Here is a 132,676-nt window from a genome sequence, read left to right on the forward strand (position 1 = left end):
AAATAGCACCTGGAACAAAGTAGATGTTTAATAGGATGTTGAGTGAATGAGTGAATTAATGTCTTTCTGCACCTCTTTTCTTTTTGGTGTAGTTGTTACCCTAGGAGTCTGTTTGTGTATTTGTACCTAGAAAGCGAATAGGATGGCATGTGTTGTTCTGTGCAGAAGTCACCTGAGCTTTCAAATAGCTCAAAAGATCCACAAGTCACTACACACGGAAGGCTGTAGGTCTTGTCCTGTTCATGTTGGGGGGTAGTCTACAGATGCCAGTGCTCCAAGGGAGTGTGTCCCAGGGTACTGTGCAGAATGTGCTGTTCCTCTCCCCAGCTGTGCATCTGTCCCCAGGTGTCTTCCTGTCTCTCAGCATGTTATGATGTCTCGGCTGCTTTGGTGAGGTGTTTGTTTGTCTGTCACGGAGACTATTTATCCCCACTTCTCTTCCCTCTCGTCTCTCCACCTGTGCCTCTAGATGTACGTGTAGGGGGAGTCTCCCTCGGCTCCCTTGCCCCCTCTCACACACAGCCCTGCCCCAGTCGTGGACCCCTCCCTCTCTCACTGGGCCCTGTTGCTGGGCTCTGGGTTGTCATAGTGACGGTTGCCAAGTCCCTGAGGCTGATAGCCAGCGATGGGGCTGTCGGCTCCATCCACGCGGGAGGCTGAGGGGGGCTTCCCATTGTGTGGAGAAGGGGATGTTGCCTTGACAACCAACCCCCACTAAGGGGCAGGGACCAGCCCTTCCACCACCACCCCCACCTCCAGCCTCCCTACCTCAGGCAGCTCCAGTGTGGGCTTGGAAGGCAGGAGTAAATTCCAGAGAGCCCAGCACCTGGCCTCCCAGTTTTCAACTCCCCTCTTACAATGCCTGCACCTCTCAGGACCCAGGCATCTTGCTCAGACAGTGGGAGGGGCAGGGGTCCCACTGGACGGAGGAGGGGCAGGAGGACCCCTTGACCTCCAGGCAGATGGGAGACAGCAGGAGGGGACCTAAAGTCAGGGGAGGGGTGGGCAGGGCAGAGGCTGTGACCCCTGCCGACTGGCTCTAGTGATGCTCCTGACGGCCGCTTTTGTGGTTGGAGAATGAGGTGGAGTCTAAGGGGCTGAGCACCTGGGTTTTTAGGGTAGAAGAGCCTGGATTATGGATACACAGGGAGCCAGGGGTCACGCAGCTTGATGCCTGGATTCCTGAGTCTTCTGGGCAGCGGTGGGAGGGAATACATTAAACACGTGGACATGTTTTTTTCCGCTTTGTTTCTGACTGCAACTTGCCTTGAGTCTGGTGCTGTGGTTTAGCAATAGGCACTTGGCTTTCCCTCAGCTGTGAAAGTATATTCACGTACAGCCCTGTGGCTGTTGGATTTATTGGCAACTCCCACTCTCACCTGGGTCCCTCCCTCCCTCCGACGGAGATGGCTGCCTTCTTCAGCCTTCTCACCAGGCCCCTTACCCACCCCTCCATGCACTGTCCACCTCACCCCTCCAACCCAACAGTCTCCCTAACCCTTGGTTTCATGCAACCCAACCCTCAGCTGGTAAGCGTCTATCCACCAGGTCTCTGTCCCAATTTATGTCCAGTTATTCTCCAGCCTTCTTGTCCACTTTTGAAGTTTTTTATTCTTTTTTTTTTTTTTGGTTTTTTGTTGTTCAAATTTCCCTTTACAGTAAAACTATTGAGGTGACGGCCATACCCCGCCACCTCCCCCATGGCAACATCAACTTCCTGTTCCCTGGAAGGAGCAATTAGAAAAGTCAGGAAGGAGCTGGGAACTACGGCACCAGAGAGATGACTTGACCTCTGGTGGACAAAGCAACCGTCTTGGCTGGTGATTGAGGTGGCCGACGTGGTGCCCAGGGGCAGCTCTGATCTAATGGAAATGAGCTGAGAGGAAACGGAGACGACACCCAACTGTGCACTAGAGGGCAGGAAGAGGTATCAGCTGGTCACTGCAGAAAGAGTGGCTGTTGCTAAGGACCACTGTCAGCTAGACCAGTCAGTAGGCCACCATTTTGGTCACTAAGAAGGGAGATTGTTGAGGTTGAAGGGAGTAGGAAATGGAGGATGTGAGGAACAAGACAGCCATCAGGGTTACTGGGGACAACAGGTGGGTTCTTGGGGTAGTCCTGTTGAGTGACAGAGATTATACTGGGATAGGGGAAGGGAAGAACAAGACAAATTGGGCCTGCCACCACAGATGGCAGTCACCTTAGCTGTCCTAAAAGCAGCACAGAGAACAAGGGAAGGGCGATCCTGGCACGTGCCACTGAACACTAGGAAAATCCTCCTCAGTCCACCCGATCTTCTTAGAGTAAGTTCCAGCTTCCTCCTGAAACAGGAAGTTCTTCCTTCCCCTCCTTCTCCACAGAGTGAGAACCATCCACCTCCCCCCACCCCCCAGACTAAGCCACTTCGGGTTCCAGCCAGACCACTTCCTATTTCAGAAGTGCTACTTCCTGTCCTGGATGAAGGCACTTCCAGTTCCTGCTGCACTGCTTCTGCCACTTCCCAGGCCACTTCTGTCCGGGCCTGATCACTTCTTGTCTGGAGCAAGTCACTTCCTGTCCCAAGTGGCCCCTTCAGCATCAGACCAAGTCCACATGTGTCTCGACTGGTTCATAGCTTGCTACTGGCCACTGGACAAAGCGGGACACTTCTTCTCATGGTAGCTGTCATGACCCAACCACCCCAAATGGCCGGAGTAAGTATGCAGAGGCCTGGGGCAGGGCAGAGGCGGAGGCCTGCTGCCCGCGCCCTGAGCTGGGGTGGAGTGCCAGAGCTTTCCCCATAAGGCCCCCATTTTTGGCAGACTGAGGGGAGTGGTCAGTAAGAAAAGTCAGAAGAGGGAACTGAGGGGAGAAATACTTTGATGCCCCCACCGTGGAGATGGGAGAGGCACAGGATAAGAAGCCAAGAGGGTATAAGGAGATACAGGGAGGAGGATGCTAGGGAAGAGGAACAGACCTAGAGACAGAAGAGAGAGAAAGAGAATGAGAGAGAGAGAGAAGAGAAAAGAGAAAAACAATGAGAGGCAGAAAGAAAGAGGTGGCAACCAAAAGACAGACTGTTCCCACCCCTAGCTCTCAGTGGGTGAGGGGGACAAGGACCCTTGGGTCACGGTCAGAAGAGGGAGCTGAGTCTCTGCCCCCTCCTTCAGGGGAATAGGACCCAGGAACACAGAGACAGAGAAGGGCACACACGGCCAACCAGAGGGCAGGTGCGAGCTTGGTGGAGGTCTTAGGAAATCCTAAAAGTGGAGAAGAGGCAACAGCCAGGGGGAGCAAGGGAGCTGGTGGGGAAAAGGGGGCCGAGGAGATGCTAGAGGTGTCCCTCAAACCATGAATTAAACTGGAGGAGCACCTCCCAAAGGGCTGGATGCAGAAGAGCCAGGTTGGAGGAGCCCTCATACCTTGTAGTAGATGTTTGGAGGGCTCTGTGGGGGCCCATCCTGCACGATGTACACAGGATGCCCATAGTCGCCACTCACCTTCTCATAGTGGGGACAGAAGGGGGGGTCTGCAGCCCCACCGCCCCGCAGAGCTATCCCTAGTTCCCCAGGCTCAGCCTCCCTAGGTCCCATCCCGCCTCCACCCCCCAGGCCCAGAGACCCGCCCCTCCCGAAGGAGCCAGGACCAGGGTGGCGACTCTCCGAAGGCTTGGCCCGCCGTCTCCGCCAACACATGGCACCCCCAGCCCCTGCCACGCCCAGCAAGAGCAGCGCCAGCCCCCCTGCTGCCCCGGCCACTGCGGGCATGCTGGGAGGGGGCAGGGGGCCTTCAGCACCCCGGGAGGTTGCATTGCTGGTGGGGTCACCTGGCAGGGAAGGGGTGAAGGAGGAAAGAGGGGGAGGGGCTGAAGGAGCCACCCTGGCATCTGGACACCCAGCCTTAGGGGTCCCCATGGGCTTTACCAACAGTGCCCAGGCCTTTGGGGACCCACTTCCCCTCCCCCCAATTCCCACTCAGAATCCAGGTGTGTCCATCCCTTCAGCTCTGTGCCAAGTAGTCCTCCCCACTTCTCTGACAGCACTGATTGAAGCACTGACTTGGCTAATTAGTTCTAATTGATTCTTTTCCTCATTTGGCTTCTATTCCCCTCCCACCCTCCCATCCTCTCTTCTCCTCTTTCCTGTATCACCGCCCCCAAAACTGAAGAGGGAGGGAGAGGGTGAAGGCAGGGCAGCTGGGTCCAAGAGCAGAGGAGGCTAGGGAAGGCAGGAGGCTGGACCCCTGATTCCTACCTGCTGTGTTCTCCTTCCCGGGCTCCAGGCTGTGGGCTGCCCCTCGGTCTCTTTCCATGGGCATTTCAGACACAGGCTTTCGGGGGGCAGCCCCTCCTCGGGGACCTGGAGATGGGGAAGACCCAGGAGAGAGGGGCTGAGACAGCAGTCTCCTGACCATAATGGTACTGCCCCAACCCACCTCGGCTCTTAGGAGGTATCCCAGCCATACTCACTTTGTCCCACTCGGAGAAGCACCTTCATGCCTCTGGTGAGGCACACACCTCCCTGCAAGCTCTCCAGGCCTTCTCGGGTCCCATCCGATGTGGCTGGGAGAGAAGAACCAGAGTGAGAAGTTGGCGCTCCAGAGTCCAGTCCCTATTCTGTCTCCATGCCCTGGCCCCAAACTACCCCAGGGTATAAGGGGTCTCTCTTGGTTCCAGTAGTCCCCTCCCTCATCTGCCCTTGATCCCAGGAGCACCTCCCCACTTGACCCTGCCCTGTGCCCAGTAGTACCAATTATGTAGTAATCATGGTGTGAGCGGAACTCGTGGCCCCAGAGGTTAGGGCTATACTCCTGGAACTTGATGGTGAAGCGGAGATCCAGATCTGGCCGATCACAAGTGAGAAGGAGGTTGGGGGCAGGGGGTGCCTCACAGCGCCGGCCCTGGGCACCCCCTACCAGATACAGCTTGTAGAACTCATAATTAGGAGAGGAGTGGGGGCCAGGAGGCCGGGCCCGGGGGCAGAGCAGGTCTAGCCGGTCCCCAATCTGAGGGTAGAGCACGTAACCACCCTCTGCCTGGAACCTATGGGGAGGAGGGCGAGGTGGACAAGGAGAAGAGGTGTCAGAGGTCTGGATCCCAGAGCTTTGCCTCCCTCACCCCACTTCCTGGCAGGACAGCCTTTGTCTGAGCAGAGTGTCTATTCTGACAGAACAGGGACTAAAGACTCTGGAAGCTCACGTCGGAAGCAGCAGGAAGCCAGGCTCAGAGGTCTCTTGCCCCTTGGTGTGCCCAAATGCACTCTTCAGCCCGCCCTCGCCACATGCACACTGCCATCTCTCGCTCCATCACCAGCCCTGTTGCCATGGCAACAGGATGCCAGTTACCAAGGAGCTGGCCTCTCTGGAACCACAGAGCCCACCCCTCCCAGGTGATTTCACTATTCCACAGCAGTCAACCATGGGGCAGAGCCTCCCCTCCCCCAGGCCACCACTGAATTTCAGGGATTTCAGGGCAAAGAGGGCAGGATGGGGGAGGGGATATGAAGGGTAATCCAGACCAGTGTCCCAAGTTAGCCAGGCAATGTGACAGGAGGCAAATGTCTGGTCTGACAATGGCCCTAAATGGGGCTAATGGGAACCAGGATCTGTGGGAAAGCTGCCCCAGATATTTCCCTGCTCAGTACCCCTTCTTCCCCCAGCCCCTGGTGTCACACTTCCTAGGAAAAGTGTCCTATTGCTTTGGAATGGAAGGAGTTGACTTTTCTACCCATAGCCAACACAAGCCCACATCTCCCATAGCCCAGGCAGCCCCTGGGCCAGTACAGCCACTACGTGCCAGCAACTACAGCCCCTCCCTGTGCATTAATGGTCGACAGGGTCTCAGAACTTGGTCACAGGGGATTGCTGCTTGCTACCTTCCCAGACTCCCAAATAACCCACTCCATCCCACACAACACCCCAAAGAGCTCCCAGAACACCCTAACTCCCTTTTCTCAACTCTATCGGAATCAGCCTAACTTACATCCTCACACTGCACCTGATACTCCAACTGCTTCTGGGAGTTGGTGGGTAGGAGACTGAGAGGGGAAAAGACATTTGAGATTAGATCCAAAGAGATATGGGTGGGAGGCCAGGGAAGGGAAATAGGAGGGAAGTTGTGAAGTAAAGAGAGAAAGAAGAATATTCCTAGTTCTCCTTTAACGAGCGTATAGTAAATTCAGACACCTCACCTCTAATCTTCATAAAAGCTGTAAGGATTGAGGATACAAACTCAGAAAGGTTAAGTGACTTGCCCAAGGCCACACAGCAGAAAGCAGCAGGGCTAGGATTAAGACCTAGACTTTGATGAGTTGCAAAGCTGGCCCTCTCCCCATGGCTCACACAGCCTCCCCAGGGAAGGAGGAAGTTTTCAAAACATAGAACTTTTTGCTAATAGGGAGTGGGGTCTGCAGGGAGGCAAGGGACCCAGATGACCTCCCAAGGGTTCTGTCCTACTCTCTGTGGCTTGAAGTTTCATCTGACCCCTGGCCTTTTTTCAGAGCAAAGCAAGCATGCCATGAAACAGAGGGTTTGGTGGAAGAGTTTGCGGCAAAGATGCGGGAGGGAGCGAAGGAGTCCTCAGGATTCCAGATGCAACAGGGAAAGAGGGGGCTATAGGGGGTTCCAGGCTTCTTCTAGAAATAAGTCCCCAAGCCAGGAAGGCAGGAAAATCTGGTCGGGAAATTGTTCCGCCAAGGGATCACGGACCCTCTGGCTGTGGGCAAGAGTTGGGAGACAGACTGTGAAGAAGAGTCAGAAAGCCTTGGAGGAGTTGTCCCCAGAGCCCCCAAACTGAGCCCCCTTCCCTCCCATCTCCACCACTGAGTCCCTTCTGGGAAGGGAGGCACCCTGCCCTTCCTCTCAGCGCCTCAGCAGCACCTACTCAGCTGCTCTCCTGAGAGCTGACATTAACCAGGCTCCCTCTAAGCCCAGCCCCCCACACCGCACAAGTCTCCCACAAACCCAAATAACCACTCCACTGCCCTCCTGGCTACCCATGAACTTTTCAGATCCTTGCCCCTTGGGGGTCTTTCAAACTCTTGACACATGGCTATCACCACCCACATTCAGCTCTGGGTGCCACCCGTGAGTCTGGCTCCCAGGATCACCTCTGTCTGGTTACCCATCAGCTCACATCAGAGCACCAGCACCCTCCCTCCAGCCTCCTCCCAGCTCGGAGAACCCAGCCCCCAAAGTCCCCAAAGCTTCCATAGTCCCTGCCCAGAGGGTGTGGGGTCTCCCCAACCCCAGCCGCTCACCTCTTATTTGCCGAATTCCAGTAGACAGGTTCCAGGCTGAGCCCAGACACCAGCCCCCAAAAACCGAGCATCAGCAGGGCCCCGACTCGCACGCCCCCCGGCCCAGAATGGGGGGCCCCCATGACCCCGCCAAGGCCTGGGGGGCGGGGCACCAACTCCCCCAAAGTCGCTCACCCTCTGGGGTGACTGCTTGGCTGCCCTGGCTATTCTGCCCCGACCACCCGGGTGGCTGATGCCCCCCGCGCTCCCACGCGGACCCGCTTCCTGCTCCGCCCGCGCCCCCGCTCCGGAGCGCTCAGCCCGCAGGAGCCCTTCCAGGGGCCGTCTGCAGGCGCCCTACGCCCCCGGCCCACGCGCCAGCACCCCGGGATCTGTGAGCGGGCCTAAGTGGGGGACTGGGGGAGCCGGGGGCCGGGCGGGGGCGGCATGGGGCGCCGGACGAGGGAGCCGGGAAGGGGACGCCGAGCCGGAGCCCCAGCCGAGCCGGGATTGAGGGCAGCGGGCTAAGGGAGGAAACCAGTCCCGAGCCCAGGAGGGGGGAGTTAAAGGAGAGGCGGGGAGGGGGAGAGGATGGCGGAGGGAAAAACCGGAGCTGGAGCCCGATCGGAGCGGGCGGCAGGATCCCGCAGCCCACGCCCCCCACACCTCCCTCACCTCGCGCACCTCCTGCCCAACGAGCCGCCTCACCCTGCCGCCCCGCCTCGCTCCCCGGCGCAGTCTCTCACGCCCCCTTTGTCTCTGAGACTCTCCGTCTCTGGCTTAGTTTCTGCCCGTCTCCCCTCCTGCCCTCAGATCGCCGGAGCGGTTGGAATCTTCCTCCCTCTCAAATCCAGACAGGCTCTCGCCCTCTCCACCCCGAGGAACCCAGCCCCTTTCGCTCCCGCAGCCTCCTCCTCCCCCATCCCAAAACACCGCTGCTCCCGAGAGGTCTGGAGAGAATAATAATAACCTTGAGGGCTCTGCACTTTACGGAGTGGGCTGAGTTGATCGTCTCGACTACCTATGTGAAGTGGGAGGGGCAGAGCTCAAGGATCCCCATTTCAGTGACGAAGAAACTGAGGCTCAGGGAGGCCCCGTGACTTGCCCAAGGTCACACTGAGAATCTGGAATAACGCTGGAAACCATACCCAGGATCCTGAACTCCCACTCCTGGGGTCCGTTTGGTCACAGCCTCCTGGACCCTTTACTGCTGTCTGGGGTTGGTGAAAGGCAAGCGATCAGAGGGTAAAGTTGGGCCCTTCTTGGAGGGTTTTGGGGAGAAACTGGGCTGGGAGAGGAAAGGGAGTACCTACAACCCCAAACCCGCATTCAGCCGGAAGGGCTGTTTCCAATTATCCTGGGGGAAGGGAGGATTTGCCTTTTTGGGTGTAAGAACTCTGGCTTTCAGCACCTCTGGGCAGAGGTGACATTCCTCTCCCCTCTCAAGTCGTCACAGGCCTCCTGTCCCTTCCCTTTGATTGTGAGGTCCAGAATCAAATCCCCTACTGACTATCTCTTCAGAGACCCCCTTCTGTGTTTAGCAAGGCGTGGGGGGTGGAGGGAGGGAGGAGCAACTTCTAGAAATAACATACCCCCACCCCCCAAAGACAGAGCGGATAAATGGAGAAAACAGGAGACCAGTGACAGCTGCTGAATGAAAGACTCTCGCCCTTGTCCTGCATCTAACGGGAATACAGAATGTGACGTCTGTGTTTTTCGGCACCTTTACTCTTTCATGTGTGCCCTTGACTCAGGCTACTCAGTCACCTGCCTACTGGGGGAGTCCAGGGGAGGGGAGGCGGTCCTCTGGCTCCCCTTCCCCCAGAGCTGAGTAATGGTCCCTCTGCTGCTGGATGATGGTAAACAGTGTTGAGCAGGAGTGAGCGGGTGTCTTGTCTGTCACTGTCTGCACAGTCTCACACAGTCACACCCAACAGTCTGACACACAGCTCCTGCCACTCCTGTTTAGCCACACTCACCCTGACCCCTGCCGCCCCCACCTTAGGAGTCAGATTCCAAACAGGTTCCCCCCTTCAGTTTACCAGGTTGCCTAGCAACCACCCAGTCAATGGCATGAAACCCCACCCCCAATCACTTGACTTCACACCAAGATCAGCGGCCCCATTGGCTCCTGCCTTGTCCCACCTCTCCACCCTGGTTTCAGGAATAATATGCCAGTCCCCACTGCAGCTGGACCAGGGAGCCCACCAGTACCCATCCCAGCCCCATGTCCATCATTTGCCTCCCCAAGCAGGCACAAAGACGTTAGGATCATATCAAAGCTTTTTATATAAACTTGCCCACACCTCTGTCTGTCTCTCCCTGTCCCTTCTCGCCCTGGTGAGCATCAGAAATACTGGTGTCTGGGTCCCCCCCACACCACCAGAGCTGAAGCTGACATTCAAGGTGGACGTGGCGCATGGAGAGCAGGGGAAGGTCCACCTCCTCCTCCCCCTCGTCTCCACTCTCTGTGGGCTCTGGAAACACACGCTGACCGGAGGCAGTGGCCAGCAGAGGCAGGCTCGGGTGCAGGCTGGAGGGAGAGATGCATAGTGCCTGTCAGCACCCTGAGCCAGGATGCTTGCTCCCTCAGGGGTTTATCTCCCTCCCCAACCCGAGCCCCCAAATCTGTAGAATTAACTGAAGACCTCACTCCATTGGTGCAGTCCTTCTGGGGCAGAAAACTCAGCACTGGCTCCGGCTTCCCCTCATGCCTAGCCCCGCTGATGTCCCACACAGAGACCGCCCCGCTAGTGCTGCCGCTCACCAGGAACTGCCCGGTCCTGGGAAGAGAGGAGAGGCTTGCTGGCATGGAGTCATCACCCCTGGGGCAGGGACCCCTCACACCCACAGGCTGGGACCCTACAGTTGGGCTCTGGCATCCCTGGGGGCATCGAGGCCCCAGGCAGGAAGGACCCAGGATCACTCACGGGTCCAGATCAAAGTAAATGCGCTGATTGGTGGTCACTTCACGACTCAGGGACCACAGTGGGTGACCAGGCTGCCGGAGATCCCAGCACAGAAGCTCGGCATCCTGAGGTCAAAGAACAGGGGCTTAGAATCGTTTCTACCCTCCAATCCCCTACGCCCAAGACATCCCAGCTTCCCTCAAGGTTGACAGGCACTCCTTTAGCTGGGTTGATTTTTTTTTCCCCTCACACCCATCTCCCAACACAGTACAGACTACATCCCCACTCCCGGCTGCTACCCCCTTGATTGGGATCTCAGAACATGACCCCTACCTTCCGGGCTCCTGAGAAGAAGCGGTTGCCATCGGGGTGAAAGCAGAGGTGGGTGATGCCCCCTTTGTGCCCTCCTAGCAAGGCGAGAGGGGAGCCATCATCCCAGGCATACAGACCCAGGGAGCGGCCATAAGAGCCACAGGCATAGAGAGGCTGGGCTGGACTGAAGGCTATGCAGGAGATGATGCCACTCTGGCCCTGCTTTTTTGCTAGAAAGGGAAGGAACAAAGTGGGAGAGAGGGCAAGAGCGCCCAGCGTTAACCAGGCTAATCAGAGTGCACCTCCATCTCCTGTCCCAGAGCCCATGTGCTGGACTCAGTGTCTGTTGTTTTAAGCAGAATGAAAATCTTTGATGTCCCCTAGATCCTTCTATCCCCACCAAGCACCTAAAGGTCCAAGCCCCACTTCGTCCCTCTCAAACCTGTTTTTCCTTGAAGGGGTGGAAAGCTGAAGGCTTACAGGAAAATGGAATTAGCTTCACCTCCAGTTTCCCAGAGACACCAAGATTTTGGAGACCAAAAGGTACACAGCCAACAGGGCATGGGCTCAGGAGTGAACCAGCTCTTAACCCAACAGTTGACCCTGGGAAAGTTTCTTTCCCTCCCTGAGTCTGTTTTCTCCTCTGACTACTGGGCAGACTGCCTCCCAGGGATGTACTGAGGATGACGTGAGCCCCCTGGCTCACACAAAGCCCCTTTGCACATTGCACATGGCAGGGCCTTTTCTTTTCTCCTCCCTCAGGGGCTCAGACTACTTACCAAACGTGGCTCGGACCTCGCAGTCGCGGCCGGGCCGGGATGTGGAAAACACACGCACTGCCCGGTTGAAGCCACAGAAGAGCTGGGAGCCGTCGGGGGAGAAGCAGAGCGAGTGGGCTGCCGTCAGCTCATCCTGGGGGCAGGAAAGGGCTGAAAACAGGCCTAGCAAAGAGCCTCAGCCATTCCTGAGGAAGGAGAGCTGGGCCAGGATGAGCCCCGGGGCTGGGCAGGCAGGCCCTTACCAGGTGATTGTAGGAGCGAAAGGAAGCCCGGAGCTGTCCAGTGAAGGCATCCCAGATGTGGATCGGGTTCTCCCGGCTGCTGCTGGCCACGCTGAGAGAGACATGGACACTGAGGCCCTGGTGCTGTCAAAGGAAGGGGAGGAAGCCAACTGACCAGCCCTCTCAGCTCACATCTGAAGGGCACACCAAGCTTTCCTCCTCCCAAGACCCCTGGCAGCCCCTGATTCTCTCTCTCAATAGAGGGTCCCCTTGAAATGGGGGGGAGGGGACAGGCAAAAGACATCACTTACTAGGAGGTGTCTGGCTGGGCTGAAGACATCAGAGAATACCAGCAGTAATCATAGATGGTGTCGCCTTCCACCATTCGAAGGACGGGAGCCTGGACAGAGATGCAGGAATGCCTGGGTCACTGGCAGGAAAAGGAGGCCACTCGGACCTCGAGCAGTTTTATGGCAGGGGGAGACGTCTGCGGGCACTTAACCAGGCAGGAGACAGCAGATGGGGCCCACATGAAGTACAGAATCTTGACCTCAAGGACCAGCTCAGACTTTAATGTCAGATTTGGGCCACCAAAGGCCTTACAGATTTATCCTTTTGCTTTTTCAACACTTGGAGAGGAAAAAATAAGCAATATCCCAACCCAGAGACAAAGAACCAACCAACAAGACGGATATCTACCGAGAACCTCCCAGGTGCCATTTGACAGCTTTAAAAAAGTTATTCAACAGTTCAAACATGCAAAGAAGTATTAAAACAATACTTCTTTGCATGTGCCTCCTCCACCCAGCTGAAGACACAGTCAAAACCGCTTCCCAGTGAAACTCTCCCTCAGAGGTACACAGTATCCTGAATTTATCATTTTTGTGTTTCTTTAGGAAGGTTTTCCTACAGAGAAAATACAACATATAGAATTGTCTTGCATGCCTTTAAACTTAATATTAATGGTATCAAGGTGTACGCACCCCAGCACAATTGTAAGATTTACGGGGACAGGCTGAGCTCAAATTCATACATTTTCTCTGCTCCACAGCACTTCACTCACCCATCCTTTCCCTGCTGACAGTCACTGATGTTTTTCCAAGTTTTGGAGAGTGTGCTTTAACATTCTGGTACACATGTGGGAGGGTTTCTCTGCAGTTTCTGCTACAGAGGGAGATTACTGGGCTCCACGGTATGCGCTCTGCCAACTTTACTAGATCGTGTCACATTTTTTCCCAAAGTGCTCATCCGGACTCACTCTGCCCTCAGCAGCATGTACGAGTGCCTGTTGCTCTGCCTCATCTTGATGTTGCCAGACTTTCAAATTTTTCTCAATTTGAAGGCTGTGAAATGGTATTTCATTACGATATAAATTGGCATTTCTCGTTACCAGTGAAGTTAAGACAGTTTTCTGTTTAAGGGCATCTTTTCACAGTCTTGCTCAGTTTTCTTCTAGGCTGTTGTCGTTTTCTTACTGACTTGAAGGAAATCTTTAAATCAATTGGGTACCAGTCCTTTGTCAGTTATCTGCTGGCCCTGGCAGTGATGTCACCCGGCCGTGACTCTTTAGGGTCCACTTCTCCCCTCTGAAGCCTTGCACCCTACTGCCTGGTGGCAAACTCCACCTGGGCATCCCAAAGGCTCCTCAGACTCAAAGTGACTGGAAAAGACCCAGCCCTCTGCCTTCAAACCTGCTGCTCCCTCGAGCTCCCCAGCCACTTTTTAAGCCTTAAGTCTGAGCACCTTGACAGCTACTCCTCTCCACTCCCTTCCCTCTTCTGGTCCAACGCACAGCCAGATCTTGCCAATTCCATTTCTGAGGTTCTCTCGAATCTGCCCCCTCGCCTTCATTTCCATGTGACGCCACTGCCTTCTTGCTGACATTTCTACACGTTCCCCAGGGCTTCCTGCACCCCACACTCCAACCTGCCCTTCCAGTTTCCACTCTGCAGCCACACCAAGGCCTTAGAGACCTTCTTAAATTGGATTCTGCACAGCATCACTCTCCAGCTTAAAACATCTCAATGACTCCCCAAAACCCTCAGTATAAAACCCAATCTCCTTACAAAGCCTTCCCTTACCAGGCATCTATCCCACACCCCACTCTCAAGGCTCATCTGTGTTCACTCCTGTGAAATCTCCAAATTCCATCATCCTGACTCTCAGTTCCTAGAAGGTGCCACCTTGCTACACTCCTGAACTTTGGGCTTTCATGCACACCAGTCTCTGAGTCTGGAATGTTCAGCCTTCACTTTCCCCAACAACTCCTCCTGGCTGAATCCTAATCATCCTTTGGGTCTCTTAGACACTTCCTCCCCTGGGAAGCCTCCCAGACCCCTTGAGCTGAGCCGGGTGCTACACTCCATGTTCCCAGAGCCCTCTGTGCCCTTCACAATCTATGAGAAGACAGGAATCAGGTCTGCCCCACTCACCACTGTTTCTCCATCACCTAGTGTATAATCAGCAGTCAACAGACATTGTATTCATGGGAAAGTGGAAACAGGAGACTGTTCCAGTAACATACGGCCAAAAATAATTGGACCTTGAATTAAAACAGGGGCAGTGGAGTGAAGTAGATGGATTAGACAGATTAGGTGGACTTAATGGGATTTGGTAATTAACTGGATGTGGGGGTTAGGGAAAAGGAAGATTAAAGGATGAGACTCTGGCTTCTGGTGTGGAAACCTGAGATCACCAAGATGGTGGAAGGACTTAGGGTGCACAGGAGGGCCAAGAGGTGCCAAGGTCCTCCGGTGAGTTAGGGAGAAGCAAACAGCATAAGCCTCAAAGGCCAAGTTTTTACCAAGAGAAAAAGCAATTATCTGAATATTGTATTTGAAAATAAGGACACCCCGTCCCCCACTTCAGATCTGTAGGGCACAGAGGATGCACGTTCTCCCCTGGAGAGGGTGACAGGAAAGTGAAGGCCTCAGGCAAGAGCCACAGAGTAGGAAGAATACTCAGGGAAGACGCAGGGGAGTTAGAAATAGGAGTTTCAGAAAGCTCTGTGACAAGGCAGAGAAGGGAGGGGAGGAACTGGGAAACTGCCAGGAAGAAGTAGGAGACTGATGTGTGAAAATGCCCAAAAATATCTTCCCCCAATTTCCCCACCTATATAGATTTTTATCCATTTCCATACTAAACATGCAGACATTAAAAATGAAAAAACCTAATGAGTGAGGTTGTGATAAAACTGGTACTCATACTGCCAACAGCAGTAATAAGGAAAAAAAGTAGCAGTAGCACAAAAATCTTTTGAAAAAAATTGACTACCTGTATCACAAGACATATCAAATATGCTGACACTCTCAAACCTAGCGTATTTCTTACTTATAAAATGTATCTGTGTCTGAAGAATCTCCATCAAAACACATAGAGATGTTCACTGAAAAATAATTTATGATATAACAATCCTGGAAACAACCCTAAAGTCCAAAATAGGGGAACAGGTAAGAAAATTATCATAGGCACTCAGTGCATTATCATATACCATTAAACGTGGTAACTGTGAAGACTGGAGCACCATGGAAAACATTTACAGTACGATTGTTAAGAGAAAAAAAAATGCAGTATACAAAACCATCTACCATGGGATTAAAACCACACAGAAAGCTTCAGTACTTGGACAGAGCTTAGAAAGACTAGAAAAACTCACAAGGGCTGAATTTTGTAGCATGGAGGGTAATGATGAATCTTCCTTTTTTAACATTCTCATTTCTCTCTTTATTTAAAATTTATTTTTATTTTACTTTTTATAATGGAAGTACTGGGGATTGAACCCAGGACCTTACGCATGCTAAGCAGTCGTTTTACCCCTGAGCTATACCCCCACCCACTAGCATTCGCATTTCTTTTACAGGGGTTTGTGCAATATTCAACCTCTCACATCTCCAGCCTCCTCTAACCATCTCTGCTCCTGAACTCTTTCAGGCTGTCTGTACCACGCCCACCTGGCCCTGGTTTCTGGACACCACTGGTTTCTGTACCAGGAACCAGGGCTAGGAGTCCTTACAGCTTGAACAGAGAACTCACATGTCTGCAGCCACCTCCGCTCTCACAGAGCTGCATGTTAGGCAGGCGTTTAGGACCATGCCCAGAACTGGGCACCCTTCTTTCACCATCGAGACCTGCACTCCCACTAACCTCAGGCACTAGAGAAGTCCCAGTCTTCTGGGCCATCTAGGTTCCCTATCACCTGTCTGCTACTCAACACACGCCCTTATCAGCTCCAACCCCACACTCCTCCCAACCCCTCCTCCCCCACAAATTCTTTCCCCTTGGCCCCTGAAATTCCTATTGTAGCATCTTAAAACTTCCTTATTTCACATCTTCTCAGAATGCTCCGTCCATCCACCTAGACTTGACCGGCCCTCGCTGACCCTGTGGCCTTCTCAAGCTGAAATGCTTTTAATTCTCACTCCCCTCCCCAGTACAATCCTCAAGGACTGGAGGTGAGTGGATGTCAACCACTTGCTCCTTACTAGCATTTCCAAATCCTTCCACCTCCCCAACTCTACCTCCTCTGCAGTTCTGCCAGTCAGACTAGCTCCTCCCTTTTGTCTCTCTCCCTCAATCACTGAGACTTTCTCTCCTGGGCACTGTCTCAGTGCCCGCACTGATATTCCTGTTATTCCTGCTGACTTTGAACTTGCTGTTCTCTCTACCCATCATATTCTTCGTCCAAATATCAGGCTGGCTCACTCCCTGACTTTCTCAGGTCTCTCTGCTCCAATGTCACCTTAGTAGTGAAGTCTTCTCCGACCCCTCCCTTTTAAAGTTGCAATTAATTCCCCCAATCCTCCTCTCTGCTTCATTGTTCTCCATGGCACTTGTCAGATAGATATTTTACTTTGTTATTTCTTTATTGCCTGTTTCCCACACTAGAACAGAAGCTTCATGAGGACAGGGACTTGTGTCTGTTTTGCTCCTGACTGATCCCCAGCACCTAAAACAGGCCTGGCACACAGAACAGGCTCAAGGAAAATGTGTCAAATGAATGAATCAATGAGAGAATGAATGAAAACATCCCACACCCTGGCCTCTGCCATCCTTTGGCTTCCTCAGCACCCACAACAGTGACCTTCACTCTGCACCCGCCACCCCCTCCCACAATCGAGTCATCACCACAGCCTCCAATCCACTCAGCTCCCTTGCTCTGCTATATCTACCACAACAATTGTCCAACTTCATCAAAAACCCATTTACAGTCGGTTTTCCCACTCATTTTACATTCTGATCAACCATGACAGGCACACCCCCGTAAACACCCTCAAAACCCCCCAGGTCCTTCTCTCCCGGCAAACCCCAACCAGACCTCCCAGCCCAAGCTTGCACTCAACTAACACCAAGGACAACCAGTGTGTACTGCACACTTACTACAGGCCAAGCACTGTTGTAAGACTTTACACTAATTCTTCTCATTGTCAGCACAGCTCTGAGGTGGGTGCTATTATCCTCCTCATCGTAAAAAAGAGAAACCATAGTCAACTGTTGGGGAAAGATGCACAGCCACGCCCACCAGTCTCACTTTAAGTGGCTGACACAAATTTCCAGTGGGCACTGAGCAAAGAATAGCCATACTACCACGTTCCATGGTGGTTTTGATTTTCTCCTCCCCAGGACTGATCGTTTCACATCTGCTGTCTCCCTGCAAACCTCTTCCTTCAGCTGATAACTTCCCTTTCTGCTCCAATGAGCAGCCAAGAGACAGAGATACCCCAATCTTCCAACAACCAAACTGCTGGCTCTGACTGCACCCTCTGCCCTCCTTCCTACCGCGAGGAAGGATTTTGCCCCTATTAAAGTCCAGTCCTCAAATGTGCTCTGGACCATCTTCACCCGGCCACAGAGACTTTCACCCCCACCTCTCTCCTCCAGCAGTAATTCCTCCCTCTCTACTGGGTTATTCCTGACCTCACAGGAGCATCCCGTTAGTCTTTCTTTGGCCCCACATTCCCTCTGGTCACCATTCCATTTCTCAGCTCCCTTTCACAGGAAAACACTTTTTAGGAATTGTTTCTTCCACCCACTCTAATCGACTTCTGCTTCTGTCCCTTCTTTCAAAGTGCTCTTGTCGAGGTCACTGAGATCTTCCCGGGTCATTCTCTAAATTTGCCCTCACTCTTAACAGTGTCAGACATGACTCTTTGCCTCCACTTTTGTGATTTCTCCAGCATCCACCTCCACAGGCTGGGGCACTCCGGGCTCTGCACAAGCCTTTCCTCATCCATCTACACTCTCGTGAGATACCATTGACAAGACACCATCGACAAGACACCATCGACACGCTTTCCCACTTCCAAAGTATATCCCTAGCGCCCTTCTCAAAGTCTCCCCTCAGCTTTACATTCCACATTTAAGGGACCTAAAAACCTTTGACTTCTGTCTCAATACCTCTTCATATCCTGTGAGTAAAATGCACCCCCATCCACCCCATTGATTTCCAAGTCCTACGAAATATACTTCAAATCCACCCACATCTCTCTCTCCTGACACCACTCTAGCCCACGCCAACATCATTTCTCGCCTGGCCCAAGATAAGTGCATCCTAATGAGTCTCCACTCTTGCCCACTCACAATCCATTCTCTAAACTTCAGCCATCATTTCACTTTTCTCTTTTAAAACTCTCCCATGGCTTCCCAAAGCACTCCAAATGCCCTACCCACAAGATCCACTTCTCCAACCTGACCACACTTTCCACCCACTGGCCTCAGTCCAGGCAAATTGGCCTTCTTTCTGCTCCTTGAATACACAAAACTCTTTCCCAGCTCTGGGTCTTTGTAGCATCTTTGCCTCTTCCTGGAAAGCTCTCTCTACAGCTCTTCATATGACTGACCTCGTCATTCCTCACATCTCAGCTCAAATGTCTCCTTTTCAGAGAGCCCCTCCCTGACCACTTTATCTAAAGTGGGATCCTCTAGGTAACCTCTTCTCATTCTATTTCCTTCACAGCATGTCTTATAATCCATAGTGAACTTCATTACTCATTCGTTTACATGCTTGCTGTCTATCTCCCACCCAAGAAAGCAAGTCAGCTCTTCATCTGTCTCATGTATCACTTTATCCCAACACCAAACACAGTAACTAACTTACCGGTAGTCATTCAATAAATATCTGCAAGTTAATTAAAAACTACAGTGAGAAATCCACTACTCTTTTACAGAAAACACATATTCCTTACTAAAGAATGACAAACATCTCTTTAAATCATTTTAGAATTCAGGGCAGAAAATACTACCTGGGGAAACTCATGGTGAAGAAACATCCTGCCTGTGAACAGGAAACATGTGGACTGTACTTTCTCCACCCCCAGAAGGTCTTAAATGTGCAGTGCCTGATGAAGGGGCAGTTAGCCCCTACCCTTACCATTTCTGCATATTCCAGCGGCTCCCCCTCACTGTACAGCTCTGGGGGCAGGTTATATATCCGCAGGATGTTATCTGCACTATTGGTCAAGATGCAGGAACCATCAGGGGCCCTAGGAGTAGGAAAGAGAAAGCTGGACAGACCTGTATTTTCCAAGTGTAGGGCTCCGGCTAAGCTGATCTCTGGGATAGGTAAGCACCCTCAAGACCCTGAGGGAAGTAAAAGACACACAGTCCTAGATGAAATTTAAGCTCAGTCCAAGAGGAATTCTTACTCCCTCTCCCACCATGGTGGATCCTTCTCCCAGATAACTGGGCTGTTTTAAGCTGGAAGTCCTGGGTGTGATTTTCTCCCTGCCCAGTTACCCTTACTTACCACTTACAGCCTTTCAAAAAGTTCTCAGGTTGGGTGCTGAACTCTGACCAGGAACCACTGAGAAACCGAGGCAACTGGGAGAAGTGGTAGTTCCAAGTGCTGGAAGGAAGACAGGGAGTACAACAAACCTGGATCGCCAAAGTGGAAATGGGCCTGGAGAAGTGGGGCGGGCGGATAAGGTATATCTCACACTTCCAATCTCCTCGGATTCCTGAGCCAACTGCATCACCACTTACGTGTATCTCTCATCCTCCGGAGCAGGTTCCTCAGACACACCTTCCAAGTTTTCTCCGGCCCCCAACTCTGGCCTGTTCGTTTCTTCTGCAGGAAGGTTCGCATTTTCAGAAAGTTCTTGCTCCTCCATTCGAGGGCTCAACTCACTAGGAATACCACACCCTGCTTCCAGGGGAGTGGAGAGAGAAGCCGGGTCCCCCTCCCCCAGCTCCTGGGCCACAGCTGAGCCAGCCATGCTATCTGGGGACATCCGGAGCGGATCATCCCCATCGGGTAGTGGTGGTGGCATCAGTTCAGGGTCTGTATTTTTATCCATCGGGGAAGCCTGAGGAGAGAGACGGTCTGGAACTGGGCCCTGGTCTGAAGGAAGGCAGTCCGGAGCTAACAGTGGCGCCTCCGGTGTCTTCATACTGCAGAGAAAGCGCGGCAGACATTGGCCGCGGCCAGGCAACTCTCTTCCTGCCGGCTACCAGCTGCCCGACGCGGCCGAGACTGCTTCAAAGTTCGCAAGGATCGGGACGCATAACTGGAGAAACCCACCTGTGCCTTCCTTCTTTTCCCGGGAGGGGGCCAGAAGATATCCCCTCCCCCGGAAGACTAGGCTAACAAGCCTGCAGCAATTAATGGAAAGCACAACGTTCCTCAGCCCTGTGGGTCGCTACGCACCACCTGCTCTCGCGGGATTTGAGCCCATCTTTCGATTGGACCTCGGTATCCCGGATCAGATTTCGCGGGCCACCCACGGAGGGGCGGGGCAGGGGCGTACCAGATCATGGGGTGTAGTTCCCATCAAGCCCCGGGGCTCCTAATGGCTGCTGGGAGTCGTAGTCCGAAAGCTTCTGTTTGGGCGAGAAGTGCCTGTGCTCCCCCTGCCGTCTTGCGCGGTCATTCTGAAAGCACCTACTCCCATCCCCAACCTGCAGAGGGCGCTAGCGCCATATTTCATTTTACAGGTTTTGACTCTTTTGCATCTCATTCGCTAAATTCCTCAGACCTTCATCTCTTTTCATTCATTCAGTAAGTACTTATTATTGAGCTCTTACTTGCTACCCAGTACTGTACTAGGCACTGGGAAACACGACAACGAATAAGATAGTATATAAGATCCCTGTGTACTTAAGGCAAAGAACAAATCATTTCAGAAAACGGTAAGGGCTGTGAAGGAAATTAAATAAGATAGTGTGATATAGCGTATCTAGGAGTATAAGTTAGACTGGGACATTAAGGAAGACACCTTCCTAAAAGATGACATTTTAGCTGATTAGTAAAAACTGCCTAGCTATCTAGGAGTGTTCCAGGTAGAGGGAATATCAAGTGCAAAGGCTTTCTTCCTTTTATCTTCTATTTGACACATTGGCAGAAGTCTTCCAAGATGGTTTCCACCAATTCTGCCCTCCTGGCTCTGGTTTGTCGAACTTACCCATTCCGGTCTGTAGCTACCGTAACAATAAGGCGAGAGTCCTGACTCTCTCCACATCCTCCTCTTTTACTCTCCGTTCCCATCGCCTCCGCCCTCAGGGTAATTACTTGCCCTTACTTGTCATGGCGACTGTCCAGCTTTGTGCCAGGAGCCTCGCGAGGGTTGCTGGGATTGGGATTTCCCCCTCCCATGTGCTCCGGACTGGCGCTAAAAGTTTTGAGCTCCTCAAAAGTCCAGAGCCACCATCGTGTTCGCAGGTAGCCTCTGGGCTCCGGGGTCACCTGGCGTCCGGTCTCGGAGCGTGCATCCCAGGACGGTGACACGCTCCCCTGAGCTTCGGGTAAGCTCTTGACTGAGCCTGATGAGTCCTCTCTGAGTCACGAGATTTCCGCTCCGTGAATTTTCAGCTCGGTGAAATAGAGGGGGCTGGGGGTGGGGCATTGGGGTCTTAGCGATTTTGGAGGGAATGGAAGCTTCGCTAGCCACACCAGCCAAGGAATGCAATGTTAGGAGGCCTGCGTGCAGATGATGGGGGTGTTAGGACCAGCCGAACTCAAAGCTGAACATCTGGACCAGGGAGAAGGGCTTTGGGGAATCTTGAGCCGGCCTAGGGGGTTCTTCCCCCAACCGCCACCATCACCCCCATCCCAGGGCTGGTGTGGGGGACCCCGAAATAAGACGCACAGAGCACCAGGGTCTGAGATTTTCAGATCTCGTAACTTTCGGGTTTCATGGCTCAAGATTTCAAAGCCTATGGAATCCCAGTGGGACCTCGGGTTCCATTCCGAAGTGGTTATTCGAGGTGATCCGGGAAGTCCAGGCTGCTAAGGTCCCATTACTTCCGGACCTTTGTCCTTCCTGGAGTGATCTTTCCAACTGGCCCCAGGCTCCGCTAGATGGAGAAAAGCCAATTAAACACTATATGTTGTGGAAATTGGACGTGCTAAACAACAGGTTTGCCCGCGAAGCCCAGAAGGACTAAACCGGCCTGAAAAGGCCAGGGAGCTTTGTTATTGTTTGCCTCTACTTTTACATTTATGCCGCTTGCAAGAGCATTTCCGGTTTCTTTTTTTCGGAGCAGCCCACTAGTCATCCGATGTAAGGGAACTAGAGGAAAAGTCTTCCAGACGGGTTCCTATTGCTTGAGGAGGGGGGCTACTAACCTCTTTTCTTTTTTTTCCTTCCTGAAGTACTTAGTTACCTCTTTCGGAAAGGAAGAGGGGTTTGTTTTGATTCAAACCGCAATCCTTCCCCCCCGTTTGAATGGTGTGCTCCATCCCGGTGGAGGGCTGTCCTAGTGGACACTACCATTGCGTGGGACGGTTTTTATGGTTTTTTTTTAGGTGTCAGAGGGCAAACCCTGGGTACTCAAGAATGAGTACATCTGAGAATTAAACGATAAAAGAGTATAACGATGGGCCATTTGTCGTGGCGGAGAAGCAATTTCTTCTGTATCCGGCTTTGGGTTGAGCCATCCCCATTTCGGACGCAGAGTGAACGTCGTGAAAGCGGAAGGGGCGGGCCTTGGAGAGGGGCGTGGCCCGAGGTCTTGAGTGCAGGCCTCCGGTCCCAGCTAGTTCTTGCCTGCTGGGGGCGGCTGGCCCCGCGCGATGTCTAACCCCAATCGGTTTCTCCCGCATCTTCATCGTTTAGGGCGCGGTCATGTACCACGCACCTGCTCCGAACCGGACACTATTCGCGATACTTACGAGCGTCTTTCTACACTGCGGTAGCGTTTACAACCACTGACTATCAAAATACAAATTTCTCATGCTGCTTCCCAGTCTGTATCTGACCCGACCCCCACCTAATTTAGATTTCTGTCTCCAAGGGTTAGGTTTGTCTGTTGGAGAACTTCACATAAATGGAATTATACAGTATGTGCTCCTTTGTGTCGGGCTTCTTTCCATCAGCATATCTGAAATTTCACCCGTTTTATTGCATGTATCAGCGTCTTATCCGCACTTTGCTCCTTTCAGTTAATATATCTCATTGGATGAATAAACCATCGATTGTTTAGCCATTCTCTTTTTGATCGAGGTTTGAGTTGTTTACCGTTTGGGATTATTTTAAATAAAACTGTTATTAACTTTCTTGTAAAATTATTTTTGTGGTCATATGTTTCTTGGATAAATTTTAGGAATGGAATTGCTAGGTCAGAGTGAGAAGTAGATCTATGTATTTTTTAACTCTATTAAAAAGTTCTAATTTTTCAAAGCGGTTGTACCATTTTACAGTTCTCCCAGCAAGATACATCCTGTCTCATTATTTGGTTTGTCGATTTTACTCATGTGGTATCTCATTGTGGTTTTAATTTGCAGTTTCTTTGTTAACTACCTTAAACAGTTTGCATGTGCTTGTTGGCCTTGTCTGTGCCATATGTGAAATGGCTATTCAAGTCTTTTCCCCATTTTTAAAATTGGTTTATTTGCTTTCTGTATTATTGAGTTTTGGAGTTATTTGTATATTCTGAATAGGAGTCTCTTTTGTCAGATACATGAGTTTTCTCCTGACTTCTTGCTTGCCTATTTAACAGCTCTTAAGAGGAGCAGAAGATTCATCTTTTTTCTTTTAAGTATTTGCTGTGACCTCTTTAGGAAATCATATCCCAAAGTCCCAAGGATATTCTCTAGTACTTTCTCGTATATTTTCATCTAGAACCTTTGTAGTTTTAGGTTTTACGCTTAGGTCTATGAGCCTTGATTGATTGATTGATTGATTAAAAGTTTTTTTTTATGATGTGACATCAAGATAATTTTTCTCTTATAGATATCCAGTTGTTCTAGCTCCACTTGTTGAAATAGCTTTCCCTTACTGAGTTGCTTTTGATTGGTTCATTAATATTTCATGGAGTTATTGTTAGGTTTAGGTTAAATCTGCTGTCTTAGTGCTATTTGCTGTCTGTCTCCTTTGTTCTTCTCTTCAAACATCTGAGGAAGAAATGATAGGAATCTCACATAAACTCTTTCAAGATATAGGGGAAGTCACACTGCCCAACTCATTTTATGAGGCCAAAATAATCCTTTTACCAAAACCAAACAAGGGCATATTACAAGAGAAGAAAATCTGGACCGGTATTCCTTTTAGCATATATATACAAAAATATAACAAATTTTAGCAAATCAAGCCTAGTAGAATATAAAAATGATAAATATATCTTGCTCAAGTGGAATTTGTCCCTGGACTGCAACATTTTCACATTGAAAAATAAATGTAATTTGCCACACTGACAGATGAAAGGGTAAAAATTATATGATCAGTTTCAATCAATGCATAAAAAGCAGTTGACAATATGCAACACCTATTCATGATTTTAAAAGGAAAGAAAAGAGAAACCAACCTAGCAAACTAGGAAAAAGAGACTTACTCATTTTAATAAAGGGCACCGGCAATCAAGTTACCATGAACATACACAGTAGTGACAGGTTGATTGCTTTTCCTCTAAGATCAAGAACTAGAAAAGGATTCAACTCTCACCGCTTCAGCACTGTAAACTGGAGGCAAGAAAAAGAAATCAATGTAACAGCTGGAAAAGAAGAAATAAAGCTGCTTTTTGTGTACATAAAAAGTCCTAATAGAAAATTCATTTAACACTATTATAACTAATAAGTGATTATAGCAAGTTTCAAAGGCTATATACATAAATTGTATTTTTATATAATAGCGACTTTGAATCTGAAGTCAAAAAATGAATTTTAAAAACAATGCTGTTACAATAGCATCCAATAATATGGCATACTCAGGGATAAATTTAACCAAAGTTGGACAAGAGCTCTGTATTGAAAACTACAGAATATTGCTGAGAGAATTTAAGGAAGATTTAAATAATGGAGAGATACCATACTTGTAGATCAGAAACTCAAGAGGTGTCAGTCTTCATCAGAATTATTTAATTCAATCCCAGTCAAAAATCCTACCAGCCTTGTTTGTGGGAACTGACAAATTGATTCCAAAATGAAGAGAGTAGTAGAAAGTTGGAGATCTTAAAATACTTGAGATTCTATAAAACTATGGTAGAACAACAACCAATGAATATAGTTTGTTGACAAATGATTGTCTCCGAAGGCACCAAAGTGAATCAGCAGGGAGAGGGAAGCTTTTTAACAAGTGGCCCTGAAACATCTGGAGCTGAAAAATGAACTTTTACCCCCACCTCACATCATACACAATAGTTAACTTGAGGTGGTTAATAGACCTAAACATAAAACTTTTGAGAAGAAAATACAGGAAAATGTCTTTGTCTTGGTAGGGGTGGGTTACAGAGCTGCATCAAAATTTGTCACATTTTGTCATCAAAAATGGTATGATAGCATTTCACCGTGTGTGTGTTTTACCTCAGAAACATTGGTGGGGTCGTGGGGAGTGGCTCAAGTTATGCATGAGATAATAAAGGCAGAATATTGATTATTCTGGAAGCTGTGTCGTGGGTATCTGGGGATACGTTATTCTCTTTACCTTTTTATATGGTTAAAATGTTCCATAATTTTTATTTTACCTTCTTAGATTTTTTTTTATTTTAAGAAAATGCAAACAGGTACAATAGTAACATAACATATATCCCCACCAAATAGTTTTAAGTTTTTCTTTGTTAATAAAGCTAAAAACTCTCTTTGATTAGATCCCCAGTGCCATAAGCAGACATCCCCTCCTGTCCCTGGACCATCACTACCATAGGTTTTGTGAATTTTTATTCTTCTTGCCTGTCTGCCATACTTTGTGTGTGTGTGTGTAAATTAATAAGCAATCGTTTTATATTTTTAATTTCCATAACCCACTTCTATCATTGTGTTTTGCTTTGTTTCTTGCAAATTATATTTTCACCCAACGTTTCTGAGCTATATCTGCTTACACATACACAGATAAATTCATTTCCTGAAACTGCTGTAGTAAATTTCTCTTGTGAGTGACTACACCACGTGTTGTTTACCTATTCCCTACTGTAGGGAATAGTAAGGTGGTTTCTTGTCATCCTCCCTTAAGAGCAACAATGACATGAATGTTTTCGTGCAACTCTTGCTGCCCATGCAACCTTTTTTCTAAGGAGTCCACCTAGAAGTGGTTTTGCTGAGTAGTAAGATGTGTTTTCAGTGTTACCAGACGCTGCCTTATTTCTTCCCAGAATCAATTTTTCTTTCCCAATCACATAGTTTTCAGCACCCCCCCCAAAAAAAATTTTTTTTTAAACACCAGACTCTGGGTGAAGTCAGTCAAGCACAATTATTTAGAACTTGGGTGTGGCTTCAGACAGCCCAGGTTCGTATCTTTGGCCCTGCCCCTTGGGGGCTTCCTGAGCCTGGGTAAGTGACTTAATTCCTTTAACCTCAGTTCTCTCCTCTGATGATAGTACCTACCATACTGACTTTTTGAGAGGATTAATGAGATAAGCCGCCGAAAGCTGAGGGCACGGTTAGGGTCTGTATAAACAACAGCCATTGTTATGATAGTGGTCAAACCTGCCCCTCCTGTGAGTCCCAGCTGAATTTGTTGCCTTCCCACAAGGACTGCCTGTGTAAATGTTCTGCCTCCCCAACCATTTGGAGGGTCTGGTTCAGCTTCTGACAGTTTAGCATCATGATCCCTGGATGTTCGTACCCATGGGAAGTACCTGCTCTGAAGAGGTTTCCTAGAGAAAGAAACATTGAGAATTTAGCTGCTAACCAAGGAATGAGGAGCTGTCTCCCTCCTGGCATGTGTACTGAACAGAGTTGCCTGAGGGAGGCGAACCAGCACTAACCCCGGGCAGGGCCACAAAAGCCCCGCCCACTCACAAAGTTCTCACTCTGGAATAATACTACAGAATAAACAAAACTGAAATGATCATGTAAAGAGAAGCATTTATTGAGCTCTTAGTATGTGCTAGACAGTCTTCTCAATTCTTGATATTTCCCATAAGTAGGGCACTATTTTAGAGCAAAGGACACTAAGGCACAGAGAGGTTAAGCAACCTCCCAAAGTTACACAGCTATTATAGTTGGTAAACTTGGGATGCAGACCTAGCCTATCTGCTCCAGAGCCAGTGTTCTGCAGGGGAGCTTCAAGATAAGTGAGGTTATGCAGCATATTTCAATGACAATACAAAAAACAAACCAAAAAATGACAATACAGCATCCAACCCAGGGTGCTTGACTTCTGAGCCCTGTCTGTTTACACGAGTCTCCCTTCCATAAAAGTCTTAAAGTTATTTTGATCATCAGTCTTGGGGGTGGGGGGCCCCTGGTCCTTGACCCCAAGGCAAATGTTTGGGGGTCCCCCTGCTATCCCCTCTAGCCTTCCTCCATACACAATCATAGTCCATCCTCCCTCAAAGAGAGCTCTGCAGAGTAGTCTGTAATGAAGCGTCTTAATCCTAGACATTTGAACAGTCATTTTTCGTAAAAGCACCTTCACTCAACTGTGTGTACCACTTGCCAGTCACTTAACTTCTCTGAGACTCATCTGTCAAGAGGCAAGAGTGGTTATCTGGTTATCGGGACAGATAAGATAACCCACATGAAAGGATTTTGCAAACTGTAAGTACATAAGAAGGCAGGCCCTATATCGAAGTAAAGGTGCAGGTGAAATGTTAAGGGCGATTAGAAAAGAGCTGCTCGCTGGGGGGATGTTTGTCATGCCACTGAGACAAAAAAGTTGGCGGGTAGGTATAGCTCAGTGGTGCAGTTTGCTTAGCGTGCAGGAGGTCCTAGTTTCAATCCCCAGTACCTCTGTAAATAAATAAAGAAAAATAAACCTATTTACCTCCCCCCACCAAAAAAAAACCCGTAAGTATTACGAACATGGACTTTTGCAGCATGCATGTTTTTGAGAAAAGTTGATGACAAATTTGTCGTCAAGAAAGATGGCCTAGGAGATGAGACGGTGGTGGCATAGCCCACTGCAGGGCCCTGGCCCAGGCCGCAGCCACCCCTCCATCCCCCTTGCTCCCCTGACTGCTCATAACCAGCTCACAGCCTGGACAACAATTCACTTATTTACCACAGTTATTGAGCCTGACCAGGTGCAGGGCATTATGCTAGTAACTGTGGTGAACAAGACAACTTCCCTGCCCTGAGGAAGTCTATATTCCAGTGGAGGAAACTGACAAAATGAGCAAGAAAAGGTATCAGGTAGTGTATGTACTCGAGAATTAAAACCAGGTGACCTGAACTAAAATAAGGTGACAGAGTTTGGCTGGCTGGCTTTGATTGAGAGGCCTGGGAAGACATCCCGGCTGAGGTGTGACATTGACAATGAAGTCTCTGAGAAGGAGCTTAGCCTGTGGCGATGGCAGGACCCATGTTCCCAGTAGAGGGAAGCACCAGTTAAGTGAACTGGGGGAGTGTATGATGAGCAGGGAAGGGCAGCCAGTGGGGCCCAAGCATCAGAGAAGGGAGAGGGTGCTAGAAAGTGAGATCAAAGAGGTAGACAGGGGCTGGGTTGAGGGGTTTGTAAGGCAGGGATGAGGAGCCGTCCTAAAGGACAGGGTGGGGAATGTGGGGGTCAAGGGAGGTATCTTCCCCCAGATGGAGTGAGCGGGCTGAGAGTTGCTTCATCTTGTTGACAGCAAAGGAGTGCAGAAACAGAGTACACATTGAGGAGCGCTTGTGGATTCCGTGGTGGGAGGTTGGAAGTTCCTCTCTGGTTGTCTTTTTCCCTCAAGGGAGTGTGTGGTGAGGGTTAGGCGCAGCCTGAGTTGTGAAGGAGCGGCCCTGCTCCTCTGGAAGTCAGGGGGTGGAGGGAGTCCCTCCTGCCTCAGGGCCAGGTGACCCAGGTCACGTGTACCTTGGGCTAGATCCCCACCTTTCTCCGCACAGCGGCCCCACTGCCTTCTGAGGAGCTGACATGGAGGAGTCGCAATCAGAACTCGGCGTGGAGCCCCCTCTGAGTCAGGAGACGTTTTCAGACTTGTGGAAACTGTGAGTGGGGGTCTTAAGAGCGGGGCAGGGTGTGGCCTCCAATAACCTTGCTCCAGCCCCAACACCAGCCCCCTAGTAGAGGCTGGTGGGAAGCAAAAACCAATACTGACTTTGTGCTCTTGTCTTGCAGACTACCTGAAAACAACCTTCTGGTAAGGACTGCGGTGTGGGAAGGGCCCAGGGGCTGTGGGGCCGGGGGAGCTGGGAACCTGACCTGCTGACTCGCGTTTCTCCCTCTGCAGTCCTCCGAGTTCTCCCCGGCAGTGGATGAACTACTCCTGTCCCCAGAAGTTACCAACTGGTTGGATGAGAATCCAGATGAAGCCCCAAGAATGCAAGAGCCTCCTGTCCCCACTGCCTCCGCACCAGCCACCTCCTGGCCCCTGTCATCCTTTGTCCCTTCCCAGAAGACCTACCCTGGCAGCTACGGTTTCCGTCTTGGGTTCCTGCATTCTGGGACAGCCAAGTCTGTAACCTGCACGGTCAGTGGCCCTGAGGGGCTGGCTTCCATGGGATGATTCGATGCCTGGTCCTATCGTCCAGGGTTTTTCAGTTCAGAACTTTGGGATTCCTCTTCAGCCTCTGGCTTTGTGTCAGTCTTTCTACATTGTACCTCTTTAGTCTGTGGCCTTTGACCCCAGGTCCAAAGTTGAATTTTCCCCCTTAACTTTCATCCTTCCCATCACACTCTCAACATCTGTCATGAGGCCATCTTTTTTCTTTTTTCTTCACTCTGACTCCTTCCTTGGCTTTTGTAAGTAAGCTTCCAGGCTGTCAACCCAACCTTGCCACCTCCAGTTACCCTCCCCGCATAGTACGTGGCTTCTAGTTGGTACTGCACAGTGTTTGTTCCTTTGCCCCTGGGTCCTTGTCCCCTGACCTTCCATTCATTCTTCCTTCTCCTTTTCCTACAGTACTCCCCTCCCCTCAACAAGCTGTTTTGCCAGCTGGCCAAGACCTGCCCGGTGCAGCTGTGGGTCAGCTCCCTGCCCCCACCCGGCACCCGGGTCCGCGCCATGGCCATCTACAAGAAGTCAGAGTACATGACGGAGGTTGTGAGACGCTGCCCCCACCACGAGCGCAGTTCTGACTACAGCGATGGTGAGCGGGCGGGGGCTGTGGATGGGTCAGGGCTGGTGCCCAGAGTCCCCCGGCCCCTAATTCCTCCCTGATTGCTCTCAGGTCTCGCCCCTCCTCAGCATCTTATCCGGGTGGAAGGGAATTTACGTGCCAAGTATTTGGATGACAGAAACACTTTTCGACACAGTGTGGTGGTGCCCTACGAACCGCCGGAGGTCGGTTTGGCAACTGGGGCCTCTGGGAGGAGGGGGCAGGAGGGGTTTGTCAGTGACCATCCAGGTGGGAGACAGGGGTGCTTTCTCCTGCTTCTTACTTGACCCCCCACAACCCTGCAAGGTGCACAAAGCAGGTGGGTTATCCCCATTTCACTGTTGAGGAAACTGAGGCTCACAGAGGCTAACGGCCACCCCCAGAAGTGGATAGCCTCACCTTGGGTCTATGCTGTCTCCCAGGTCGGCTCTGACTGTACCACTATCCACTACAACTTCATGTGTAACAGCTCCTGCATGGGGGGCATGAACCGGCGACCCATCCTCACCATCATCACACTGGAGGACGCCAGGTAGGGACCACATGGTCCCCTCCACACTGGCATGCTCCTCCCTAGCCTCTGCCTGTCTCCATCCCCTGGGCCTTGCCCCTCACCACTTTCTCCCCTCCTACCACCCACCCTTCCCCCTCACAGCATCCCCTTCCTCTGCTCCTCCCTCCCAGTTCTCTTTTCTCTGGCTTTGGGACCTCTCTAACCTGTGGCTTCTCAATCTGCCTGGAGCTGGAACTTAGGCTCCACATAGGATGTGGATAATTGGGAGAAGGTGGGGCCTCGTTTACAGGAGAACAAAAAGGCAGAGCCCACCTTCCTCACTGCCTCTTGCTTCCCTCTTACCTGGGTAGTGGTAATCTGCTGGGACGCAACAGCTTTGAGGTGCGTGTTTGTGCCTGTCCTGGGAGAGACCGCCGCACAGAAGAAGAAAATTTCCGCAAGAAGGGGCAGCCTTGCCCTGAGCTGCCCCCTGGGAGCACTAAGCGAGGTGAGCAGGCAAGAGGTAGAGGAGGCAGAGAGGGTGCAGTTCTGCCCCAAACTCACTCTTCTCCCCCTTTCCTTGCCTCTTTCCCAGCACTGCCTACCAGCAGCAGCTCCTCTCCACCACAAAAGAAGAAGCCGCTGGATGGAGAATATTTCACTCTTCAGGTACCAAGTCTGGGAGAGAGAGATACAGCCTCTTGCCCCCACCCAGTGGGGGTCAGAGAAGGGAAGAGAGGATGTAGATACAGCAGATGTGGTGTTAAGCCCACTCCCTCTAGCCATCCTTTTCTCTGTTCATGGCTGCGACTCTTGTGGTTCATTTACTGGTTTGAGAGCTTTACGTTTCAAGCCTAGTGCTCCAGATGCTATTTTCTTCCTGACTGCTTTGCCCGTATTCGGAGCACTTGCCATCAGGGAGCAGTGGTGCCTTGAGACAATAGCCCCTGGTTGTGCCTAACATCAGAATGCTAGCTTATACCATCCCATACATTTTAAAGAACCCTCTTTCAGAAAGAAGTTTGTTAAAGAGAGAGTAAAAATTGTTTCTATGACTTGACCTAATGCTTCTTTATTCTCCTCCTTCCCCGCCACAGATCCGCGGGCGTGAACGTTTTGAGATGTTCCGGGAGCTGAATGAGGCCTTGGAGCTGAAGGATGCTCAGGCTGGAAAGGAGCCAGGGGAAAACAAGGCTCACTCTAGGTAAGTGACCCAGGGTCCAGGGATGAGCACAGATGTATCTCTGCCATTTGTAGCAACCCCTAGCTCAGAGCTGGAGTCTCAAATAGGGGCCTCATAACTGTGTGAAAGTGTCTGACATGGTGGGGGGTGGTCAGATCCTTAGCCCTGCCAGTCCTGTGTAGCCTTGTTATTCGTTCCCCTTCCTGGCCTCAGTTTCCTCATCTGTCAAATGGGGTAAGGGAAGACTAAGAGGCTAATATACACACAAGTACCCCAAGGTGCTCAATCAATGTGTCTGCAGTGGGCAGTGACCATTTTAACTTAAGTTCTCCTTGCTCCCCTCTCAAGCCCTTCAAAGCCCAGCTCCAGGAAGTGAGAGCATCTCACTCAGATGATGTCATCTCCGCCCCTCCCCCTCTCTCCTCACAGCCACCTGAAGTCTAAGAAGGGGCAGTCTCCCTCCCGCCATAAAAAACTGATGTTCAAGAGAGAAGGGCCTGACTCAGACTGACGTCTTCTGCTTCCTTTCTCCTGTTGACACCCCTGCCCTCATCCCCCTCCCCTGGCATTTTTTGGGACTCAGGTGCTAAGACCTCTGCTTGATGCAGATGTGCCTCAGACATTCTGCAATTCTTCCATTTGCTTGGCCCGGGCTCTGCTAAAGAAGTTGACCTGCACTGGTGGTTTTGGGGGTGGGATGTAGCGGGTGCTGAGGCTTTACAGCTTAGCTTATAAGGTTTTTACTGTGCGGAACTTTGTGAGAGGTAGGAAGGTGTTCCTGCATGGAAGGAACGTTTTCCAAGCGGCCGTACACGGGCGTAGGAAGCCCCGTTCTCCACCATACTAGCTAAGGAAACTATATTAAGTTGTTGAGTTTCTCCAACTTCATTGTCGACACTTATAAAATGCTGGTAATCATACCTACCTCACGGGGTTTGTTGTGAGGGTTAATGAAATAATGTGTGTCTGGCCCCAGAGCCACCTTCTATTGCATGATGTCTAGAACTTAGTGCCCTCGTGGGCACTGGTTGTGTGTCCCCTTTAGTGGATGGGTTGAGAGTTTCTGTGACTTGACTGAGCAGCTGGTTAAGGGGAGGGGATGTCTAAGGTCCTTCTCTGCTGGCCCTGCCAAATCCTGTGTAACCTCTTGGTGAACCTCAGCACTTAAGAGGAGGTCTCACCCCCATCCCACACCCTGGAGGATTCCATCCGTGGTGTATCTATCAAGATCTGTTTTACTTCCCCCAAATTCTGAGGCAGATTTCTTTTGTACTCTGCAGGGCACATCTGCATTTATCACCCGCACCCCTTCCTTTCCCTTTTTATATCCCATTTTTATATCAGTTTATTTTACAATAAAACTTTGCTACCATCAGTGTGTCTGAGGGATTGGTGCCATTGCAGGGTACCTGGGGCGCACGGGGCAGGGATGAAGGAGGAAGTGAGGTTGGGAGGCAACCACCTGAGTCTTCTGGGAGTGGGTTTGGGGGGGCCAACGCCCGGGTTCCGGGAGGAGAACAAAAGCTGGAGACTGGGTCAGTCTGCAGGCTGCATGACAATAAGGGAAGGGGTGACTCCATTCATAACTCAGCAACCAACCCCTCCCCTCCCGCCAGGGCTGGCACAAGGTCTTCTCCTGCTCCTGCTTCTAGGATTGGGCTGCTACCCGCTCTCAGCCTCTCACCAAGGATTACGGGATTTAAATGTCTGATTTAGCAAGCCTGAGCCTCTGGGGTGGCCATCTGCTCTGCGGGAAAAGGGCAGGATACCTGGGTTCCCAAGGTGGGGGGGTGCTGCTATTGGATGAGGAGAGAGAGTAGGGGGTGGCTGGGGGCGGCTAAGGTGAGGGCCGAGACGTGGGGCTGGGGCCTTCCCAGCATCCCCTCATCCGGGCCTCATGCCAGCCAGTTGAATGAATTGAAGCTTTAAACTCTGCCAGAAAAACCTTTCAAAGGGCTTCTTGGGGTAGGGAGGAGAGCCGAGCCTGGGAAGTCCAGCACCCCCCACCGTTCTGTTCCTCAGTGCTGCCAGCTCCCAGGGATGGGGGTTGGGGGCAAGCTCTGCCCCATCGCCCCCTGCTGCCTGAGCTAGTGCTTGGAGGGATGGCCAGACAGCGGGGACATGGCTCATCCTGCCTCCTCCTTGGAGGCAGAGAGAGGGGAGTAAGGTCCAGAGGGGCTTCTGGGGCCACTGTCTCTCAACCTGACTTAAAAGTGCCCATGGGAGTCCCTTGGCATGCCCTGAGGATCCCAGACAGCTGTAAAGCCACCAAGCTTCTTGACCTCAAAACCACCTTTTTTTCTCTTGCTGGGGAATGCCAAACACTCTCCCCAGGAGACCCAGAACCACCTCTGTCAGAGATCTTTAACTTCGCCTTTTCTCTCCACCAGCCAGGCCCTTGGCAAACCAGAGCACTTGAAACTCCCTAGCCTCACTCCTGTAGACAGGTCACCTTGAAGCTCTCTTTCTGGCCAGCATCCAGCACCCCCTACTCTCAACATTTCTCTAGAGTATGTCTTTAGCACTTTTTATCTCTGCTGTACTCCTTTGCAAAGCAGGTCCATTCTGGCTCTGCCGATCCCTTTATGAGCTGATAGATTACTGGGCTGAGAATTATTAGTCCTGGGTTTTCAGGCCAGCTCTACTAAGCTGTGTGACCTCCAACGAGTCCCTGACCTCTCTGGTCACCTGCTCACTTCCTTCCCTCTGGTTGTGTTCATTCCTCTGACAATCTGGCCAGCAGATATTGGTTGGTACCTTACTTGTGCCCAGCACTGTTCTAGGCCATGGGGGCTCGTAGCAGACATAGCCTCTTCCCTCAAACTTGAAGAACCCAAATCCTGTTCCACTACAGTTTGGAATAACTTTTAAAAACTTATCTCCCTGATTTCAGGAACACAGGGTCCCCACATCTGTAACAGCCAGCAACAGTTGTACAATGAAGAAAATGTAAACCATAAATACTTCCATTATTTAAAAATAAAGGAACCTAGCATGCATCCTAAAAATTAAAGGTATAAATTATTGAGAGAGAAAGCAAACTTGCTTGAAAGGATAAATTCAAAAGCAGGGCTTTAAAAAAGAGAAACTTTTAAAAGAAAAACTCAAGAGCTTGATGGAGGGAAAAAGAACAAGTAAGGACAATTGATCCAACGTTATCTAAACTATTCTGGACCATAGGGAAAGTGAAATCTCCACTTCATGTAAAGTTATTGTGGTTTCACTAATAAAACCTGATCAAGATACTAAAAAACTAGAAGCCAAATTAACTTACAGAGAGAGAAGCAAAATATCTGAATAGTATCAGAACACACTGATGAATCTTTTTAACCAAGTAGGGTTTGTTCCAGGAGCATAGTTGATTTAATAGAGAATCTGTCAACATAATTCATTGTATTAACAAGTTAAGAAAGAAAAATATGATCATATCAAGAGATGCTGAAAGGAATTTGATTAAATTTCAGCAGCCATCCCTTTAAAAAAAACAAACCTTAGTTGAAATAGTAATGGAATGCCAGTATTACCCTAAGATAATTTCAATTTTCAATATGTTAAGAACTATACAGGGATGCCCACTAACAACGGTTTTAGAGCACTCAAGAGGATTTTTAAAAATTGGTAAAGTATATATATTTTATATATATAAAATCTTTGCCTTTTTGATCATATGAATGTGTACCTGAAGACTGACTTCTTAGTTAATAATAGAGAGCTGATGGAATTAAAATAAATGAATAGGAGAAAAATATTTTATCTTACTGCAAAAGCACTGAGAAAAAAAGAATGAAAAAATATTCCATTCAGATGAGTAATAAGTTTCTTAAGAATCACACACACACACACACACAAATAGGCACAGAACCTACATGAAGAAAACTATAGAACCTTATTTAAGGACATAAACCCAGCTGCAAACAAAAGGAAAGAGAGCATGTTCTTAGATGGAAAAACTTAGTATCCTAAAAAAGCTCAATTCTCCTGAAATAAAGAGTCATTGCAATTCCAATTAGAAGCCCAAGTGTTGATGGCTTTTGTTTTTGTAAATTGGATACATTTGTTATAAATTTATAGAGAATAGTAAGTGCCCAAGGATAGCCAACAGTTTTTTAAAAAAAAAAACAACAAAAAATAAACAAGGTGCAGGGGATGGGAAACCTACTTGCCTTGCTAGATATCAGAAAACATACTATAAAACTGGAATCAGATCAATATGGCTTGGTGTATGCAGTGGTAAACAAGCCACAGGCAGCAAGTAGTGAATCCAGAAGTAGATTTCAGCATACAGGAAAATGTACTATATGGCCAAAGTTGGCATTTCAATTCAATGGGACTAAATTATGGATTTTTTAAAAGTGATAAGAATATACCCTACTGACTGGAACACCAGAGACTGCAAAAGAACAACTAAGCATATTTGATGGTATGAAAACACAAACCCCTTTTTAACATTAAAAAAAAAAACTATAAACAGTAAAATCAGTTGGAGTAAATTTTACAACGCAGAAAATAGTTTATACCTGCAACTGTCAAGGAGCGCTAATAAATTAACAAAGGAAGAATGAAAAAATATGCAATCATTTTTTTTAAATGAATAGGAGCTATACCAGGCCAGGTGGAATTGAGTGAACAGTAAGATGCAAACTGTGTATAATATCCAGTTTTGGTATGACTGACCAAAACCCAGTGATCCCTGCGTGTGTGTGTGTGTGCATGCCCATGTGTTTGTACTATGCATTCATAATAAAACTGTGTGTATATGTATGCATAATAAAGCTATCTTTACAAGGCAAATGCTAAGACCAACTCATTGCAAACAAAAATAAGCCCCAAGGATACAAAAATTAGCTATAAATCCATCTCCATATACTACAATAAACGTTGTGTAGACGCATCCATCCTTTTTTGCTATGCTTGTGTGTGTACTTTTTTTTCACATACCAAACTGGGATGCTATGGTTCATACTGTTTTGAGATCTCTTGCTTCTAGTCAGTTTCCCTCATCTGTCTGTAGGCATTTACTGATGCTATTCTCTCCCCCAAAACCACTCCATCCTTTAAACCTCTAAGAAAGAAATCCCTTCAAAGCCAAGACTGAAAAGTGGTTGATCACTCCGAGTTTTGTTCTCACCAGCTTTCCCCCCACCTGGAAGTAGGTTTAGGTCTACCTGGTTTGAGAGTTTCTTGTGTGCTCCTCCCCTCTCCTGTTAAACTGGGGAGCTCCTTGGGGGCAAAAACTCTGCCTCTCTCGTAAGTATGTCCTCACGGTGCCTAGAATGCACAGAGTAGGCACTTTACAAGTATCACTGTACAGAGGGATGCAGGCTTCCTGCCTCTCTGTTGAGTGATCTCAAGATAGTACAGGTGATGGAGTGAGCTAGGAGGCAGATGCTTGGACACTGGACGGAAGAGGTCAAAGCTGGAAAACAGCCTCCCCAAGGCCTAGGTAACCCCGGGTCACCCAATTCCACCCTCCACCCACTTCCTGGAAATCTTCCAAATGCTCAGAAAGGAACAACCCACACGCAGGGGTCCATGTATGATATATATTTATATATATATAATTGCTCTCATTTTATTGTACTTTATCCTCTTTTTACAGTAGATATGACACAGGCATTAAATAACTGCAGAGAGAGACCACTGGGGAGAGGGGAGAGCAGGGAAACATGGGGACCCAAAGGGAAGAGACTCAGATCCAGCAAGAGTAAAAACAGGAAGGGTCTATCTGTAGGTGGGGTGTGGAAGCTGCAGTATCAAAAAAAAAAAAGGAGGGGGAGTGGGAGGTGACGAAGTGAAGGGTGTGGGGGAAGAAAGAGTTAAAATCCCTCTCTAATTCAAGAACACAGGCGGTCCCTCATTTAACATTCTGTGGGCACTAGGGGGTTGTTTAAAAAGGCAAAGGGGTCTGAGGGAGATGGGGCCAAGAAACTCAGAGCCTCAGATTGAGGAGGTGTTTGCAGTTTTCAGGCTGGCATGCGGAGGAAAGGGAAGGAGTTAGTGATTAGTTGATAACTTGCTAAGAGAAGCCAGAGGGAGGATGGTGGGGGCAGATCTGGGCGCAGGGGAAGAAGGTGGAAGAGTCCTCCCGTCGCCAGCTGACGTTTCCAAGGTGGCCACTGGGGACCCAGCCAAAATGGCTGCCCCTCCCCCAGGGCGCCTGGGAAGTAGAACTTGAAGGATATTCTGGGAAAGGGAACAGGGGGAAGGGAGCCGTCGGAAAAAACAAAGTGGATATTCAGCCTAGGTCAACCCCGCCCCTCTGAGGAGTGCCTAGTTGGGTGACAAGAAGGACCAGGAAGAGAACTTTCAAGAACTAACACGGACTTCTCTTCCAGACTTTCATTCCCAGCTCATGCAGTCAACATGCAGTCAGAAGCTGGATGTGCCAGGAAAGAGAAAAGGCCACTGAGCCACCTTGTCCTCAGTCACAAGCGGTCCCCTTTCAGTGGAGGGAACAGGAATGGAGAAGTAGGGGAAGAGCAGCCAGAGGAGCCAGACAAGACAAAAGCCACCGAGACAGTGACTGTCGTAGACAAGGCAGAAGGCATGGGAGACAGAGGAAGGTGACAGTGGCAGAGCTTGAATGGAAGGATGGAGGGCCACAGTGGTGACCAGTTTGTAATGTACAGAAATATTAAATCACTATGCTGTGCACCTGGAACTAAGGTAGTGTTATAGGTCAACCATACTTCAGTTAAAAAAAAAAAAAAAGAAGGATGCCACATACATGTCTGGAAGCTAAGGGGTGAAATGAGACGTGTGTGTGTGTGTGTGTGTGTGTGTGTGAGTGAGAAGGTGGGTGGATGGGAGAGTGGGCACCTTCTCTCAGGACAAGAGGGCAGGAAGGTGGGTAGCTAAGAGGATGCCCCACTCACTGCTATGCCAGAACTAGAAAGGCTCCTACCTCCTCTGTGACCATCTTGGGGTCTTGTCTCCCTGTCTCTGACTGAGCTAGGATGGGAAGAAGGTGGTGGAGAATGTGTGTAGCCAGGGAATCACAATGCACTCAGAAGTAAAGGAAAGGGGCACGAGGCTCAGACAAGCCATAGCTCTGTTATAAAAAATACCTTTGGGGTGGGTGAGGGAGGGCTCAGGCAAGGTAGTGGACATTCCAGAAGCATCCATAGGAAAAGAGGTGGGGGCGGGAGGAAGGGGTCTCAGGTTTTGTTGATGCGGAGTTTGAAGGCCACGCGCCCTGCGAACTTGTCGCGCTCGTCGTCAGTGGCGATGTTGGCGGCATTGATGCGGCATTCCACGTTCACCTCCACGTTAGGGGTCACATTCAGGAACTTCACGGCCACGAGGGGCTGCGTGTAGTTCACCTGGGCCAGAGGAGGAGAGAGAGGGTGCAGACCCGCGGCAACGAGGCCTCCTGCCCAGGACCCCGCTCCCCTGGGGCCCCCCGCCTTCCACGGGACTTACGTGGAACTTTTTGCCGTAGTAGGGGAAGTACATGAGGTCGATGTTGCCGTTCGCCGGGAACATGACGAAGCTGCCGAGATTCTCGGCATCTTCATCTCGCTGTGGGGGCGCAGGAGGGTGGGGGAGAGCATGTTAGGGATGGCAGGAACCCAGAAGCTCTCCAGACTTTCCTCTGTTCTTCCTTCACCCCAAATTAGTCTGTCTCAAATCCGTTTCCCTTGAGCTGAGGCCGGGTGGGTTTGCGTGTGCGCAGAAGGGGTGTCCTGTCTCTCATCGGACTGGGAAGTCCTGAAGGGCGCTAATGAGCCTGGAGCCTCCTACTGCCCTCCCACCCCAAATTCTTACCCCATCCTCAGGAATCGGTTTCTGGAGCAGAGCCAAGAGAGAACAGATAAATGAGTAAGGACTCAGTAGGAAGGAAGGAGGGGGTTGACTGAAGAGGAGCGGAACGTTCCTAGAGAGGACAGAGGTGGGGGGTCCAGGGTTCTAAGGACAACTTAGTGGTGGCAGGTGGCATTTACAGATCAGCAGCTACTAGATACTTAAAAAGAATGGAGGGGCAGGAGAGATATGGGAGGGAGAGGGGAAAGCATGGTCAGGGAATAGAGAAGATGGAAGGGTTAGGGCAAGAAGGTGGTAGGTAGAGTCAGGAAGGGGGTATCTATCAACACCAAAGAGCAAGCTTCTGTATCCTAGAGAGAAACAAGAGGGGTGGGAGCCCCTTGGGGTTGGAGCCATACTGGAGTCCACTCTTACCCCCTTGTCCCTATGGTGATGGGGCCTCTGGGAGCAAGGGAGATAGGGAGAGATGAGTGAATGACAGGGAAACCTTGAAGGACAAACAGGAGGGCAGGTGGACAAGGCCCAACAAACTCACCTTCCCCACGCAGGTAACATTCATGCTCTGGTTCGCTCCTGCATAGAAGTTGATGACCTGGAGTTAGGAGAAAGAGTGGTGAGGATTAGAGAAAGAAGTTGTCAAAGACATAAGGATCCATGCTCTCAGCCATCAATGGTCCCATCTCTCTTGTTCTCTCAGCCACTCAAACATCTAAAAATCTCCCAAAGCCCATGAACCCCAGTGAAAGGAAGCAACTGCCAGCAGATGGTGGCCCCAGCTCCCTCCTCTGTTCTCCCTGGGAACTAAGGTCCTGGGTACCCGGTTCATCTTGATGAAGACACAGGGCTGTCCAGTGCTATAACCATAGTGGGTGGGGTCCCCAATGCCCGAGCAGTCGCCCAGCTGGGTCCGGTTGAACTGGCAGGCACGTTTTGGGTAGTTGAGGACTCCGTTATCTGGCTGTTCATAATAGCGCCCAGGGCGGCAGACGTCATTCTTTTGGGCTTGGATGGAGTCGTTGTAAGCTAAGGAGGTGGGGGAGAGAGAGTCATGGGCCTAATGTTCCGCTCCCAGGGTCCCCAGTTCCCTTCCGGAGGTCCTGCACAGCCATATCATCAGTACCACACTCACGCTCCAAGAACTTGTTGAGCTTCTGAACATGCTGGTCCCAGCTTTCAGTATCACTCACGTTGACAATGACATCAAGGTTCTCAGTCTTAGGGCGAATCATCAGGCCTAGCCAATAAAGGCAAGAGTGAGAAGCATATATAAGACGAGGGACCACACAGAGGGAAGACGATGAACAAACCAGGGTGAGGGATAGGGTGAAGATCTGAGATCATCTCCACTGGAGGAAGATCTCCTGTGAACATCTGCCACCTCCCCAGATCACATAGCTCTCTGCTGTGGGAAATGGGAAGACAGACTTCAAGAAGAACTTCCTTGCACATGGCGACTGGATCATCAGAACCAAACCTCTGAGAAGAACTGTGAGTTCTCGTCCTGTGAGTTCCTCTTGGAGGCATGGGGGCACAAGATAGAGTGGCTGGTGGGGGGAGCTGCATCACTCACCCGGCGTGGCCAGTCGGTCCTGGTACTTGGGGGTATGGTCAGAGACAGTCTGCAGCATCACCCACATGGTGAGGGTGAACATGGCGGTGAGGAAGCCATAGAAGACGAGGTAAAAGAGGAGGATAAAGGCTATGGAGGAGGAAACAGGGTCAGCAGGCACCAGGTCTTCCTTGATGACCTCACCTATTCCCATACACCCCACTCCCGTTCAGAGTTCTACACAGGAATAGGTCGAAGAGCCTCGGGAACATCTTGGAGCCTTCCCCTGGGAGCAAAAGGGGACCAGCTGGAAAAAGACAGTTGTGTCTGGCTTCCAGCCATGACTCCCCAGCCCCAACTAGTCCTACAGCACAGTGAGGCCCAACCTTGTGGAAGCCACAAGAGCCCTAAACTCTCATCGCTGGGACAACCTCTAGAACAGGCCACAATCATTTTGCCTCAAATTACATTTCTAACTTCTCAAGTTTCATGACCCTGAAAAGGCACATCTGTTTCCACTGTATCGGTACTCATGCTTGAAGCTGTCCAGCACAATGACTTTTTAAGCTGGCAGTGGCCTGCTTCACAACCAAACTCTCATCCCATCCCTGAGAGTGTGGACCCTCACCCTCAAACAGCAAAATCTTCTCTCTCTTGGAGCCCCACAAAAGCCAAACCTTGAATGAGGCTCCTGTCAAGTTGCAGAGTCTCTCAGAGACAGCTGACCAGAACCTTCAACTGTCACCTACTCCCAACTCACACACAGCACCCAGGGCAGAGCTGGGAGTAAAGGTAGATCTCACACAGCCTTCCAGGCAAAGAGCTGGTCCTTGGTGGATCTGACTCATCACTCCGTCCGTCACTCCTCAGCCTAGTGTGAGTACCTGCTGTTTCCACTACCCCAGACCCTCAGTTCTTCCATCTCAGAAGACGCATACCCCATGAAGCTGCCTCAGATTCTCCCAAGAACTCATGGACCCCTCCAGTCCCAGGGGCTGAACTGCAAGTTTCCTGCGGCAAGGACTGCATCAGACCCACCTCAAAGGCCCCTAGGTGGGTGGGCTAATGGGGATAGCTTCAATTAGTGTGGATGAACTGTAAAGTGTGTCACACAATGTCCATGTGCTTCGACTTCCCAGCTTAAAATCCCTTTTGGAAGAATTCCACCTGTCACTGGCACCTATGTCCAGCACCAAACCCTCAACCAGACACAACTCCCTTCACACCTTGTGAGTCCCACCAAGGTATGGGTGGGGAAGGTGGGGAAGGTGCCAGGCCACCCCAAGCCCACAGACACACTGGGCCAGATGATGTACGCATCTCAGCACTAGTGACCACTCCCTCTGCCTGCGACATCAGAGCCAAACATCTAACCTCGAAAACCTCACAGTGGCACCCCTGGCCAGCAACCCTCCCACCCACAAAGCAGCCACAAAAGGCTCCAAAATACTCGGCAGTAGGATACAGACAACTTCCGCTGTGAAGAACCCCCTCCTATACACACCCTACCTCTCCAAGACCCGCCCTCTCATGAATGTTCCCAGGGTCCAAGGGGTGGGCACGAGCTAAAAATAGACGGGCTTGGCTAGCTAGGGAGAGCCAGAGGGAGGGAAGGGGCGCTATTCTGGGGAAGGGGGGACGACCGTGTGGCGCTGACCGGCCCCGACAGGGAGCGCGAGCGCCGCGGCGCGGACAGGCGCGCAGAGCCCGCGACCCCCCGCGCGAGGGGGCTCCGCGGGGGGCAGGAAGGCGGCAGTGACCTACTTTCTCCGCCTCCGCAGCGGCCAGCCAGGGAGATTAGACCTGCGATTCGGCCCCCTCCCAGCCCAGAGCCCGGCAGGGGGGCTGGACGCTGGGGACCCGGGAAAGGAGCTGGGGCTGGACCGACGAGACCTGGTGCCCCCGGGGCGTCGCCTGGCGGACCCCCTCCCCTCGCGCGGCCGGCCCTGCGTACCCCAGCTGGTCCCGGTGCGGCCCATGAACTGATGCGTCCTCGGGTTCCACACGAACTCCTTCCACTCCTCAACCACCTGCCCGCAGCTCTTCTTCTCTTTCTGGATGACCATCTTGACGGCAGGGGGCGAGTCCCGCGCGGGGCGGGGGGCTGCGGAGAAGCCGGGGTGCTGCGCGATGAAGCCTCCCCACGTACTCTAACGCGCGGGGATCAAAGGCAAGGGGGGCGAGGGAGACCCCCCTCAGATATGCAGCTGCTGCAAATTCCGGGGTGCAGGACCACGCGCCACGGGGTGCTGGCGTTACAGCGTAGGATGCACAGATTCTAGGCCCCCCGACTGCGATGAAAAGGGAGGTTGTCGGAGCAGGGGAAGATAAAAAGGGAAAAGGGTGCGATCGCAGCTTCACCCCCAAGCCTCCCAGAAGTAAAACGAAAAGGGATGCAAAAATAGACGGCTGCAAAACCCGGGCGAAGCGCAGAAAAAATTGGGGTGCAGTGAGGCAGGGAGAAGTGGGGGAAGGGGCCGCCCCGAAATCCGAGATGCAAAGAGGCTGTGGAGAGGGGTTGGGTGACCGCTCAAGGCTCTTCCGCCGAGCGGAGACCGCCACACCAGCGGTAGTTTGGACGCGGGGGTGAGGCGGGGACGCGCAGTTGGGGGACAGGCGGGGATGAGGAGGTCCCCAGAGCAAGGCTTCGCTCCTCAGCAGTGCGGGGCCGGCAGTCGCGACGCGCAGTCTTTATACTCGGCGGCTCCAGGGGTGCCCGCCCCCTTCCCACCCCCAGAAGCCCCGCCTCCTCGCTGCTGGCCAGGGAGACCTCATGCGTATGCAAATTTGGAGGAAGGGCTTGGGCCCGCCCCCTGACTCCTCTTCAGACCAAGAGGTCTCTTCCCTACCCCCACCGCAGGTACTGGACTGGATCCGGGTGGGTGGAGAGAATAGAGGGCGAGCCGGGCGCAGTAGAGGAAAAGATAACCCGAGAGAGACACAGAAGACGGAGAGGAAAGCAGATATATGCTGAAATGGGGGCCCCAGGCAGAGAGTTAGAGACTAAGATCCAGGAGACTGGGCAGAATGTGAAATGAATAGAGAAAGGGCAAGGGACAAGAAAAACAGATCGAAGAGACCAGCCGGGGTGCTATACCAGCCGGGATGGGGGCTAGAACAGGCCACACAGAGATGGATAAAGGCCACCGCAGGAGGGAAATTCCCCCTGTAGGAGCTGCTACCAATCCCCCCAACACCACCGTTCTCTGTTCCCACAGCCCCTTCTCCCACCACCTGGTTCTCCCCAAGCCTCCTTGGGGACTCCTTGCCTTCCCACCATACCCCTTGATGAAGCCTCCCAACAGCACATTCCCAGTCCCCAGCGTTGCCCTGGGACCTCAGCCCTGGAGCCCCATCTTCTTGGATGTTCTGCCTCCTCCCAACCCTATGTCTGAAATCCCCTCCTCATTTGCCCATTTGGATCAACAAACATTTATTGAGCACCTACTGGAGACCTTGTGCAATCTCGCACTGGGGAGGTAAAGTCGCAGTTCTCACAGGGCTCCAGAGACCCACAGTCTAGTACACGGCGGTACCAGGGCATTCACCAACCTCGTGTTAAGAATCATTATCGATGTCTTTTCATCTCTCTTCAAATCTTGTTGCTTTTCCCTGAAGAGGTTTTTCTTCTTTCAGCTCTAACTTTAAATCCTTGGCTGTATTCCTCACGAACTCCCATTCTGACTTACCACTCTTCCGCTCAAGCTCTCCCTCCAGTCCAGGGCAGGCTTCATGGGCTTGGGATGTCCTCAGACAAGGCCGGTGCTTGGAGTGGCCTTGTGCTTGATTTAGTGCTCTGTGGTGACCATCTTGAATTTCTTTCTTTTCTTTCTGTTTTTTTTTTCTTTGATTTTGTGTGTGTGTATGGGGGAGGTAATTAGGTTTATTCATTTATTATTTTTTTTAAGAAGAGGTACTGGGGATTGAACCCAGGACCTTGTGGGTGCTAAGAAAGCACTCTACCACTTGAGCTATATCCTCCCCTCATCTTGAATTTCTTAATAATTTTATCTTCAAACCTGTGCTTTGTCAGTGAAGTCCAGTGGGACAATGGAGCATGGGTGTGAGCAGAGGAGATAAGTCTAACATGCCATCCGTGATGGTCCATGAGCACAGATCTCAGGTGGACCCACCATGTGTGGGGGTTCAGCAAGACTCAGAGTAAGTAAGGTAAGCATATCATGTCTACACCTGAATAAGTGGGAGTACTGACAGCTGAGAGACCACACTTTCCTTTATAAACAGAACTTGCTTTGAACACAGAAAGAAGGCAATGGCATTCCAGGGGACATAGGTGATCGAGGTATCCTATCACATGCTTTCTCAGTCACGTCACTTCCCTGATTTAGGCAACTGCTTCTGCTGGCAGTGATGACATGGAAAGAAAGGGAAAGCTGAGGCAACCCATAATTCTCTTTCCTTTCAGTCCTTCTGTACTGATCAGTAAGCTGAAGGTTTAAAAATGTTATTTGCTTCATTTAGAATAACATTAAATAAATATGACAAGTCAAGAGAAGGATGATGGAAAAAAGGAAAACATTTTCTATTTTAGTACCTGGAACATCACTCTTTTCCTGCTTTTTGAACAAGAGATTCCACATTTTCATTTTGCACTGGGTCCCACAAATTCTGCAGCTGGCCCTACTTCAGTCCCTTCCACGGCAGGTTCAGGATTATTATTTTTCTCAAAATACAGTTTTAATTAGGTCACCCCTCACCTCAAAGGTCTTCAGTGGCTTCCTGTGATCCTGCAGGAAATAGTCCTGATTCTTCAGTCTAACCTTCAGGGTACTCCACAGCCTAGACCCAGTCTGTGTCCCCCAGCCTCCTTTGCCACTAGGCCCTAACTAGCCCTCCACTGGAGCTGAGCTGGCCACTCCTGGGACAGGCTGTGCTTATTGCTGTCTTAACACCTTTGTCCATTTCATTTCCTCGTCCTGGAAGACTGCCCACCCTTTAGAGTCCAACCCGAACTTCCATTCATTCATTCAACGTGTATCTAATAAGCATTTGCTCAGAGCCAGGCTCTGTTCTGGTCCCTATGCTCCTGGGGCTCCCATTCCAATAAACAGCAAAACAAGCAAAAAATTTAATAATGTTAATATTATGCAGAAAAAAACCAGAGTGATGTGCCAGAGGTCATACAGGTCATTGTAGGACAAAGGGAGTTTTACAAGATGAAGAGTTCTGAAGATGGACAGTGGTGATGATTTTACAACACTGTGAAGCTTAATGCCACCAAACTGGACACTTAAAAATGGTTAAAATTATGTTATGTGTCTTTTACTACAATTTAAAAAAAAAGGAAAGAAACACTGATGTTCCTCTGCTGACCAGATCAAGCCCCAACTCCGCAACAGGACATAAAAGACCTCTCAGCCCATGGCTGAAGGAGCCTCCCCAGTCTGCCCTCATTCTATCTCAGCCTGTCCCTGCTTCAGACACATCACACACCCTTTCTTATCTTCTGTATGTGGCAGGCTCAGACATATTTCAGGAACTCTGCACAAGGCTAATGATATCAACAAGAGTAACATCCCTCATATACTGGGTGCTTTTTATATGCCGAGCACCATGCTAGGCATTTGATACATGATTTCACCAAACCCAGTAATCCTATGAGTAGGGTAACTGGCCCATTTTCTAGGTGGGGAAACTGAAAGTTAAAGATGTTAATTATTTGTTCAAGTTCCTGGCACTTCCTAGAAATCCCTATTAATGCATTTTACGTGTCTCTCTCCCTAGACCCTGGTTCTCCAGGGCCAGGACCAACTCTTGCTCATCCCTGGAGTCCCTGTGGACTACCTAACATAATGCTTGGCATACTGTCAGGAGCCAATAAATGTTAGTTGAAAGAAAGGAAAAGAGAGGGGAGGGTATGACTCAGTGGTAGAGTGCCTGCTTAGCATGCATGACATCCTGGGTTCAATCCCCTGTACCTCCACCAAAAATAAACAAACAAACAAACCTAATTACCTCCCCCACGAAAGAAAGAAAGAAAGAAAGAAAGAAAGAAAGAAAGAAAGAAAGAAAGAAAGAAAGAAAGAAAGAAAGAAAGAAAGAAAGAAAGAAAGAAAGAAAGAGAGAAAGAAAAAGAGAGAAAGGGGTAGAGGAGGGTGGAGAGGAAGGGAAGGTGGGGAAGGGAAGAGAGTGATAATACATTGGGTAGAGTGAGTGGGCAGACCAGGCCTGAATGCTGCAGCATATGGTGCCAAGCTCTGGAAAGGTTTCAGGGGTGTGGGGGAGGTACAGGACACTGGGCAGGCATCGTAGGTGCCCTTGGTGGGTCCTGGCAGAGTCTGTGTCAAAGCGGGGTAGGGGGGTGGGCCTTAATGAAAGAGTGTAGACAGCTCTGGATGGTAATCAGGAATCCTGGAATCTAGGGCAGGCTGGAGAAAGAGAGGTTGGGGGCACGGTGTCCTGGACAGGATGGAGTGGAGGAAGGAGAGAAAAGCTAGCCCCTGGGAAATTCCTCAAGGCCAGGAAGTTACAACTCAGAACAACCCCCTTGGTGCGATCCCAGGTGTGCTGAGGCCCTTTAACCTCTCTCCCCACTAGCCAATACCCGAGGCCCCGTAGGACTGGTTTCTTTTCATTATTCAGGTCTCTGCTCAAGTGACACTGCCTCAGGGAGGCCTTCCCTGACCACTTGGGTAATGTCACTCCTTCTCTACCACCCTTGCTTCTACTACAGGATTCTGTTCCCTTTCTGGAGATGCCCACTATCGGAAATGGCCTTGCTTATTTATTTTTGTTTATGAGCTGTCTGGCTGTTGCCTTCCTTATATTGTGAGCTTGCTTCATAGGGGCAGGGATTCTGTCTATCCTTTTCATCAATGCATTCTCTGTGTCTAGAACAGTGCCTGGTATACAGTAGGTGCTCAGGAAATGTCAGTTGAATGGACATGTCCAAGTGGCCCAGGCTGACCTTGAACATTGCCCAGGGACCAGAGTTGAATTGGGGCTCCCTGGCCATGCTGAAGACTTTCCTGCAAAACACTCTGACTGGATGGAGGCAGCTATAGACCTTGCAAACTTGAGATCAAGAGGGTCCAAGGAGGGGCCTAGGATTTGTGTCTTCCAACCCTGAGACTCTCTGGAAGTCTCCTTACCCTGGAGCCATTTAGGTCCTGGCTGATCCCTGCAAAAAGGGGGCAGAAGGTCCAGTGAGTGACTCACCCTGTTGCCTGGATTACTGGTAGGAAGATCCTCATCACCTGGGAAGCTGGCACACTAGGATCCCCATGGGGTCTGGAGATGGGGGCTAGGTTAACAGTTCCTAAGAGGGATGAGGACTGAGAGGTGGGGACTGATGGCTGGAGTTCCCTAGGGGGCTGGGAGCTTCGGGCTAGGATGTAAGGATTTGCAAGAGGGCTGAGAGCTGGGAGCTAGGGGCTGGGGGGTTGGGCATGAAGTTTCCCAGGGAGCTGGGGGCTGGGGCAAAAGGGTGCCCCAGGGAGGAGCTGGGGCACCAGGATTCTGCAGAGGTCTGGGGGCTTAGGGCTGGGTCACCATATATTCTTTGAGGGCAGAGATATTCCTGAATCTGTCCTTTCCAGCTGGGACTAGCACAAGCCAATTCTTGTTTAATGGAGTAAAGACAAATTCCTCTGGGAACGCAGCAAGTACACCAAGGCTAGGAGAGACAGGCAGCTTTCTCCCTCTGCTCTCCTCCCTTTTATTTTCTCTCTGCTGCCTCCACCCCTTTTCCCAGAACCCCTGCCCTCATCTTTCTATGACCCACTCACGCCCCCTGCTGCTTCTTTCTTGGATAGCAGTGGCTAGTCTAAAGGACAACAAAATCCCATCTCTTCTTCCCTTCCCTCCTGATTTCTGGGGACCAGCCTCAGAGGAAGGAAGCTAAAGTCCCAAAGGAATAGCTGCTGGGGAAGGAGGTGGGGGTGTATGTATCTGTGGGTGCTATCATCACGTCCTCAGAAAGCCCTCCTTGACTCCCCCCCAACCCAGGTCAAGGCAGCTGGCCTCCAAGCTCTCTCAGCTCCCTGACTGCTCCTTTATGATGCTTATCAGAGTTTCCAATTATCCACTCACTTGTTAGGCTTTGATGGATGCCTGCCTCCCCCAGGGGACCGTGAGCACCGAGAGGGCAGGAAGCAGGGTTAATATTGCTCATCAGTATAACCCAGTGCTTGGCACAGCACCTGGTACATTGCAGATGCACAGTAAATATTTGTTGAATAAATGAATGAGTGACGTTCAAAGGGGGTTCTTAGGTAGGGATTTAATAGGTGGTGTCAGTGCCATTGCTTGGGCTCTGAGGACAGCTGTGAGTCCAGATGTCCTGGTTTCTGCTCAAGGCCCGGTCCATGTCCAGCCTCTGGCCTTGTGCCCAAAGGCCATCCAAGCAAAAGGAGGCAGAAGAGGCCTCTCCTAGAGGGAGGTAGCATTGAGGGGACATTAGGGTGGCTTGGATCCAGAAGCTCCTCCCTGCTTTTCCAGTTCTCCAACCTAAATTTTTGAAAGCACTTCCTCCCACTACCCGCTTACCCTCTCTCTTCTTGTAGCCTTTTCCTCTTCCCTCCCAGAGGTTTTCTTCCCCTAAAAATGCACCCCTTCCCATCTTCTCCCCTCCCCTTAGCTGTTTCCAGTGGTGTGCTGAGAAACGTGAACATCACTTTCTTACCTGGCAAAGCCCCCAGGAAGAGACGCCCCTGCAGCTGGGCCCAGAGGTTGAAGAGGGAGCCAGGACCCACAGGAGGCAGAGTAAGCATCTCCTTCTTTGGCCCCTGGCTCAGAACCACCCTGGACACAGTCAGATTCAGCTGAAGAGGGAGTCCCAAGACCAGGGGCAGGTCCAGCTCTGGCCCCGACCCAGAAGACAGTACCACCTTATGCAGAGTATATTGGAAGGGACACAAGTTGGGGAGGAAAGAGTGAACCTTGTGGTCCCACTCTGGCTGCCTCAATTCTGCCTCTTAGCCACACAGTCTAATTACTGGCCATTCTCACCACCTCGATCCTGCCTCCATTCTCCTGGCTTGGCCTTCTATAAAACCACACCCACCCCAAGTCCCAGGTAAATATACAATCTTAAGTAAAAGCCATTTGCTTGGTGTAGGCAGCTTCAACATGTGTCTCTGCAGGCCCCCCATCCCCCAACCCCTACCCTTAACCTTTCCTAGTATTGACTTCTTAGAGTCCCCTTTTCTCCCACTGCTTCCAGGCTCCAGCAAATACAGGAAGCATCCCTCTCTTACTTGATCTTGGAGGTGAAGGCTGAGCCGAGGAGGGTCTTCTGGGGTCCCAAGGGCAAGGAGAGGGCCTGAGCCTGCTGCTAGCTGGAGTCCCAGGTCCAGGGAGAAGGCCCAGGGCTCTACATGAGGCTGGGGAATGTCTGGGGGGGTGGGGGGGGGAGAAATGATCTTCCTGAGGTCTCAAGGTTGGGTATTTGTGGACGGAAGAGGCTAGTGGTGGAGGGAAATGGATACAAGCTGGTCATGGAGAGAAAGATAGCCTTTACCTTGAAGACTGCGTTCTGCACCAGTCCCTGGAGGGAAGAATATCCCAGGCTGAGACTCTACGGAGCAGCTTCTGAGGCCAGTGGGGACAGATGCTGAGCTCTGGGCCTGTTGGTCCAGCCAGTCATGCTGGTGCAGGCAGTCATCCAGGGCAGGGACCAATTGGAGCCCATGGGGGAAAGGGAAGATGTGGGGATGCTGGAATCAGGACATCTGAGCCCTAGTCCCAGCCTCTCCACCCTCAGCTTATTCCCCTCCAAGACACAAGTATTTGGCCTCCCCCTACGCAGCTCTCACCCCATCCCCTCTCCATGAAGTGTGGACTTAGACCCCCATGGCCACCCAGCCAGCAAAGCTTTACCAGCTTTGGTTACCCCTGTGATGCAGTTACCGGTAACCAGAGGTTGGAGGCAGGGAACAGCAGCCTCCCCACCGCGATCCTCATGATGGGCTGGGGTTTGTTGGCCAGAGGCCCAGAGACCTGTCTCAGACACAGGCAGCACCTCCTCCCCATCCACCCCAGCAGCACAGAGTCCCCATGGATCTTCACTTCTAACTGCAGGAAGGAAAAGAGAAGCAGAACCAGGACCCCTGAGGCCTGCCTTCACCACTTTCTTCAGAGGCAGCTTTGTATGGCAGAAAGAACACGTACTTGAAGAGTCAGCTAACATCACTAGCTCACTTGGGACTTGTCACTTATATACTAAGCCTCAGAATTCCTCTTTGAAAAAAATGGAGACAAGAATAGCAGCTTCATGGGGCTTTTATGTGGATTCAATGAGATGACAATGGTAAAGGGATACCCAGTAACTTGGTTCTGTTCCCTTCCGTAGACCAGCTCAAGACACCCCTCTCTCAGGACTAGATCTGGCTTACCTGGTGCCACCTCCCATCATCCAGCCGGGGTCCAGTGACCACTGTAAGCTGGGCCCAGTGATTGTGAAGCTGGACCTCAGGCCTGCCATCCCGAAGTCCCAGCACAAACCAGTCATCCTTTGGGTTGGTGTCACCATAAAAAATCACTCCCTCTGGATCCCAGGTGCGAAACTCATAGGAAGAGGAGGTTCTGGAAGGACACAGAAGGACTGGGTATGGGGTGTGCCCTTTGATGGTAGATGTGAGGTTGAGGGAGGTGGACTTCAGGGAGAGAGAAGGGCATGGAGAAATGGAAAAGAAAGGAGATGATGAAGAGAGGGTGAGGTCAGGGGACTAGGTCAAGGAATTAGGTCAACCCCATACTTTGTGATCTTGGTGAGGCTGAAGGTCATGATGGTGACAGGCTCTTGTCCTGGGCCATTGCTGAGGTGTAGAGCAGGAGGGTCCTGAGTCCTCTGTCAGAGATAGAAAACAAACAAGCTGAAATAAGGACATGCCGGAGACAGAGGGAGGGAGGGAGAGGCACTGCTACAAGGCCAGGGGAGGAAAGAAAGGAACAGGGTAGAGCCAAAGAGTAGCTCATTTAAACACAGATGGGGCTGAGCACCCTGTCCTGCCCCTGGACCTGGCTGGGGACAGTGTGTCTCAGGGCCCTTCCTGCGTGGCTAGGACCATGTGGCCAGTGGTCCTCTGCTCTCCATTATCAGCCTTGGTCCTCTCTGTGCCTCAGACAGCTCTGGGGAGAAAGCATGGGGGCAGGCAGCCTCACACATGGTTGGTGGAGGGTTAAAGGTTGCCTCGGGGGTAAGAAGGAGGGCAGGAGACAGGGCCACTGACCCTTCGGCCCCTCTGAGGACAAATGGAGAAAGGGACAGAGTTCCTCCACTACCCTCCCCCACTGCTGAGAAAGTTTATGAGCTGGGAGAGGACTTCCCTCTTCCCTTCCTCTAGAGCCTGACCTGTGTCTTCCAAGCCTTCTGCCCACCTGCGGAGGCTGCCTTGATGACAATCAAGAGATCTAACAACAGGAACAGTCCTGCTGGGCTCCCCAAGTAGCATCCTCCGCGAGGCCTAGAGCTGAGACTCAGAATCCCAAATACTAGCTGAGTGACTGTGGGCAAGTCACCCCCCCAGTGTGCTTTAGTGTCCTTGTCTGTAAAACGTGAAAAATAATACCTACTTTATGGGGTTTCTGTGAATGAGGATGAATCGAGATAATGCAGGCATGGTGCCTGGTATCTGCTCTGAGCTCCTCTCGCAGTATTTTCCCAGGCCTCTGAGGCTTTTCTCATAGGGAGGTATTGTCTCTGAGTGACAGTCAGTGGATACTAAGAAATCTGCCCCTCCCAACTCCCGGTTATCTCCTCTTAATTGTTTATGACAAGGCCTAGCCATTTACCAATAGAAATTCATCACCCTCTCCCCCGACCCATTTAAAATACAAGAGAAGTAACACTCTGAGCCAGTAGGAATGAGCTGGAGGTCTTGGGGCTCATCCAGGGTCTGGGTGGGCTGGAATGGGTGAATTTGAGTGAAGGGTAGAGCAGGTAATCACTGCACACTTCAGTTAAAGAAGGAGGTGTCTTTGGGCCGTAGGATTTCTCCAGTGGAGGCTGGAACACCCACGTAACAACAGCGAGGGAGCCTCGGCAGTCCAGCCTTGACCCCTGACCAGGGGCGCGGTCACGAGACCGGGTCTCGGTGGGTAGGGCAGAGGGGCGGGGACATGCCTGATCTGCAAGCTGATTGGCTGGTGGTTGAGCGCCGGCGGAGGCAGAATTTAGGGGCTACCGGGCTATGAGGCGCACTCGCCCGACCACTTTCTCGGCCCCGCAGTAGCCGGAATTGGGCTTCGGCTTCCCAGCTCGCGGCGTCCCCACAGCCTCGCTCCCCCAGCTCCCCCGGCTTTCCACGATCCGAATTTGCAGGCCCCTTAAAGGGTCCCAGTTGCTCTTTGCTCGATCCTGCAGAACGGAAGTGAGGGCCCTGGACTTCAGTCTCAGACGGTGGGGATCGGGATGGCTTCCGTGCTGATCCGAGAGGCCAAGGAGGGAGACTGTGGAAATATCCTGAGGCTGATTCGGGTGAAGGCTGCGGGTCTGAAACCGGGGTCCCAGAGCTGGGCAGAGCGGCACGGCCGAAATGGGGCGGGGAGGTGGGAGTGGGAGCAGGGTGAGGAGCTGGCACTGGAGGCCCTACTTAGGGAGCAGATAGGCCCTTTTGCCCTAATCTAGCCTCAACCTCTACGCCACAGGAACTCGCTGAATACGAGAAACTCTTGGATCAGGTGAAGATCAGTGAAGAAGGTAGGGGCCCAACACCTGGGTCCTGAAGGAGGCTGGGGTGGAAGTGAGGGATGGGTTCCCGACGCAATAGCTCCAGACCAGACCCACCTAGACCTTCATTCTGTCTCTGTCACAACTCTGATCTCTGCAGCCCTGAGAGCAGATGGCTTTGGAGAGAATCCTTTTTATCACTGTTTGGTAGCAGAGATTCTTCCTGCCCCCGGGGAGCCACAGGGTAAGACTACCCCGACCTCAGAGGTCACTTCTTCAGTCAGCCCTGGGGGTAGGGTGTAGCTCAGTGATAGAGTGCATGGTCCTGGGTTCAGTCCCCAGTACCTCTATCATAATAAGTAAATAAACCTAATTACTTACCCCCCCAAAAAAAACTCCAGTCAGCTTCAAAGTTCTCTCCCCTAGGCGTCTGCGGCTTCACCCCTCTTTTTGCTCTCTCAGGGCCCTGTGTGGTGGGCTATGGGCTGTACTACTTCATCTACAGCACATGGAAGGGACGAAACATTTATCTGGAAGACATCTACGTGAAGCCCGAATATCGGGGTACTGGACAGAGGCTGGGATGGGAGAAAAGCCACCCATAGACCAGATTGCTATTTCTTGCCCCTTAATCCTAGCCTATGACCTTGTCTGATCCCCTTCAACTCAGACAATTCCTCTTTTTGCATTTTTCTCACCACATTAGGTCAGGGGATTGGCTCCAAAATAATCAAAAAGGTGGCTGAGGTGAGGAGAGGGGTGGGGCTACAAGCTGGGCCCTGGCAAAGCAAAGCTGTATGGGGGGCACCTGGGTTGAATGGAGGGTGAGGAAGCCTTTTCCTTTTTGACCCCAGTCAAGTGAGTGATGTCTTCTCCCACAGGTGGCCCTGGATAAGGGCTGCTCCCAGTTCCGCCTGTCAGTCCTGGACTGGAACAAGAGGGCCATGGACTTGTACAAGGCCCTAGGAGCCCAAGATCTGACGGAAGCTGAGGGCTGGCACTCCTTTCGCTTCGAAGGAGAGGCAATGAGGGAGCTGGCAGGAAAGTGATCCCATCCCTTGAGAATCTCTATCTCAGTTTCTCCACGCCCACCAGCTCAAGCACTCCTTAGAGACTATCACCCCAGAGATAGTCTCCACCGACAAAGGCCTTCCTGAAGGAAGGAGGATTGGGGGTGAATATTCCCAAATGGAAAGAGCAGAAGCATGGAAAAGGCCTTCCCACCTTCTTGTTAAGGGTGAAAAATAAATGAGAATTCCTATGTGCTGATGTGGTGTTGGGAGGAGAAATTGAGTATGTGATAAGCTTCAGCCACTTTACAACCCTTCCTCAGTGTTCTGGTCAGTGGATGTTGCTCCTGGGGGTAAAGGTGGGCCTAAGATGACTTTCGCTCTCAATGGACCAGAGTCTTGGCTCTGGCCTGTAGAATTTAGAGAAAAGAAGAGCAAGGGGCCAGCTTTCACATCAGGCTTGTAGGTCACGTTTGGGACCCAGACAAAGGCGTACAGTGTGTGGACTGGGCTGTGCAGAATCCATGACTGAGGCTAGCCCACAGACTCAACAGATGGAGCAGGCTGCCACCTAGTGGTGGCTTTTCAGGGGCACAGGGCATTTCACTTGCCCTGACTTTAAAAAATCCGCTCAGCTATTTAGTGATTTTTCTTTTTCAAAAGTCACAAAGCCTTTATTTTCGGTTCTGCAAAACTGGAACAAACTTTAAGGGCCCATGAAGGTAAGAAGGGAAACAAACTAATTCCCCACTTTCATAATATTTTATTGCACAAGTAATACAGGTTTGTTGAAGAAATATTTGAAGTATATATAAAAATAGAATCCATAGCCTTACTTACATAATTATTAACCCTTTGGTATCAATTCTTTAGTTTTTTTCAGCGTACATATATACATATAACTAGTTAAGTGTGTTGGCGTTTATGGGATTGTACTCTTTTGTGACCTGTTTTTTTCATTTAACAATAAATCAGAAAATCTTCCCATACTATTAAACACATCTGTCATCTGCCATCCATGCTGGCATATTATTCCTTTTGTAGATGAGCCATTGGTTAAATGGTCATAATTTAGACACTGAAAAGTAGGTAACAAATGTGTAAATTGTAAGAAACAGGATCTATAGCGTATGGAGAGTTGAAGAATCCATCTTAAAAGATTCAAATTAAAAAATATTTAGTCAAAGAACAATTCAGGGGCCCATATTCTTCCAGAGTAATGCCAATTTTTGAGCCTTAGATGTTGGGGCTGACTGATATGGAATGATAAGCACCTGGGGTCTGGCCATTCTCCGTTCCAGGGAGAACAGAGGGAAGGGCATTTAGGGTAAGGGGTTTTTAAAGGGAAAATAGAGAAAACTTAGTTAAAATATCTGTCAAATCTTTCCACATCCCTATCCCTACTTCCACTATCATCTCTCTTTGAAAGTTGCCATAGCCTCTTAACTGATCTCCCAGACTCCCTAATTCCTTCCTGTAACTGGGTTATTTATTTATTTTTATCAAAGATATACAATATATTATTTAAAGAATCAAATATTTCTATAAGGTGTATATATTGAAAGAAGTAGTCTCCCAATTCCCTTCACTCTTCAAAGTCAATCACTTTCAATTGAGTTTTTAAATTGTTTTTTTTTTCAATTTACTTTCATATCTCAAACTCAAAATAGCATACAAATATTGCTACTTTTTGATGTTTCTGCAGGCATGACTATGGATCTTCCACTGCTAACTCTCTTTTCCAACTTCCCCATCACCCCACCTGCACTTCTCATCCTCCCATCCTTCCAATATTATATCATAACTCTGGTTGAATCTGTGTTTCGTTATGATTATACAAATGCTCTTTACAGTTGAGCCACGTGGATGGTTGGTTTTTTCTTCTCTTGCACCATTTTTGTTTTCCTTGGAATCAACACTTGCCTTGTCTTCTTTATTTTCCTTAGTTTTCTGTATACTCTTATTTATCCCCCAATTCTCCCTTAGTTGTGTCAGTCTTTTCTCAGAATACATAAACACCTAAGGAATTTTATTTATTTCATGTTGAAGAACTTTCTCATAGAGCCTTTAGACCTGCTTCAGCACAGAGTCTGATCTTTAGGCAACACTGTTGGTATCTCCCTTCACATCCATCCTTGGGACTCCCTTTTCCTCTGTCTTGGGTTCATAGCCTGTTTCCCAGAACCTATGTACTCATCTTTCTTCGTTTATTTTGATGAAGCTTCTTCAGAAAGGATGCCTGGGAGGTAAATTTGTTGGGATCTTAAAAATCTGAAAATGTCTATTTTACTGTTGTACATAATTGACAGTGTGGATGGGTAGCAAATATTAGTTTGGAAATAGTTTACCCTGAGAATTTTTAAGGCATTTCTCCATTGCCTTCTAGCTTCTGGTATTGCTGATAAGAAGTCTGAAATCTTATTCTGAATCCTTTGTATGAAGCCTATTTTTATTTTCCTTCTCTCTTTCCCCAACCACAGTTTTAAGATCTTTTCTTTATCCTAGCATCCTGAGATCTTACACAGAAATGTGTGGTCTTAGTGGGTTTTTGCAATCTGGAAACTCATGTCTTCAGTTATGGAAACATTTAAAAAATTTATTATTATTTTTTGGATAATTTCCTCCCCTCCATTATCTCTATGATCTCTTTCTGGAACTTTTGTTATTCAGATGTTAAATTTCATGGACTAGTCTTTTACTTTCAAAATTATTTTCTTTCCTTTTTTTCCCCCCTCTATTTTCCAGGAGATTTCTTTAATGTTATTTTCCAACCCTTCTATTGAATTTTTTTATCCACTAATGAATTTTATCTATTTTTCTTTCAGTTTTAAAAAGATATAATTTCAGTACTGTATAAGTTTAAGATATGCAGCATAATGATTTGATTTACATACATTGCAAAATGATTATCACAATAATTTTAGTTACCATCCATCATTTCATATAGTACAAAATTAAAGAAATACAGAAAAAATTTTTCTTGTGATAAGAATGCAACAATTTTCATATATAACATACAGCAGTGTTAATTATATCTATCATGTTGTATATTATATACCTCCTATTGAATTTTTATTTCTGCTTTCAGGTTTTTAATTTCTAAGAGTTCTCTTTTATTCTCTGCATTTTAAAAAGTTCTGGTTTTATTTCATGGATATATATTCTTTTCTTAACTGAGAATATTTGTGATTTTTTAAAATGTTTTTTTCCATTGTGTAATCTGTATTTCTGCTCCAACTTTTTCTTTCCTTCCCTCTTTGTTTCTTTCTTTGTTTCTTTGTTTCTTCCTTTGTTTCTTTCTTTCTTTGTTTCTTTCTTTCTTTGTCTCTTTCTTTCTTTGTTTCTTTCTTTCTTTCTTTCTTTCTTTCTTTCTTTCTTTCTTTCTTTCTTTCTTTCTTTCTCTATTTGTTTTGGCCTTTGTCTTTCATTTTAGAAGCTTTCCTCAAATGACTGGTAATCCTCAATTATCTGCTCATATTTAAGATTGACGTACACTAAGGTACACTAAGGAAGTTCTGTGTGCATCTATGTGAGAGGTAGAGAGGCATGTTGACTGTGATCTTCACTATAGGGTGATCCAAGAGGCCATTTCCTTGAGGAACCACTGATATCAATACCATTAGGTCTTTTTCCTTGTCTGGTCAGATTTCCCAGAGAAGACTCCAGACTCCCACTTGCAGGGTATAAGACAGGCTGTAGGTAATCTCAGAGCTGGGTGAAGAGGGAGTCTGGGGAAAGTCTCAACATTCAATCTGTAAACTTTCGTTTAATCCCCATTTTTAGTATCTATCTAACCGTCCAGCTATCAATCTGTCTCCTGCCTAGTCTGTGTATTTAGAAGTCCTAAGGTGAGCTGGGACATTCTGTTTGCACACTGTTTATAGTCCAGCTAGAGTAATCTCATCTAAAGGCAAGTCTACTGAAAATCCTGCCACTGTTTTCAGCACTCCAAGCTTCTGGTCAGTCCCTCCAGGCTCTGGCCCAAACCTCCGTTATCGGAAATATTATTCCAGCCATGTTTCCTCTTCAAGTTCTGACCACGTTTGACTCTTTTCAGTACCTCAGATGCACCATACACTCCTCTCTGAGCCTTCTGCACATGTCATGACCCTGTCTGAAATGTCCTCAGTATCACCTGCCCCTCATAGGTCTCACCACCTTAGGGAATGTCCTTACTCTTGAATCTATTCTCCACCGTTGTAAACTGTAAATCCTATCACTTTATACTACTGTTTAAAATCTTTCAAGGGCTCTCCAGTATTGATAAAGTGAAGGCCATTTTCCTTATTCTGATTTGTAAGTCCTTCACAATTCAGCGTCCCTACTTAAAGCCAAATGCTGTTTAAACTAGTTGTGGTTCCCCAAAGGACAAACTCTTCCTGCTCCTTTGCACTGTTGTACTCTTTGTTCTCTCAAGAATACTCTTACTGCACTTTTCCTCTAGCAAACTCCTACTCATACCTCAAATCTCAATTTGCACCATCTCCCCTGCAGAGGTCTTCCTGGATCACTCTGAACAATTGACCATTGTTTGCCTCCCTGGAGTTGCCTCTATGCCTAGTTCTTATTTCTGTCTTCAATTTAAAGCCATGCACTTATTTGTTGACTTGTTTGTTTAAACGTGTTTAATTGTCTGTCCCTTCCCTAACACATTGTGAAAGTCTTGTCTTTGGGCCCACATCTTGCCTTTGTATCCTTACCACTTATAGTGATTGGAACAGAGTGAGGGCTAAATATTTGCCAAATGATTAACTGCACAACACATGATTCTAATTTGTGTACGATTTTATTCACTTATACCTAAACTTCTTAATTATTTTAGTTTAAGAATCCTAAGTTTTCCATCTGCTATCCTTTTTCCATAGTAATTTTTCCTATTTTGAATTTTCTCAGCATTTAGATATCAAATCTTGTGCTAATCTAAGTTGCATTTGCCTTTCAGTACTGCCTTGACATTCTTTTTTAACCTTTCAATATATGCATGATCAGAATCTTCTCAAGGCAAGAACGTGACTCGTAAACCTCTCACAAGAGTTACAGATGATCAAAAGAGCCTATACGGACTGTAGACATTAAAGCTCAGCGCATGCGCACCAGCCCCTCCTTTTTCCTTTTGACTCCTCTTTTTTTTTCTTTGGAGCGTGCGCATCAAGGAAGACAAAGGTGGGGAAAGTGACCAAGCAATCATTCAGGCGCATGCCCATCCCTAACTTGCCCAAGCCTGGTGGAGCTCTCAGGGTGAAGTGGGTGTGGTCTGACCAGGAGCAGCAGAAACCCAATCCGACTGAGTGAGCTTGGCCCCTCCCTCCCCATGATTGGTTAGCTCTCAGTGTTGTGGGGCGGGGAAAGGAAGAGATGGGGACGGTGGAGTGGTGGGGTGGCGAAGAAAGAGCGCCAGTCTCATTCTGCGCAAGCGCAAAAAAGCGACCAGGAGAGGGCGTGAGAGAGTGAAGAGGAGTGTAGAAGCCCTGATGCGCTGGCGAGCGCGAGCTGGGTCGCCAGCTTCGACGCCTGCGCAGTGGCCCTTGGGGCCCGCGCGCGGCGGGCGGGTGCTCGGTGCGCCTGCGCAGTAGGCGGTGGCGGCAGGGGGAGGTGGAGGCCGTGGAGCGGCAGCGGCAGCAGCGGGTCCCGGGACTGAGGCAGCAGCGGGGGCGGCGGCGGGCGGAAGCTGAGGTGACGAAGGCAGCGGCGGCGACGGCCGTTTCCCTCACGGTGGCGGAGACCAAGGCGGCGGCGGCGGACGGGGAGCGGCCCGGCCCCGGCCCCCTGCTCGTTGGCTGTGGCAGGGCCGCCGTGGGGCCGGCCCGGCTCCCGCCCCCCGCGGCTCCCCCTCCGGCTCCTCCTCCGGGGAGACGCCGGGGACCTGGCCCGGCCCGCACTCAGAGCACTGCTGCAGCCGCCGCCGGGGGAGTCGGAGGCGGTGGCGGCGCCATGGGCGGCCTGGCCTCGGGGGGGGATGTGGAGCCGGGACTGCCCGTCGAGGTGCGCGGCTCCAACGGGGCCTTCTACAAGGTGAGGCGGCGCGCTGGCCGGGGACACGGTCTTCAGCCCCTTCTCTCCAGCCAGAGCAGAGAGTGGGGCGGGATCGAGATTCTGGAGCTAAGTCCTGACCCTTAGAACCTTAGACTCACGCTCCCACCCGCGGCCCTCCTGAGGAGACCTCTGGAAGTCAACCCTTTCCTCTTATTTTTGGCCCCTTTAATTATACCTGCTTTTACCCGCATCTCAGAGAGCATGAATATCAGGGCATTATTGTGCTTGGATCGGCGCCCCCCACCCCAACACCCCAGAAGAGACCCCATTTACCCAGCGTGTCATTGACTTTTCCTGTTTCCTAGTGGAAGACTTACCTTAGATCTTAATCACATCTTCCCCACAGTCCACGCACATGGAGAATTCTCTTTATTCTCCCCTGTTAACCCCTTGGGAAAGCCGTCCCATATTAGGTCCTTTCATCTTTCTCCGAGAGGCCTCTGCCTACTGGCTCGGAAAGACTCACCCCACTTTCATCTTGTATTTCTGTTTCCAACCCAAGGAGAAACGGTCGAAGTCTGTTTATGACATTTCGTGTTTTTGACCTCAGGAACTCTGGGCTGTACCAGTCAAGTTACCTCCTAGCCATAAGGTGGCATCTTTTCACAAGTCTCTTACCCCACCCCTTTATCCCAAGACTAGCTAGTCTACCATTCTACCCAGGGATGGTTTTGTATTTATCATCTCACTTTGACCTCAGATACATGTAGATCATTCATATACTTTCTTCATCTTGAGGAGTGTAAGCTTCATCTTGTGATCTCTAAAAGGGGATCTCATTAGGATTCCCTATGTTTATCTTAAAGATATCCACTTCTAGAAGACTTTTGACCAGGCTGCCCAATTTGGGAATCCGATAGGCTTTTTTTTTCTTTTTTTTTTTTAAGGAGAAGGGGACTATCTTTAAAAGATCCTTGTTTACTTCAGCTCCCTCCTTGCCCAGGATTTGGTTTTTTAGAACTACTTTCATTGCCTTCTTTATCTGTTCTGAAGCTATTTTTTAGGACACTAAATTTAGATTAAGCCAGAGGGAGACTCCTCTTGTCTCAGGAATTTTTCTTTATGTGACTGTTGTTACTTTGAACTCTTTGGACTTTATGCCTGAAATTGTCTCAGAGACTTTCCTAATTTCTGTCTCATTCTCTTGTTTTACTCTAAGGAGCAAGAGCAGAGATATTTTCTCATAACATCACTTGTGAGAAGAGGCCCCTTTCCTCCTCTTCCCCTCAAGCCTCCCATAGTAGACCTCTTTGCCTTAGTGCCCTTGGAAATGACTTTCTCCATCTCCTTCCCTGTGAAGCATATCTTGCTATAACTGTAACTAGAAAGGGTCTCATATTTGTCCTTGGAGTACAAGGTTTCTGCCCCAGCTTCAAATGATAAATTCAGTATAGTGATTTTTTACCCACTCTAAATGCCTATTCATTTCTGCCTTACTTCCCTCACCAGATTTCTTTATATTCAGTGCCTGTGGGTACCCACATCGATCTTATTCTCTCAATTTAAGTCTTTGCCTTTTTGTCCTAATATTTCTGTATTCCTGTGTAATCCCCGGAAATGACCTTATTCTATTACCCAGCTGAGATGGGAGAAGGAAGCTCCCAGCTGATCCCGTCTGTCATTTTTTGTGCATACTTTCCTAACTCATGAGACTTTTTTCTTCTAGCTGCCTCCATAGCATTTCTGTTTTCTTTGGCAGAGTCTCTTTTAATTCCTTTCTGGTTCTGATAGAGTACATTTGTCTCTTAAATCCCTTTTCCCTAGACTTGCATTACCTTTGTTGAAATACCTTTCCTCATAAGAGTTTAGCCTAATTTCCCACAGTATCTTGTCCTTCATCTAGGTCCTTCCCACCCCCAAGAAAAGTGATTCTTAAATTGAGTCTGAGATCAAGATACGATGTTTGCTTTTGTTCCAGGAAGCAGGGAAGCCAAGCACAGCTGGGAAAGATTGGTATCCAGTTCAAATTAACGGTGTACGCCGGCTGGGAAGGGAAATTTCTCTTTCCACATATGAGTGTCTAACAAAGACTCTGAATCTTTCCCTTTTCTCCTGTGGGCTGTGGCAGTGATAGACTTGATTGAGTGAATTGGGGATAGGATGCTTTAAATCAGAGAGTAAAGTTTGGAGTTGAGCTGAAAGCCAGGTAATGTGGATTTTGTGTTCTGGTCACTTTAGCATTTTCTGCCCCATGCCTCAGTTGAAAATAACGATCAGTCCTTAAATTCAGACTAATCTTTCTTCAGCTTTCAGTGCCATATAGATAATTACCCAATCTGACCTTGCTACTGATTTAATATTCATGACTCAGCAAACTTCAGTGTGGATCAAGGAGTGTTTACATTGCTTCTAGAACTATAAATTTGGGAAGGTTCCTTTCATCCCTCTCAGAATTGGGTCCTGTTGTTGATCTTCCAGGGTAGAACTGCAAATGTCAGATCTGGGATCTAAGTTATCTTGTAGCTATCCCATCAATTCTTTCTTTTCTGTCAGAACTTAATGTGTTTTATTCTTTAAATTGTACTCTCCTAAATGAAGTATCTGTTCAACTTCCAGGGCACAGTATCCAGCTCTCCACACCTTACCTGGATATCCTAATTCCTGTTCTTTTGTTAAAGAATATGGCATCCTCAGCTTCAACATGTGGTTTTTATCCAGACCCTTTCCTGCTTTTCTCCTAGAACTCCTTCCTTTATTTTGAGAGTCCAGGACTAGAAGATAGGTTGAAGGTGGGAACTAATTTTATGTCTTGTAATTTGAGGAAACTGAAGTACTTAGGAAACTAAGGCTGTCTCTTCCTCTCTCCAGTCCTAGGCCCTATAAGCCAAAATCCTATATACCATGGCCACTGAATCGAGTTATCCTTTGGATGTAGGTAGCTTTCTAGAGATTTACTCAATTGCTCTTGCCTTCATCTGCTTAACTTCCCAATGATCATGGACTGAGCAGAACTGGGAGCTCACTTTCTATCACTGGTATCTTTGGAGGAAAAAAACTGGGGTGGTGTGGGTGGAATTAAGGAGCGGAGACTGAATTGGAATATGAAGTTGAGGAGAAAGCTTGTTTTGGAGAATCTGAAGGAAAAGGACCCTAGAAGTATGAGTTACGCTTCATTGAACTGCTGAGTAATGTGAGGGAAAACTCCATTCTGAGCTTTGAATTTCTGCTTTGTGATCATGGTAACTAGAAAAACCAGGGTAGTATTGCTGCCTCTCCCTGAGGTCCAACCTTGACACGTTGGAGGAGGATTGGATTGGAGCTTTAGGCATATCCTTTGTGAATGTGTTTATATATCTAGGAGTGGGAATCTGTTCACCAAAGAGGCAGGCAAGTGATTCTTTTCTCCTTCTGTGTCTTCCACTGTGTTTTATTTCATCCCTGAAATGTTTTGAAAATAGCTAACTCTCTGTTGATAAACTGTTTCTAAAGCTTAGAGATAGACATTTTGGATAAGTGAATTGGATAAAGTCAGCTGAAGAGGCTGGTTGAAATGTTTATAGAAATTCAGACAGACCCTTATAAAGGGTGAAAAGAAGAGGCAAGAGAGATGATAGTGGTTGTGGGAGGAGGGGAAGAGGACACTGAGAAAAGAGCTAAAGAAAAAAAAGGAGGGGAGGAAGGAACTAAGGGAAGAACCCAAAAGGGAGGAGGGACTTAGGCAAATAGTGGGGAGTAGATGCCTCAGAAGACTTGAATGGAGAATAGTAGGAATGGATATTGATGGAGCTGAATGAAGAGTGGGAAAAACATTTCCGAGGAAGGGAATGGCTGAGAAAGCTAAAGCATGAAGGGGCCAGGCAGGAGTGTTAATGCCTTGGGGAGTAGTAAGGCTCTAAGTAGTAAGACTCCATAGCAAGATCTGTATCAAGAGTGAGATTTTTTAGATTTTCCCACCATAAGGAAACAGCAATGTAGTGTTTATGATTGACTAGTTCTCTGAGGTGGGAGTGACACAAGTATACGTTTTTGGTGTTTTCTCTCCTAAGCTCATATTTTGTTCCTACTTGCAAAGCTCAGGAATAGTTCCTGTGTGTTAGCTTTTTGAAACCACTAAATTTTTTAAAGCTTTAATGAGGCATAATTGACATATAGTGAAGTACACATATTTAAAGTGTGCAATTTGTTAAGTTTTGACATATATATAAAACAAACCATAATCAAGATAATGAACATTTCTATCCCTCCCAAAAGTCTTCTGCCAACTGCCAACCACCAACCTGCTTTCTGTTATACATTAATTTGTATTTTCTGATTTTTGACAGAAGTGGAAGGCAGTTCAGTAAAGAAAGGATAGTCTTTCAACAAATGGTGCTGAAAGAACTGGATATCCATAGGTAAAAATTAATTTTGATCGTATCTTGCACCATATACAAAATTCAACGCAAAATGGATCATAGACCTAAATGTAAAATTAAAACTATAAGATTGCTAGAAGACATGGGGGAAACCTTTGTGGCTTTGGATTTAGAAAGGAAACCAAAAGCTCAGTTACAAACAGACAAATTGATAAATTGGACTTTATCAAACTCAGCAACCCCTGATTTTGAATATGTCAAAAATAGCGAGAGAAGATAGAAAAATTGGGAGCAAAGGATTGAACACATAGCTTTGGCTTTTCTCAGTGAGGATATAGGAAATAGGTAGACCAGCTATTTAATCTTCTCTGTTCCTCTTTGTCAAGATCTCAAGATTGGGGTCTTCCACAAATTTTATTTTCCTTTCCGAAATCTTAGCAGTATCCTAGTCTAACATTTAGAAATCTCACATCTTTTAAATCCCAATTTTTCCTTCTGTGAATTGTGTTCAAAGTTTTGAACTTCTCCAGTGTTCTGATTATTTTCTTAGGACCAGGCACCCAGGCACCATGTTTGCTCAGGGCTCTTGCTGTATTAAGAAGTCAGACCCTTTTCTGTCTTGGCAGATCCTGATGTCCTCTAGGTGCTCCAGGACAGTCTCACACTGTCTCATGGGATATTCTTAGCTTTGCTGAATGTTGTTGGTATTTTAATTGAACTCTGGCAAGCTGCTCAGCACAGCAGGAGGCAGACAGATAGGGAGGTCCCTGTGGGAGCCATAGGAGACCACTAGTTTCCAGGCTATTCTGATGCAGGTGATGTTTCTCCCTTCAACTTAATTTCTATCTCATTTCAGGATTTTGCCACATTCCTTTCCAAGCCAATAAATATTTCCTTTCTTGCTACCTCAACATTGGTTTTCTTTCCCCAGTACAGCTTTGTCTGGCTGTTTTGAGATTGCTTGTGTCCCCATCTAAAACTCAAGAGTATTTAAGGCCCTCCAGAAGTCTCTGTTCCCTTGATGGCTGCGGTGGTGGTAAATTGTCACTTTCTTTTTTTTACTTTGTTCTAAAATCCATTCTAGGGCTTTGTGAAGGATGTCCATGAAGACTCCGTCACCATCTTCTTTGAAAACAAGTAAGACCTTGGGAATAGAGAATCCAGCATACTAGGTCCTAGAAGGAGAGTGGAGAAGAGGGGGCGGCTGAGTCTCATGAGGCATGTAATAGGTGGGGGAGAGACAGGGGTTTGGGTGGGATCCCAGGAGAGGAAAGGGCTGAAATTTGGTGCAGGTGGGGGACATTTGATCCAGTATTTAGATGCAAGCAAGAGACAGATGACACCACTATGGAGCAGGGCCTGGGATTTAGCTTCTAATCACCAGGGAAGGGAGAAAATGCCCAGTAGAGAAAGTAACCTCTTCCTGAAGAAATGGGCAACCACATTAACCTGAATAGCTTTCATATCACTGTTTCCCTTGCAGCTGGCAGAGTGAGAGACAGATTCCTTTTGGGGATGTCCGGCTCCCACCTCCAGCTGACTATAATAAGGAGATCACAGAAGGGGATGAGGTGGAGGTAAGGGCATGGAGTCCACCCTTTATAAATGTCACATTTCCCAGGAGTCTGCATCTCCCTTACCGTGATACCAGCATCCTAGGCTCCTCACTGGTTGGTTCACTGTCCTTCCTTCCCAAGCTAAGTTACTCCCTTCATCCAGGCAGCCTGTGGAAGAGTGAAATGCAGCAGTTCTCTGTCCATCACTGTTGTGATCATCCAGACTCTCAGGGAGCTTCCCAGTTTCAGGGATTCACTTTTCTTCCATTTGTGATGATAGTATCTAAAATCCAGTGCCCTCTGATTTTATTTAACAGCTCTTCCCCAATTTTTTAAATCTTGGCTTAGGACACTTCCCAGATGTCTTAGTGCTTATTCCATTCTTGATGTTTTTGGATGGTCCTCAATATCTCTTTTATTTTCAACTTCTCAGGTTTATTCTCGAGCCAATGAACAAGAACCTTGTGGCTGGTGGCTGGCCCGGGTGCGGATGATGAAGGGAGATGTGAGTGATTGTGAAGGCCTTTGGAGAACTGAAACACATTTTAGTCATAGAAAGGCGGGAGATAGAAGCTCAAGTCATCCACAGCTTCTCCTTTTTTTCCTTCTGCCAGTTCTATGTCATTGAATATGCTGCCTGTGATGCCACTTACAATGAGATTGTCACCCTGGAACGGCTTCGGCCAGTTAACCCCAATCCCCTTGCAACCAAAGGCAGCTTCTTCAAGGTTACCATGGCTGTACCTGAGGATCTGAGAGAGGCGTGAGTGTTTGGGATGTCGGGAGTTGTCCTCCCGACCTCATTTCTACCTGTTTCTCCCAGGCCCCGCTCCCAGGTTCAGTGTACTGTGCTGTTCCCTTAGCCCTCTAGAGTCCTTTTTGCTCTCAGTTCCTCTGTTTCCTCATCCCTGTTCTTTTACTGTAGTCCTTCCACTTTTCTTATTTTTCTCAGTCTGTCTCTCTCCTCTGAATCTTCAGCTGCCCTCTGAGCACTGTTCTCTTTCTCTGCAGCTGCTCCAATGAAAATGTCCATAAAGAGTTCAAGAAAGCATTGGGAGCAAACTGCATCTTTCTCAATTTCACAAATAGTGAGCTCTTCATTCTGGTGAGTTTACACATGGGCTTTTTTAGGGGGGAGGAGGTAATTAAGTTTATTTATTTATTTTTAACGGAGGTACTGAGAATTGAACTCAGGACCTCGTGCATGCTATGTAGGCACTTTTCCACTGAGCCACACCCTCCGCCCCGGTGAGTGTATTCTACCTGAATTTCACCTAAACCCTTGTCTCCTGTTAACTACTTTGCAGGAAGGGAGGAGCTAAAATGTGCTTATATTTATTTGTCAAAGAGGACTTTATTGCTCCTGACCCCTGTAGACTCAGGTCAGCCCTGCCTTTCCTTAATTTTCCTCATGTATGACCTTAATTATTTTTTAACCTGACCATCATGTTGCAGTCTGGGCTGGGGACCTTCCCTTGTGTATTTGGACTCTCAAAAACAGACAATATGATTGTTGTCTGTGCTTGCTGCTTAAAATCACTTCCCTTAGGCACCTAGTTATGCCCTTGTGAAATTGACAATGATTTTCCTCAGTTATGTTTCTTAACTCCCACCCTTTTCCAGACACTCAGGCATCCTGATTCCCAGTTCCTGGCTCTTCTCCAATAAATAGTCTGTCAGTTTTAATGACTTTTCCATTGGTTTCATCCCAGTCAACCACAGAAGCCCCTGTGAAACGGGCATCCCTGCTGGGTGACATGCATTTCCGAAGCCTGCGCACCAAACTGTTACTCATGTCCCGCAATGAAGAAGCTACCAAGCACCTAGAGGTAAGTTTTGGGTCCACTTTTACTGCTGAATAGAATTGTCCTCCTTCCCTCCTACCCCATCCTCTACCCATGCTCTTGTCTTTACAGAACAAAGAGGTTAAGATCTTTGTGGGCCATTAAACCTAGGTCTGCTATTTTATTCCAGACTCCTCGACTCCAGATGGCAGAGCTCCATCATGTTTTAGTATACACTTTTTTTTTTTTTCAGCTGTAGGACCCTTTGGTCAAGTGAAATTTTACTTGAAAGCACAATGCATGAAACAGATCAGTCAGAGCAGCTCTGTCTAAAAGTGGAAGAGGGTGTGGCTCTTACCTCCACTAGCCTCCCCCAAATTACCTCTGGGAACCAAGCCACTTTGTGGATATATTTGAGAATCATTTATACATTGGAAAGACCACTGAACTTGAAATCCTAAATCTTCCTTTATCAAATAATTGATCTTGGCAAATAATCTGATTTCACTGAACTTTCTCTTCTTTATCTGTGACAATGAGCTAGTTAAACTAGAATGTCTCTACAAGATCTTTTTGAGTTCTGACATCTTATGATGGTCAGATTTCTGTAGGTATTATACCATTCTAAATGAGTAGGGTGTGTGTGTATGTGTGTGTATTTGAACATCCAGTTCCTTTTTAATCAAAGTGAACTGATCTTTTTGGGAGCCTGTGCAAATTCTGAACCATGATAATCTCTCACTTCTCCAGGGATGCTTCAGGGCACTGGCAGTTAAAAATTCACCATTACTCCTAGATAATCTGCTCCAGTTCCCAACAAGCAGATTTCCTGGTGATGTAGAGTAGAGTATTCTCTCCTACGACTTGGCTGTGTTGATCTGTTTCGTAAAGAATCCCAGAGAGCTAAAGTAACCACAGATGCAAAGTTTTAAGAATAGGGATATGGGTACAAGTTGGATACAAGTCACCCTTGTACCCATTATGCAGTTTAAGAAAGAAAACTCTTGGCAAATTTCTCTAGAAGACATTTGTAAATCATTCTAGATCCTCTCCCCTCCCTCCCTCAGTTATTTTGAACACTCAACATAGTTCCTTTGTCCAGCTTTTTCTTCTTGCCTAGCTCAGCCCCATCCATCTTGGAAGTAGAAAGTAGTGAATTGCGATCTGGCAGTGTCCCCTTTCAGATAATTTTCCTATTTAATGCTTCCTACCTAGGACTCACTTTTCGAGAACCTTTCCCTTTTCCTGCTCTTGTACTCAGGTACCCCTGTAAGGACTGGTTGAGAAACAGTGGTGGTATGGGGTTCTGTAACTTCCTTATATGCTCTTCTTAACTCCTTGCTTTCTACTCAACTTTTCGGGTTTTATTTTGGGAGTTGATATTAGTTTGATAAAGGTAAATAATTCCTTACACTTGCATTTGCCTTGTGAAAATTTTTTTCTTCTGCACCAACCTTATTTAATCCTCTTGATAGCCTGGGATGGGGCAGGTCAGGTGTCATCATTTAGCAGATGACAGAACAGAGGCACAGAGAGTGTGTTTTGTTTGGGATCACACAACCAGATTGTATTAAAGCCAAATCTGGAGCTTTGGTGGCTGCCAGCCCAAACTCTGCCTCATTTCCTCCTCTCCCCACCAAGCCATTGGTATTTGGAAGGTAGGAGAGAAAAGTTCGTGAACTCTCCACACGGGTCATAGTGGTCATCAGACTCTAGGTCAGCCAGGTAGTTCTGGCTTTCTTTCACACATTTTTTTCTTCTTGAAGTTACACATCAGGTACCTGGGACAGTGTTCTGAGATTTCACCACCATGATTCCTCCAGTCCAGTGCCTTTTTCTTTCAGACAAGTAAGCAGCTGGCGGCAGCTTTCCAAGAGGAGTTCACAGTGCGAGAGGACCTGATGGGACTGGCAATCGGGACTCATGGTGCCAACATCCAGCAGGCCCGGAAAGTACCTGGTGTGACTGCCATTGAATTGGGTGAAGAGACCTGCACTTTCCGCATCTATGGGGAGGTCAGCAAAAGATAACTGTTGTCTAGGTCTCTTAGGGGATAAAGAGAAGAGAGTATAAAGTAGGAAGGAAATCTGTCATGTTGGCCTCCCTCCCTGACTTTGGTGGTAGCACGTTTTCCCAAAGACAGAGTGGCAGGAAGATCACTATTTAAGATCCAGGTCCTTTTGTTTTATTAATGACTCCCAACTTCTCTTCTCTTAGACTCCCGAGGCATGCCGACAGGCCCGGAGCTACCTTGAGTTTTCTGAGGACTCTGTGCAAGTGCCCAGGAACCTGGTTGGTGAGTTGAGGATGTGTATGTATATAGGAGAATACAGCTGGGGGGCAGATGTGAGATTCTCTAAAGTGATTTTGGGCTTGACACCTCCCTGCAAACTTCCAGTTTCATAAGGACAGAGTCTGAAGTAGGAGTGACAAAAATGGGAGAACAAATTTCTAGGGACTGTAATATTTTGTCCTGTGAGAACACATCAGAAGCCTGGAGGAAGGAGACTCATTTAACAGAATCCTTATATAGAAGCTGGAAGACTGTTTATCTTGTCTGTTTTTACTCTTCTCTCTTTCTTCTAAAAGGCCTAATTCCTCCTTTACCCATTCAGGCAAAGTGATTGGAAAGAATGGGAAAGTGATCCAGGAGATTGTGGATAAATCTGGTGTGGTGAGGGTTCGAGTAGAAGGTGACAATGATAAGAAGAACCCCAGGGAGGAGGTATGAGACATAAACACCTAGAGATTGGTTTCCAGAAGTAGATGGGCTTATTCTCCAAGCCATTTTCTGAGGGCTGGGATTCCTAGGGGTTGGGGCATGGGAACTTTGGTTTCCCCTGGTAGATGTAGAAACCAGAAAGATCCCATTTGGGTGGGCTTCTGTAGGAGAAAGGGTGGGCCTAATACTTCCTTTGACTTCTTCTAATCCATCTGTCCTTCCCTCTGCTTTCCAGGGAATGGTTCCTTTCATATTTGTTGGCACCCGAGAGAATATCAGCAATGCTCAGGCTCTGCTGGAATATCACCTGTCCTACCTGCAGGTACCCATGCTGAAAGCCTGAAATAGGAAAGATCCGCGTGTACAAGGGGACTAAGAATGCTGTTGGATAGAGTTAAAAGTGGTGGTTCCCAGTTTGTGTCTCTGAGTAGAATAGACACCATTGGGTGGAAATCTGGGGCTGTGGGGTTGGATCTCAGAATTTTCTGTTTTAAGTCTTGTATTCTTGAGAGTTCAGATATGTAGGGACAGTCAGGGCAGAGACGCATGAAAAGAGACTGTTCATTGATCTTATTTATTCCTCCTTCCATATCTTTCTCCATCTTCTGCCCCACCAGGAGGTGGAGCAGCTTCGCTTGGAGAGGCTGCAAATTGATGAACAGCTTCGGCAGATTGGGCTGGGCTTCCGTCCTCCTGGGAGTGGGCGGGGCAGCGGTGGCAGTGACAAGGCTGGATATACCACTGATGAGAGCTCCTCCTCCTCCCTCCACACCACACGAACCTATGGGGGCAGCTATGGGGGCCGCGGCCGGGGCCGGAGGACAGGTGGTCCTGCCTATGGTGAGAGCTGTGGAAAGGGGAGGCGAGCAGTGGTGTGGTGTGTGGGAGGCAGAGGTCTCGGTGGAAGACTGGAAAGGGTGATGTAGTTGATGAAGAAGTGATTGGCAGGGGGACTTAGGAGTGAAGGGGAGAGTCTTCCAGTTCAGGGGCTCTGATTGACCCTCACTGTGTTCTTCAGGCCCCAGCTCAGACCCATCCACAGCTTCTGAGACCGAGTCAGAGAAGAGGGAGGAGCCCAACCGAGCTGGGCCTGGCGACCGGGATCCCCCGACTCGGGGGGAAGAAAGCCGTAGGCGGCCGATTGGGGGCCGGGGTAGGGGACCCCCACCTGCCCCCCGGCCCACCTCAAGATACAACTCTTCATCTATTAGCTCAGGTACCAGAAGCAGACAGCTGGGTTCATAAATGTGGGGTGAAAGGAAAGATGATGGACACCTGACTCCCACCTCCTCTTCTTCCTCTGACCAGTGCTGAAGGATCCAGACAGTAATCCCTACAGCCTACTGGACACGTCTGAACCAGAGCCCCCAGTTGATTCAGAGCCTGGAGAACCCCCCCCAGCAAGTGCCAGGCGTCGTCGCTCCCGCCGCCGCCGCACTGATGAAGACAGAACTGTCATGGACGGAGGCCTGGAATCTGATGGGCCCAGCATGACAGAGAATGGCCTGGGTAAAGGGTGTACCTGGGTCTGAAAAATTAAGAGTTGGGCAAGAATTGAGGGATGGGAGATTGATGCACAGCTCTTGTTTTTCCCTGCCCCACAGAAGATGAGTCAAGACCCCAGCGTCGTAATCGGAGCCGCCGCCGCCGTAACCGTGGTAACCGGACTGATGGTTCTATCAGTGGAGACCGTCAACCAGGTCAGCTAACACTGGATGTCAGCATCGTTCCTCAGAGAACAGGATGCTTCCTATCCTGTGAAAACTAGGGGTTGGGGTTCAGTGAGTGTCTAGGGGCTGGATACCTGGGTTCCTTCTGAAACTCTTGGTCCTCTGCCTTTTCCAGTGACTGTGGCTGACTATATCTCCCGAGCAGAGTCTCAGAGCCGCCAGCGGCCACCCCTAGAACGCACTAAACCTTCAGAGGACTCTCTTTCAGGACAGAAGGTAGGAAAGCAACATGTAGTTTACCTCAACGCCTTTTTTGTTATTCTGGGGCAGGGGACATAAGAAAATTCCCAAAGAAATCTCTTATGAAATTGCAGAGAGGGCATGTCTGATGGAGTTTTAGACTGCATTTAAGAATAGTGGAAAGTCTGAATAGAAGAGAAAGGAAAGTTTGGTTCATATTTTCTGGATTCCAGTAAAAGTGACTAGAGAGTCACATCAGGGGACCAACCCCTGGATGACCAGATGCCTTAGAGCACCTAGGTGGTAGGGAATGTCATTACCTGAATTTCTACTGATCATTTTCTTTTCTTCCTCTCCATTTTCTTTCCCACTTCCCTCTCAGGGTGACTCTGTCAGCAAGCTTCCTAAGGGCCCCTCAGAGAATGGGGAGCTCTCTGCCCCTCTGGAGTTGGGTAGTTTGGTGAATGGGGTTTCATAAACCCTCCAGCCCACATCCCTCCCTTCTCCATCTCGCTTGCTGCCCAACACCATGGCCCTCACAGGCCCGACTGACCTGCGCTGGAGCTGCTCTTATCTAGGGGGGAGGGGGGTGGCACAGCAGCTTGGGTCCCCCCCAACCTCCAGGAGCTAGTGGAGGGGTGTGTAACAGGGTCATACCCCCCTCCCTCTTGTCCACCCTACCCCCAGGGTGAGGGGAGCCCTCTCTCCTTCCCCATCAGACTGGATGTGCCTTTATCCTCTAATGCCCCAATCTCTCTCTGAACACCCCCATTCTCCGCCTGTTGGTGCGGGGTGCTCCTTGACCCACCCAGATTTGACAGTTCAGGGGGGCTCCCCTGCTATCCCTCCTCCCGTCCTGTACCCCCCATTTCTGGGGCCTCATCACTGTGGAAGACGGGGATAGTAAGGGTATAAGTGGGTGGGAGGCATGGGGAAGGTTTTGGAGTAGAACCAGGGGTGTGTATGAAGGGGGGTGACAAGGTCCCCCAGGGGAGGGGGGACCAACCTTGTCTGGTGGATGAGAAGGCGTATTTATTTTTCACTGTACAGTATTTAAAAAGAGAATAAAAAAAATCCAAATGGCTTTCTGGTTCCTGCACCTTCTTTGTGCCCAGTGTGGCCCATCTGTTTCTGTAGGACTGACCTGCCCTGGCCCTTTTTACCTGTATCTCCATACCTGGCTTCTCTAGCATTCCTGAGATGGTCTACTTGTGGGGATTTCTGACATTCCTAAATTCCCCAGGTACAGGTACCTGCCTGGTCTAGAGGAGAGTGGCTTGTGCCTTGTTGCTTCTCCCCTCCCCCAAGTTTGCTGGTAGAGGGAGCTGGGCCACTCCTATACCCTGAGTCACAGCAGTGTTGGTAGGACTGCTTGAAGCTGGACCTGTTCCTGCTAAGTGCTGAGAGCCAAGGCAGGCAGCTTAATCCGATTACCTGAGGCCTGGGGCTTGGGCTGGGCCTTAGGCAGAGTGGGGAGCAGGGTTTCCTCACGACAGCCCCTGGGATGTAGGTGTCCAGCCCTCATTCCTGCTGGTTCTCTGCTCTGGATCCAGGCCTTTTCTCCAGCAGCTGCATCACTGACCTCTCAGCCTCAGGAGTTATCCTGGGGTTCCTTGCTCCCTGCCTCCTCCTGACTGTAAGGTTTGGAGATAAAATTTTTTTGTGGTGGAGAAACCTAGGTTTAGGGGCTGTAGTTAGGAGGGTTTAAATTTTCTCACTTGGAAAGGGGTTGAATCACCACCCAAGCACCTGTTGGGATGACTCAGGAAACAAAAATGGCCTGCCTACCTCCCTCTGACTGCCTGACTTTTTGCCCCGGGGTAGGTGGGGGGTTTGAAGAGCTTTAGGCAGCAAAGAATGGATTGGGTTGGGGGTTTGGGTGTTCCCACCTTCCTCCCAGCACAACTCAGACCCTGAGGGCTTTTGATCCCCTTGTGCTTGATCCCGTTGTGCAGAGTCATTGACTTTAAATTGCCTACGCTTAAGAAGGGAGGGGAAACTGCTCAGAGCTACTGGGGCTAGAAGGCCTGACTTCTGGGTCTTGGGTGGGGAGGGGGCGTGGTGCCCCTAGGAGGAGCGTTGGGGGCTGGGAAGAACAGGACGTCTGAGTTTGCCTAAGGGAGGGGGATGTTGGCGCCCTTAAGGAGGCGCGGTTGACTGGGAGGGAGTGGGAGGAGTCAGTCTTTAAAAGCTGTTCCCGGGCCTGGCTCACCCGCCGCCGCAGACGCCGAGGCCAGGTGAGAAAGCGCTGTGGCACCTGGGCTTTGCCTACTGGTGGCTGCGGGACTCCGGCGGCTGCGGGACTCCAGGCAGCGTGAAGGTTTACTGCCTCCACCGAAGGCCGGGCCGGTGGCCGGCAGCAGGTAGGGGCAGCCGGTCTGGGTTGGAGATCCGGTGGCAACAAGGAAAGGAGAGCACACCTGCCCAGGACCGGGTACTAGACAGCGGATTTTGCGCTCGACTTCCCAAAAGGGTGTCGGGTTGTTTGGGCGCAGGGGCTCGGTTATAAGGACTCTGAACTTGGGGACGATATATATACTTTCTAAGAAGACGAGTTTCTCTGTAACGACTCCGGACTAGGAAGACACTTCCATTTTAAGGATAGTGGGTTTGGGAATCGACGTTTCACTTTGGAGGGGAGGGCGTGTAGGACGCCCTCTTAAAGCTTCCCTCCACCCTCCTCATGGCGCTACCTGGCTCACAGGACCAGGCCTGGAGCCTGGAACCTCCCGCTCCCACGGCCCTTACCTCCTTGTCCTCGGGCTCCCAGGAGCAGGAGAGCGCCGGGAGCCCGTTAGTATCCCGGGGGCTTCCCTTGGAGAAGGTGAAGCGACCCATGAACGCGTTCATGGTGTGGAGCTCTGCCCAGCGCCGCCAGATGGCGCAGCAGAACCCGAAGATGCACAACTCGGAGATCTCCAAGCGCCTGGGCGCGCAGTGGAAGCTGCTGGGCGAGGAAGAGAAGCGGCCCTTCGTGGAAGAAGCTAAACGGCTCCGGGCCCGGCATCTGCGCGACTACCCCGACTACAAGTACCGGCCCCGGCGCAAGACCAAGAGCTCGTGCGCCAGGTCCCCCTACTTCGATCAGGGAAGCGGCAGCGTGGCTGGTGGCGGGCCCGTCTGGGCGACCGGGTACGCGACCACGCAGGGGAGCAGAGGCTTTGGGTACCAACCCCCCAACTACTCGACAGCTTACCTGCCTGGCGGTTACAGGTAAGTGCCCAGGGCGTGGGATGAGGACGGAGACGCTTGTGCGCCGCGCCCCCCAACTCCTGGAGCCGGGGGCGGGGGGAGGGAATACCAGAGGGCCTGGCTGGCAGGGGCCCTGAGCCTACCCAAGCAACAGATGATCCCGGAGGCGTTTGGGGGACGACCTGTGGAGAGTGGGAGGGTTCCAGGGGGCCAGGAGGTTTTCATCTCAGTTGGGCAGTGTTGGCCCCGCAGGAGCAGACCACAGCCCCCTGGATGTGATGTGTTCTAGTTACCTGAATCCACCCCCCACCCCCCTTTCTGGCCCTCTTGTGACCCCGCTTCCTCTCCCAGCCCCCGGGGCAAGGACAGGCCAAGCCCAACTCTGCCCCTTCCTGGCCTGCCGCCCCATAAGAGGAAAACAGGCGCGCAGCACGCAAGCTCGCTCTTGAGCGTGCCCGAACACGGCCGTGGCAGGGCTGCTTTAAGCCATCCTGAGATCCGGTTCCCGACCTGCGGTACCCAGTAGGGCCCGGATAGCCAGGGATATGTAAATGGGTGACAGGTTCTGCCTCTGTCTGCACAGAACTGGTCAGACCCACCCCAACATGAGAGTTGGGGACCCTGCTTGGCACCTCCCACCCAAAGAAGCAAGCACCTTCTAACCCTAGTTATTTCTCTTTGCAGCTCTTCCCACTGTAAACCGGAGGCTCCCTCACCGTGCTCTCTCCCTCAGAGTAACCCTAGGCTCCAGGGGGAGCTGCTCCCCGCCTACAACCCCTACCTACCCCCAGGCTCTCCCACTCTGTACAACCCTCCCCTCACAGGGGCCCCCACGCCCCTAACCCACCTCTAACCCTCATGGACATGGGCCTCCCAGAAAGGTTTCCATCCTCCTTTTCCACCCAGAACCACCCTCCACCCCAGGCTGCAAACCCTTTTTTAGAACTGTTGACCACAGTCCAGAGGAGGTGGGCAGTACCCCCTCATACCCCCAAACTCCAGGGGAACACAACACTTATATTTTTGTAGGCCAAACACAGTTTTATATGATTAAACCATGTCTCTGAGTCTTTATTGTCCCATCTGTTCCTCTTCACTGCAGCAGGAACCAGCATGGTTTCCACTCCCTTCTGCCTGGACCTGCCAGAGCAGGAACCTCCTCACCCAACCCTGGGGCCCTGCCTGAGTCATTTTTCTGTCCCCCTCCCCCTGCCCCCGAACCCTACACCGGGGTCCAGGAGACAGTCTGGGTTGGGCTGGGGAAGGGAGGCAGCCACAAATGCCTAGTCCCTTCCACTGTCCAGGCTCTGTCCTCTAGGGCTAGAAGGGAAGTGGGGAGATGGGAGGACAGGGTAAGACTTTTGCCTGGAATAGTTAAGTAGCTATAAACTTCTACTAAAGGAAGAATCTCAGCCAAATGACTAAACAAGTCAATAGTAATACACCGGACAGCACACAATAGATGTCAAAATGTCAGCCTGAAAATCTCTACTCCTATCCTAAGGATTTGGGACAACCAAGCATTTCTACTAAAGTTGCAACTGCAGAAGGATGGGGAATGGTCACACCAACAGGCTGGTTAAGATGAGAAGGGCCCTGAGGTTGGGTGGGTGAATGAAACATGGAATGTACTTTCAGTAGCCAGCTGAACTTTACTGTTCCTTTTTCTTCCTGTGGGGAGCTTTTGCATTCCAGTAGTAGAGGAGCTGGGCAGCGATGAGGCCATTGCAGAGAGAAGAGACTATAAAAGTTCCAGCCATGAGGAGGTCTCCAGTTTCCTGGGTGAGACACAGCTAGGGTCACTCTTCAGCACAGCCAAAAGAGTTCCCGAGAAGGGGCAGCTTTTAAGCCCTCAGCTCAGGAGAGGTAAGATGAGGTTATAGTGCCCTCTAGAGGGAAGGAGGTGCACTCACCTGAATGGAGGTGAAGATTCGAGCCAGGGACCCTCCAAAGAGCAGAAAGACTGTGATTGCTGAGAGCTGGCCAGTGTGCCCGTTGCGATAGTTGGTGGCTGCCTGGAGCAACTAAGGGAGGAGTTAAAAGCCTTCATTCTGTGATCTGAACTCTTCCCATGTTCCCCTGATATTTCCACATTTCCCAGTCCAACAGTCCCACACTTTGGGTTTCTGCTCTGCCCCTCACCCAGTCCCCCCTCCCAACATCCTCTCCTTTGTTCCCAGCACCCACCCTTCCCACCACCACAGCAGGCACGTTGAAGGCCTGGAGGAGGGTGACTACAGCCACAGGTGTCAGTGGTGAAAGCAGCACCAGCAGGCCCAGGGCATAGCACACTAGGAAAGCGACACCTGGGGACAGGGAGACAAGAAGTCCTTATCAACTTCTGAGTCCTCTGGCTTCCCCAGGCCTGCGTTCCCAGCAGGGCTCTCAGGAGTGCAGCCAGCTCTTGGGGTAAATCCTCAGCACCTTTCATGGTTTGTCCTCTGTAGTGCAGGACCAGGAAGGCGATGGTGATTGTCTGGAGCATCAGGAACAAGGCTTCACCCCAAGAGCTGCGGAGTCAAGAGTTGGGAGGAAGAAAGGCAGGCCTGGAAAGAGGCAGGGAAAGCCTCCATAGCCCCGTCCATCTTGGGGACACAATTCTCTGATTACTTCCTGTCCTCCACAGCGCTAGTGGTTCCTTACCTCCTGCCTCCCAGCAGCCCCCACCTGACTGACTCAGGATTGGATTGTGGGCATTCTTGAAATGTTCACCTCTCATGATCACCATAGATGATGGCTAAAGTCTCAGAAGGGCTTAAGCTTTTCCTGCCCTTTTACCTCTCTCACCCTAACCCCCAACTAGAGTTGTAAGCATTTACCCTTGGAGATAAAAGGTGGGGCCCCTCACCTGAAGGGGAAGTTTCTGGTGATGCTGTAGACCATGGTCCCAGTCAATGCTACTAACTCTAGCACTATGGACTGGTAACTCAACCCTTCGGAACTCTTGGCTCTCAGGAGTTTAAACACTTGGGGCAGTTTTACTGGAGAAAGGAAGAGAAAGACACAGTTGAGCTGACATCCCTTGGGAACACAACACAACGGCTACAGAGTGGACTGGGGGGGCATATTAACCCCACTTTGGGTAAGGGACCCATTTAGTTTATGGTATCTTAGAATTCTACCCACCTCCCAACATGAGGGAAGGAAGATAAAATACATACCCAGAAGTGACCCAGCCACAATGCCCAGCCCCAGGCCTTTGCTGAGAAGAATCTTGAGGCAGGGAACTGATAAGACAAAAACGGATAAATAGAAAGGAGACCTCTGGAAGCCAGGCTAAAGTTTCCAGGAGGGAGCTCAAGCCTAAGGCCTGAAGTGCTCCTTAAGACCTTGACATGCCCTCAAAGGAAGCCCTGGGTTGTCTGGAGGTGGGTGAGAAGGCCTAGTTCTTCCTACTCTAAATCATACCACATTCATACAAGGCGACTTTCCCAAACAACTTTTACTATTCCTCTCCTCTGACCCAAACTTCCATCCCCTGCAGATCACATTAAATTCCTCCATCTGACTTCCAAGGCTTTCCGTCACTTCCCTGCATAGGGCTGAGCAATGCCCAAGAGTCCGCTGATTCTTTATTCCCTGCTTCCGAGCAACTAGGCAAGCTTCCCGACTCTTCTCTCTCCAAGGACAGGTCTCCTCTGTATCTTATTCTTGACCACTGTCCGTGGCCCAGACTCAAACACTTAACCCTACCCTTTCAGGGCTTTCTTTTATGCCCTGACCATCTGTATCTTCTATAGCCTTGAAGCTTGGCCCAGTGGGAGTGGGATTCTCATGGGTCAGGAATGCGGCTAAAATACTAAAACATGTTGTCCCTAGAGCATAGTGGGGGTACCATGAACTGACGAGGGCACAATGGGAAGACTTCCCAAACGGTCTGATGTCTGAGACAGGCTTTGCCGTGGTGTTGCCTCCAGATAATAAGAAAAAGACATGCCAATTAATTCCAGAATTAGTCCATGAGCAAACGTGGAGGCTGGAAGGAAAGCCACTGGAATGGCAGGAGCCTTTGGGGTGCTGCAGAAGGCCTGCGTTCATCAGAGGCTTTAAATCAAGTGTAACCTTGCTCCTGAACCTACCAAAGATTGGAAGGATCTGGTCAGATTTTAACTTTGTTTTGTAAAATTTGAGTCTTTTCGTCTTTCACTGTCGCTAAAGCAAAGAAACACTTCCACCTGGGCGACTCCCCCTCTAACCCAAATATGGCGTTCTCCCTCTACGGAGCCCGAGACACTTTCGCCCCTCTCAGAAGTAACTTCCGCCCGGTTCGGCGTGGCAGTAGTCTCCGCCATCACTTAGTCCGTACCGACGGCTCATTTACGGCCCGAGGGATCTCGAGTAGAACTTCGATCGGATGCCGAATAAGACTCACCGTGAAGCAAGTCCCACTGGACGAAAATTTGGTCGTAGCATTTCTCAGGTAAAAGAATCGGCACCAGCACCAGTTTGAGTAGCCCGTCTGCCTCAGCCGCCATATTGCAAAGCTAGCTTCCGCCCGTCCCTCAGCCCGCCATTGATTTACGGTGCGCATGCGCGCTCTGGGCACTCCGCCTCCTGTCTTCCCGCGACTAAGCAGGACCGCCCCCGGTCCCCGCTCTTTCTTACGCCGTCCCACCTTCGTTAGCGTAAAATAGGTCTCTTCCGGAGACGACAGTTTCTGGACACACCCTCCCTGCTGCTCGAATTTTAAAGCGTGCCAAAGTTGTACGCCTGCGCAGTGCCACCTTTCGCGCCTTTGTTTACGCTTCCGCTTCGGTACCGAGAGTTATCCTCCTGCCTTTCTCCGCTCCTCCTGCTCGGCGCCATCTTGTCTTCTTCCAGCTGACTTTACATTGTTCGAAGTTGAGAGAAGGAGCGTGAGTCTCCAAAATGGCGTTGGGTGGGGGCTCTCTAGCTTTCTATGTGCTGTACTCTCTGCGTCTCCAGAGGAAGCTTCGCCACGGGAGCGGGACAGTTTGATCTAGGCAGCCACCCCCATCGGCGCCTGTGTTGTGTGTCTCCCTCCTTAGGTTCGCCAAGTTCCTGGCGGATGGGTGCACCTGCAGCTGCTGGGCCGGGACAGTGAAACAGGAGAAGGGGAGGTGGGGAGGGCGAGTCCAGTTTCAGGGGGCGTCGACGGCCCCAGCCCTGGCAGCCTCTGAAACGCGAGCCCCCAGGCACCTCACCCCACTGGCCCGAGGGCACCACCTCTGGGCCAGGGTTGGCTTCTCAGCCTTATCTGACCACGTGCTGAGCCAGGACTTGGGCAAGGCGGCCGGGGCCCAGCAGCTCGTCTTGGGAAAGGGCACCTTGGACTACCGCGGGGAGGGATGCCCTCTGTCATCCGGCACTAGGACACCAAGTCTAGGTCATCTCGGTGGAGGTAGGCCGGCCATCATGCTCTGGTGGCCGGGTGCCTGCTGGGAGTACCACGCCCTTCGGTGACTCCTAATTGGCGAGGTCGTACGGGGTGTCTGCACGGCGGTGGTGTGGCTGCTGGATCCCTGCCACTTGCGGGCTCCCCTTAAAGGGGTGGGTCTCCAGATCCTGGTGGCCGCTTTCTGTAGCCTTACTAGGCTCCAGCAACTGGAAGGGCCCCTGGGGATTGCGTCATGGCCGACTGTAAGGGTGGGGGGCACTGGCACTGATTGGTCGTGCAGGGATTGGTCGTGCAGGCTGTTGTTGTTTGGGAGGTCCTTTTTGGAATCAACACAGGCAGCCCAGGGCGTGCCACCCGCCACCACTAGGTACACCACCAACCGGGACATCAGGGTTGGCTCGGCAGGTGGCCTAGGCTGGAGGCATGTTGTTCCCAGGAGCATAGAGGGTAATTGTACGTGGAGGTCAGAGTACCCACTGCTCCCATGTTTGATGAAAACCCTTTGCAGGTGAGATAGGAGCATCCCAGGTGTTGCAAGGGTTTAATCCGGGCTGTTTGCTAGCCCTGGACCTGGTGGGTAGGGCAGGGAATTCTTGTTGCTAAGGAGCCACTGCTGCTGCCTTTGGAAAGGAAGTGACACAGCTCCGACCTTCCCACCTACACTCATTGCTATGGCTGCCTGCTTCACCTGCATGTAATTGTATATAAAGATCAGGAAGAAGGCTGTCAGGATGAGTGACTCCACTGGATTGGAGGTGAGAGGGAGCTGGAGCAGCCAGGGGCCCCAACAGAAGAGAAGGAAGGGAGGTGAGGCCGATTTGACAGCTGCTGTGCCAGGCTTTGGAGAGTGGACCCATGAGGGCGTTGGGTCACACACAGTGGTATTTTCCTCCCTCCTCACCAGAGTTTCTGGCTCCCTGAGACTCAGCCATGGAAGGCACAGAAAGGCATGTGACAGGTAACTCGTGGCTTTTAATCTTGGGCAGGAAGGACAAAGAAGACCAAAAATAAAGACTTGAGCAGGTTTTACTATTCTGCCAATGGAAGGGAGATGTGGAAAGGGGAATCAGTCACGTTTAATAAACATCTCTCCGCTTATCCTTCCCGATTGCATTATCTCTACTTTTGTTCATCAAAAGACAGGGAAAGATGAAAATCTTGCCTCGGAGTCAGTTGAGTGGTGAGACATGAGGGCACCCCCTGGTGTCCTGGGTGTTGGGATGAATGCTCAGAGGGGCTGATAGGTGGGTGGGCGTCTCCGGACAATGCAGAATGTAACAAGCACCAGGATGAAGAGGCCGAGTAAGATCAGGCCGATGAGGAGAGGCAGCAAGATGGATTGGTCACTGGGACAAAAGAAACCTGGTGGAAAGACAGGGCAAGTAGGCATCACAATGGTGGTAGCTGAGATAAAGATGGGAAGGAGGAAGGAACGTGGGGGGCGTTGGGAAGTAGGGGCTCACCTAGATGACTCAGCAGGAGAGGAAAGGGGGAGAATGGGCAGTCCTGCAGAGGTGGGGAGGACAGTTGCCCTCACTGTGTGCCTAAGCTTGAGGTGGAGGAAATTTGAGGGTGCAAGAAGGGAGATTATAGGCCTGGGGTAGGTGGCTTTCGATGCAGTGGGAGAATTCTAGGAGGAATGGAACAGGTCTTACTTGGCCCAAAGGCCCCTGTGGGGGGCAGCTCAGCAGCTTGTAGCTTCAAGGAGAGCAGGTCAAGGTGGAAAGCTGGTGAAAGAATGATGCTTGCATTTCTGCAACTGAAGCTCCGGCCCAGGGGAGTTTGGAGATATTGAAGGGATGAATTCTGAACTGAGAATGTCCACTCTAATAAAAGAATGAGGAAGGTCAGTTCTATATCCATGACCCCGCCCTGCAGCTTAGGTTCCTTCAGGAGCCCAGACATCGAGTTAGTGCTAGTGATGAGAAAGGGGAGGTTACTTACGTGCTGCCTGGGGGAAGGACACATTGTACTCCACAGCCATATAGTTCAGGTAGACGATGCTCTGCAGTGGCTCCTGGGGAGGTGACCAGGAAGACTCAGGGCAGCAGGGGAGGGTGGCATCCAGGTTCTCAGAGTAAGGAATGCAGCAAGGGATTGATAGAGATAGGGCACTTGGAGGGTGAGAGTGAGGGATGAGAGTTAAGTACCTGCTTGAATCCAAAGCTGAGCTGTCCGTAGGGAAATGAGAGGAACAAATGGGAATGGGCCCCCTCACAGCCCCCCTGGGCCTTGGTTTTGTTGGGGTTCAGTACGGAGATGCCCCAGGCCTGCAGAAGTTAAAAGATGAAAGGGTCACAAGACCACAACTGTGCCATCATCCAGGGTTCCCAGTTCCCTTTGTCCTCACCCTGTTTGTCCCCTTCTCTACTCTTCTTCCCTTTTGAAACAGCAAAATGTCTCGTCCCCTTCCCCTTATGTCCTCCACTGTCTTTCAGCTTTACCTCTCCGCCACCCTGGGTCGGGTATAGAACTCGAATCTGAATCTGGGCTTGGAGCTGGACGCAGGGCTGGGAACCATTATTCCAAGTGTAGTTTCCTATCGCCTCCTTGGATCCTGGGCTAGGACTTGGAGAGGGTGGAGGTGGTCCTGGGTGGGGGGAACTGGTGGAAGACCCTGGGCTGGTGGCCGTGGCGTTGCTTGTTGGATGAACTGTGGTGTTTCCGTGACTGGTGGTGGTAGCAGGATTTTGAGTGGCTGTTGTAGACTTGTGGCTGGTGGTATCTATGGTTGTCGTTCTGTGAGTGGTGGTTCTGTGGCTGGTTGTCTTGTGGCTGGTTGTTCCAGTGCTTGCTGTGCTTTCTGTAGCTGTAGGTGTCACCGTGAAGGATGGCAGCAGAGTGGCCGATTTTTTATGAGGACAGTCATTCCCTGTCCCCTGGGCTTTCAGCAGAGGAAAGACTGGTTAGTAGCCCAGGGCCAGGCTCTTCCCCAGGGCTCCCTCCCCTTCTGTCCCTTCTCCTTACCTGCTAGTAGCCCCAGCAAGACCCCAGAGAAAAGCACAGCCAGCCTCATGTCAGAACAGCCTCCAGAGCCCAGCTAGGTTGTGTGTCAGTACCAGCTGCCTGCTCGGTCAGGGAACCCTGTCCCTCTGCCTTCGTTTGGAAAGAGGAATCTTTGACTTCCTGTAACCAAGATTACCCCGCACCCAGCCTGATTCAGGCACCTCAGCCCCAACCACCAAGCTTAGTCATTAAATTAGATGATTGGCCCTGGTATCAAGTGGGACTGTCAGCTCTCAGTGTCATGAGTTCCGGGATAGTTGACCCCTGGGGATTCTTGTCTACCTCAGCAAATCATGCTCAGTAGTTGTGACAAGTGGTTGCTGGCTCTGCAGCCCCTCCCTCAGAGAACAAGCTCAGTAGGATGTACAATTCTTTTTATTTCCACCCCCTTTCCTGTCCACTTCCTCTTTGCTGAGACATGTGAGGTACTTATGACAGTTCTTGCCCAACCTCTTACAGAAAGGTCACATTATCCAGTTAACATGACCATTTTCCCCTCAAGGAAGAAAAGCCCAAGAAAGGGTAAATTCTAGCTAAAAGCAGAGCTATACCCAGTAGCAGGTGGGAGGGAAGAGGGAAGAAATGAGAAGCCAAAGCAGGCAGTTTCCAAGTCATTTTATTCAGAATTTTATTTCCTGAATCAATAAATACTATACAAAACAATGTAAAAATGGCTACCATTTTCTCCCCCCTGCTCCCCCCACCTGGGGGTAATCCCCTGGGTTACCTAATTCAGGGGTTCTCCCTCCAGATTTGGTCCAGCAAATGAGGTGGAGTGTCATTGTAGTCCCTCTAGAACATTTTCAAAGGAATTCAGCTGGAGGTGGAGAGAGCCTCTGGGGCTTGGAGGTTGACTAGGTTAGGGAAATGAATTAGTGTTTCTGGGAAGAGACGGCGCCTGGGGCAAGAGCCTACCCCAAAGAAAAGGGTGTCTAAAATGTTCACGGTTCCTTCTTTTGCCTCAAAAAGTGACATTTATTCAAAGAAAAAAAAAAAGAAAAAAAATGACAAGATGTCCATCCCTTGGCTCCCTTCCTCCCTCCCCCCTCCTGCTGCTCCTCAGCCCCTCTTCAAGGGTTGATCCCTAGCTGGGGCTAGGTAGCAGAGTGGCCCCTTTCAGATGAGGTCAGCAACATTGAGGGGCATCTCCTCGATGGAGGTGTTGTAGAAGGTCTCGATGTCTCGAAGAGTCCTCTTATCTTCTTCTGTCACCATGTTAATGGCCACGCCCTTACGGCCGAAACGTCCACCACGACCGATCCTGGAAAACAAGGGCTCCTTGTAAGAAATAAGGGAAACGGGGAGAACCAGCAGTGTGAGCACAGGGAGGACTGCGCGTGAGGGGGCTGGGTCAGTAGTCCCGAGCTGCATTTACCTGTGGATGTAGTTTTCTCTGTTGGTGGGAAGGTCATAGTTGATGACTAATGAAACCTGCTGCACATCAATGCCTCTGGCCTGTGGTCAAAGACGACCAACTTCAGTGTATGAATTAAGAGAACACAGAAGACTTATCCAGCAAGACTTTAGCACACATGTAGGCAGCCAAAGGAAGGGAAAGAAAATCTCCTCCCCTGGAAACCTGAGGCATGCCAGATTTTATTCCAAGTTGCTACTTTCCTGAAGAGAGGCACTAGTAGGCCCCTTGGAGAGGGAATCACCTTGGATTCTCCCTAATCTTCTCCAAACTTGCCTCTACTCACCAGTAGGTCAGTGGTAATCAATACTCTACTAGAGCCAGAGCGGAACTCCCTCATGATTACATCTCGTTCTTTTTGGTCCATATCTCCGTGCTAGAACAGGAAATAGAAGGGTGTAACAGGTAGATACTTTGGCTTTAAGTAGGACCCTGACACATACACTCCACTGATAAAATAAGGTGGAGAAACCTCACCATGGCAGAGACAGTGAAGTCTCGAGCATGCATCTTTTCAGTGAGCCAATCGACCTTCCTTCGAGTGTTGATGAAGATGACTGCCTGGGTGATGGTCAGGGTTTCATACAAGTCACACAGTGTGTCCAGCTTCCACTCCTGGGGGTGGTGGAGGGGAGCAAAGAGATCAGTCAGGGGCTATAACCAACAACTTGCCACGAGGCCCGCCTCCTGCACTGGGCCCCACCTCTCGTTCGACGTTGATGTAAAATTGGCGGATACCCTCCAAGGTCAATTCTTCCTTCTTGACAAGAATTCGAATTGGGTCCCTCATGAACTTCTTGGTCACCTCAAGCACATCAGAAGGCATTGTAGCTGACAGCAAAACCACCTAGTGGGAAAAAAACAGCCTCAGGGGCAGGGGAAGCGCCAGAATTCTTTATGGTTTGGTGCCTGATAATGCTCTTCTGTTACCCCAGACACACCACAACCTATGTAAAGGCTGATCAGCCATACAAAAGCAAGTGTCCAAATATTCCTCTCACCTGGGTGTTGCTATTGAGCTTTTGGAATATGTCATAGATCTGGTCCTTGAACCCACGGCTTAACATTTCATCAGCTTCATCCAGTACAAACATCTTAATGTATTTGGGAGCTGCAAGGGAAAAAACCACCAACAGGTAATCATTAGGAAAATGTAAAATAAACTTTCCTCATAAAGAAAAGGGGGCAGCCGGTCTGCTCTCAGAATATAAAGACTGATCCTTTGCCTGGGACCCCCCCTTGCCAGGCCAAACAGCCCTGGGAAGTAGAACACTGCCTGGGCTGAGATGACAGGGGAGCCAGGCTCAGCTGACACGCATGGGGTTCATCACAGAGCAACTCTTTCTGAGGCTAAAGCTACCATCATTAGGAATGAAGTTGTGGCCACATTGAAAACTGGAAAAGCCCGCATAAGATGTGACCCAGAGAACTAGAAAATTTAGATACTCACACAAGTATCTCCGGTTAAGCATGTCGAACACGCGGCCTGGGGTACCCACGATAATATGAGGAGCTTCCATCTGCAGCTTCTGCACCTCAGCACGCACGTTGGTGCCCCCAATGCAGGCGTGACAGGAGGCACCCATGTAGTCTCCTAATGCCATAACTACCTTCTGTATCTGAACCAAAAAAAAAAAGTGCTCATATATTAGCTACAACTGCCAGGCCCCATTTTAAATGCTTACGTATTTATTTTGAACAACTCTTGAGACAAGCACTGTTGTTAAACTCGCTTTTCAGGCAAGAAACAGTTAAGTTAAACAATCCATTTAAGATCACACTGCTAAGTGGCAAAGTCTCAAAATTTGAACTGGTCTGGCTCATGAACAGATTCACAGTAACGGCCCTCTGAAATAATTTCAATATGGCTTTTTACCTTGTTAAACCTTACAGCTTTCTGAAAGCTAACTGTCCTATTTATTTCATCCTGCAGCAACCAGTTTTATATATGCAGTGACATCTATGACCTAAAGTGGTCCTGCCACAGAACTTATGCTAGAAGGCATATTTGCTGGTAAAGCACCTTCTAGACACAAGGGCCCTAGAACAGAGTTCTCCTGTAACTTCTTGCTTACATTACCTTTGTCCATAAGTCAGGAACAAAATGATGACATTTCCATGTAACACTAAAAGAACACCTTCCCTTGGCCTCAATAATCAACTTACGAGACTAGTGTTTCTGACCTTTTCACCTCCAAAGTCCAGGAAAACAGCCCAGCATTGGGATTTTATGTGCCCCAGGCATGAAACAGCTCTGGCCACCAACCCAGGCATCAAGCTAGGATGAACAAAGGGCTAGACATCTGCTTTGCCCCTGGCTGATATAAGAGCACCACCACCAATCCGGTGTCTCTTTGCCCATAGCCAGGGGGTTGTTTCATAAAGCAACCAAACTTGCCCAGCTAGCCAGGCCCCACCCAGCAGCCTTCCCATCTGACTCAGGAAATGGGTGGAGTGAGTGATGCTTATTGTGTTTGGATAGAAAAAGGCTTATAATTAAGAAATCTTAAGATGGAAGTCAACTGACTATAGATCATCTCTCTTCCCCACAGTTCATTTCTTCCAAAGTGGCAGTAGTTGGAGCACATAACGTCTGTTTTTTGGATTATGCTCATCGTTTTTAAATTAAGTTCTTCAGGGAAGAGGAAAGAAGCTAAACTCACCTGCTGAGCCAACTCTCTAGTGGGTGCCAGGACTAAGGCCTGGGTGGCCTTTAGATCCAATTCAATCTGTTGCAGAATTGATATGGCAAAAGTGGCAGTTTTCCCAGTCCCAGATTGGGCTTGAGCAATCACATCATAACCTGAAAAAACAAGGAAATTTGATATGGTTAAGAAGCACTCTTTGGAACAGTGGGACATTCAAAGGCCCTGCTCAACAAAGTCAACAAGCAACCGAGAGAGATTAAGTGCCAAGCATTAAGTGCTTCAGACTTTCTATCACAACATGGTACCCAGAGAACAGATCTTGAAGCCAGGTCAGGTTATTAACTCATTTGGTACAGCCGCACTAAAACACTACCTTATTGAAATTACACCAGCAATCCACGTATCCAGGGCATGAACCAGGCATGGGCACAAATCAAAAGCCAAGCTGGGATAAACAAGGGGTTGCTTTAGCCCTGGCTGATATAAGACAGGCACCACCAACCAGGTGCCACTCTACCCAGGTCAGGGACAGTCAAGAACTTGTTGGATCTTACCCTTGATACAAGGAAGAATGGCTCGCTGCTGGATAGCAGAGGGCTTCTCAAAACCATAAGCGTAGATGCCACGGAGGAGGGATTCTGAGAGGTTCATGTCGTCGAAGCTGTCAACAATCTCATTCCAGTTACTCTGTACGATGCAAAAAAAAGAGTAACAGAAATGAGGCTGTGCTCTTGCACTAAAACAAACAGGACCTTGTGCTTGCACAGAAACTTCACAGCCTACAACCTTTTCTCTCCAGGGAAGTCAGCTGGCTCTTTAATGGTCTGAAAAAAACACTCTAAGGGGTCAGTCCACTTGTAACAGTGAGGCAGATATAGCAGAAGGAAAGACAATCAACTTGAATGATGCCTTTTAAACATAATTTTTTTAAACTTTTACTCTATTTCTAAAAAGTCACTAAAGAAGTTAAGATTTCCTGTCTAACTATGTGATAGTTTAAGGAGTAAAGTTAAATCCTGGGTTCTGGCTTTAGTCACTGAAGCCACCACTACAAAAACCAGGGAACAATGCTAGTGGCACTGCCTTTTCCCAGAGATAAAGGATAAAGGTGGTAGGGGTCCAACCTCACCTCGATGACGCCTTCGGGTTCCATCCCATCGGGGCCATTGTCTCTGGATCTGTTGGTTTAAAGTATGGAGTATGTAGAAATCCTGACAGCTGGGCTCTTCCTACCAACAACCGGCTTTTCATGATACCATGAGCCTTCACTTCCTGATCCAACCCCCACGAGTTTCCAGAAGATAGTTATTTTACAACTGAGTCAGGTCTTTGCCCCATCCCGGGAGCGGCTCAAGCCACGCCGACCCCGACATGATGGGGTAACCCTCCTAGATGACCCTGAAGCTTGAAAGAGCGGCGCTGCGCTTAAGGGGCGCGGGGGTGGTGGTTGCGGCCGGACCCACGTGTCCTGGGCCTGGCTGCTCCAAGCCCCAGCGCGTGTACCTCCCACCACGGCCCCAGCGCGCCGGAAGTCCCGCCCTTCACCTCCCAGATGCCGGGGTAGGACATCCCCTTCCCCCCACGTCATTCCGCCCGCGCCCTCCCCCACTCCTTCCAGCCCATCTCCCCCCTCGCGGTGCCCGGATGTGGGAGGCCGCGGGCGGTGGCGGCCCCGCGCACAATGAGCCCCAGCCGAACTAGCAAAGGGGAGATTGCACAACACTTAAAGCGAAGCGGACTGGGGGAGGGGAACGCCTCAGGCCGCCATGTGCTCGCTCCCTCGACCACCCGGCGGCGTCCCCCCAACTCCGGGAAACAATCCACATCCCACCCGCTCCCGTCGCGAAATGGCGTCGCCCTCCCATACCTCAGGCCGCTCACCCCCGAAGGAAAGTGGACCTGCCCATCCGCAGTTTGCCAATTGCCCGGCTTGTGCGGCAAAATGGGCCCGCCCGCCCGGCGCCGGGTGGGATCCCGGTGCCTCACGCGGCCGCTCCTCGGGGTTAGGCTGGGTCCTGGCCGTCAAGAAAACCAGCACACTGAACGGCCGGTTTCTTTCCCCCCGACCCGTAGCTCCACGCGACCAAGCGACTGGATTTTAGGACCCAGGCACCCCCGCCTTCGGCGAGTGGTACCGTCAGAATCCTCCGGATCCCGAGCGCGCGAGCCTTCCCTCTCTCAATGAGGCAACCGGACAGGCGGCTCCGGGCAACGCACGGCCGAGACCACCTCTATCTTTTTTTCTCCAGGGCAGGTCACGACCTCGCCGCCCTACTCAGCGCCAGGGCTTCGCGCACCGCGTCGGTCGGGGCCACCTAACGACCCTCGCACTCTGGGCCCCGAAAGCCGGACTGTCCTCAGCCTCTACCTAGGCCCTGGCAGCAGCGTTGGCCGTGGACCCGCCCCTCACTCCCCGAGGACTGGTCCTCCCGGCTTGGTCTCCCCGCAGCCCTAGAGGACCTAGGGCAGCGGGCCTCAGCTACCCCCGTCGGGGCCCTCGGAAAGGGCGGCAGAGTAAGTAGCCCCCTCTTGCAAATGTTTCTTACCGAGAATCCTGACTCGCAGACATGATCCTTAGAAACTAGGGCGGAGTGCCCGCCTATCGACAACTTATAGAGCGCCCGACCCCGCCCCAGCCATTGCATTGGCTTGGCCGCCTCGGCCCCGCCCGCCGCCGCTCAGAGACTCGGCGTGACGTGAGTTCGCAGGCGCTCTGGCACGCAGCCACCATTGGGTAACTTGAACGCCTGTCAAGATGAGGACCAGCCCCGCTGCCTCATTGGCTAAAGGGCCCGCCTTTCTCGCCGGTACGGAAGTGACTTATAGGAGTCAGGCCTCGCGGCCTGGCAGCCATCTTGGGGCCCTGCACCCCTACACGTGCGGAGGCGAGAGTGCCCTAGTCACGTGGCCGAGCAGGCCCTATCACGCAAGGGGGGCGAGGCTTCAGCCTACAGGGATTTCCGGGCTCCCGAGACTACCACTTCTCTCCACCTCTGCTCCAGGTCTCCCCTGAACCCACTTTATTCTCTGTGGCAGTAATGATAAATCGGACGCCAACCCCGATGTGTTCCAAGTGTACAGGGATGTGGAATCGGGAGCCGTACCCTAGCAGCTGGGAGGGTTCCTCTGGTTGGAGGGCGGAGGAATGGAATAACTGACTTCCAGGATTAAGATCATGAATCCTGGCCCGTTCCTTAAGTGTCCCGTTTCCCCAACTTTAGCACCGCTCAAATTCTCTTATGTTTGAGGCTTACCGACTTTCCCGCCTTCCAGCCCCGACTCCCAAGACTGGGGGATACTTTTGGTTGAGGATATGGTGCTGGCACTATCTGAGCCACGATGGAAAGCTGGTCCCTGAAGTCTCGACCCATAAAAGGGTAGCTAACAGCACTGGCTGGAGGAAAGCCTAAGATATCCACTTGAGACCCCTTAAGGAAGACCACCACCATGTATCTCCAAAGGATCCTTTATTGACGAGAGCAGGACCGTGGCATTTATATATATATAGATATATATATATAAAAAAAAAAGTTTGAAGATATGGCAGGCAGTAATCCCTTTGCCCGCCCACCACCCCCAGCACAGATTTTCCTGCCCGCCCCCCGGCCCTACACACGGAAGGGAGATGACTGCCCCACCCAGGCCACAAGGCCATACTCCCCTGCAGACAGAGGGAAAACGGGGATTTTCCATGGCCACCCCCTGAACATAAGAAATAACAAGTATTCTCTCAAAGGAAAAAAAAAATTAAAACATTTAAATATGAAAAACCAAAGGGAATTGGGTGGGAAGAGGCAAGAGAGGAAAGGAACTGGAGTTTCTTGGGAAAGAAGGGTCTCCCATGTCCCCCTGCCCATTAATGAATGGGCTTGAGGCCTGGGATACGAGGCTCACACAGTGAGTTTGCAGTGACACAGCTCCTTGTAGATCTGTCGACGAAGTTTGGGCATGTCCTGCTGGGTGAAGCTGAATGGCTGAGACAGGGCCAGGTGCTTGCAATACTGGGTGTTAACAAAGCAGGCCATAAGAACCACCTACCGAGCATCCCCCCAAGTCAGGACCCGTGCTACACATTTCATATGATACACATTTCCCTGAATCTTTCCAAGAATATTCTCATTTCACAAACAGGAAGCCAAAGTCCCGTAGATTGGGGCTCAAAAAAAAAGGACCTGACTATAAAGCCAAAATTCCTATTTAGTATATGCAATAGCTAGTGTTAACAGAGAAAACTTTGCACTGGGGATCAGGAGGCAGCTACATCAGGGCCAGAGACCAGGGACCACAGACCCAGTCCCAAAGTAGTATGGGGAAGCCAAGAGAGGACCAATGAAATCAGGGTTTCTGCATTAACGCATAACATTACTCCTGCTCCACTAGTGGCCGTGAGGGATGCAGACCAGCTTCCCGCCTCCCTCGCAACCTTCTAACCCAACTGATACCTGCTTACCTGCAACACAAAGGCGCCACAGTCACTGTCATTATTCTGCCTTGCCACATTCTAGAGAATGAAAAGGTAGGTAGGTAGGCCCTTCATCTGGAGACCTTAGGGTATGACTTCAGCTTCTAACTCCTATCACTTCCTGTCCCCCACCCCTCACTCCATAACCCTCCTCTTGAAACTTACCATTTTGAAGTAACCTTTCCAGCCCTGGTGGAAATCCAGCCGGTCTTTCTTCACTGCCTCTGCCTGTAGATACTTGGCAATATGCTGTGTAGGTGGAGACAAGGAGGAAGTGATGCCCTACTGAACCCAGGGTGTGGTGGTCAAGGCACCAAGCCCAGGCTGCTTCTCTAAGACCCCAAACCCACCCTTCTGCCTGAAATGCCTTGCCACTGGATCTCCCCGCCACATTCTGCTCTTCCCTTTCAAACCTTAGGGCAGCGGCGGTTTAGGGTGCGCTGCGAGTCAAAATAGGTGATGGTGCGCCGCCTCACATCAACAGAGATGAGGGACCAGTGCACCTCCAGGTGGATAGGGATTAGCAGTAGCTCCTTATTGAAGATGTCCACCTAAGGAGACAGTGCCGGAGGTCAGGTAAGACGGCACAAAATTCCTGCCTGTTGCCAGGAGGGTTCTAAAGAGGAATGGAGGAGCAGGCAAGGAGCCAACTGGGAGAACTCAAGGCCCAGTCACTAGACTTTGAGACAAGGCTCAACATCTGGATGTCTGGATTCCTAGGATAAGGGAGGAAGACAGGAAATGGAGGTAGTGCCAGAACAAGCAAGTGCTTAGTAGCTAAGAACCCAGGCTCAGGATCCTGGAGCCAGACTCTAAGGGTTCAAACCCAGCTCTTCCATTTAATAGCTTATGACCACAGGCAAATTATTTAAGAACTCTCTGTACCTCAGTTCCCTTTTCTGTGAAAGGATGAAAATAACAGTACCTACCCTCACCTGTTTGTTACGAAGATTAAACTAGTTAATATCTATGATACACTAAGAACAATGTGTGGCACCTAGAAAATGCTCAATCAGTTAATGCTCACAACAATCCTGTGAGGAAATTCACACGTCAACCATGAGGAAGCTGGCTTGGAAAAGTAAAGTGACTTGCCCAAGGTCGTGGAAGAAATGGCAGAGGTTGGATTTAAACAAAGGCATATAAAGGCCCAGTTCTTTCCACTGCATGTCACCCCACCTCTACCAGGAGAAGAAGGCCTGCCAGGTTCCTGAGGGTGTAAAGTTAAACTCTTGAACCTGGGGACAGGAATTAAGAAAAGCTGGAGCCAACCGTCCCACCTCATTGTAATTTCCTGGCCTTTGAATGGGAGAACAGGTAAACTAATTAGAGGGGAAAAGAACTCTTTTTTTCCCCTCACCAAACCTGCTCCCCCCCTAATTATTTTCCCCAGTAACTTAGGCCAAAACTCTAAGCATCATCCTTGATTCCTGTCGTTTCTTCATTTCTCATGTCCAGTCTGTCAGAAAGTCCTGTCGGTTCTACTTGCAAAATTTATCCGAGATTAAACTACTTCTATTTCTACCTTTACCACTCTGGTCCATGTTTCTCACCTGGACTTCTGTGCTATGCTGGTCGATCTGCCTGCTTCCACTCTTGCCCCCTTTCAACCTATCACTGAACAGGAGTTTAACACAGTCTGCTTAAAACTCTTCAATGGCTTCTCAAAACACAGATTAAGACCCACTCTCCTCAGCCTACCCTCCACGCCTCACACGATCTGCTCTCTGACAAAAACTCTGTATCATTTTCCCTTTGCTCACTCTGCTCCAGCCACATAGGCACTCACATGGGCCTTCTGTTCCTCAAATGTTCTTTCTCGCTCTGTGTCCCACAGACTTGCTGTTCCCTCTACTGAGTATACTCTTGCACCAGATCTGCACGTGGTTGGCTTCTCATCATTCAAATCTCAGTAAGAGAGGCCTTCCCAGACCACCCAATGTAAAGTCCCTGCTTCCCAGGCTACTACATTACTGTTTTAATTTGTTCACACCACTTATCAGTAACAGAAATTTAACTTGCTTATTTATTCTCACCCCATAAAGGCAAGAAGTTTTCCTTATTTAATACTGTATCCTTAGTACCCAGAATAGCACCTGGCACACAGAAGACAATTACTAAATATTTGAGAGACTGCATGAACAGGGTTGGGGAAAGGGCTCACAGGAAACAAAACTCTAATTCTTTAGAGGGAAAGTGATACACAAGTAGATGTAAATTCATAACTCACGTTTTTGGTCCACCTTTTCACCCCATCATAACCCTTGGTACGGAGTTTATCGTAGAAGAAACTGTTGAAGAAATGTACCTGTGCCAATGACACAAAAGAGCTGGATAGAATTAAAAGACCGCAGGCCCTCCTGCTAAATGTCCTCTCCCCAGCCCACTCCACTTCATTATGACCCTAAGAACTGCTTTCAGCAAACTCCAGTTGTTTTCAACTCACTGAGGGTAAAAACACAAAATTGTTTTTGATCTTATCTTATAGCTTCCCACCCCAATTTGTCGGGTTAGCCATAGGAGAAAAACACCGAAGACTAGAGGAAAGGAACAGAACTGATAAATTTAGGACCAAGATTACAGATTTGAATTTAACAAATTACCTTCTACCACCTCTCCCCAGAAACAAAAACTCTCTTTATATAAAATGGAAGAGATGAAAGGGACTGATTAAGCTGCTTAGAACTGCAGAAATTCTTCCACGGACTGGAGCATCTGGTTAGGCCTACCTTTTCAGGGACTGTGTCCATGACCAGGTCTCCATACATGTTCATCACCTGGGGAGAAGACAGAAGGCAACTTGCCATGGAGGTTGGGGCATGGGTACAGGGCTCTCCCATGCAGAGGGCCCTACACACCCTGCTCCCTGAATCCCCTCTTGGGTCTGTTTCTCCACATCTCCTTACCTGGTCATTGAGCCAGTTCTGTCCATACAAGGTCCCCAAGTCGTCCATGGTCAGCACATGCCGCTTATAGGTGACTCGGAAGCCCCTCACCATGGCATTGCCTGGCATCCGCTGGTATGACTGGATCAGCTGCAGCACCAGGCCCTTCCTGGGTAGGCCAAGGGTGGAGTCACACAAGAGATGAGGGGGCTAAGGCACACAGAAGTACCTTCTACTGCCCAGAATAAGAACCTAAACTAACCTTTTTTTTTTTTTTTTTCAGGTTTGGGGAGGTGTTGTGTGTCCTTCTGAGAAACTACTAAAGCCCAACTCCCCAGTAAGACGCACATGAATACTCAGGTACACGTAGTATTTCAGGGTCCCAGTAATGACCCTCCCAGTTGGCTTACAGGGGCTTACACCTTGTCTGCAGAGTCCTCCCCTTCAGTCCTAGCTTTCTCCTTCTCCCCAACTACATCCCTATGGGAGAAAAGGCAGCAGCGTTCTCACCCCATCTCCCAGGTCCCAGCCCTCTTCTAATGATCATCTCTCTCATGCCTTACCTGGAAGGTGTAGAGAACTCCTGCTGGAAAATGTCCTCCAATTTCTCTACTACCTCATCAGTGCTAAGGGGGATAAGGCTGCCGTAAGTTTGAAGGAATTCATCCAAGATGCCTGAGTGGAGGAGGGAGAGAAGAGTGGGGTAAGGCCTCCAGACTCTGATCTAGGAGTTGGCTGAAGGAAAGAGACTAGATCCTCTAGGGTTCCTTACTCTGCACACAGGTGACATGCTCCTCCCGCAGGGGGCTGTGCTGGCCAGCTTTCTCCCCAGGCCGCTCTGCTTCCTCTGTAGTGCCCAAATCTGAGCCCTGAAAAAGCTCCTGGGCCACATGGTCCCCGATGCTGCACACATTGCTGATGAGGATGCTGGCATCAGGGGGTGCCAGACTCCGCTCCCCTTCTGGCCCAGGTGGTCCCCCAAAGCCATTGGGCAGAGTACAAGAGAGAAGGCCTGTAGGGCAGGGGAAACAGGATGAAAGCAAGAAACTGTCTCAGATCAAAGGACAATGGGAAGGTTAAATGATGAACACAAATTATAAGACCACAAGAAGGATGAATTAAAACAGAAATCTACTGATATAATCTCTAAGGAATGGATACCCTAAAGCATAAGATGAGCATGCCCAAGAGGTTATAAAGGACAGAGAGGAAGAGTCACTACAGGCATACCTCAGAGATATTGTGGATTTGTTTCCAGACCATTACAATAAAGTGACTATTGTAATAAATCAAATCACAAGTTTTTCAGTTTTCCAGTGCAAAAAAACCTTACATTTATACTATACTGTAGTCTATTAAGTGTGCAATAAGCATTATGTCTAAAAAAATCAACGTGTATACACTAATTTAAAAAGGCTTTGTTGCTAAAAATGCTAACCATCATCTGAGCCGTCAGTGAGTTGTAGCCTTTGAAATACTGCAAGAATTATCAAAATGTGACACAAACGTGAACTGAGCAAATACTGCTGGGAAAATGGCACTGACAGACTTGCGCTACTCAGTGTTGCCACAAACCTTCAATTTGTAAAAAATGCAATGTATTCAAAGCACAGTAAAGTGAAGTGCAATAAAACGAGGTATGCCTGTACTCATAAACAGGAGGAAAGCAAGAAAAGACTAGGATTCAGAGAGAAATAAATTTCAGAGATATCTGTCACCACTAGTACCTAGCATAGTCCTTGCACACAGCAAAGGCTTGATAAATAGTCAAATAATTACTTAAAGACATAGAGAGCCTGAAGTTGTTTTGTTGGGATTCTCCAAAAAAGAAATACTCTGAGTGAGAGTGTCACACACACTACTCAGACCCCATCCCACCACTGTAAGAATGGCACCCTCTGGAGATGTACCTACAGAGGCCCTTATCCTGAGAGGCCAGGTGAAGAGGGATTTCAAGTGGACAAGATTGTCTGACTTTTCTAAACCATGACTCCCTTTCTCATCTACACATATGACAGCTACTTAGGGATTCTGTATCCCAGCCTTGACTCTCTCCCCAGACTTAGCTCCTGCTCAAAGTGGGACTTAAAACCTTTCACAGCTATTCTGGACCCCCTCACTCTGCCATCCTACTTTCCTTAGATCTAGTTCTCCACAGCAAGAGGTTCCTGGTCCCCCCAGGATCTAGCCCTCCCCAGCCCCTCTGCCCCATTTCCATCTTACCCGAGTCAGGGTCCAAAGGAGACTTTGGAGTCCACCTTAATCCATCTTCCTCCATGGGGGGCCCAGAGGGCACTGGTGGAGACCCTCTCACCCCATCCTCAGCCATGAGAGCACCTAGCAGACCCAGCCGGGGTGGAGGTGGTCCCCGGGGGGAGTCAAAACGACAGCAGGGAGAGGGCACCTGTGGGGTCGCACCCCCTTCCTGGGGTGAAAGATGGTTCTTGGGGTGTGCGAGGCTCCGCCGCCGGCCCCGGTGGCGCCCCCAAAGCTTCCAGTGGAATGTCAGCGAGGTGCTTTTTGAGTAGAGCAGCATCTGGAAGGCTCTCATAGCTCTGCGACGGCGCTGTGAACAGGTTTTCCGATGAGTAGGACGGGGAGGGCGAGGCCGCTGGGGGGTTCCCAGCTGACCCCATCTGGGGGGCAGCCTCCAGGCTGCCACTTCCTCTTCCTCATCTTCATCTTCGTCCTCCTCTTCTTCTTCCTCCTCTTCACTAGCTGAGGCATCAAAAGAAGGCCGGGGGACAGGGAGGCGTCTGGCTGGCATTGTGGTCCCTGACCCAGGATCTGGCCCAAACCCTCCACCTGATTTGAGTCGGGGTTTGGGGGGTGGGGGCCAACGAAGACGCTCCCGCCTGGGACTTGAGTAAGCTGGGGTTATGCCGGGTCCAGGAGGCTCAGGCCCCCAAGACCCGGTCCCTTGTATAGTCTCTTTCATCTTCCAGTAGCCTGTAAAACAAAGGTCAGGGTGTCAGAATTCAAACATCCAATACCCCAGATCCTGCTCTTCCTCAGCATGCCTCTTCTGCAGTCAGATGCAAATAAACTGAGGAAAACCCAAAAAACTCCTAACTACAGATCTTCCCAGTTAACACAGTCCACAAGATGCCTTCTACTGTCTGTGCCACCATCTCTCTCCTGCCTGGATAGAAGCAAGGGAGAATGGTTAAGTAACAGGCCTCTGGGCTCTTATTTCTCAGATCCCTAGGTCAAATCCAGTATTTTCAGGCTGTACTTCTCTATTTAAATATCACCAGGATGTCCTAGTTGAGAGACTAATAAAGGAGATGGCTCAGTACGGGAATCCTGACACGGTACAGAGATACTTGACTTCCACAGGGAAACCGTGGTCTAAAGTGGGAAGAGTTCTCTATGACCCTGGAATGAATGGAGGGGTGTGAGCATGCTCAGGTCGTCTCAAGAGGGAATGGTGATACCAGGGCTATGGCTCAGGTACTAGAATCTAACGAAAAGGGAAGGATTTTAAAGGAAACTACAAGAGAACTGAACTGGCACTTAGGCAGTCGAATCAAGGCGCTGGGACAGAACTGAGCCGAGCCAGGCTGGCCCAGCCCCCTCTCCTGCTCCGTCCCCGGGGACCAGAATGCGTCCCAACACCGGTATGGTCCTATAGGTTCGGGGGGCTCGGCGTGCAAGGGCTTTAAGAAGCCCCTTCGAGGGCCTCGTGGGCCCCGGTTGGGTGGGAATGAGGTCCAGAAATGGGAGAGGCTGCGGCAGAGCTGGGGGGGGCGTCCTCACCGGGAGCGGGGAAGCCGGGCGGACAGGCCCGAGGGCGGGCGTCTCTGGCCTCAGGCTTCCCGGCTCATCTCTCCGGCGACGGCAGCGGCCCCGCCACTCCTGCTGTCTTCAGGCGCAGCCGTCTCAATTCAGGATTCCAACTCCTCTGGGCCGCGCGCCGCGCCGCCGAGCCGCCCCGCCGCAGCTGCCGCTTGCTCTGCTTCAGCTTCCACCTCCACCACCTCCCCCTCCTCCTCCTTCCCCTCCCGCGAGCCCCAGGCCCACCGGCGGTGGCGGCGCACAATTAGTACGTCACACCCGGCGAACAGCGCCGGCGCGGCCACCACGCGCCTATTCCCGCCTACCCGAGAACTTAGACGCCAAAGGACCGTCCCGCCCACGAGACTCACGCAGGGCTGCGCCTGCGCACACCCTCTCGACCGGAGCCGCGCGGGGCGGCCCCGCCACTCGCTCTTTTGCGCCTGCGTGCCTCGTGCCGCTCTCCTGCGCCCCGCCCCCGCGCTGTGTAGCCCTGCCTTCCACGCGCTGGCAGCAACACGTTGCTCAGTGAGGCGCGTCAGATGAGGGCCGGGAGGGCGGGGAAATCCCAGTACGGGCTGAGGAGCCGAGGCAAAGCAGTGGGAGAAATGGATCCGAGCTTTATTTATTCTCCTTTATTTTTTTATCTTTAGGCAGGTTTTGCACAGAAAGGAGAATTCAGGGAGACAGGACCAGCACCAGGGCGTACGATTCATCCAAGGCTCCTCGGCGACCGGTCCCAGCACAGACAGGTTTAGAGTGGCCTGCCACGCCAGGGCAATGGAGAGCAGGAAAGGCAACGCTGAGACCCGAGGAGTAATAATGTGGATCCGAGGGGACCGTCATTGCCAGGCACCCTCTGCAGACGGGCACATAATAGTTGCACCGCTGGAGTTAGTGATGGAAACTGGAGCACAGTTGATGGAGAGAGGGAAATGAGTATGAGGCTTCTTGTGGGGTGAAGAGGTAGAGGGTACCTGGAGAGAGGTTTGGCATAGGGAACCAGGAGTTTTCCTGAGTGGAGGGAGGCTTCCTGGACTTCTGCTAACACACAGGATGATTGTCTCAAACTGCCGCTAGATGGTGGTGCTGTTCTGGAAGCATTCCAGTGGGACCCAGCTAGTCTAGACAATGCCTGGCATCACCACCCCCCAGCTCCCTCAAGAATTTGGGGCTGGATGGAGAATAAAAGCAAGGTTTTAAAAATCTCTTTAATATCCATGAATTCAGAGTCCTGGGGGTGAAGGTGGAGGTGGAAAGAGAAAAGGGAGGAAGGGAGAGTCATGAGCTGTCAAAGCCTGGATTCCTGTCAAACCCAAAAGAGGCCTCTGTTCCTGCGTATTCCCTGTCCTTTGTCAAGTCAGCTCTTGGCTGTCTATAAAACGTACCCACCCTGGTCTTCCAAGCTCAGAACCATCTTTTGCAACACAATCACAGTTTCACAACCCCCAGGAAGGTTCCATGTGGAGAAAGGCTAAGCTTCGCCCTTGCCCGAGGGATTACAACACTCAGAATATCTCCTTGGTGTAAATGGAAGACACCTGAGAAAGGAGAGAATATGTAAGCTCAGTAAAGCACAGCCTTGCAGATACTCTGATGTTTCACCTTCCCATCTCCAGCTCAGCTTTTTTTTTTTTTTTTTTGGTGGGGTGGGGAGGTAATTAGGCTCATTTATTTATTTATTTAACGGAGGTACTGGGGATTGAACTCGGGACTTTGTGCATGCTAAGCATGCACTCTACCACTGAGCTATACCCCCCCCCCTCAGTTTAGCCTTTGTGATGCTTCCTGTAAGGAAAAAGGTATTCTGTCCTTCATTCCTCAGATCTGCCTCTACACCCAGCCTTCCAACCCCTGGTACAGCTCCCCAGGCACTGCCCCCAGGCCAGAGCTCTCCCGCTCTCCTCACATCCACAGTCCACTGCGCACACATCTCTCACCTGCGCTGTAGCAGCTATTGTAGGCCCAGTCGGGGTTGGAGGGCATACTTCGTATACATCGGAATAGAGTCTCCTGCCTTCCCTGGCCCTCCCGAGATACCACCTGACCCATGGTGAAAGTCACATCGTGAAACAGGACCTGGAAGGGAAGGGAGGAGATGCTGAAGAAAACGGATGGCCTGGCTCAGTTCTAGGAGCCAAGGAATGAAGGAGCCCTCTAAATCTGGTATGAGTAGCGGTTGGAAACCCTCAGTCCGGGGACATAAGGCTTTGGGAGAACAGGCCTCCAGGCCCTCAGGTGAGGCTCAGGGGTGTTTGGGGTTACCTGGCTGTACAGCAGATAAACTCCAGCATCCCAGACTCGAACAACATATCCTTGGGCCTCCAGGCCTCTCCCACGCGTGAGAGCTGGCTGCCACATCACCTTTGTCACATCAGAGTCCTCTGGAGGTGAGGAGTGTGGGATGAGGATTTCTGGGACACTTTCACCTCTAAGATTCCCTCGGGCCCAGGTGCCGGCCCCACAATTCCTAGATCTTGCTCCTCCCCCAAAAGCCATGATTTAAAATAATGCTCACCCTTGGAGGTGATGTTAATGGGAACAAGATGCAGAACTGAGTGCCTCTCTGAGGAGAGAAGGAAGAAATCTTAGCAGTGCCCACCTACCCCCGTTGCCCTGTTGTCAGCCCCCCACCCTCAGCCCTGACTCAGGGTCGGGGTCTCCACATCCCAGGCTGCTTGATCACCTCCCACCCCTGCTGCACCCCGGAGGCCTCACTCTTCTGTTTACGGGTGAGCACTGCTCTCCTTCTCCGGAATCTCTCCCCATTCTCCCGGGCTTCCAGGCCATCAGGGCTCTGCTTGTGGAAAGAGGGTCAGGGTTAGGCTCAAATGCAAGGGTCACAGACAGCCTTTATCCCAGCCCTCCCTCTGCCCCAGAAATGCCTCACATCTCTCCTGCACCTTTTCCCAGCAACCTGAGTCTTGGTGCTGGCTGTCCTCCAGGATCTGTTAGGTACGAGAAGCATTAATCTTTAACAATTTCCTTTCCTGGAATGGTTGCTCCCTTGACCTCCAAACCCGGGACCCTCTCTTGCACCCATTCAAAACTCTGCAAACCAGGCAGCTGGAACCAAGAGGCCTGGAGACCGCCCTGGCACCCATCCTTCTCTCCCAGACGCCATTCTCCCCTCACTCACCTGCTCCCGGAGTCTCAGCCATGGATACCCTTCCCTCTCCTCGGAAGGCCCTCCGGTCCTCTGCAGCCGGGTCACCTCTCTCCTTAGGGTTTGTAGCTCTGTTTGTTGGGTCAGCAGAACCATGGCACAAGCCACAGCCCCCAGAGCCGCCCCCCAACTCAACCAGAGGGCAACTGAGACTGCCGGCTCTCGGACCTGGCACCCCATGTCTCCTGGGGGCCCTTTGGGGGCTAGCGAGGAAGGAGATGAGGCTGGCATGAGCTGAGGACCCTGCCAACAGCTGTGGCCTGAGGAGTGGGGTGGCAAGGAGGTGACCGGGAGGGTGGGGGTGCAGGCTGGTGCAGAAGGGAAGAAGGGCGTTACGCAAGGGAGAAGTAAAAAGGAACTTGAGAATAAAAAGGAGGGAGGCGGAAAGCAAGCTCAGGGCACTGTTGGTGTTCCTGGCACTCCGCTGTGGGGCCAGTGACGTCCTGAGACCCGTCACCGTCCTCCAGCCTCAGGAGAATTTGCTATCAGTCTCTCTAGGAAGGACGGGGCTGCCAGTGACACCCAGGAGGAGCGGCCAGAGCGCAGGAACCCCGGGGCGGCCCCAGGAGTGGGGGAGGGAAGGTTGGCTGGCTCTGGGGCATCGTGCCAGGAGCCAGGATGGAGGGACAAGCTGGACAGTGTTGAGGGTCAGGGGGTGAGAGTGGAAGACCCTCTGGCTCAGGCACAGGCAAGCTCTCTGGGGAAGTTGGCTCGGAGTGACCAAAGGTGGGAAAGGAGGGGAGGGGGTCGGTGGGGAGGAGAACCAGGGTCAAGGAAGCAAGAAACTGGCTGAGTTCTGGGGTTAAGGCCAGGCCGGGTGTGTTGGAATAAGGCCTGCACTACTCCCTGTGCTGAACTTGGCAAGCGAGACTTCCTGTTTCCCGAGAAGAGCTCTTACATAAGGCTCTGGACAAAGAGAGAAAGATCCCCGAGCACCCTGCTGCTGTAGGATTCCTCCCCTGAACCCAGGGGCCCAGGTTCCCGGCTTCCTGGGCCCTGGCTTCCTGCTTGCTGACCCTGGGCCCCGCTCCCGGCCTGCTCCCACCCCACATCCCAGCCAGGGCTTGTACCAGCACCTGCTGAATGTCCGAGGCTGCCAAGAGGAAGGGCCCCTGCTCCTCCCAGCCAGGGATTCCCCGTGGGATGAGGCCCGCCTCCTAGGTAAATGAGGCTGCCTCTGCTGGACCTTGGGCAGAGGACTGATTTTTTTTCCTGGCAGTTTGCCTTTTGACTCTGCTCGTGCTTCGGGGCTGGAGGCAGGTAGGTCCCCACTGTCGAGCCTAGACGTCGCCCTGGAGTTCCAGGAGTCCTGCACCCCAATCCCCAATGCCCCGATCCCCTTCCCATAGCCCCCAGCTATCCTGAGGATGTCCCCTAAGCCCCAATAAAGAGAGTGGCCATGATTTATTCTCTTTAATATCCACTTATCAACATTTTGTCACAATAATAATAAAAATAATATCTTTTAAAAATCCACAGGGAATTATCAAGGGAGGAGCCTGCCTTGGTCTCTTACCCCTCACATTTGGGAACTCCTGGCCTAGTCCCAGTCTCTCTGGCATCCAGCCCCTCTCAGTGCCCGAAGAGGGGTATTCAGGATCCATCGTCACCCAGAGTACAGTAAACACAGTGTCCTGGGGGGCTGCGGCCAGGGTGGGGAGTCAGAAGACAAATGGGGGCAGGGAAAGATCAGGGGTTTGGGGGCTGGTGAGGTGGGGAGCCAGAGGTGGGGGTGTGGTCAGAGCTGGATGGGAGTATTTGTGTGGCACGGGCATCAAGTGAGAGCCCCGCAGGAGAGGCAGGTCTGGGGGAGGAGCAGCTTAGGGTGGGACAGAGGGGAGGGGGGAGGGTGTGTGTGTGCTCAGAGAGCTGCTGTAGGGAGCCGGCAGCCTGGGCAAGCCACCAAGAGACCAGGGCCCCTCAGTGAACTTGGAAGAGTCCAAAGTAGGTGAGGAAGGGGGCGGCCTTGAGATGGGCCCAGGGGAGGGTGCGGATCCGCAGGGATGACCCTGGCCGCAGGGGCAACAGCCCAGACACCTGGCAGAGACGGAGCTGGGGCCCGAGGGAGCTCGCTGCCGTGGCCGAGAACTCCTCCAGGCAGCGCAGGGCAAGCGTGTCATCCACCAGCAAGTCCAGCTTCAGGTAGACAGCCTTTCCCTCATCAAAGTGCACCTAGGGGTGGGGGAGGGTGGCAGAGTCCAGGCCTCTGCTGGCCCTCGGCTCAATCTCCCATTTCCTTGGGGACCCAGGTCTCCTATCCAGCCCAAACCTCTAGCTCCTGCCCCCCACCGTTAACGTGCCCCCACCCCCTAAGCCAGCGCTTCTCCCTCAGTTCCTGCTTGGCCTGCAGAGCCAGGTGCGGCTTACCTGACAATACAGGTAGTAGAGCCCAGCCCGGGTGACTATAAACTCCCCGCTTTGGCGATCATAGCGCAGTGGGTTGGAGCTGTTGATTTTGGCCTCCTCCCAGCCACTCACCGTCCCGTCCACACCTGAATATGGATGTTCAGAGACAGGGGACAGTCCCTTTACAGAACTTTCTCACCATTTCTCACCTGGGACCCACTGAGTTTATAAATCTTTGGGCCCACTTTACCCAGAAGATATCTAGATGACCGAGGGCAAGGGAGGAGCCACAGCCCAGGGAGCCCTAGTGTAACAGGAAGTTATGCAAATAAATTCCACATATATGACCAGAAGGATACAGAGCAAGCTGTTACCAGCCACTTCTGGGGAGACGAGTAGGATGGAAGAAGTGTGGGGGCTTTTACAGTTTGTGTCTCTATTGTTTGCTCTTTCACTTGGAGATGCATTACTTGGATTATTAAAACTAAAAATAATCAAATGGTTCTCAAATATCCATCCATTGATGAATGAATAAGGAAACTTGTGTTAAATCCATACAATGGAATATTATTCAGCCATAAAAAGAAATGGAATACTGGTACATGTTACGACATGTTGGAACCTTGAAAACATGTTAAATGAACGAAGCCAGTCACTAAGGACCACCTATTATATGATTTCTATGAAAGGTCCAAATAACCAAATACGTAGAGACAGAAGGTGGATTAGTAATTGCTTAGGGCTGGGGGGGATCAGGGAGATACGGGGTCATGGGTGAAGGTGATGGGGTTTCTTTTTGAAGTGATGAAAATGCTCTCAAATTACTGTAATGATGTCTCACTACTCTGTGAATATACTCAAAACTACTTAATTGAACACTTTAAATGGGAAGAACTAATATAGTTTGTGAATTACGTCTCAACAAAGCCATTACCACCACCACCCACTACACACACACCAAAATCTAGAGAGAGGATAATTGCAAATTGTAAAGAAGATAGTAGAATGACAGAGCAGAGTCTCAAGTGGCTTCCCAGGCCTTCCACAGGCCACCCCGTTTACCTCTCTATCTCACCTCACACATTCTTCCAAGTCAGGAGACTCCAGCCACTGGGCCCCTGCAGGGCCTCAAGCTCATTGTTCCCCCAGGGCCTTTACTGCTCTGCCCTCTCGCCAGGATTCCTCCCCTGCCTGGCCCCTTCTGTCAGTCAGGTCCCTCTGAGAGACCATCCCAGGCCTCCCCGGAAAAAGCTAGTCCCAGCCCCGCCTCTGTTAATCTCTCCACCACATCACCTTATTTCTCTCCAGCGTCACCAAGGGAAGTTGGCTCGTTTATTTATGGATGTGATGGCTTGGGGTCTGACTCTCCCAAGAGGGCAGGGACATTGGTCTTGTTCACCACTGGCCCCCGGCCCCTGGAGCTGGGCCTGCTCCGGTGGGCACCAAGCAAAAACCAGTGGGAAGAGACAGGGAGGAGGCGACCATGGTGCCAGCTCTCTGTTGGGTCCACAGGCCACTCTCCAGGGCCTCCCTGGCTTCATCTCAACAGCCTGGGCAGCTGCCTCCCCCAGACCCCATCCTCTGCCAGCCCCGGGGCGCTGTCCTTGCTACTTTCTCAAGGAAAACACATAGCTCACTGGGCATTTTCATCCCCACCTATGGGTTCCCTTGGCCTTCATTCTGCAGACTCCAGTCTGAGTCTCCAGCCCTGCCCTTTCCTGCCCCTCCTGACACTGCTAACTGCCGGCCATCAGCCATCAGAACAGCCCCAGGCATCTCCAACTCATCCAGACCAAAACTGAGCTTAACCTCCCCCTCCCCAAACTTGTCTGACGGTCTGCATTCCACACTGAGCTGGTTCCACCTCTCACCTGGCACCCAAGCCTCCCTCTCCTTCACCAGCTTTATTCACTGATCACCAGTTCCTAGCAATTCTGCACCCACAGAGCTCTGTTACATCTCCCTCCCCAGCCTGGCTCTTGCCATTTCTTCCTGGGAACTCTTCATAGCCTCCTTCCTCTCTGGGCTCCTCTGGACTCAACCTTGCCTTTTCCAGTTTATTCCCTGTGTGACTACACATAGCCACACAGTGATGTTTCTAAAAGGCAGGTGTGAGCCTTGGACCTCAGAATAACTTCCAGACTCCATCTGTGACCTGGCTCCTTATTCTTCTCCGGCCTCACCCCATCCTGCTCCTCCAGGGCTGCTCCTCCCCACACTGAGGCCCCAGCCTCATGATGCTCTTGGCAGACTCTGGGCTTTTACATGAATTGTTCCTTCTACCTGGAATGTCCTTGACCACCTGTCCATCTTACACTTATGCTTCAAGACCCACAGTTCTCAGGGAAGGAGCCCCTGACTCCATTGTAAAGTGGTTTGTCTTCCTCTATGTCACCACGCACCTCTGGCTTTACTTTCATTATTGTTCTTGTCATAGCCTATTGTAATTTACAAGTGTTTCTGCTTGTCTCCACTATTAGACAGTAATTCCTTGAGAATAGGTATTATTCACCGTGGGCACCTTGCAGGGTCCTTATAAACAGTAGGATCTCAGTGCATGAGTGTTGAGTCAATGAATGAATGAATGAATGGATGGATGGATGTCTGGGTAACCGCGAGACAAATGGTCCAACAGAGAGGAGGAAGGCTGGCCTGGGAGAGAAGGAAGGAGGGCATTCCTGGCCAGGGAACCAGCTTGAGCAAAGGCTGGTTGTGGCCAAGGGCCTGGTGTGCCTGGGACCCTGGTGTCACTCAGTCTCACAACCACAATGCATTCCTTACTGCCTGGCAATCGTCCTTCTTTCCCCCACTAAGCTTGCTTTTGCATTCACCAAGATAAGGCTTGGTACCATCTTTCCTCAGAGCCCCTGCCCCTGTCTCCTTCCTTCTGCAGAAGACCTAGAAGTTAGCAGGTAAAGGCTCCTTCATGTCCCCAAACCAAAATCACAAACCGACCGGTTCTTGCGTTCCCCACTGACCCATTGACTCTCATGGTGATGGGATGATGTATCCCTCTCTTCCTTCTGGAAGCCACCCCCTCCCACCTTCTTGGACGTTGCCTGCAGGGTCCTCCATCCCCTGCCTCTCACACAAACGATGCCCAGGACAAAAGCACTCACTCACTGGGTTCAAATCCCGGCTCCACCTCTTAGTGTCATCATGACCTCAGACATGTTAAGTAACCTCTATCTAGAAAAGTGGAGATGATCAGAATATCTTCCCTTTAAGACTGTTGGGGGGATTAGATGAGATGAAACACTCAATAAATATCAGACAAGATTTATGTATTCATGTATTGCTTATCCCTAAAAGGACTGAACTTTTCCTTGACTCACATCCTCCTCCACCTCCTAGCCCATTGTTCAGCTCCTGTCCCAGAGAAACTTCTAGAAAGGGTTGTCACGGTCTCCAATTTCTATTTCCCATTTTCTCTTAATCCAATCTATTCTGGCTTCTCATCCCAACCACACCACTGACTACGCCCTTGTCAAGGTCACCAGTTGACTTTTCACGTTACCAAACCCAGTGGTCTTTACTCTGTTCTCATCTCATGTGACCTCTCAGTTGTACTCAGCACAGACAGCCACATCCTCCTTCTTGAAACTGTGTCTTCTCTGAGATTCCAGGACACTTCCCTCCCTGAGTTTCTTCCCTCTCTCTGGCTGCTTCTCAGTCTCTGCTGGGTTCTCCTCCTCTGCTGCACTTGTAAATGTCCAAGAGCCTCAGGGCTTTGCTCATGGGGCCCCTCTTTCCCCCTGGGTGACTCATCCAGTCCCATAGCTTTAAATACCATCCATATGGTGATGACTCCTGACTCTGAACATCCTGACCCAGCCTGAGCTAGTCCGCCATGTGCCGCCATCTATTTGTGAAACTCACTTGTTTATTATTATCTCTTCACTTATTTATTACTCAACCTCAAATTCAATTATCCATTTACACGCCTCTCAACCTATTTCCTCCCTGGTTAACCCCATCCTAATAAAGGGCAACATTATTCCCAAAGATGCCCGAGTTAAAAATCTAGAAGTCATTTCTGATTTCTCCCTTTCCCTTACCCTGCACATCTGACCCCTCACACAGGAAGCCCTATCTTCAAGCTACCTGCTGAATCCATCCACTTCTCTCCATCTCCACTGCCAGCCCCCAGGCTAAGCCACCTTCGTGTCTTGGCTCCTGGCTTGTCCCATGGAAGGGCATTCCAGGTAAAGGAACAGTATGTGCAAAGTCCAGAAGAGGCACATTGGTGGGGGGGGGGTCAGCCTAACAAGAGTGGAGAAGGCTTAAGTGTGTGCAGGGAAAAGAGGTGGAGATCAGACCATGGAGAGGCTGGAATCCAAGCAGAGAAGCAAAGGACAGTGAAAGGTGGTTTAGCAGGGCTGAGTCCAGCAACACAAGTGGGACAGAGGAGGGGATGGGGTAAGTCTGGAATGGGGGAGGGGCTACAGACTGGGTTTGAGGTTCCAAGGTCATGATGCTGAGGTGGCAGGGGGTGAGGTAGGGATGGAACAGATGTGCAGAGACTGGAAACATCTGAGAAAAATGATCAGAGCATGAAGACTTGGAATATGAAGGGGGAAGAAGAGAAAAGTCAAAGGTAATTCTTGGAGACGAGTGAGGGCTGAGGGAGGAGCTGGGTGGTGGTTGGAGGGGGAATCTGCCTGGGGTCTGAGAGGGGAAGGGGTCTCCCTGGGGCCCTGGGGTCTGGGTCATAGACAAAGTTCAGGTTTGGGAGCCCAGGGAACCGAGCCCTGAGCACTTTCCCGAACTGGCTTCTGGGGTTCCAAGGCTTGAGGTGGGGTTGGGGAGTGAAGATTTTGAGGGGCCCCTTTTCCAGAAGGCCAGTGCTGTGGGGGTCAGGGAGGAGCTCAGAGGTGGGGATGGGGTCTCACCTGCCTGTGCGCCATCCTGTCCCGGCCGTGGGTGAACTGTAAGACACAGGAAAGGCACGGTGAGCCCGACCCTGCCTCTCTGCTACCCCTACCCCTGGGGCACCGCTCGCCATCACCCACCTTCAAAGTGGGCTGCAATCGCTCTGCGAGCCCGTGGTTTCCGGCCTTTAGGTGCTGAGAATCAAGGAAAGACAGATGGGCAAAGCACCCCCACGTCTAGGAGGCCGGGAGCTACTCCCTCAGCCCCGTTCTCCTCAGAACCCTGGCATCCTAATCCTTGTCCAGACTCTTGACCTCAGACCCTCAGGCCTTATCTTTCTCCACAAGTAAAGCAACGTATAATTTATCATCCAAACTGGGATGACTTTGAGAGCAAGAGGGGCGCTATTAGTCATCACACTGTGCTAACAGGTGGAAACCAGGACAGTTCCTGGCAAACCTGGATACATGGTCACCCCAGTCATAAGTCTCTTTGCTTACTGGGATCCAGACCTCTGACTCCCTTACCTGGTCTTCATCAAGATCCCAGGGGTTCTCCTAACTCCTGGCCATCCCTCCTTCATATTTGGGGTTGGGTCTGAAGTGAGAAGCAGGTCCGTGAATGGAAGGAGCTTCAGAGGGAAGGTCAGAATTCTAGGTTTGAGTCTCGACTATTTAGCTCCATGACTCCGAGCCCCGTTTACTCTGTGCTTAAGTTTCTGTCTCCCTAAGGGAGGTTAATGGGTTTTACTCTGCCTGCTGTTATGATGAACAAAAGCAGTCATGAGTCCAGAAGCCATCACAGACTAGCCACTATTATTATTCCTGAGGTTGGGATAAAGGGCCGTTTACCACTTCTGCGAGGCCGAACCAGTTTCAGGAAAGACACGGTGTCCTGGCTTTCCTCTGTCTGGGGATTCAGGTCCTAGGGGAATTAAGGGCAGGGCTAAACCAAGATCTTGCCAGGGACTCCCAGAGACTTAAACTGAGATGGACAAGGGGCCCGTCAGGGGAGGCACCAGCCAGAGGCACAGATGTCTTAGGGAGGGACCAAGTCTCTCAGCCAGGAGTGGCCAGGGCCACCCATCAGGCCCCAGCCCTTGCCCCTTTCCCAAGATGAGCCACACCCCCTAACCCCCACAACCAGCATAGACCCTGCGAGCAATTGGTACATCATGCACATGCCCACATCCTGTCAGCATGCACAGGGGTCCACATCCTGCACACACAACCAGCATCCTCTTCCACAGCAGCTTACCCATCTCATGCTCCCACCCCCCTGCATGGCCAATAAACACTTCGTACTTGGGTGACACAAATGTGGCACAAACCCCTTACACACGGTTGTCACCCTCTGTCAGGTACCCACACATGGCATGGCTGGTGCGTGCACCCCCCTACACACACACACACACACACACACACACACACACACACGCGCGCGCGCGCGCGCGCGCGCGCGGCTGGCACAACCAGGGCAGAACCTGCACCCTCAGGCGGCGCACACTTCCCACGCCCGCAGCCAGCACCCACGCCCACTCACCAGCGGGTCTTGGTCCTCCTCTGCCACCAGCTCCCCCTGCGAAGGCTCCTGCTGGGAAGGAGGCAGCGTCACCCTGTCCTTCTCCACCTGACATCTCACCCTCCACCCATCTTCCTGGCCCCTTGCCCTCGGCCCACCCGGCCCCATCAGCTGCTCCGCAGACTCCGCTCCTGATCTGCCCAGGGAGGGGTGTGTAGCCGGGCCTCACCTGGGCAGACAGCGATGCCCGGCTCCCCAGGCTGACCACGGCCAGCAGGAGGCCAAGGCAGGCCAGCGCCAGGCCCAGGCCCAGCACGAGCGGGGCCAGCAGGGCGGTGCCGGGCTCCCCCCGGCGCCCCCTCCGCTTCTGGCTCCGACGGGTGGCCATGGGGGCGGGGGGCTGTGGCTGCCTCACCGCCCCCCCATCCCGGGACCCGAGGGATCGGGGGAGGGGGAGCGGGCGGGCGGATCGGGCTGGGGAGAGGGAGGGGCCAGGGAAACGGGGCGGGAGGGGGAGATGAGGACAGGAAGCCGGACACTGTTTGTGTGATTAAACTCCGAGTCCGGTGGAGCGCAGTGCACGGAGCGGGGCGCGCGCCGGGTGGCTTGCAGAATCTGGAGCGAGTCCCGGCCGGCAGGCACCCACCGCCCAGGCCTGGAAAAGCGGGCCGCTGTTTGTGTGAGTGTGCAGCCGGCGAGATGGGCTGCGCGGCTGAGCACTCACCACCCGGCGGGTCGGCGGCTCCGAGGGAGGGAGCGGAATCAACAGAAACTCCACGCGGCTTGTGCGCGGGTGGCCGGGCTGCGAGACCACGGCAACTCCTGCGGGGCTAGTCCAGTACCAGCGGGATTGCTAATTCAGGCCCCCAGGGCATGGTAACTAGGCTGTGTGTGGCTGGTTTTAATAGTCCCTCAGTCCACATGGTTAGAGGCCAAAGCATACTTGGATTTTAGCAGCGGCACCTAAAGGCAATTCTCTCCTGCAAGTAATGGAAAGAGCCTGAAGGCATCCTGTTCATGTGGTCGGATTTTCACTACTTTCCGCAAAGATCAATTGGTAGTTGACTTAAACTGCAATGTCCTGCAGCTAGGGAGAGCTCAAGGTGGAGCCACAAAAGTTCTTTAGATTGACTCTAAATGGAGTCACTCGTTCTAAACCATGCCAGCAAACCCAAAACGTATATCTAACCTAATTGCAGTTTCAGCCTCCCCCAGGTGTAGAGTTTTAAATCAATCAATCTGGAATTTCCTGATCAACACTAGTGAGGTAATCTGCCTGACAAGACCCCTTGCCCTTCCTGGCCCCAAAGGGAAGGTGAGCTTGCCTAAAACAATCCTTTCTTTTCCTTTTTTCTTCAATGGAGATACTGGAGATTGAACGCAGGACCTCGTGCATGTTAAGCACCTGCTTACCATTGAGCTATACCCCTGCCCCCAGATCATCTTTTAAAATTAGGTTCCCAGCTGCCCCCATTCTCTATTTTGTGCCCTTTATTTCCTTCTTAGTTATCACAATTTGTAATGACTTGTTTGACTACTATCTCCCCAACTACATTGTAAAATAGAAAATTACCTACTTCCTATTTTACCTGCTTATTACCTATTTCTAGAATAAATTCAATGAGGGTATTATTCACTGCTCTGTTCCCAGCACCTTGTCAAGTGCTGGCTCCCCTAATATCTCTAGAACAATCTGTTGACAAGACAAAGCCGAGTTTATTGCTTACCCCTTGACAGTCTCACAACAACCTCATGGGAAGATGAGCAAGGCCATGGCATTTACTGAGACTTTGAAGTCTGGTTTAAGGCAGGTCTTTCCATGCTAGTACAGGAGCAGGGGTTGATTAGGGTTGGGGAAGGGTCATGGTATAATAGTTTAGAATGAACACAAAACCCAGGATTGACTGAAGACCTGGAAGACAGGCCACCAGCATCAGTTATGATCCCACTTCCCTTCCTCACCAGAAGCCATTTTCCCTCAGACAAAATGTCAGATATCTTGTCTCTAAAGAAATTGAACCAACTGTCTGACGGAAGTTAGTGCTTCTAGTATGAATGTTGGAGGTCCAGAATAAATGTTCCTTAGTCAAGCATTTGGGGTAGCCCACTGTCTGATAGTCAACCATCAACCCTTCCCACCCCAATTGAAGCCTTTCAGTTGTTATGTTCTATCCTGATCCACAAAGAATTTCTAGTCAGAATTTCCACTGGGGAGAAACCTAGAGGAGAAGTAGTATAATACATATACCAGCAGAGGAAGCCCAGAATACGTGGGTAATTCTTTATTAAAAATTGCCAGTGATCACCATGCATGTGAGGAGAACCAGTAGCTTGCAAAGAAAGACCAAAATAAACAAACAAAAAAACTGACACTGGAGGAAACAGAGATAATTCAGGATATAAAGAGAACTACTTAATATACTTAGAGATTCAAAAAGACAAAATATCCATCAAGCAAGAACTGGATGCTCTGTGAAAAAGGAACAATCAGAGAACAAGAAATACTTTGCAGAGACTAAACATGTGGTTACAAAAATAAAGTTTTCAATATAAGGATTAAAACATAGAGTTGAGAAAAAAAATTCCTAAAAATATAAAGCAAAAAGAGGAAAAAGTAGAATCAGGGAAGAAAGACAGCAAGCATAGAACACCAATCCTAAAGGACTGTACAGTTATTAGGAACCCCAGAAAATAATGATGAATAAGTTGGAGGGAAGGAAAATATCTTAGGAAAAAATAAGAAAATTTCCACAACTGAAGGTCACGTCTTCATTGTGAAAGAGTTTATTTTGTGCTCAAGTTAATGAATGAAAAATCATATTTAGACACTTCTGCATGAAATTTCAGAACATTCGGAATAAAGAGATGTTAAAAGTTTCTAAAGAGAAAAACAATTCATCTCCAAAGAAACAAGAATCAAAATGACTAGAGACTTTTCAAATAACACCACATCCTAGAAGATTGAATGGAGAAATGCATGCACAGTTTTGAGAGAAAAGAATTTCTACCTAGAATTTTATATCTAGCCAAACAGATAAAGACTTGTTCTGACATGCAAAGTTGGCCTTCATACACACTGTTCTAGAAAATGGAGGATGTATTCTAGAAAATGTGGTCACAAATCAGATAGAAGACAAAATAACATATAGTAAACAGTGAATCTAAGCTCGAAGTTCAGTGAATGAAGGTGCCAGGATGATGACTGTAGAGCAAGTTTAAGGAGTAATGAGTTCCAGTGGGAGGAGGAGGCAAAATGGGGCTTGAATGAATGGTATGAACGATAACTTGGAAAAAAGTAAGACATGATATAAGTAAAGAGTCCAAGAAGAAAGAAAAGCAATCAGAATCTCTAGGAAAATTCCAAAACTGAAGAAGATATTTTTTGATTTAAATGATAATCAAGGTATAATAATGACATGGTTGGATTTCATTGACACAATAGTTGAAATAGTCTCGTGGGTTGTAGGACTGAGCACATGGAGTAGAAAGTGTAATCCTGCCCATTGTTTGGCCTGAGTTTGACCATTATTCACATGGCCATCATTATGTAAGTACTGTTCACTGGATCTCAACTTTTAGAGTCAATGTAGAAATATCCAGAAGACTTGTTGTGGTTGCAGGAAAGATTGTAAATACTCAAAATCTTGACTTTGTAAATGTGAGGCTGAGAAAAGGTTGCATGTGGAAGTGAGGAGAGGAAAAGGAGCTAGAAGCTGGTCTTTCTTTCCAGAGATACTGAGAAGGGACAGAACCAAAGTAGACGGAACCAGTAAGTCCACAAATAAATGCTGGAGAGGGTGTGGAGAAAAGGGAACCCTCCTACATTGTTAGTGGGAGTGTAGTTTGGTACAGCCATTACGGAAAACAGTATGGCGATTCCTTAAAAAAGTAAAAATAGGCTTATCATATGATCTAGGACCCCACACCTGGGCATATATCGAGGGGGAACTCTAATTCGAAAAGATACATGCACCCCAGTGTTCACAGTAGCACTATTTACAATAGCCAAGACATGGAAGCAACCTAAATGTCCATCAACAGATGATTGGATAAAGAAGTTGTGGCATATATACACAATGGAATACTACTCAGCCATAAAAAAGAATAAAATAATGTCATTTGCAGCAACATGGATGGACCTGGAGATTGTCATACTAGGTAAAGTAAGCTAGAAAGAAAAAAAATACCATATGATATTACTTACATGTAGAATCTTAAAAATGAGACAAATAAACTTATTTACAGAATAGAAACAGACTCACAGACATAGAAAACAAACTTGTGGTTACTAGAGACAGAAGGAGGGATGGTGAGATAAATTGGGAATGTGGGATTTGCAGGTACTACTATATATAAGATAGATAAACAGTGAGGACCTACTGTGTAGCACAGGGAACTATATTCAATACTTTGTAATAGCCTATAGTCAAAAAAATATGAAAAGGAATATATATATATATATATATATATGAATCACTATACTGTACACCAGAAATTAACACAACATTGTAAACTGACTATATTTCAATTAAAAAAAACTTAAAAGGGAAAAAACCCCAAACTACACAGAACCAAAATAATCTAAAAACAAACAAACAAAAATAATATAAATAGTCATCACTGGGAAGAGGAGAGAGAGGGAATGTAACTGAGTTAAATGCCTCTTGTTTTATGTTGGAAAGTCAACATTCACTACAGTTGATATATAAAGAACGAAAGTATGGACATTTGAGCTATGATTTTGGAAATAACTTCTAGAAGAAATAAAAACAGAAACCGTTGAGAGGAGTTGCCTCTAGGTCAGTGGAGTGGGGTGGGGTGGGGTGGGACAGGATGGGAAGGGGTGAGGCACTGTTGCTTTTCATGGTAATCTCCTCTGTTCTACTTGATTCGTTATCAAGTGAATGCAGCGTTTTAATTTGTAAAAAACAAAAAACTGCAAAGCAGGAAGCCTTGCTGAGGAGGGAAAGTCATTACCCGCCTCAGCCAGGCCTGTGATCACACCTGCTAATGGAAAAAAACAGGGATTGGACCCTTGGAGACAGCAGATCATCTTTAGAGCCTTTAACTTCGGCTTGAAAAATTAATTCAATACACTTAACCTTTTTGTTCTTGGTTTGCAGCCAAAATTAAAATTAACTTGCATTTTTTTGGACGCTGATCGGAAGTGACTTGGGAAATGTGTAGGAAAAATACTGAAAGGAAATTTGCCAGTGTGATTTTTTTCTCTGCCTTTTTACGCTTTTCTTCTCAAATTTTCTTCCATTATAATGGGGAAATAAGGGGTTTATTCTGTTTTGTTTTGTTTTAGAGGCCCTGTTTGATTACTACCACTTCAATGCAAAGAAGGAATTTCACGTGGTCTGTAAGGGTGGGGACTGAGTCTGCTTTGCTGGACACATTTCCAGTGTCAGCAAAAGCTTGTTGAAGGAATAAATATCATCTACCCTCCTGGGCTGGCAGTGAGCAGTGAATATTTTTGGGTGGGAGCAGCCTGGGAGTGGACAGTAACCACTCTGGTTTGCCTGGGACTGAGAAGGTTCCCAGGACCGAGGACTTTTGATGCTAAAACTGGGACAATCTCAGGCAAATTGGAATGAGTTGGTACCAAGGCGAGGTGAGGACTGGCTGTTCATTGCCACCCTCCAGGCCAGTTGTTTTAGAGAAGGTGCCAAAAAAACCCACTTCCTGCTGCATGTCTCCTTTACTCTCAATGCTCCTACAACACTACTTTACTTCTGACACCAGATGTGTGGGTTATTTCTGCGACACCACCTGACTGTCCAACGATTTAACTCAGTTCCAGCACTGTCTACCTGGAGATAGTGTCCGATCCCACAGATTAAGGGCTCAGTCCTATAAGACTGTCCCTTCCTACATGTTTCAGACACCAAGGGAGAGTCCAGGTTGTCACCTGTGCTTCTAACCAACCAGCTGTGAATCAGGAGTTCCCAACACTTCTTCCTTAGGATGCATTAATTTGCTAGAGAGGCTCACAGAATTTAAGAAAACAGTTTACTTACTAGATTACCAGTTTATTACAAAAAGATACAACTCGGGAACAGCTGGATGAAAGAGATGCACAGGGCAGGGTATGTGGGAAGGGGCATGCCACCCTCCCGGCAACTCCCGGCATCTCCACATGTTCATCAACCCAGAAACTCTCCAAACCCGGTCCTTTTAGGGTTTTAAGGAGACTCTGCTATGTACGCAGGATTGATTAAATCATCAGCCGTTAGTGAATGAGCGCAATCTCTAGCCTCTCTTGCCTCCCTGGAAGTTCGAGATTGACAGTTCTAATCCTCTAATCACAGAGCTGGTTCCCTTGGCAACCAGCCCCCATCCTTAGGCGCTTTCCAAAAGTCACTCCATTAACAAACTCAGGTGTGGTTGAAAGAAGCTTGTTACGACACTTGTTGTGACACAAGACATTCCTCTCACGTTTATGGCCCTGGTACCATTTCAGGAACCAAAGACAGAAGACCAAATACTATAGCAAAACACTCCCAGGGGGCAGGATATAGCTCAGTGGTAGAGCGTGTACTTAGCATGCATGAGGTTCTGGGTTCAATCCCCAGTACCTCCACTAAAATAACTAAATAGATAAACCTAATTACCTCCCCCAAAATAAGACAAATAAATAAAAACCGAAAAAACAAACTTTATTAAAAAATAAAACAAAAGATTCCCATTGCTCTTATCGATTGGGAAATTCCAAGGGTTTTAGGAGCTCTATGCCAGAAATAGGGACAAAGACACAATATACATTTGTTATTTATAAATTACAAAAATCACAGAATGTCCCTTAGTTTTTTCCTTATAAATAAATCAGATTGCAAAAATAAATAAATACAATAAAAAATAAATCAGTTTGCACATTTTTGGCAGGAGAGCCATAAAAAGTGCTGCTGTGTCTTTCTTAGTGCCTCATATCAGGAGGCACAGGACATAACTCATTCTGTTTCTGGTGATGTTAACTTTGATCCCTTGGTGAAGGTCACATGTGTGCCAGACTTCTCCACTCTAAAGTTACTTTTATCATCTTTGTAATGAACAAATCATCTGTGGAAAGGCATTTGAGATTCTCTAAACGTCCTGTGCTCCAATAAACTTTCACTATTAACTTTCACTGAAATTCTCTTGCAAGAATCAATTATTACTATTTTGGTTTCAAAGCACAGTTTTCCTAATTCTCCCTCTGCACTTATTAATTACAGGCTACTGTAATTTCTCTTCTTCTGCACTTACTGTTTTTTAATTGAAGTAATAGTTGATTTACAATGTTGTGTTAGTTTCAGGTGTACAGCAACGTGATCAGTTTATATACATACATATAATATATATGTTTTTTTCAAATTCTTTTCCATTATAGGTTATTACAAGATATTGAATATAGTTTCCTATGCTCTACAGTAGGTCCTTGTTTTTTATCTATTTTATACATAGTAGTGTGTATCTGTTAATCCCAAACTCCAAATTTATCCCTCCCCACCCTTTCCTCTTTGGTAACCATGAGTTTGTTACCAGCCATAAAAAAAAAAGAGTGAAATAATGTCATTTGCAGCAATGTGGATGGACCTAGAGATTATCATACCAAGTGAAGAAAGTCAGACAGAGGCAAATAACATATGATATCACTTCTCTGTGGAATCTAAAAAGATGATGCAAAGGAACTTATTTACAAAGCAGAAATAGACTTGGACATATTATTTGGTTTTATTTTTAGTATAACTGTGCATTCATTAATCATGTATTTTTTAATGTTTTATAATCTATTAAGTCATTATCCATAATAATATTTATTCTGTTTCGGATTCATCCAGTGGGAGATTTTTCCTTTTGATTCCTGTATCCTCGTCAGTTTTTGAGCTCTTCCTTCTTGTCTTCCTCCTCCTTCTTCTCCTTCCCTCCTCCTCCTCCTTTTCCTCTTCTCCTTCCTCTTTTCCCTTTCTTCCCCTTCTTCCTCTTTCCCTTCCCTTTCCTCCCTCACTTCTCCTCCTCCTTTTCCCTCCTTCTCCTGTGCTCAGTTCTAACACAGTAAGATGCTCCAGGCACACATTGTACTTCCTCTGCACCAGCCCTGGGACCAGCAGCCTATTCATCAAGGAACTCTGTTTCCTGGCACAGAGAGGTGTATTAGAAACAAGATCTAAGCACAAGGTAAACTCACTGGATATTGTGGAAATATCACTGCTTCTAGACCCTTTATCAGACACAGATAGGATCTATAAATATTATAGAATAAATTCATATGACAACTTTAATTCTGGTCCAACACCATGAGATTCTTCCTCATCTTCCCTCCCACATTTGTATCCCCTTCCCACCTGCAACGTGACCCTTAATCTCAACACTGTTTCCATCATTGCACTTACAGAATTTGTATTTCTTGTCTGTCCCCTCACTGGAGTGTGACATCCCATGAGTCTGTGCTGTGGACCACTGTGTCTCCAGTGCTCTGATGAGTGCCGGGCACACAGTAGGCACTTAATATTTTTGTTGAATGAATGGTGACTTTTTCCTGATTGGTCCCAGGGAATTCTCCAAAGGATTCTGCCTGGGCCTTTCAGGCTCCCTACGCGTCCTCCGCTGGATGAGGGCCTCCCTCTGTGTTCCAGCTGCCGGTGCTCACCTGATCGTGCTGCTGTCCCTCGGGTCATTGTCTGTTTACTCATCTGACTCCCTGTTGTCAGCTCCATGGGTGCAGGGGCTGTGATTTATTTATCTTTGTTCCTGGAACTTGGCTTATGCCTCACACAGTAATAAAGGTGCTCCAGAAATATTTGTCGCATGAAAGAATGAATGATTTTGCCAGGAAGTGAAAGGAGCAGAATTTAAACCTGGGTCTCCAAAGTGCCTTCCTCTTTCCCCACGTGTTCCATTACTCCCCAGAGGAGGGGAAAGAGGACCTGGCCTTGAAGACTGGGTAGGACTGGTGAGAAGAGGGATCAGCACTCCAGGGTTAGGCGGGCAGTCACTAGCTTGACTGGCATCTACTTCTTTGCTTTTGTACCTTCTCTATTTCAGTTTCCTGGGTCGCAAGGTCTTTACTTTTATCTTCAGCTCTCCGTCTGTTTCACATCTACCGTAAAGTTAGACTCAGCGCAAACGATATTGGATGTCAGGAGGGGGCCAGAGTCCCGGGTTGGGTGTGCACTGGACCCCACTGGCCTGAAGCTCAGACTTGGCTATGTTGGCAACATGGTGTTTGACCTGACAGCTAATATGATTGATCTAATCTGGGCCCTGGCCTTTTAGCACCTGCCTTAACCTTGGTCCTGAGCTGCAGGCTGACTCAGTTCTAGCTTGGCTGTGATGGGTCAGGCCATATGGCCTCACTCCAAGCAGGAGAGACGGAAAAAGCGAACATCAGGTCCTGATACCTAATGGCAGCCACCTCAGACCCTTTTGGGAAGACACAAATCAATAAAAAAAAAATACCTTCATCGTGTCTGCCAGTGCCATTAACCCCTTGGCTGGAGGTGGGTTGGGAAATGGGAAACCTGGATCCTAGTCTCCACTAGTAAGGCCTTGGATAGGCCACCCAGCAATCTGGGTCTCAAATGGGAAAGCAGGCTGAAAAGAAATCAGGCTTGGCTGGGGATGGGGTGGTCAGATTCTGCTCGAGTGGAGAGTTGGGGTCACCTCATGGCATACTTTTATTTTTGGTGGGGGGAGGTAAACAGGTTTACTTACATTTATTCTTAGAGGAGGTACTGGGGATTGAACCCAGAACCTCGTGCACGCTAAGCATGTGCTCTACCACTTGAGCTATAGCCTCCCCCTACCATGGTGTACTTTAAAGCAGTATATTTTGTCATCATATAATTGCTTGTGGCAGAAAAATCGTGGACAATAGCTAATGCACACATGCAGCCATTTAAGAAACGAGCTCTATTACATATTGTTAAGTTAAAAGAGCAAAAGTGTAAAACACACATGTACACAGAGACACACACACATATAACTTGTATACACACAGCTTATGTTTCTGGAAGGAGACACGAGAAACTGGTACCAGCGTTTTCCCAGGCAGAAAGGGAACTGGGTATCTGAGGGTCTGCAGTGAGACAGAATTGTTGCCATAAACTCTCTTGCCCGCAGGCGTGTCTCCCCTAGTCAATAAATGAATACAGTGAGGAAGGAATTATCAACACATTGTTCAAATGTGCATTTTCAAAACTTACCTCAGCTTAAATCTAATTCAAATCTATGTAATTATACACACACACACACACACACACACGTAGAGACAAAGCTTTATGTTTTATATATATATAGAGAGAGAATTTGTAGTTAGATATCTATGAATATATATGTAAATATACCTGTATATATATATGTATATGCCACTCTATGTAAATGTTTCACTGGAGAAATATGAGCAGCGGTCTACTCTGGTCTGAATGAGTTAAAAGTTCAACTCTGAGTGATTTCAAGGGCAAAAAATATATCTCCCAGCTCATTGCTGGATCCCCACCGCCCAGCGCAGTCCCTGCCCACAGTCGGAGCCCAGGCCGGACGAGAAGCCCACGGGTGAGCCCATCCCATCTTAGGTTGCATATTTTCAGACTTTTGTGTCTTCCTTTGTGTTTTACTAGGTTCATGTTTTAGTTTAGATAAAACATTGCTTTCATATTTTATCTTCCTTGATTCGCCAAACAAGCCTGGGAGGGGAGGGTTGTTATCTGCATGTTACAGAGAGAAAAAAAAAAACAAAAAACATGAGGTTGAGACACTTGGGGCCGTGCCCAAGTTTGCACAGCTGTCCACTAAGAGGACTGATTACAACCAGTCTGAACAGCGATGACTGCCGTTTACTGGGCCTCTCCTGTGTGCCAGGCCCGCTCTTGGCATTGCATGTATAGTGTTATTTAATTTAGTCATCAGAAAAAGCCCTGTGGTGATAGAATGAGCCTTGTTTTATAGATGAAAGAAAACTAGACTCAGAGAAGTCAGGCAAATGAGGATGAAGTCAACTAGTCCAGGGTTAGAGCTGGGTCTCTAGTTTCTGTCTGTTGCTTTTTCTGCTGCACATGGCTCCTCCCTGAAGCTCTAGGGCAACCTTTAGGGACATCTGAGTCACCTTGAGGGCTTGTTAAAGCATCAGTTGCTGGGCCCCATCACCAGTGTTTTGGATCCTGTAGGTCCGGGAAGGAGAATTTGCATTTCAGAGGATGCCTCTGCTGCTGGTCTGGGACCTTGCTCTGGGAAGGGTGTTCTCAGCCCCTGCCCCCACCACTTCAGAGTCCTGCTCAGGCTCTGCTGGGCGAGTCCCCCAGGCAGAGCCTGGGCCTGAAGCTCACGTAGGACCCTCAGACAAGCAGGACTTAAGGCTCCCACCTCTGTCTCAAGTCTTTGTCTATGGCTGAGCCATTAGACTTTTTAGCTGAAAGCAAAAAAACCATCCCTGGTGTTTATAAGCAGAAAAGGAGTTTATCAGAAGGCCAGAGGGAGCTCCCAGAATCACTAGGAAGGCTGGAGAGCCAGGCTCAGGAAACAAGCCGGGTCAAGGCAACCGCAGTGTGGACAGGGACCAGAGCTCACTGCAGGTCTGGCCTGGAGAGGACATACGCACCACAGGCCCTGCAGGACACAGACACACAGCCAGGACCTCCAGCATCACTGGCCCCGGACGCTGGAGGCCGCTGCTGGCCCCGGGCTGGATGTACTTGTTGTTGCTTTGTTTGGCCTCGAACCAAAGTCTGAGGAGGGCAGTGGTCCTTCTGGATCAGGCTGGGTCATGTGCCCCCATCAGCTGCAAGGGATGCTGGGAAATTGAACTTTTGGCTTTAGGGTCTCCACTGAGAAAGATCACATGGAAAAACTGGAGGGAGCCACGGAGGAGGCACGGTGCCTGGCTGGAGGCTCCAGGAGAAGGATGATGGCAGTTAAGGAGGAGGAGGAGGCGGTGGAGATGGAGAGATGTGGGCGACCTTGAGACATATTCATGACACAGAATAGCAACACAACTTGGAAATAATCCCAAAGGAGAGGAGGAACAAAGGGCAGCAAAATTGGCTTGAGCAGCTGGGTGGATGTGGGTACCATACATTGGGATGGGGACCTCCAGGGAGGAACAGGTTTGAGACAAGGAGTTCCACTCTGAGCGTGTTAGGGTCAAGTGCCTGTGAGATGCCCAAGCAGAGAAGTCTGCCTGGCACTTGGATGTTTCAGGTTGGAGCCAGGCTGAGGCTATAAATGATATTTTAAACAAAATTTAAAGTTGTGGGAGGGGCTCATCCAGGGAGAGAAAGCAAGGAGAGAGGAGAAGTGGAATCTGGCTGAACCCTGAGGAACTTCAGAAGACTGGAAGAGGAGCAGCCAGCCGGACAGGAGGAGAGGACAGGGTATCAGGGAGCAGGGAGGGGTTGGCTGTGCGGATTTAACAACCAGGAGGTTAGAACAGGCTTGGTGGAGCTGGGGAAGCAGAAACCAGTCTGCAGTGGGTGAAGGTGAGGTTTGATCCCAAAGTGCTCAGGGAGGGGTGGGGGACGGTAGCCGAAGGGGGGCTCCAGGGCCAGTGGGAGGGTGTTTTTTTTTTAGTAGATTTTGTCATTTTTGTTAAATATTTTCCATTCTCCCCTTCTGTTCTATTGAAAGAGGAATGTGGGCTCAGGGCAAGAAGATGTCACACTGTGAGGTGGAGGGAATTCCTAGGATCTTTCATAACAAAGGAATTCAACAGTTCAGAAGGTTGGCACCAGTTGGTGACCCCCTTCCAGAGTCTCCTGTGTTGAAGGACCGGTCTGCCACTGGGGTGGGTTGGTTGGTTTCTCACCTGGGAGACACTGGAGCGCATCTGCGCAGTGAAGGGAATGGCTGGTGGGGAATCCTGGGTTCTCACCTGGGGCTTGGCCTATGGGAGGGTCAGGGTAGGGGAGCTGCCATCAGGGTTCCAGGTGTAGTGGCAAGGGGTGAGGTGAGCAGTCCCATCTCACAGCTGCTGCTTTTGCTGAGGACTGAGATGAGGTCCTTGGCTGAGAGCAAAGGGGAAGGCTGGGGGTCAGAGCCTTAAGGAAAGAGAAAGTCTGAACAGGAGGCCGACTGGCTCTCAGGGTCACTGCCTTGGTCCTGCTCCTGCTTCTACTCAGACACTGCCATCCTGCAGCCTGTTTCCAGCACAGCAGCCTGACGGAGCCTCTAAAACAGTGAGATGACATCACTCCTCCACCTCAAACCTTGCAGTGGATCCTCACATCACTGGCCTCCCTGCCCTTCCCCCTCTAACCTTGGCTCCTGTTTCCTCCCTCCAGCCATATGGGCTCCAAGCAGTTCTACAAGCACCAGGCATGCTTCTGCCACAGGGCCTTTGCACTGGCTATTCCTGCTACTGGACCAATTTCTCTTTGGCTGGCTAATTCTGTCGTGGGGCTGTCCTGTGTATTGTAGGATGTTTACAGCCTCTCCCTTCTGGGTGCCAGTAGCACCCCCACATACACGCAGTTGTGACAACAATGTTGGCAAAAGTTCCTTGGGTAAGAGGCAGAAGTCACCATGGACTGAGAACCACTGGCCTAGAACGGGCTTTCCTTAGATACCCACCGGCCTCCCTGCCTCACCTCTTTCAAATCTTTGCCCAAATCTCCCCTGCTCAATGAGGCCCTCCCTGACCACCTCACTTAATCCCAAATCTGTCCCCGGCTCCAGATTCCTGATGCCCCATCCTGTCCTTTTCCCTTTTGCCATAGCAGTGGCCACTTTCTCACATACTACATGGTTTACTTATTTCTTCCAGTTATTATGTGTTTTCTCCCATTACAATGAAGCTCCCCAAGGGCAGGGGACCTCACACTTTAAATTACTGATGTGTCCTAAGTGGCTAGAACCGTGAGTGGCATATAGCAAACAGAAAATAAATATTTTGGAATGCCTTAATAAACTCAAGGACCTCAGGTGGCCGGGTGCTGTGGAGGGCCTAGCTCAGGCTGGTGTGGGTGAGCTCACGGGGATTCTCGTCCTTTGAGGTCACCTGTACTATGAGAAGACGTTACACATGGTAAGCAAGCCCCTTACTTACCAGAGGGCCAGAACATCCTTGGCTCTCTGTGTCCCCCTCACCCAGCTCAGTGACAGGCATGTAGCAAAAATGGTTTGTAGAATGAACTGTGAAGACCAAGTTTGGGGTGGGTTGAAGGGTCCATAATCATCAGAGGTGGAAACGGACAATGGAATGAAGGCAAGCGTCACGCACAGGGAAGTGTCCCGGGAAGCAGCCCCAGGCTGGGTAGCGAGAGGTAGGGGCGCTTCCAGACACGGGGAGGGGAGGAGGGCCTGGCGGGGACCCGGCACGTGGTCAGAAGGTCTCCGATGGTGGGATCCGAGCTTTGTCAGCATTCTGTGCTCTGTGGGTGTCATTCTCCCATTTGAGAGGTAAGCTTTGTAAGGGAATGAGCCAGCGCTGGGACTTCTCCAGCACTTTAATATCCTAATTATTCATGCCCTTTCTCAATCCAGCAGAGGATTTAAGGTATTTAAAAGAATACACGAAGCAAGGGAGGGGATAGCTCAGTGGTAGAGCGCATGCTTAGCATGCACGAGGTTCTGGGTTCAGTCCCCAATACCTCCATTAAAATAAATAAATAAATGTTAAATAAATAAAACCCAATTACCTCCCCCTTCCAAAAAAAAACCCCAAAATAAAATAAAATAAACACATGGAAAAAAAAGAGAATAGGGGGGTTGGAAGGGATAGACTGGGATTTCAAAATGTGGAATAGATAAACAAGATTATACTGTATAGCACAGGGAAATATATACAAGATCTTATGGTAGCTCACAGAGAAAAAAATGTGACAATGAACATATACATGTTCATGTATAACTGAAAAATTGTGCTCTACACTGGAATTTGACACAACATTGTAAAATGATTATAAATCAATAAAAAATGTTTAAAAAATAAAAATAAAAATAAAATCTGGTAAATAAAGAAAAAAAGAAAAGAAAAAAGAGAATATATTAAAAGTAGAGAAAGGACAGTTTCAGGGTGAGGAGTTGACTGCAAAGGGAGGGAACTTTCTGGGTGTAGCAATGCTCTTTCTCTTGATTTGGGTGTTGGTACATGGGTGTCTACATCTGAGTTGTCAAAACTCGGCCAGTTGTATGCATAAGATGTGTGCATTTCACTAGATGTAATTTTACCTCAATAAAGCACAGAAAGGGGAGGAGGAAGGAGAAAGCAAGATGGGACCATCTCATGCCGGGAAGATGTGTGAAATTTTAAAAACTGGGGACTGTGATGCCCTGATGGCTTCGCGTTGGGGGAGGGGCTGCAGATCTGCTCTGAACATCCCAGCAGCTGATACAGGGAGGGGGGACTCAGTCAGTGACATGGTTCTAAGGGTCCCTGAGATAAACAACCAAGCAGTTGCTCAGGAAAACTCCTTCTGCTCTTGGTATTACAATCAGTATCATGGAGGAATCTCTCCTGAGATCCTCCTAGCAGAGTGGATAAAGAATGACCTCCTCACAAAGCTTTAAGAACAAGAATCATGGGCAGTTCTCGAAGAGACCCTCCTACCAGGCAGGCTGCGGCTTGGCATGGAAGCCCCTCTGGTAGACGCAGCCCTGCCCTCTCTCAGACGCTCAGCTTCTGGGGTTGGCCTGGGCTGTCTCAGGAGAGCGAGAGTCCTCAGAGGGGCTGAGCAAGCCTCCCTGACCCCGTTTCCCTTGCAGAGCTGGGAGCCTGACAAGTGACTGAGGTGGTGATGGAGGCACCAGGAAGCCCCCATGGTTGGTGGAGCACGGATACAAGAGGAATGCGGTTCACAGGCTTTGAGGAGAGTTGAGGGCGTGACAAGGACTCAGGCCTGGGCAGGGAGCCCCCCCCCCCCGCCCCAAGCCTGTCCTGGAGCATTAACAGGAGGGTGACCATCCATCCACATTGCCTGGGACTGAGGTATTTCACGCGACCCTGGACCTTCAGTGCCAGGCAAACAGAGATGATCTGGTCACCGTAGAACGCAGTTCCTTCAGGCAAAAACCGACCTTCCTTCAAAAGGACTCCAGGGAGCCCAGTAGGGACCAGGCAGCTTCAGGGAGTCTGAATCTGCAGAGACAGGCTCGGAGCAAGCAAGTAGGTAATACTTGAATGGGAGGTTGGGTATCGCATTACAAAGAACCTATCCAGTTAGGTGCAGAGAGTCGGGGGATAGTCAGGGAAGGCATCATTGAGGAAGGTAAGTTTGATTTGACATGTTAAGACTGAGTAAGAATTAGCAAGGCGTAAACCCTTACCTTTACGGTCAACCAATTTTTAATAAGGCTGCCAAGTCAACTAAATTTGTTTTCCACAAATGGTGCTAGGACAACTGGGTTGCCATGTGTAAAAGAACGAAGCTGGATCCCCACTTCACACCATATACAAAAGTTAACCCCAAACAGATCATAGATCTAAATGTAAGCACTATAACTATAAAACTCTTAGAAGAAAACGTACCCCTAAGTCTTTGTAACCTTGGATTAGGTTGAATTAGGTGAATTGGGTGAATTTTGTTGGATATGAATTATATCTCAATAAAGCTGTTATTTAAAAAGAGAAGGAGAGAGTTCCAGTTTCCTGTCTGGGATGTAAGGAGCTTGGAAGTTGTCACTCCATCCTAACGAGTAGAAAGCTGAACAAACTGAATCAACAACTTTTCTTAGATCCACTGGAGAACTGGGGTCACAGGGTAAACCACTGCCCCTGCCCCTAAACTGGAGAGACAGACGGGGCAGGTAGAAAGAATGACAACTTACCCGGGCAGAAACACGTGAACGGAAACCTCCAGTGGAACACCATCAGGGCAGGAAAATCCAGTGATGATCGGAGAATTGCTGGAGGCTCGGTGTGGACAGCCTGAGAGTTTAAAACTCTGAGTGGGGCCAGTCTTAGGGGGAGTGGTCCATTTTCTGAGTTTTACCTCCTGGAGCTAAACCCCAGGGTCTTAACGGTGAAGATCAGAGAAAAACCTTCATCTGCTTCTGTCAGGAGGAGGAAAAAAAGCCATTTTGAAATTTACCCAGAGCCTCCTGTTCTTAACAAGTCTACCCTCAAGAGAAACTATTTTACCAGAGCCTAAGCCACCTGGGAGAAGGGAGATACCCAGCTCCAGCCCCCTCTAACAATCCTGCCCCACCTAATGGGACGAGAACACTGAGAAACACCTGCAAAGCTTACAGCCCAGAGGCACAGGCTCACTAAAACATTGAGACCTGCTCAGAGGCCTGGAGAATGCTTCAAGCTCCCCCAAACCTCAAGGCCACATCACTGAAGGCCTATTTATAGCAGTTCCTTTTACCCAGTGCATCTTGTCTGGCTTTGAACAACAATTTACGAGGCATACTAAAAGTCAGAACAGTTTGAAGAGACAGAGCAAGCATCAAAACCAGACTCCGATACGGCAGAGATGAAAATTTAAAACTGTGGCCGGCACCTGGAATCCTAAAAGGCTCTCCTTTTCTGCTTCCAATTAGGAATCACGTATGGTGTTGCAATTTTGGAAATTTTGAGACAAAATAGACCAAATCAAATTTTCGGTGCCTTCACAACATATTCTCAGATGTAATCGTAAACTTGGGAAATGTAGGGCCTTTCACTGGGTTTGTGATGGTCCTGTGTGGTAATAGGGCCTGATGTGTCTCAGGTGGTAAGTCAGAACTGACAAACCTTGGAGGGTCCATGGGTGTTGGGTCAACTGTCAGGGTGATGTGGCAGGTGTGGGGCGTGGCAGGGGCGTGGCCTTCCCAGGGTCATCCCTCTGCTTCTCAAGTTCCAAATGGTGTTCCATGTGGTTCACCAATCAAGGATTTTTTAGAATTTTGAGGCAGCTGAGGCATTTAAAGTTTATGTGAGTCTCCTGTTTCGTTTTCTCTGTTATGCTGTCGAAAGTAGAGCCATTGGGAACATGATCAGACTTCCTTTCTTGGATGAAGATAAATAAACGTGATGATAGAGGTCACGCTTGTTTCATTCCGGATCTTAAAAAGGAATGTTTCTCCATTCTTAATGCATCATCTTAATGCTTCACCAGTAAGGATGGTATTTCCTATATATTTTGGTAGACTCAATTTATCAGGTTAGGGAAGTATACTTTTATTCTAAGTATTTATTTTATTTATTAAGACTTGTCTGTTTTTTTTCAGTCATGAATGGATATTGATATTTGTCAAATGCCAATAGGAAGCTCTGGTGTTCCTACTTTAATCTTAAATTCATGAATTACATTTTAAAAACTTAATTGCTTCATGATACATTGTCAGTGCTGTTCCATGCATGGCCCTGTTTTACTGAAAATTTTTATTTTAAAAACACATATCAATGCACTACCCAAACCAAGAATGAAAACATTGAGAACTTACATCTACCTATGTGCTTCTCACTCAACTGACAGCCCAAACATAAGGTGACCATTATCCTGAATCTTGATTTATTTCCCCCGCTCAGCTTTATTGAAGTCTGACTGAGAAATAAAAATTGCATATATTTAAGGTGAACAACATGGGAATTGGTTATATATATACACTGTGAAATGATTGCCACAATCAAGCTAATTGACGTAACCATCACCTCAGAGTTACCATTTTGGGATGTGTGTGGTGAGAACACTTGAGATCACTTAGCAAATTTCAGTATATAATACTTCGTTGTTATTAGTGGGAGTGCTGGGGATTGAACCCCGGACCTCATGCATGCACACGCTCTCCCGCTGAGCTGTCCCCTCCCTGTCCATACAGCATTATTATTAAGTATAGTCACCATGCTGGACATGGAGGTCTCCAGAACTCATTCATCTTATAATTGAAAGTTTGTATCCTTTGATCAACAGCTCCCCATCTCCCCCACCCCTCAGCCCCTGGCAACCACCAATCCAGTCTCTGTTTCTATGAGTTCAACTTCTTTAGACTCCACATAAGTGAGATCAATGCAGTTGTTGTCTTTCTGTGTCTGGCTTCTTTCACTGAGCATAATGTCCTCCAGGTTTATCCATCTTGTTGAAAATGGCAGAACTGTCTTCTTATTTTAAGGCTGGATTTTATATATCAACTTTTCCTTATCCATTCGTCCACTGGTAGACACTTACGTTGCTTCCTTAGCTTGGCTATTGTGACTAATGCTACAATGAACACGGGAGTGCAGATACCTCTTCCAGATAGTGATTTTATATCCTTCGGATATTTACCCAGAAGTGAGACTCCTGAATCATATGGTAGGTCTATTTTTAATTTGTTGAAGAACCTCCATACTGTTTTCCATCGTGGCTGCACCAAGTTACATCCCCACCAGCAGTGTATGAGGGTTCCCTCTTCTTCACATCCTTGCCAACTCTTTTTATCTTTTGACTTTTTGATACTAGCCATCCTAACAGGTGTGACGTGATGTCTCATTGTGGTTTTGATTTGCATCTGCCTACTGATCTGTGATGTGGAGCATCTTTTCGCGTTACCTGCCCCAAGCAGCTCTGCGCAGGCTTCCTGATGGGAGTCCTCAGAGTATTTACTAGATCCCAGCCCTGTGATGAGTTCTGAGCCCTGGGTGCCAAACTCCCAGCCTCTCTCAACCTCTCAGCCGCACCGATCAGCTCTGTATTCTGGCTGGGGTGAGAAAGTAGTTGGCTTTTGGGCAGTGCCCTGCACAGGTGAGGAAGCCGGGCACCCACTCGCCGCAATCTCCCCTTCCCCTCTGGGAGAAATCACTGGCCACAGTCAGGGTATCTCTTGGCACTGGGCTGTGCTGCCTGGAAGAAGGGGAGCTGAGGGGAAAGTGAAACTGTCCTTCTTGTCCTCTAAGATGCATCTGTTCTTGGTGTTTTTTTTTTTTTCTCCCTCCAACAGGGTACTGGAAATTCTCTGCTGGATGCCTAGACTCCTGGATTCCCACAAAGATGCTCTTCCTCAAGTGTCCCAGCTGTTCTTGGCCTTGGCTCTTCACTACAGATTCCAGAATTCACATGTCACAGTTCAGAAAACACCCAGATTATAGAGACAGAAAGCAAATTGGTGTTTTTGTCAGGAGTTGGAAGGAGGGAGAACAAGGACTGCTAATGGCTATGGGGTTGTCTTTTGGGGTGATGAGAATGTTCCAGAACTAGGTAGAAGTGGTGATTGCACACCATTGTGAATGTCCTCAATGCCACTGACTTGTACACTTGGAAGTGGTTAATTTTATGCTTTTTTAGGTGACTTTCACCTAAATTGAAAAAAAAAAAAAGATGCCTGGATTCCTGATCCATAGAAACTGTGAGATGATGAATGTTAAGCAGCTAGATTTGGGGGTAATTCGTTACACAGCAATAGATGATATACTTTGGTTACATTATTGGACTTCAAAGATATCAGAATAATTCCTCAAGTATTTAGAAAGGAACATGAAACAGAAAAATATCAGGGTGGCCTCAGATTTCTCCAAAGCAGCATTCAATGACAGAAGAAACTCGTGCTGATTAATTTTGTGATGTCAGCTTGACTGGCCGTGGGATGCCCGGATTAAACATTATTTCTTGAGTGTGTCTATGAGGGTGTTTCTGGATGAGATTAGCATTTGCATCCACGGACTCAGGAAAGTAGGTTGCCCTCCCCAGTTTGGGTGGGCGTCTTACAATCCGTTGAAAGCCTGAATAGAGCAAAAGGCAGAAGAAAGAGAAATTCATCCCCCTTTTTCCCCACCTCACTTGGTTGAGCTGGGACATCTCATCTCATCTGCTTTGACTCTCAGACCAGGATTTACACCGTCACCTCCCTGGTTCTCAGGCCTTCAGATTTGGACTGAATTACGCCTCTGGCTTTCCTGGGTCTCTAGCTTGCAGATGTCAGATCATGGGACTTCTCAGTCTCCACAATCACATGGGCCATTTCCTCATAATAAACCTGTCTGTCTGTCTATCTGTCTGTCTGTCTATCTATCTATCTACCTATCATATTATATATAGAGAGATTTGTTAATATATATTAATAAATATCTGTATCTCCTACTGGTTCTGTTTCTCGTGAGTACCCTAGTACAAAAATCAAGCAATAATGACAGTCAATTATCATTAGCTTAAGCAGGTGAAGAAGCCGACGGCAGCTGCTGCACCAGATGCGATTTCATTGCTTAAGGAAATTAATAGCAAGTTAACACGCCCGCTGCTACCTGGCATGCAGCTGCTGATCTAGCGAACGCCTTTCTCTCGATCCCTGTCCAAAAGGCCCAGCAGAGGCAGCTGGCTTTCAGCTCAGCAGTACACCTTCACTTTTCTACCTTACTGATGTATCAGCCCTCCAGCCCTATGTCAAACTTAGGCTAG

At 49.6% G+C, this 132,676-nt stretch overlaps 14 protein-coding genes, 1 long non-coding RNA gene and 4 other non-coding genes across 31 annotated transcripts; 5 read left to right on the forward strand and 14 right to left on the reverse strand.

The window, feature by feature from the left end:
* Positions 1–1,588: 1,588 nt before the first annotated feature.
* On the reverse strand, positions 1,589–7,751 carry EFNB3 (ephrin B3). The gene is made up of 5 exons (XM_006218774.4): positions 7,236–7,751; positions 4,728–5,020; positions 4,448–4,540; positions 4,233–4,337; positions 1,589–3,805 (listed from the first exon to the last, which is right to left on the reverse strand). Exons 1-5 carry the CDS (start codon positions 7,355–7,357, stop codon positions 3,396–3,398), a joined length of 1,023 nt encoding a protein of 340 aa, XP_006218836.1. The 5' UTR covers positions 7,358–7,751; the 3' UTR covers positions 1,589–3,395.
* A 1,734-nt stretch (positions 7,752–9,485) lies between these two features.
* Positions 9,486–20,909, reverse strand: WRAP53 (WD repeat containing antisense to TP53). 4 transcript variants are annotated; one of them, XM_072940401.1, is made up of 11 exons: positions 20,831–20,909; positions 19,413–19,497; positions 19,177–19,275; positions 18,802–18,913; positions 11,747–11,835; positions 11,457–11,547; positions 11,215–11,347; positions 10,457–10,665; positions 10,145–10,248; positions 9,863–9,997; positions 9,486–9,747 (listed from the first exon to the last, which is right to left on the reverse strand). In XM_072940401.1, exons 1-11 carry the CDS (start codon positions 20,832–20,834, stop codon positions 9,501–9,503), a joined length of 1,308 nt encoding a protein of 435 aa, XP_072796502.1. In that variant the 5' UTR covers positions 20,835–20,909; the 3' UTR covers positions 9,486–9,500. The 4 variants fall into 4 exon arrangements, with proteins under 4 accessions (XP_072796502.1, XP_015107146.1, XP_031532049.2 ...); XM_015251660.3 differs by lacking the exon at positions 20,831–20,909 and adding an exon at positions 19,951–20,096 and having other exon boundaries at positions 19,413–19,820; XM_031676189.2 differs by lacking the exon at positions 20,831–20,909 and having other exon boundaries at positions 10,457–10,530; positions 19,413–19,820.
* A 121-nt stretch (positions 20,910–21,030) lies between these two features.
* Positions 21,031–32,883, forward strand: TP53 (tumor protein p53). The gene is made up of 11 exons (XM_006218777.4): positions 21,031–21,170; positions 28,621–28,722; positions 28,853–28,874; positions 28,965–29,204; positions 29,637–29,823; positions 29,905–30,017; positions 30,255–30,364; positions 30,697–30,833; positions 30,921–30,994; positions 31,423–31,529; positions 31,938–32,883. Exons 2-11 carry the CDS (start codon positions 28,649–28,651, stop codon positions 32,017–32,019), a joined length of 1,146 nt encoding a protein of 381 aa, XP_006218839.1. The 5' UTR covers positions 21,031–21,170; positions 28,621–28,648; the 3' UTR covers positions 32,020–32,883.
* A 5,659-nt stretch (positions 32,884–38,542) lies between these two features.
* ATP1B2 (ATPase Na+/K+ transporting subunit beta 2) lies at positions 38,543–43,472 on the reverse strand. The gene is made up of 7 exons (XM_006218776.4): positions 42,776–43,472; positions 40,843–40,971; positions 40,402–40,506; positions 40,090–40,295; positions 39,808–39,864; positions 38,931–39,029; positions 38,543–38,830 (listed from the first exon to the last, which is right to left on the reverse strand). The coding sequence occupies exons 1-7, from the start codon at positions 42,885–42,887 to the stop codon at positions 38,666–38,668; spliced, it is 873 nt and encodes a 290-aa protein (XP_006218838.1). The 5' UTR covers positions 42,888–43,472; the 3' UTR covers positions 38,543–38,665.
* Positions 43,473–49,063: 5,591 nt separating this feature from the next.
* On the reverse strand, positions 49,064–51,619 carry SHBG (sex hormone binding globulin). Of its 2 annotated transcripts, XM_072940403.1 has the most exons (7): positions 51,540–51,619; positions 51,177–51,366; positions 50,692–50,856; positions 50,303–50,408; positions 50,040–50,176; positions 49,466–49,670; positions 49,064–49,212 (listed from the first exon to the last, which is right to left on the reverse strand). In XM_072940403.1, exons 1-7 carry the CDS (start codon positions 51,566–51,568, stop codon positions 49,064–49,066), a joined length of 981 nt encoding a protein of 326 aa, XP_072796504.1. In that variant the 5' UTR covers positions 51,569–51,619. The 2 variants fall into 2 exon arrangements, with proteins under 2 accessions (XP_072796504.1, XP_072796505.1); XM_072940404.1 differs by lacking the exons at positions 49,466–49,670; positions 50,040–50,176 and having other exon boundaries at positions 50,303–50,463; positions 50,693–50,856.
* A 1,294-nt stretch (positions 51,620–52,913) lies between these two features.
* SAT2 (spermidine/spermine N1-acetyltransferase family member 2) lies at positions 52,914–54,721 on the forward strand. Of its 2 annotated transcripts, XM_006218779.4 has the most exons (6): positions 52,918–53,260; positions 53,431–53,482; positions 53,613–53,696; positions 53,915–54,016; positions 54,159–54,199; positions 54,334–54,721. In XM_006218779.4, the coding sequence occupies exons 1-6, from the start codon at positions 53,195–53,197 to the stop codon at positions 54,499–54,501; spliced, it is 513 nt and encodes a 170-aa protein (XP_006218841.1). In that variant the 5' UTR covers positions 52,918–53,194; the 3' UTR covers positions 54,502–54,721. The 2 variants fall into 2 exon arrangements, with proteins under 2 accessions (XP_031532085.1, XP_006218841.1); XM_031676225.2 differs by lacking the exon at positions 53,915–54,016 and having other exon boundaries at positions 52,914–53,260.
* Positions 54,722–60,016: 5,295 nt separating this feature from the next.
* FXR2 (FMR1 autosomal homolog 2) lies at positions 60,017–73,846 on the forward strand. The gene is made up of 17 exons (XM_006218782.3): positions 60,017–60,474; positions 65,875–65,927; positions 66,274–66,367; positions 66,780–66,851; positions 66,961–67,109; positions 67,358–67,451; positions 68,059–68,175; positions 69,975–70,145; positions 70,348–70,426; positions 70,746–70,855; positions 71,088–71,174; positions 71,470–71,692; positions 71,871–72,068; positions 72,161–72,361; positions 72,457–72,552; positions 72,698–72,798; positions 73,145–73,846. The coding sequence occupies exons 1-17, from the start codon at positions 60,394–60,396 to the stop codon at positions 73,238–73,240; spliced, it is 2,022 nt and encodes a 673-aa protein (XP_006218844.1). The 5' UTR covers positions 60,017–60,393; the 3' UTR covers positions 73,241–73,846.
* Positions 73,847–74,822: 976 nt separating this feature from the next.
* SOX15 (SRY-box transcription factor 15) lies at positions 74,823–76,990 on the forward strand. Its single transcript, XM_006218781.4, has 2 exons — positions 74,823–75,975; positions 76,639–76,990. Exons 1-2 carry the CDS (start codon positions 75,446–75,448, stop codon positions 76,805–76,807), a joined length of 699 nt encoding a protein of 232 aa, XP_006218843.1. The 5' UTR covers positions 74,823–75,445; the 3' UTR covers positions 76,808–76,990.
* Positions 76,991–76,994: 4 nt separating this feature from the next.
* MPDU1 (mannose-P-dolichol utilization defect 1) lies at positions 76,995–80,568 on the reverse strand. 3 transcript variants are annotated; one of them, XM_006218780.4, is made up of 7 exons: positions 80,327–80,568; positions 79,116–79,181; positions 78,803–78,935; positions 78,379–78,464; positions 78,142–78,260; positions 77,868–77,978; positions 76,995–77,732 (listed from the first exon to the last, which is right to left on the reverse strand). In XM_006218780.4, the coding sequence occupies exons 1-7, from the start codon at positions 80,427–80,429 to the stop codon at positions 77,607–77,609; spliced, it is 744 nt and encodes a 247-aa protein (XP_006218842.1). In that variant the 5' UTR covers positions 80,430–80,568; the 3' UTR covers positions 76,995–77,606. The 3 variants fall into 3 exon arrangements, with proteins under 3 accessions (XP_006218842.1, XP_072796506.1, XP_072796507.1); XM_072940405.1 differs by lacking the exon at positions 78,142–78,260; XM_072940406.1 differs by lacking the exon at positions 78,142–78,260 and having other exon boundaries at positions 78,261–78,464.
* An 18-nt stretch (positions 80,569–80,586) lies between these two features.
* On the forward strand, positions 80,587–100,715 carry LOC107035013 (uncharacterized). Of its 3 annotated transcripts, XR_012060236.1 has the most exons (4): positions 80,587–80,810; positions 90,631–90,895; positions 96,012–96,088; positions 100,159–100,715. It is a non-coding gene; the product is annotated as an uncharacterized lncRNA (long non-coding RNA). The 3 variants fall into 3 exon arrangements; XR_004189076.2 differs by lacking the exon at positions 80,587–80,810 and having other exon boundaries at positions 90,029–90,895; XR_012060235.1 differs by lacking the exons at positions 80,587–80,810; positions 90,631–90,895 and adding an exon at positions 93,332–93,419.
* CD68 (CD68 molecule) lies at positions 82,266–84,465 on the reverse strand. The gene is made up of 6 exons (XM_006218783.4): positions 84,281–84,465; positions 83,758–84,197; positions 83,464–83,583; positions 83,258–83,330; positions 82,969–83,139; positions 82,266–82,675 (listed from the first exon to the last, which is right to left on the reverse strand). The coding sequence occupies exons 1-6, from the start codon at positions 84,327–84,329 to the stop codon at positions 82,542–82,544; spliced, it is 987 nt and encodes a 328-aa protein (XP_006218845.1). The 5' UTR covers positions 84,330–84,465; the 3' UTR covers positions 82,266–82,541.
* Positions 84,920–91,032, reverse strand: EIF4A1 (eukaryotic translation initiation factor 4A1). The gene is made up of 11 exons (XM_006218784.3): positions 90,928–91,032; positions 89,511–89,559; positions 88,936–89,068; positions 88,397–88,536; positions 87,184–87,352; positions 86,735–86,844; positions 86,437–86,580; positions 86,211–86,348; positions 86,020–86,109; positions 85,695–85,774; positions 84,920–85,580 (listed from the first exon to the last, which is right to left on the reverse strand). Exons 1-11 carry the CDS (start codon positions 90,948–90,950, stop codon positions 85,436–85,438), a joined length of 1,221 nt encoding a protein of 406 aa, XP_006218846.1. The 5' UTR covers positions 90,951–91,032; the 3' UTR covers positions 84,920–85,435.
* Positions 85,850–85,984, reverse strand: LOC116279772 (small nucleolar RNA SNORA67). Its single transcript, XR_004189078.1, has one exon. It is a non-coding gene; the product is annotated as a small nucleolar RNA SNORA67 (small nucleolar RNA).
* Positions 86,930–87,069, reverse strand: LOC116279776 (small nucleolar RNA SNORD10). Its single transcript, XR_004189082.1, has one exon. It is a non-coding gene; the product is annotated as a small nucleolar RNA SNORD10 (small nucleolar RNA).
* LOC116279774 (small nucleolar RNA SNORA48) lies at positions 87,962–88,106 on the reverse strand. The gene has a single exon (XR_004189080.1). It is a non-coding gene; the product is annotated as a small nucleolar RNA SNORA48 (small nucleolar RNA).
* LOC116279773 (small nucleolar RNA SNORA48) lies at positions 88,778–88,912 on the reverse strand. The gene has a single exon (XR_004189079.1). It is a non-coding gene; the product is annotated as a small nucleolar RNA SNORA48 (small nucleolar RNA).
* SENP3 (SUMO specific peptidase 3) lies at positions 91,832–99,764 on the reverse strand. Its single transcript, XM_031676217.2, has 11 exons — positions 99,488–99,764; positions 97,952–98,677; positions 96,501–96,740; positions 96,292–96,403; positions 95,750–95,897; positions 95,573–95,620; positions 95,074–95,151; positions 93,257–93,394; positions 93,009–93,092; positions 92,832–92,882; positions 91,832–92,382 (listed from the first exon to the last, which is right to left on the reverse strand). The coding sequence occupies exons 2-11, from the start codon at positions 98,664–98,666 to the stop codon at positions 92,272–92,274; spliced, it is 1,725 nt and encodes a 574-aa protein (XP_031532077.2). The 5' UTR covers positions 98,667–98,677; positions 99,488–99,764; the 3' UTR covers positions 91,832–92,271.
* TNFSF13 (TNF superfamily member 13) lies at positions 100,698–103,933 on the reverse strand. 3 transcript variants are annotated; one of them, XM_072940402.1, is made up of 7 exons: positions 103,748–103,933; positions 102,645–102,874; positions 102,224–102,302; positions 102,024–102,071; positions 101,771–101,889; positions 101,446–101,584; positions 100,698–101,046 (listed from the first exon to the last, which is right to left on the reverse strand). In XM_072940402.1, exons 2-7 carry the CDS (start codon positions 102,849–102,851, stop codon positions 100,937–100,939), a joined length of 702 nt encoding a protein of 233 aa, XP_072796503.1. In that variant the 5' UTR covers positions 102,852–102,874; positions 103,748–103,933; the 3' UTR covers positions 100,698–100,936. The 3 variants fall into 3 exon arrangements, with proteins under 3 accessions (XP_072796503.1, XP_031532079.1, XP_006218850.1); XM_031676219.2 differs by lacking the exon at positions 103,748–103,933 and adding an exon at positions 102,409–102,453 and having other exon boundaries at positions 102,645–103,732; XM_006218788.4 differs by lacking the exon at positions 103,748–103,933 and having other exon boundaries at positions 102,645–103,732.
* A 136-nt stretch (positions 103,934–104,069) lies between these two features.
* Positions 104,070–111,919, reverse strand: TNFSF12 (TNF superfamily member 12). Of its 2 annotated transcripts, none has more exons than XM_072940408.1 (7): positions 111,640–111,919; positions 111,432–111,479; positions 110,741–110,813; positions 110,030–110,083; positions 109,910–109,945; positions 105,039–105,163; positions 104,070–104,843 (listed from the first exon to the last, which is right to left on the reverse strand). In XM_072940408.1, exons 1-7 carry the CDS (start codon positions 111,796–111,798, stop codon positions 104,592–104,594), a joined length of 747 nt encoding a protein of 248 aa, XP_072796509.1. In that variant the 5' UTR covers positions 111,799–111,919; the 3' UTR covers positions 104,070–104,591. The 2 variants fall into 2 exon arrangements, with proteins under 2 accessions (XP_072796509.1, XP_072796508.1); XM_072940407.1 differs by having other exon boundaries at positions 111,432–111,482; positions 111,640–111,905.
* Between the last annotated feature and the right edge of the window lie 20,757 nt (positions 111,920–132,676).

Source organism: Vicugna pacos, chromosome 16, assembly GCF_048564905.1.
Source record: "Vicugna pacos chromosome 16, VicPac4, whole genome shotgun sequence".
NCBI lineage: Eukaryota > Metazoa > Chordata > Mammalia > Artiodactyla > Camelidae > Vicugna > Vicugna pacos.

What these genes read in the sequence shown, in the direction of transcription:
- EFNB3 (XM_006218774.4), bottom strand. Translation starts at nt 7,357, where the DNA reads ATGGGGGCCCCCCATTCTGGGCCGGGGGGCGTGCGAGTCGGGGCCCTG. An exon ending in CCATGATTACTACATAATTG is followed by an intron (nt 4,541 to 4,727) that starts GTACTACTGGGC and finishes CTTCTCTCCCAG; the next exon opens with CCACATCGGATGGGACCCGA. An exon ending in GCTTCTCCGAGTGGGACAAA is followed by an intron (nt 4,338 to 4,447) that starts GTGAGTATGGCT and finishes CCCCATCTCCAG; the next exon opens with GTCCCCGAGGAGGGGCTGCC.
- WRAP53 (XM_015251660.3), bottom strand. Translation starts at nt 19,819, where the DNA reads ATGAAGACACCGGAGGCGCCACTGTTAGCTCCGGACTGCCTTCCTTCA. An exon ending in CCGGAGGATGAGAGATACAC is followed by an intron (nt 19,276 to 19,412) that starts GTAAGTGGTGAT and finishes TCTTCCTTCCAG; the next exon opens with CACTTGGAACTACCACTTCT. An exon ending in GCCCAGCCAGACACCTCCTA is followed by an intron (nt 11,548 to 11,746) that starts GTAAGTGATGTC and finishes TGTCTCTCTCAG; the next exon opens with CGTGGCCAGCAGCAGCCGGG.
- TP53 (XM_006218777.4), top strand. Translation starts at nt 28,649, where the DNA reads ATGGAGGAGTCGCAATCAGAACTCGGCGTGGAGCCCCCTCTGAGTCAG. An exon ending in CCAAGTCTGTAACCTGCACG is followed by an intron (nt 29,205 to 29,636) that starts GTCAGTGGCCCT and finishes CTTTTCCTACAG; the next exon opens with TACTCCCCTCCCCTCAACAA. An exon ending in ATCACACTGGAGGACGCCAG is followed by an intron (nt 30,365 to 30,696) that starts GTAGGGACCACA and finishes TTACCTGGGTAG; the next exon opens with TGGTAATCTGCTGGGACGCA.
- ATP1B2 (XM_006218776.4), bottom strand. Translation starts at nt 42,887, where the DNA reads ATGGTCATCCAGAAAGAGAAGAAGAGCTGCGGGCAGGTGGTTGAGGAG. An exon ending in CCGCACCGGGACCAGCTGGG is followed by an intron (nt 40,972 to 42,775) that starts GTACGCAGGGCC and finishes CCTCCTCCATAG; the next exon opens with CCTTTATCCTCCTCTTTTAC. An exon ending in ATGTTACCTGCGTGGGGAAG is followed by an intron (nt 39,030 to 39,807) that starts GTGAGTTTGTTG and finishes GCGCCCCCACAG; the next exon opens with CGAGATGAAGATGCCGAGAA.
- SHBG (XM_072940403.1), bottom strand. Translation starts at nt 51,568, where the DNA reads ATGACCTTCAGCCTCACCAAGATCACAAA. An exon ending in ATGATGGGAGGTGGCACCAG is followed by an intron (nt 50,857 to 51,176) that starts GTAAGCCAGATC and finishes TCCTTCCTGCAG; the next exon opens with TTAGAAGTGAAGATCCATGG. An exon ending in CTTCCTGGGGGCTTTGCCAG is followed by an intron (nt 49,213 to 49,465) that starts GTAAGAAAGTGA and finishes ACCTCCCTCTAG; the next exon opens with GAGAGGCCTCTTCTGCCTCC.
- SAT2 (XM_006218779.4), top strand. Translation starts at nt 53,195, where the DNA reads ATGGCTTCCGTGCTGATCCGAGAGGCCAAGGAGGGAGACTGTGGAAAT. An exon ending in TGCCCCCGGGGAGCCACAGG is followed by an intron (nt 53,697 to 53,914) that starts GTAAGACTACCC and finishes TTGCTCTCTCAG; the next exon opens with GGCCCTGTGTGGTGGGCTAT. An exon ending in CGTGAAGCCCGAATATCGGG is followed by an intron (nt 54,017 to 54,158) that starts GTACTGGACAGA and finishes TCACCACATTAG; the next exon opens with GTCAGGGGATTGGCTCCAAA.
- FXR2 (XM_006218782.3), top strand. Translation starts at nt 60,394, where the DNA reads ATGGGCGGCCTGGCCTCGGGGGGGGATGTGGAGCCGGGACTGCCCGTC. An exon ending in AAGCTACCAAGCACCTAGAG is followed by an intron (nt 68,176 to 69,974) that starts GTAAGTTTTGGG and finishes TTTTTCTTTCAG; the next exon opens with ACAAGTAAGCAGCTGGCGGC. An exon ending in CTCTTCATCTATTAGCTCAG is followed by an intron (nt 72,069 to 72,160) that starts GTACCAGAAGCA and finishes TCCTCTGACCAG; the next exon opens with TGCTGAAGGATCCAGACAGT.
- SOX15 (XM_006218781.4), top strand. Translation starts at nt 75,446, where the DNA reads ATGGCGCTACCTGGCTCACAGGACCAGGCCTGGAGCCTGGAACCTCCC. An exon ending in TACCTGCCTGGCGGTTACAG is followed by an intron (nt 75,976 to 76,638) that starts GTAAGTGCCCAG and finishes TTCTCTTTGCAG; the next exon opens with CTCTTCCCACTGTAAACCGG.
- MPDU1 (XM_072940405.1), bottom strand. Translation starts at nt 80,429, where the DNA reads ATGGCGGCTGAGGCAGACGGGCTACTCAAACTGGTGCTGGTGCCGATT. An exon ending in CCAGTGGGACTTGCTTCACG is followed by an intron (nt 79,182 to 80,326) that starts GTGAGTCTTATT and finishes TTGTCTTATCAG; the next exon opens with TTCCCTGCCTCAAGATTCTT. An exon ending in TGTGGCTGGGTCACTTCTGG is followed by an intron (nt 78,936 to 79,115) that starts GTATGTATTTTA and finishes TCCTTTCTCCAG; the next exon opens with TAAAACTGCCCCAAGTGTTT.
- CD68 (XM_006218783.4), bottom strand. Translation starts at nt 84,329, where the DNA reads ATGAGGCTGGCTGTGCTTTTCTCTGGGGTCTTGCTGGGGCTACTAGCA. An exon ending in CTTGCTGGGGCTACTAGCAG is followed by an intron (nt 84,198 to 84,280) that starts GTAAGGAGAAGG and finishes CTCTGCTGAAAG; the next exon opens with CCCAGGGGACAGGGAATGAC. An exon ending in CACAGGGGCCTTTGGGCCAA is followed by an intron (nt 82,676 to 82,968) that starts GTAAGACCTGTT and finishes TCTTTCCACCAG; the next exon opens with GTTTCTTTTGTCCCAGTGAC.
- EIF4A1 (XM_006218784.3), bottom strand. Translation starts at nt 90,950, where the DNA reads ATGTCTGCGAGTCAGGATTCTCG. An exon ending in AGCTCAATAGCAACACCCAG is followed by an intron (nt 86,581 to 86,734) that starts GTGAGAGGAATA and finishes TTTTCCCACTAG; the next exon opens with GTGGTTTTGCTGTCAGCTAC. An exon ending in TGATTACCACTGACCTACTG is followed by an intron (nt 85,775 to 86,019) that starts GTGAGTAGAGGC and finishes CTTTGACCACAG; the next exon opens with GCCAGAGGCATTGATGTGCA.
- SENP3 (XM_031676217.2), bottom strand. Translation starts at nt 98,666, where the DNA reads ATGAAAGAGACTATACAAGGGACCGGGTCTTGGGGGCCTGAGCCTCCT. An exon ending in AGAACTGGCTCAATGACCAG is followed by an intron (nt 95,621 to 95,749) that starts GTAAGGAGATGT and finishes TCTTCTCCCCAG; the next exon opens with GTGATGAACATGTATGGAGA. An exon ending in TAAACCGCCGCTGCCCTAAG is followed by an intron (nt 93,093 to 93,256) that starts GTTTGAAAGGGA and finishes CCACCTACACAG; the next exon opens with CATATTGCCAAGTATCTACA.
- TNFSF13 (XM_031676219.2), bottom strand. Translation starts at nt 102,902, where the DNA reads ATGCCAGCCTCATCTCCTTCCTCGCTAGCCCCCAAAGGGCCCCCAGGA. An exon ending in CATTAACATCACCTCCAAGG is followed by an intron (nt 101,890 to 102,023) that starts GTGAGCATTATT and finishes CCTCACCTCCAG; the next exon opens with AGGACTCTGATGTGACAAAG. An exon ending in CAATAGCTGCTACAGCGCAG is followed by an intron (nt 101,047 to 101,445) that starts GTGAGAGATGTG and finishes CTCCTTTCTCAG; the next exon opens with GTGTCTTCCATTTACACCAA.
- TNFSF12 (XM_072940407.1), bottom strand. Translation starts at nt 111,798, where the DNA reads ATGGCCACCCGTCGGAGCCAGAAGCGGAGGGGGCGCCGGGGGGAGCCC. An exon ending in GGTTCGGCCTCGCAGAAGTG is followed by an intron (nt 110,084 to 110,740) that starts GTAAACGGCCCT and finishes CTTGATTCTCAG; the next exon opens with CACCTAAAGGCCGGAAACCA. An exon ending in TCTACTACCTGTATTGTCAG is followed by an intron (nt 104,844 to 105,038) that starts GTAAGCCGCACC and finishes CCCCACCCCTAG; the next exon opens with GTGCACTTTGATGAGGGAAA.